Raw genomic sequence first — 144,179 nt, 5'->3', positions numbered from 1 at the left:
CCCCCCCCCTTTAGTGAATGATTTTTTGCTTTGATTTTGTTTATTTTAGGTGACATTTTAATACTAAACCATCAATTGCCCCAGCACAACCAATGGGGTTTTGAGTTTAAAACCCCCTACCAGGGGGGTTCGAGTTTAAAAACCCCTACCAGGGGTTTTGATTTTAAAACCCCCTACTAGGGGTTTTGAGTTTTAAACCCCCTACTTGGGGTTTTTGCAGTTACCCCCCCCCCCCCCTCTTCTATAAAACAAAACAAAACAAAAATGCAAACGAAAATCCCCTAATTAATTTATAATTTATATTATTCTCTCTTAATATTAATATTTATATTAGCTTTTTCTTAAAATTGTGCATTTGACTTATTTTTAAAACAGTGTAGGAGTTTTTAAAGTGCATCAAACTTAATATTCTAGTTCAATAGTTTATAAAAAATATAGGAATTATATCCAACATGCCTAATGTTTTAAAGATAAAAGAACAGGATGATATTTGGTATAAGACTCAATAATCCAGATCTGATGAAATGTTTTGTTATGATGATTTTAGAAAACACTAGAAACTTACTTTATCATGTTAAAGAGTCTTAAGAGGGATCCCCATTTTTATCTAAGATATAAAACATATATAACATAATGAAAAAAAAAAATTAAAATTGAAAACGCTTGTACTCAATAATATTTACTGGTCTTAAGATTTAACATAAAAATCAAATCTGTATGTTTTGTTAAAAATAAGATATGTGATTCTTAAATCTTTTGAAGGCATTTTTTAATTTACATTATTGAATTAATTTTTTTTTTAATTCAAAATAATATTACATGACTTTTTTATTATATTTTAAACAGAAACTAGCACAACCATTAGTCAAACAACTAAACCTGGACTGTCTGCAGGTAATAGAAAATCATTTAAAAATTATTATTACAAACCTCTGGTAAAAAAAGATATCTTTTTTTTAAGTTAATACAACTGAAATATTAATGTACTCGCAAGGATGAAATCTAGAATTATTTTAATTTTCTGTTTTAAAAATTTAAAAAAATGCCTCATGCTTTTAAGCAAAAAATGGATTAAGTTCTCCATTTTCTAATTGCCCAAGCCATTGTTATTAAACTTTTAATTGCCTATGATAAAGTATACAAAACAGAATTTCATTAATTTTTTATTTAAATTATTCACTCTTAGTAATAATATTTCAATTAGCCTATTCTTAAAATTGTGCATTTGGCTTCTTTCTAAAACAGTGTAAGAGTTTTTAAAGTGCATCAAACTTAATATTCTAGTTCAATAGTTGATATAAAATATAGGAATTATATCCAACATGGCCTAATGTTTTAAAGATAAAAGAACAGGATTATATATGGTATAAGACTCAATAACCTTGACAAGATGAAAAGTTTTGTTGTGATGATTTTAAAAAACACTAGAAACTTACTTTATTATGTCGAAAAGGCTTTAGCGGCATCCGTTTTTTGTCTTAAATATTTAAAACATATTTTTTAATGGGACAATTGAAATCAATGTACCTATACATATTTTTTAAAGCATTTAGGATTAAACATGAAAATCAAACCTCTAAGTTATTTAAAAAACAAGAAGTTTAATCTCTAAAGCTTTTTTGTTTTCTAATTTAAATTTTTGCATTTAATTTTTTTTTAAATTAAATATATTATTACATGACTTGTGTATTGTATTTTAAACAGACTCTAGCACAGCCAATAACCAAATACTTATTTTTGGATATTTGACAGTTAATAGAAAATCATTTAAATAATTATTAGTACAAACTTTGGCTAAAAAAGATAATTGATTTTTTAAGCTCAATACAATTGAAATATTAATAATACTAGCAATGAATAAAATCCATAATTATATGAAATGTCTTTTTAGAAATAAAAAAAAAATGCCTAATGTTTTCATTCAAAGCCAGAAAAAAAGTTTTGCACTGCTACAAATTTAATAATTTTGTTCTATTGTTGACAGTTAGTTATTGTTAAGATAAAATGTTTTATTTTGATGACATTGAAAAACTCTAGCAAGTTAATTTATCATGTAAAACAAGTCATCAGGGCCATCCATGTTATTTCTGATATATTTAAAATATATTTAACAATATGAAAAAAGTTTAACCGTTGAAAAGACTTGTACATTGAACTTGAAATTATTTTCATGTTTTTTTTTTATTTACATAAGAAATTTGATATTTAAAGCTTTTGCTATTTCTGATTTTAATTGTAGCTGTTTTTCAAAGTAAAGATAAATTGCACTCATTAAACCACTGTTAAATCATAATTATATCTCAACAAAGTGGTCATCACACTTCTATTAGGACTAAAACAGAACAATTTAAATACTCCTTTATGGTCAGAGTGTTACAGGATCATCCCTTGTCATTGAGAAGTACATAGAAGTCTTATTCATAAAAAGCTGGTTGCTGTTGTGCATTTGTTTTGTGTGTGAATGTTGTTTTAATAATGTTTTTTTTTATTTAAATTCTTGCATTCAATTTTTTAAAAATTAAATATAATAATCTATGACTTGTGTATTGTATTTTAAACAGACTCTAGCACAGCCATGAACCAAATAACCATTACCTTACATTGGACAGGTAATAGAATTTTTTTTTAAATAATTATTTTTACAAAACTTTGTTAGAAAAAAACATTTTTCAAGCTCAATACAATTAAAATACGAATCTTACTGACAATGGATGAAATCCAGAATTAATTTAAACTTATATTTTAGAAATTAAAAAAAAAAAAAAGGCTCATACTTTCATACAAAGCTGGAAAGAATTTCTAAATTTTTTACTTTGCCATGGTGATGTATTTTAAGTTTCAAACTGCTTTTTATAATATATATATATATATATATATATATATATATATATATATATATATATATATATAATTATATATATATATATATATATATATATATATATATATATATATATATATATATATATATATATATATATATATATATATATATATACTGAATTTCATTAGTTTATAATTTTAATTACTGTCTCATAACAATATTTATATTAGCTTTTAAAAAAAAATTGTCATTTGGATTATTTTTAAAACAGTCTAAGAGTGTATCAAATATAATATTCTATTTTAATTGTTAATAAAGATTACATGGTATTTATCCTTTATGGCCAAATGTTTTAAAGTTAAAAAACATAAGGATATGTTGTATAAGACTAGATTGGAGTTATCTTGACCTGATAATATGTTTTGATGTGACGATAGTGAAAAACACTAGACAATTATGTTATCATGTAAAACAAGGCAGTAGGGCCATCCGTTTTATATCTGACATCTTGAAAAAATATTTCACAATTTTAATTAAGTAATAAATATTATTTTCATTTAATAATATTTTATTTGACTTGTTGTTTCTTAATGTTTAGTAGGATTTTTTTTTCAACAGTCTAAGAGCTTTTGCAGTGCATTAAATGTAATACTTTATTTAAATTGTTGATACAGAAGATAAAGTATATATTCTCCATTGCTTTGTAGTTTTAAAATGAAAAAAAAAAAAGATATATGGTATAAGACTTGATTAAAGTTATATCTTGTCTTGATAAAATGTTTTGCTGTGATGATTGTGAAAAAACTCTAGCAATTTATTTTATCATGTAAAACATGGCAATAGTGCTATCCATTTTTGGTTTGAAATATTTTTAAACCTTTTGCGCCATAATGGCTTTCTGAAAAAACAACAACTAATATTAGCCTATCAAATATTTCAAAGAAGAAAAACTACATAATCATGAAGATTAGAATACTCTTGATATTAGAAGAAAATAACACCACTAACCTCAGAACTTTATTTAAATGCATAGATCCTTGAAAAGAACTGGATTTATCCAGAAAGTGGTTTCTGACTGCTAGAATCAAGTGTGTTTATTTGAAGGAAAAGTATCTATACATATATTTACAATAGTTTTTTTTAACTCTTTGTTAACTTAAACCAGAATTTTCAAATTTAACTCAAAATAAACTAATTTTAATCCTTAAATATTTTTCATCTGTATAACTTTTAGTGTCATGTTTTTACTAACAGGGTAGAGGAAGAGAACCCTAAAATATATATATGGCCTAAAGGTGAACATGTGTTCATAAAAATGATTTTTATTGTCAAACTTAGCTAATTCAAGTTCATTTTTTTTAAATATATAATAAAAATGACATCTAAATGAAACAGTTATAGAACAAATATAATAAGCAATACAGGGTAGACCAAAAGTAACAACTATTTTTTGTTTTGTTTTTATTTGTCTCAATATATTGTCGAATATGTTGGATCTGTTGTTCTGTGAAATATAACTGAAAGTAAAATAATTTTGCAAAATAAATTGAACTGTAGAAATATAAAAAACATTGCAATTAATGATGTTTTCTTTACAGACAAAGCTTACATTGCTACTGGCATTATTTGTGGAGTAGTTATTGATATTATAATATGCTTCATTCTTGTGAAAAAAATGTCCAAACAAAAAGGTATTTTTAAGGTCAAAAATAGTAGTTGAATTATATGTTAAAAATTTTAGATATATTTTATTTTAATTTACTTAACTTAAAATACAAATGTATCTTGACAATTCCTAATTTTGTCTTTGTTTCTTTACTATTACTTTCAGAAAATACTCTGCAATACAACTAAAAAAAGAACCTACTTGCTTACATATTTTTCATTATTCCAGATAAAGTTGTATATAAAGTTTACCAAATTTGGGTAGCGTTTTTTTTAAATTAAACTGTCAAGAAGAATTCTGAATGATTATATAACTGTGTGTGTTTTACTTTTAGTTTAAAATAAACAAACTTACTAAATTTTTTGTACTGCACAAAATTGTTAACTCTTTAATTGGAATTTATTATTGTAAAATAAGTTGCACATATATACTGATGCATTAATTTAGGCTTATTTTCAGTCAAAACCTTAAAATTATACATCATTTGTTTTTATTTTTTGTTATATTTTTAAAATAAATATTACAGGAAATAGAAAATAGCATTAGACTGCATCTATCTAAAATTTTATATTTATTTCTTATTATTAAGGATTAAAACTGTAAAAATATATAGTTCTGTAACATTAGTGTAATGTTTTCGTTTATCTTGGCATTTGTGTTTAACAGATTGGCCGTCCACATTTCTTGCTATTATTTTTATTTAATTAATGTTTACAAAAGTTTTATATTTTTATTGTAAATAATGATTTGGTCTGTTTCTATTTTTAATTGTATATTTTTGAAAAAATTATAAAAAAAAATCTGTAATTCTTTTTTGTCATGAGTGGTATCAAATAGTTTATTTTCGGAGCTGTCTTAGTGCTGTTATATTATCAATTATGTTGTAATAACAACACTGATGTTTATATTATTGACATGACAAGAAAGTGAAAAAAACTAACATGAGACTTTAATGCACTCTAATTAACATACTTGAGAAAAACAAGTGAACACTTGAACATACTAAACAGTAGAACAAGGGAGACAACACGAACACAAACAAGCACACACACAACATTCATAAACATAAACACACATATAAATGTAACAAGTGCAATTATTCTCACCTTTCTAGAACGACTTAATAACTCCAATTGATTAAAGTATAATTTATTTATGAACAGTAATGATAATATTACTTGAAATTGACACATTTGATAAAGGCACAACACCAAGTGTGAATGAGAATATATATGACATCTGGACCATGATATAGTCCCACAATCCTAACAGCTTATTAGAACTATATCAGATATATCCAATAGTAGACACACTAAGTACTTTTCTCTTACAAAATACTAAAACAGAGACAAAATACTCCTCTCCGTTTCCCAAACAAATCACCCACTTCCTAACTATGAGTTATAATCCATTCAAGCCTCTTCTCACTAAGCGAAATCAAACGAAAACAAAAGCAGCCTTGAATTGAGCAACCTCAATCGCCCCCTTCTCCAATGTTAGCAGGAGACCCAGGCTGACCAGAACTTAGCTCTGACATTTTTCCACCATCTAGTTTTGACTTTTTCTGTAATTTTTTTTTTTTTTTAGCAAGCTTCTTTTAGGGATTTTGAAAAATACAAATAATGCATATATCAACATTTACACAAAAAGAACTCTTAGTGCTAACATGTACTTTACATTTTATTCAAAGTTGCAGATCTCCATTCGAGAAAGAGCAGAACATGACCATATACCATGCAATTCTAAATAATACAAATATCAATGTGTCACTACAAGTAAACGTAAAGACATGCAGACACACCTTTGGGGATTGCAAGTAAAGGTCCAACTGTAACGACATTAATTAAAAGCGATATTGTACCTACGCTTAGATAAAACATAGATATCATGGGCGTAGCCAGGGGGGGGGGTTTGGGGTTCAAACCCCCCCCCCCCCCCGAAATGAAATCCCCCCCCCGGAGGGGGGGAATCGGAATTTAGTGACTGATTTTTTGCTTTGATTTTGTTTATTTTAGGTTAGATTTTAATACTAAACCATCACTTGCCCCAGCACAACCAAATGGGTTTTGAGTTTAAAACCCCCTACCAGGGGGTTTTGAGTTTAAAACCCCCTACCAGGGGGGTTCGAGTTTTAAAAACCCCTTCCAGGGGGGTTCGAGTTTAAAACCCCTACCAGAGGGGTTCGAGTTTAAAACCCCCTACCAGGGGTTTTGACTTTAAAAACCCCTACCAGGGGTTTTGAGTTTTAAACCCCCTACCTGGGGTTTTGCAGTTAACTCCCCCTCTTCTATAAAACAAAACAAAAAAAATGCAAACGAAAATCCCCTAATTCCAAGAGCACAGTAAAGAAAGATTTTGATTTTAAAACCCCCTCTAAAATTTACGATAAACCCCCTCTTCAACATAAAAAAAAAAACTTATTACGTACTCAAAATGTTATGAGCGTAGCTAAATGCTCAGTTTTTAGTTTAAATCCCACTTCAGCGGGGTTTGAAGGTAAAAAATACCTCTTTAATAATAAAAACAAAGCAAATTATACACTAAAAATGTTATGAGTGTAGTCAAAGGGGTTTTAAGTTTAAACTCCCCTCCAATGGAGTTTGAAGCTAAAAAGTACCTCTTCAATATAAATAAAAGCAAATTACTCACTCTTAAATCTATGAGCGTAGCCAAAGGGGTTTTGAGTTTAAACCCCCCGCCAGGGGGGTTTGAGGCTAAAAAATACATCTTCAATATAAAAAAAAAAGCAAATTACACAATCCAATCGGGGGTTTTGAGTTTAAACCCCTCTTCTACAGATGGTGTTTGTTTAAAGTTTAAAACCCCTTCAGATGGTTTTGAGTTTAAGATCCCCCTACAGAGCATTTTGAGGTGGAAAACCCCCAACATATTATTTTGACGATATAACTTCTCTTTTCGATATAAAATCTAAAGCAAACTACAGTCACTTAATTCCAAGAGCGTATTCAAGAGAGGTTACACATTTTTACCAGTGGCAGGGCTCCATTAATAAACTGCAGTGAATAGTCATCTGCCGAAATTGAAAAACACCAAATGTGGCTCAACAAAGATTTTAGGAGGCAGTTATAGAGATCGGGTCTAAATCAAGGAAATCCTTTGCCGAACTGGTAGTCGACCCCTTAGTAAGATTGTGAGAGAGCGACGCATGAGGTTTGCGGGACATGTTCTCTGACAAAATGAATTACGCATAAGAAGAGTTGCAATGTACAACTTGACGCCACTCATTCATGGAGATCCTCATGGCAGGTGGGAAGAGCTTCAGACATTACCAGTGACAGATTTTTATGGATACAGCTTGACGGCAAATGCCCCGAACGGCACATTATGTTTTTAAAATAAAACTTTTTAATAGCAGGAAAATGCAGTGTAGATACCTCAGAATATGCATTTTGTTGGCTTTCAATATCAGAAATAGTGCTTGGCGGCGGGGCTTCGCCCCGCGCTGGGGGAGCTTCTAGCGCTCCCCCATACCCCATTGCTAGTGATGGCGGGGAATCTACAATTTTTCCACTAACTCCAGGAAGAACCTATTCTAGGGCACATTAAACGTCTTCCGAAAGAATGAAGGGTCAGAATGTAATAAAGATTATGTACACACACACACATAAATACATATGAAAACAAAATTTCGCCGTGGGGGGGGGGGGGGGGGTCGGGGGGGGGAGAAAAAAAATTCACCCCCCCCTAACCCCCCCCCCCCCCGAAAAAAAATCCTGGCTACGCCCATGATAGATATAGACAAACATAGACATTGATTTACATATGTATAGATACAGTGGTAGTTGAGGCTATAGGCTTTTATAGTAGCAACATCTTCAACATTATAGTTACTGAGAAAAGAACGGTCCTGTTTTGAATAAAAAAAATATTATTTCAGTTTTTATCTATGCCTTTGGATTTATTATTTGTATATGTCTTTATCTGTATGCTTGTCAATAGGGACTCAACAAAGTAATACTTCGCGCACAGAAACACTCAAACAATCTTCTTATCGATACAAACTCTGCAGACCCAGATATATAGACACATTTTTAAAAAGTCAGTTATTGCTCTTTAGATGTTCTACATTAAAAATAAATGATTGTAATAAATATTTCAACTGAGAACCTGACCAAAAAATATTTAAGATATAAATCTAGATCTATTAGACTTTCTAGATCTATTAAATTTAGATTTCATAAATTCGTGTAGCCCGACATTGTAAAACACTATAGGCCTACTAGACTTCAATCTATATCTTGTAAAAGACTATACTAGACTTCAATCTATATCTTGTAAAAGACTATACTAGACTTCAATCCATATCTTGTAAAAGACTATTATACTAGACTTCAATCTACATCAAGCTAGAGATCTAGATTAAAGATTCAATAATGGATTATCATTAAACACTCAATAAATAAATCTACACTAATTCCCTCTCAATTAATAAATTTACACTAATTCCTTTCTAATTAATTAATTATAAAAGTTCCCTTTTTAGTCTATAGGGCAGATGATGTTTCTGTTTCTGTGGCCTACGGTTAACGAGGGGGTCATGTGGCCAGCAGGTACCCATTCAGAAGATTCCGAAATTTAAAATTCCGGTCTTCACCAGGATTCGAACCCCGGTCCCCGGTCCCCGGAAGTGTCATTTTATAATTGTGAAAGTTGACCATAGCGCTCTGAACATGCTATAAGCATGAAATTAGCGTTATATAAAAGCTATAATTCAATTAATTTATTATTACAAAAGATTATGATATCCTTGAAAACCTGATGTACTGTATACTATTGAAGTCTCAATAGTATGTGTGTCTGTAGACAACACACGCATGTACAATATGGACAATGATGGTGGAGAATTACTGTTGTAACTTTTGTAACATAATACCATATTAGTTTTAAAAATGCTATTACTATTCTTATGTACATAAATATTAACTTTGAAACTTGACTCTAGATACTAAAGTTTGTGGGACTATCACGAGGTAAATGGTTGTTGCTGCTCAATATTATAACCATAGAAGGTAATGATATTTAGATAAAATTATAAAATGTCTGTCCTTGTTCTTATTTGTCAGAGTTATTCTTAGTTTTGTTGTCTCGGGTTCTCACGTGTTCGCTTCTTAAGTTCTTATTTAGCTAACGTTCTTTTGACTTGCTGGCCCAATCCGTTCTTTTGACTTGCTGGCCCAATCCGTTCTTTTGACTTGCTGGCCCAATCCGTTCTTTTGACTTATTGGCCCAATCCGTTCTTTTGACTTGCTGGCCCAATCCGTTCTTTTGACTTGCTGGCCCAATACGTTCTTTTGACTTGCTGGCCCAATACGTTCTTTTGACTTGCTGGCCCGATCAGTTCTTTTGACTTGCAGGCCCAATCCGTTCTTTTGACTTGCTGGCCCAATCCGTTCTTTTGACTTGCTGGCCCAATCCGTTCTTTTGACTTGCTGGCCCAATCCGTTCTTTTGACTTGCTGGCCCAATACGTTCTTTTGACTTGCTGGCCCAATCCGTTCTTTTGACTTGCTGGCCCAATCCGTTCTTTTAAATTGCTGGCACAATCCGTTCTTTTGAATTGCTGGCCCAATATGTTCTTTTGACTTGCTGGCCCAATACGTTCTTTTGACTTGCTGGCCCAATCCGTTCTTTTGACTTGCTGGCCCAATCCGTTCTTTTGACTTGCTGGCCCAATCCGTTCTTTTGACTTGATGGCCCAATACGTTCTTTTGACTTGCTGGCCCAATACGTTCTTTTGACTTGCTGGCCCAATACGTTCTTTTGACTTGCTGGCCCAATCCGTTCTTTTGACTTGCTGGCCCAATCCGTTCTTTTGACTTGCTGGCCCAATCCGTTCTTTTGACTTGCTGGCCCAATCCGTTCTTTTGACTTGCTGGCCCAATACGTTCTTTTGACTTGCTGGCCCAATACGTTCTTTTGACTTGCTGGCCCAATACGTTCTTTTGACTTGCTGGCCCAATACGTTCTTTTGACTTGCTGGCCCAATACGTTCTTTTGACTTGCTGGCCCAATATGTTCTTTTGACTTGCTGGCCCAATACGTTCTTTTGACTTGCTGGCCCAATACGTTCTTTTGACTTGCTGGCCCAATACGTTCTTTTGACTTGCTGGCCCAATCCGTTCTTTTGACTTGCTGGCCCAATCCGTTCTTTTGACTTGCTGGCCCAATCCGTTCTTTTGACTTGCTGGCCCAATCCGTTCTTTTGACTTGCTGGCCCAATACGTTCTTTTGACTTGCTGGCCCAATACGTTCTTTTGACTTGCTGGCCCAATACGTTCTTTTGACTTGCTGGCCCAATATGTTCTTTTGACTTGCTGGCCCAATACGTTCTTTTGACTTGCTGGCCCAATCCGTTCTTTTGACTTGCTGGCCCAATACGTTCTTTTGACTTGCTGGCCCAATACGTTCTTTTGACTTGCTGGCCCAATCCGTTCTTTTGACTTGCTGGCCCAATACGTTCTTTTGACTTGCTGGCCCAATCCGTTCTTTTGACTTGCTGGCCCAATCCGTTCTTTTGACTTGCTGGCCCAATCCGTTTTTTTGACTTGCTGGCCCAATACGTTCTTTTGACTTGCTGGCCCAATCCGTTCTTTTGACTTGCTGGCCCAATCCGTTCTTTTGACTTGCTGGCCCAATCCGTTCTTTTGACTTGCTGGCCCAATACGTTCTTTTGACTTGCTGGCCCAATACGTTCTTTTGACTTGCTGGCCCAATATGTTCTTTTGACTTGCTGGCCCAATACGTTCTTTTGACTTGCTGGCCCAATCCGTTCTTTTGACTTGCTGGCAAAATCTGTTCTTTTGACTTGCTGGCCCAATCCGTTCTTTTGACTTGCTGGCCCAATCCGTTCTTTTGACTTGCTGGCCCAATACGTTCTTTTGACTTGCTGGCCCAATCCGTTCTTTTGACTTGCTGGCCCAATACGTTCTTTTGACTTGCTGGCCCAATCTGTTCTTTTGACTTGCTGGCCCAATCCGTTCTTTTGACTTGCTGGCCCAATCCGTTCTTTTGACTTGCTGGCCCAATCCGTTCTTTTGACTTGCTGGCCCAATCCGTTCTTTTGACTTGCTGGCCCAATCCGTTCTTTTGACTTGCTGACCCAATCCGTTCTTTTGACTTGCTGGCCCAATCCGTTCTTTTGACTTGCTGGCCCAACCGTTCTTTTGACTTGCTGGCCCAATCCGTTCTTTTGACTTGCTGGCCCAATACGTTCTTTTGACTTGCTGGCCCAATCCTCCATTTCAATTTGGTTTTCTTTTTAATCGTGAAAAAATCTTTCCTTTCTTCCTTCCAGACTCTATTCTCCTTCTAGATCAGCTCTTCATTTTAGTCGCCAACGTGGGTGCATACTATCTTTACATTGTTTTTACACTTGGTCAATACCAAGGGGCACAACTGTATACCTTAACATTCCCCACTAAGTAAACCGGACTCGAGTCACAGATAGAGGTATAATGGAAATCTAATGTATACATTTTTGTTTTTGTTATTAATTGGTATGGTAATAGTTTCCAGAATCTCAACAAAACATTGCCACTATAAAAACCATTTAAATTAGGTTATTGATGTACATTTGGGTAATTTGTAGATTACTTTGTTATTAGGATGAATCAAAAGCAATAGCACATGTATTTTTTTATATACATATACATATGTTTCTTTGTTTTGTCAGTTTTGATTGATTTAGTTATTGCAAAAATTCCCTTCTCAGTGTTCAATAATTTTCTTTAAAATATTTGTAAGGAAGTATTTCTAATTATTGACAGTATCGACAGCCACAGTCAACGTTTGCAGTTTTTGTGTGGTGCATATAAATGATTTTTCAAAAGTCAACTTAATGGCCACAAGGGGACAACTCGAGGTCGAACGTAATAACTCTTTGAAGATGTTTCACTATCTAAAAATTAATTTTGGCTAGAATGTTTTATGAATGAAAATTTTTCCATGACGCCAGAGGGAAAAAATTGACACCGCTTACGTCACTAGGCTTAAAGCTGTACACTAAAACATTTTTTCGCAAACAAGTACTAGTTTTTAATGAATAGATATGTTCAAGCTTCGAAGTCTACTTACCGTACCAAAACAAAGGAAGTGGTCATAAAACAGATTCTATACTCCTTACTTGCTCACACTGAACATGATATTGTTGTAACCCCACTCCCGCGCTACACTAATGGTGCGCATCTGAGCACTACTGAACACGACGAGTGAAAGACATATAGAGACAGGAAGAAGGACTGTTGTGAGCAGGCTAAAAGTCATGGGAGTCTGAACAGTCTGGTGCTGAGTGCTGTCCTGTGTGATAATAGGAAACTGTGTGGGAGACCTGGAGCGACACTGGGAAGTGTGTCGGTGGTCTGTTCTGTGTTCTGGTATAAAGTAGGACTCTTAGAACTAAGACATATTACTCCTTGTGACTTTATAGCAGACGTCCAAGTCTAACTAGTAACTATTACTATTTGTTGATGCTTATACTAGTTATACTAAATAAATACATCGTTTACTGTTGCCGACCTCTTTCGTTGAGTGCCTGCCTTATAGAGTTACAACAATATCTAGAACGCGGTCAACGAATTATCTGCCGCCTCATTTGATTTAACTATAAACCTTGGTAAAACCCCAGCATGAGCTTCTTATAGTATAACAGTCACGCTGGGCAGGGCACGTATCCCGTACGGGGGACAAACACATGCCTAAGGCAATCCTTTATATTGACCTGAAAGATGGTCGGCGTAAAAGAAAACACTAACGCAATGGTCTCTTTGGAAAAAATTGTGTCATTTTAATTTGTTACAAAATGCATGTTTAACCTATAAGGTATAGATTTTGCGTCACTTGATGTTTCGTACTAAAGACCTAATGAATATACTAGTTGAAATATTAAAGTCTAAGCGTAGCCATTTTAGAAGTTGCACTGCAAAGACTTTCTTCCAAGCCAATAGTAGACCAATACTTTTAGGCAATGTAAACGACTCTACTTGAGCTGCGGTTTTCTAGACTTTATCTTAGCTTGTGAACTATAGACGTTACTTAAAAAAGAAGATGAGTTACGCTCTAAGCATGTTCTGTATGGGGACTTAAAAGACTTTCTTTTCTAATCGCCATGTACATTAACATTTAGAGCTAATAGAACACGAAAGCAGCTTTTGAATTGAGAGCCTTTAACTGATCCAAAATAAATAAATATATTTCATCAACAAATATTCAAACTAGCGAGGCTCAGTCACCTATCTATCTATCCCCCCCCCCCCGAAATTTCTGTCTACGCCCCTGCCCCGTTCTATCTTGTCTTTCTAGTACTACATTGTTTTCTAACATTGAACAATATGTGGCATTTGGTCTTCGGAGAATCCCACAAATGCCTGTTATAGGCTGATTATTGTTTATATATGTATTCCAGGAAAATTTCTAAAATAAAATTGGGAAAATCCAAAGGCACTTACCTTTGCCATCATTGGTGATAATTCGTTCCATAGTATTGTTTTAATGTGAGTATCCTATTTATGTGCTGTTATCTTCTCTTTTGATGTAACGTGTGTGAAATAAGACAAGAAGATCTATGCTGCTATAATAGTATAAGGTTTGTTGGTGTTTGTTTTATTTATTTTCAGAAACACATTAGATTTTCACCCCTAATTTGTTGATAACTAACATAAATTTGGACTAATATTTTAGGCAGTAGGTTACGACTACAAATATTCCTTGACTTGGCTGTGGTACAATATTGACATTTAGACAAAGTGTTTAAATTTGTTGAAATACTTTAGGACACGCAAGTTATTGAAAATGTATTTAACAAGATTACAAAGATAGTTTGTGTTATCACCACAAAAAACTCAGAGGTGGCCACGTCGGATACCTAACGGATCAGCGTATTTGCAAGAAATATTCAAGACGTGATTTTAGTTTTATTGTCAATAGTAATAATGTTTTAAAACTTATTAGAGTCATTTGATGTAAAAATGTGTTGTTTTTTTCTATAAAAATATTTTACATATTTCGGATGTTCCAAACTTCCCGTTGGACGACAGGGGATGTCAGCGAGGAGATATGAACCCGAGACTGTCGAGATAATCCTTCCAACGCGCTAACCACACGACCAGGCATTGCTGTTAACTTAATAACAAACTAATAGCCTATTATTGATAAAGAGATATATTACACATTTCTGCATGACAACTACCCAGTGGCGTAGCTAGAGTATATGATGCCTGGTGCGGTACCTCATCTTGATGCCCCCCCCCCAAAAAAAAAAATAAATAAATAAAACTAACTAATTAATAACATTGCAAAACCTTACTTTTTTTTTTCAAAATAATATGTATTCATTTATCAAATATTGTTAATTCTTTCATGACCTTTCATGACCGCAGCATTATCATAGCCTTGACCACTGCAGTCCATTATGTCTAAGCCATCCAAACGCAATTTCTCTAGAATCATCTCAGCGATTCCAGCAGCATGCGTGTCCTTTGTGTCGATGAAGTCAACAAAAGACTCATGAACCTGCACCCCGTCATTCTCCATGACAACATACCGTAAAATTTGGGAATTTTGTTCCAGCTTTGAGATGTCAGGTGTACCGTCAAAAATAATAGAGAAATATTTGGCTTGTTTTACTCGCTGTATGATTTGTTTTTAGCGTGATCCCCCAATATTGTAATAAATTCATTTTGTATTTGTATAGACATGTATGTATTCGGTCTGGAACAAAGCTTAGTTCGAAGCACATGCTCCCTCAAGAGTGGATCGTACTTTGATAGTAATTTTACTAACTCTCCAGGTTTTCGTTTCTTGTATAATCAAATCTTGGGCCTTGTTGTCAATATTGTTCCCTACTCTCAGGCAAACTTCAAGTTCCCTCTAAGCATGCGTTGACTGAATGTGAGCTCTGCTGGTCTCATGTTTTTCTATTTTCGGGGATAACCTCCACCACTCGTTGAATCCATCTTTGTATTTAAATGAAGATTTGGTACTTGATCTTGTTGAGAAGAGTGTGCAGGGGAAGCAAAATAAGGATTCTTTTTTTTTTGGCCAATAACACATCCACTTTCTAAGTACTTTCTTGCCGTTTGACATTTGCCGGAAAAACCAAGCCTTTGAAAGCTTTCTAGCCTTTCCTTTTGCTGATTCTTGATGTCTATACGCCTCTCTGAATTGACTGTCCATACGCTGAACTGTTTCAGATCCTTGAGTGAGAAGGTGTATGTGAATATTATCTGTGATGACATCAGGCCAATCTCCAACGTCGTTCAGTCTAGAGTTTATTATCCTGCTTTCTGTATTGTTTACACTGTCTGATGGTTCAGCTTCTTCAGTATGAATTTTTGAGGACATGCTTGTGTGCTGTCCTTTAGTCTCTAGAACCTGCGGTATTGAAGTATTTTCTTCTTTTCACGATGTCGGCCTCATCATTTTTTTCTGGATTCAATAATAACCGTCTCATCTTGCTTTGTTGCTTTTAATTGTTCAGTTAATTCATACCCATTAACAGCTCGCCTATAGTCGGTGGACTCTGGCAATGATGTGACTTGAAATTGTCTCGATGCTTCTTTAGACTTTAGAAATTTAAGAAACGCACCTCACTGCGGTCAAAGAAACTGCTTTATGCGGATGACATTGTCCTCTGGTCAACCGGCAAGAAAGCCGACCAAATACAGGCGGCATTACAAGCAGACCTCCAAACCATCTCCTCGTATTGCGACAAATGACAGATTCAGATAAACGTTGCCAAAACGACCTGGTCCCTGTTCAGCCTAGGGATCGACATTCTTAAGGTTCCATTCGAGCTTCAACTCGGTGGGCTGCGACTCCAACGTGAAAACACGCCAAAATATCTAGGGGTGACACTGGATAGAAAGTTGTCAATGTTCCAGCACGTCCAGGAAAGAAAAGCCTCGGAGAAGTTAGCGTTACTAAGAAAGCTGGCCAGCACAAAGTGGGGTGCCAAAGCTTACATGCTACGCACATTGTACTTAGGGGCAGTCAGATCACAAATTGAGTACAGCTCAAGTATATGCTAGTAAAACTGCCCTCAAATCACTCGACCGAGTACAATCACAGGCACTAAGGTTCATTTGTGGCACCTTTCGGACAAGCCCAACAAACGCTGCTGAAATCTTAACAAACGTGGCCCCTTTACATTTAAGGAGGGAGAGGGCGGTACTTACAGCCTATAAGCGCTATAAAAGGGGCGACTCTAGGCTACCCACCTCAGTATTAGTGCGACAGCGGAGAGAGAGGAACCGAATAAAATGCGATCGTTCCTCCACATTGCGGCCAATTTGTCAAAATCAGCTGGGATCTCCACTGACAGAATCCCAATTAGAATAATTAGTACTTGCCCTCCGTGGAGGAGAAGTCGGCCCCACAAATAAGCATGTCCCTTATAGGGCAAGAGGCGATTAACACCTGCCATACTCCAAAACTTGGCATCAGCTACACTAAAGTCCTACTCATCAGATGCCATTTTCTGTTATACCGACGGGTCGGTAATAAGGGACCCCGATAGATCTGGGTATGGACCCTTATAGTCTACCCAGACCGGACAGAACCAGAGATGCCGATTTCTCCGTCTGAGCTTAAAAGGGTTTTGAGGCGCCAGCCAGACTAGTCAGTTTTGAGCATTGTTCATCATTTTGTTTACGTTACAGTATTACAATTAATTAGTTAGTTAAAAAACCTCGTAGAAAACAAAGGTTAGCTTATTTAAAAATATTGACATTATAATAGAATTATTTCCAAAATTAAACTATAAAGAATCATAAAGAAATGAATTAACTAAGACAATTGTTAAGAGCTAGAGTTTATAAATATATTTGTAAACTCAATATCTAGATTAAACCAATGGACTAAACAATGAAGTAAAAAAAGGTTGGCCTATCTTCTTCTTCTTTATATTACAGAGCATTGATCAGTCTAGTAACAACATGTGCCGTGTGTCCGAAATAAATCTAGTAAATTAGATTCAAACTGTTCTATAGCTTACATTGCCTTTAAGAAATAGTCAAGGAGATGAAACAAAATAGCGACATGACTAGTTTATAAATCGTTAGTTCATGTTTAAAATAAAGTAGTTTAAGTTTGTTCGTGTCCATACAATTAGTTGTTTTTACTGAAACGCTCAGGGAAATAGGAAATTAATACACACTGGGGGAATTTTGGTGCCCCTCTCCACTTGGTGCCCTGTGCGGCCCGCACCACCCGCACATCGGTAGCTACGCCACTGCAACTACCGAATTTGCACAATATGTTAGACGACCGATTTTAGATAATCTGTTGGCATTGTTTTTTAATTAAAAAAAAAAAGAACAGGTATTCAGCTTGAACTTCAGAAACATTAGCTCGATGTCCCAGCACACTTACTAGTTAGTGGCATTTTATTTCAAAATAGAACTATAATAAAAATGTCAATCTACCTAAGCTAAACTTCTGATTTAGAACTCTTATTCTCTTAAGATCTATATCTACTAAATCTAGATCTAAAATCTAAACTTGGAATATTTTGAATGTTAAATAGATAAAATTTACGTTAATAAAAGCCAAGATAATCTTTCAATAGACTGAAAAAAAAACATTAAAATTAAATTAAATTAAATTAAAAAAAAAACATAAATTTTAATATATTATAACATAGCAATATAGATCTAGACTTTTGGAAACCTACACCTAAAGTCTAGATTTAGATCTAGAAATTGAAATTATATATCTTAATCTAGTCTTTATCACTCTATTCTAGACCTAGTAATTCTAGATCTAGAAACTACAATGATTTTAATTAGAATATAAATCTTGATCTAGTGTAAAAATATAGATCTAGTGTAAAAAGTCTTGTGACAAGAGGGACAATAAGGGTGGCTACCTTTATTTTTTTATTAGAGTTAGCCCCCTTTATGACTTGATTTAAGTCCCTGTCAATTGTTTACGATCGCCACTCTCTCTTGAGCCTTTCAACTGACCAGTGTATTTTGAATTAAATCTATATACTGTTTAACTCATCCTTGTGTTGTACTATTGTTGTGTTACTCAAGAGGAGTGTGCCGCTGTTGTGGGAAGAGTATTTCGATAATGAGCTAAGTAGATTTTATCAATTTGTTAGTACTAAATTGATTTATGTAAATGGTATAGGTCTACTTAGTCTCTTATCCTCTTCTGTATGTTTTTTTTTAAAGACATATTTTGTTTAGATACGAGACAGTAGTGTGTCTCAAGAATGACGTCATTTCATAGTTAATGTATGTATGATATTATTGTAAACTAATGTAAACCCTCGCTTTGGTTTTTGACATAAAATGTCTCATGAATGACGTCATTTCATTGTTAATGCATGTATGGTATTATTATAAACCATCTTTTTGGTTTTTCGGCATAAGACATTATTGTGCCTCTATGATTGTGGTCCTTTCATTATATTGACCTGAAACTGTCTTGCTACTTTGCTTAGTTTCATTATGTCATTTTCTTTTGGTGAGCCTTTATTGCAATTTATATTTTTCATGATCTTTTCCTTTTGTTTGTAAATAAACTCCTTTTTTGTTGTTGTAACTGAAATCTCAGAATTATTATTTGTTTGTCTCGGTAGTATTATACATCTAGAGGCTATAGTTATTAGCCTAGATAATATAATTGGGACCACAAAGTACCACTGGACTAACTTGCTAGTACAGTACAGGTCACTGGTCTTATGACCTATCCTATTTTTAGGTCACATGGGGGCTCGTCCGGGATGAGCAGCAACGTATCTTTGGCATAGGTACAGGACTTCGTCCACATGTCTGGGCTTTCTTTCTTGGAGGAATGCAAAGAGATTTTCCCCAGCCGACGAAATTATTTTATCTACTATGATGAACTGTTTCAAGTTCTCGAAAGATTCCTCAATGCCTGAGGACTGAAACCATTTCTCGAAAGTAGCTTTCACCTCGCCGACAAATTGTTTCATGTTGCCGTCGTTCGGTGGTTTCAGAGCGTGGAATTTACTTCTATAGTCGTCCTCACTGCATTGGTAAAACTCTAGTAGAGTCTTTTTCAGCAAGGTGTAGTCTCCCACGTCCTTGTCATTCAGCACCTGCAGCGCATCTAGTGCTCTTCCACCCACTAGGCTGAGGAGTTCTCTGGCCCATTCTTTCTGGGATTCGCCTTCCAGCCTCATCAGCATTTCAAACCTATGGATGAATGAATCCATTCTGTCTGTCCCTTCAACAAACTTCTGCATTTTTGTGCGCCTTGTATTTCTGATGTTGGGTTCGTCGTTGGCTTCAGCTGTTTTGGACTCCTTTGCAATTCGTGCCTTAGATTCGTGTTCCTCCATCTTGATTTTTGCTGTCACCTGCAGTTCCTCCATTTTTCTTTTGAACTGTGTTTCTTCTTCCTGCATTCTGAACTTTTCTCTTCTCTCCTCTGCTCTTGCGTCCCTTTCTTCATTTTGCCGGATAGCTCTGGCAACCCATTCTTCAAGTTCTTCTTTCTGGTAACCTAATTTCTTTCCTGTCTCGTACAAGTCCAGAAGTTCACTTTGTTTTACAGACATTTTTAGGATTTAGAAACCTGAAAATAATACTAGTACAGAAGAAAACAAAAAATAATGAAATCACAATTCAGAATTTTACAGTATACAATCAAAAATTACTACAATGAAAAAAAACTATACTGTCCTTGTAATATCTCAGTAGGGTTCAAGGGTAGACGCACTGGTCTTTACGAAAACAAACAAACTATTTCACCCTGTTCACGAGCCCCCATGTGACCTAAAAATAGGATAGGTCATAAGACCAGTGACCTGTACTGTACTAGCAAGTTAGTCCAGTGGTACTTTGTGGTCCCAATTATATTATCTAGGCTAATAACTATAGCCTCTAGATGTATAATACTACCGAGACAAACAAATAATAATTCTGAGATTTCAGTTACAACAACAAAAAAGGAGTTTATTTACAAACAAAAGGAAAAGATCATGAAAAATATAAATTGCAATAAAGGCTCACCAAAAGAAAATGACATAATGAAACTAAGCAAAGTAGCAAGACAGTTTCAGGTCAATATAATGAAAGGACCACAATCATAGAGGCACAATAATGTCTTATGCCGAAAAACCAAAAAGATGGTTTATAATAATACCATACATGCATTAACAATGAAATGACGTCATTCATGAGACATTTTATGTCAAAAACCAAAGCGAGGGTTTACATTAGTTTACAATAATATCATACATACATTAACTATGAAATGACGTCATTCTTGAGACACACTACTGTCTCGTATCTAAACAAAATATGTCTTTAAAAAAAAACATACAGAAGAGGATAAGAGACTAAGTAGACCTATACCATTTACATAAATCAATTTAGTACTAACAAATTGATAAAATCTACTTAGCTCATTATCGAAATACTCTTCCCACAACAGCGGCACACTCCTCTTGAGTAACACAACAATAGTACAACACAAGGATGAGTTAAACAGTATATAGATTTAATTCAAAATACACTGGTCAGTTGAAAGGCTCAAGAGAGAGTGGCGATCGTAAACAATTGACAGGGACTTAAATCAAGTCATAAAGGGGGCTAACTCTAATAAAAAAATAAAGGTAGCCACCCTTATTGTCCCTCTTGTCACAAGTCTAGATCTACCGTAAAAAAACAACAACTGGATTAGATCTAAATCTAGTTAGCATTTTTTTTTGTATATGAGAAAGCTGGCGAGGTTTTAATAAACATTGATGCACCGAGTTCTTATAGCATTTTATTTAAAATATATAAAAATATAAAATATATATTTAAAAGTCGCTGTATAAAAGTCCATTTTAAAAAAATGTGCGTAATAATAATAAGGCTTCTTTACGAGTCTGAAGATTAGAGATGGAATACAGTATATCGAAAGGCTGCGGCATTTAAAAAAAAATGTTTGTAATATCTACATACAAAGTGCATTCTTAGTGCATTCTTAGCCTTTATAAATAAACATAAATGTCTTCTATTAATTTTAGCAGAAAGTTAGCCAGAAAAAAAAAGTCAACTAATATTTATATTTGTTGTGAACATTTCTAGTACATTTTATAAATATAATTGACTTAGTGATACCGAAAATACACACACAGCTATCTGCTTTGTTAACATATTATAATAGTGTCTCCCTTAAATTTAGGTATTGCTTTAAAATTGATGTATTTTTATGAAGAAATTGCTTGCATTATTAATTTTATAAACTAAACGGTTTGATTAAAAAAAAAAGTAGCCGTTGCACCTAAACTTTTTGCAAGCCGCATCCCATGGTGAAATAATATTTTTCATTTCTCTTCTAGTTTTTGAGATCTGAGTGTAACAGACGAATAGACGAACAGACGGACATTTTGCACAAACCTAATAGCGGCTTTTCCTCATAAGGGGGCCGCTAAAATTAATCTATCAAAGGGGAGATGTCTTATCACTTGATAGACTAAGTTAATTTTCTTCTTGACACTTGAGTCTTATCTTCTAGGTAGCTGTTGTCAGGGTAATTTGCCGATGGATCGTATTGTTACTGATTAATTCTATGTGGTTGTAAGTCCACCAAGCCAGCTAAGAAATGTTATTCGTTCTAAGAAGGCTGATGTCGTCACTAGGTACATTGTGAATCTCGATCTGCCAAGCTTGGTGACGTGATATACTTGCTATGTCAAGTTATAAATATAAACTCCGAGAATAAAAAACTAAAACACACCCAAAGAGGTTACGAAAGTAGCAAAGATCTCTCAAACTGCTCTGATCGATTTTTTAATTTAAATCTACTAAGGTTAACATCTGCTGTGAGTATAAGCAGTTCTTCTTCGTTCTCATTTTTCATATCGGAGGGTTCAGATCAGTAATCCTGAGATGAACTGCGCAGTGGTTTCCAGATCAGGCAGTTCTCCGTATAGCTTTTGTTCCAAAGAAAAGGTTCTGGGGCCAGAGTCTTGTCCGGGCCTCTTGAAGGACGCAACTTTGAAGGACGTGGTAAGCATTTTCTGACGATGCTCCAAAAGAGCAAGTTTCGCTCGACCCGAGTTTAAGCTTCTGGAACATGTGTTGTGTTTTTCTGTTGTGTCCGGTTCTGAGTCGATAAATTATGCGTTGGGTGGGGGGATGTAACTACTGATGATAAAAGGAGTTACTAAAGTTATTTTTAACTCTTATTTTGAATAACACAAATAACACGACTAGGTCTAGGTTGTTAAAATTTAAAAATTAAAAAGCGAAGACGATTATGTTATTTAAATTAATTGTTAATTAACCAATTAAACAGACGCCAAGAACATTTAAAATTAGATTGGAGTCAAACTTTTTATTGAACTGTTTTCCCATTTTTGTAGACATATATAACTGAAAGAGACCTGGTTTCTATTGAGGCTGCAGACATAACCCTCATGTCATTGAAATAAACGGTTAAAATATGTTTTTAAATTAATCATTCTAACAGATGCGTCCCCACATACAAAATCAAATCATTACTTTGAACCTGCAAGTGTTAGAGAATCTTAGACAGAATCTGGTGGCTGTAGAAGATTCTTTAAGAAATGTAAGTGTACATATTTTATATTTATTAATAAGTCTCTTAGTTTAGATATTTATGACTGATTTCAGAAATGTATATCTTTCATGGAAGGTTGTTAAATTTCGGCATATAAGTTATCACAAACTGCCTATATACATGGGTTGTCCTGGCTGGTTGTGATTGTCGTTGTCTAGGGGGTTGGATCACTGGGGAGCAACTCTAGCCTCTAGTTCAATCTCTTGATGACAGGAACATCTTAACTCTTTATCTCCGTAATTATTTTTCCACATTCTGACGGAATTCTTCAATTTGCTCATTATTATTTCTATTTCTCATTACTACCCTGTTATGATTACGCTTCAATAACTTTATCGTTTGTTATCAGAAAATGCTTTATTTGATATTTGGTATAGAGTTAAAGGGGAATGCATGCTCTTTTTATATAACGCAGTATAATTTATAAAATTAAACATTATTTTAATTTAATGAGATCAAATCAACGATGGTATCGTCGATTAGGAGATAAAGAGTTAACATGTAATCGTGTAGCACAACACAACACATATTTATAGTTAATGAAACACTTCATTAGCTATTAAACTTATTTACAAGCAGTACGTATGTGGACCATCAGATCAAGTCAACAAAATGTACATCGTCCGACACGGACTATCTAAATTGTCCTACTCACATTGTCACATGTAAATTATGAGTGAGTCTGGTGTGAATGTACACTTTGGTTTCTTATAGTTATAATGTTTTTTGTTTGGTGTAATTCACAAATTGTAAGACAAATTTCCATACGGACATTAAAGATTATTATTATTATTATTATTATTATTACTACTCTCACAACCCTTTACTCTCACTAGCTTTAATCTCCGCAGTCTCACTCTCTCAGAGTGCAGTTACCAACCAACTTAAAAATCCACGCATCTCCACTTCCCTTACACACATTCACGTGGACCTGTTGAACAGAATCTCACCTCGTAGTGCAAGCCATGGTAGAGTGAAACTATAAATTTAGCCCTAACCATTACAAAACAAAATTTAAAAAACACGGTTTGTAACAAATTTCCCCTCCACACCCTAGCTACGCTGCTTATATTTATTTTCATGCTCACAACAAAGAGATAACATGCCAATGTTTGCAATGTGCATTAGGATAAAATGTAAACTCTTGGTATTGAAAGTAGTGCTTTTGTATGGTAAAAAGAGCTCACTGTAATAAACATTTAAAGTCACACTGACATTTGATATTAGGCCAATGTCTTTCTTTCCAAATTATTTTTATATGTTATTTTATAGCCACTGTCTGTTCTATAATTTTTCTTTAAAATCATTTGTCTGAATTTTATTAAATAAGAAGTGGTTTTTGTATTAAATTTTTAGCGCCCCTCTAAATTAGAATAGCCAATATTAGTTTTGTGTGGTCTGCCTGTCCGTCTGTCCCGTTTATCTCGCAAAAACTAGAAGAGATATTGGAAATATGATGTCAGGGTAATTTATATTTTACAAGTTTTTTTTTTTAATAAATATTCTTCTTCTTCTTCTAGCCAGTTTTTTGCAGCTGGCCTGTAAGTTCTTTTGCAGACTGTGTTGTTCCCTTCAGTTGTTCAGCACTTTAAAACATATAAAACCAGGTTTTTTTTTTAAATAAAAGTACACGTTTTACAACTATTCACAATTAATATATATTTAAAAAACCACAGAGGAGACTATATAAATGAGGAACGGGTACATACCGTATATTTGTACAACATATATAGAAACGTTTTTATTTCTTTTTAATGATTGTATTATTATAAACTAACGTTTTAAAAGAAGTATTTACTTTTGTTTTAAAATAGAAAAAAATAAATATATATATATATATATATATATATATATATATAAGTCAAATATATTTTAAAAAACATTTAATAACCAATGCCACTCATGTACGTTTGGAGTCAAGCGGAGACACAGTATTTATACTTATGACTGTCTAGCCCTTTACTTTAGGAATAGGCTTCTTCATTGAGGCCCTTTAAGTTGAATTAGAATATCCTTCAATAACAGCAGTTACGTTAGGCATAGACAACCTAGGCAAACGCCTAGGGCCTCCGTTTGGTAGGGGCCTCGCACAGGACTCAAATATTTTTTTTTTAGAAAACTAGGATACAAAGAAAGCTTGTGTGGAAACACAAACTCAAAATCGGCCCCCAAAGTGGTGCGCCTAGGCATAGAAAAAGGCTGGTTTTAATGTTTTCAAAAAGAATATAAGAAATTATGAACTACAAACTATCAACAACAAAAACCCTGTCTCCATCGATACAGAAAGAAGAGACGTGCTTTTGTATTGTTAGTTCGACTAACGACTTGATACCACAGGATACGGAGATTTATTAATGTTATTATTATTACATTGTTAATATTCATATGTATTCGATGAACTGATAGTTATAAAGCTATACTTAAATCCTAGGTGTCACTTAAAACATTGCATCACGAATGAAAAGATTAGAAACAGGATTAATACAGCAGTTACACCCCAAGACGACTTGCTAACCATTGTCAAAACAAAACTTAAACTAAAAGTCTATGGCCACATCACAAGGTCCTCGCAAAGACCTTTGTTCAGGGAACAATTCTGTGTGGTGCCCTAATGGTCCATCAGACTATGGGATACGTGAAGGTGAAGCTAAATGTGAACCTGGTCTAACTGATGTTATTGAATGATTATCTAATATATCTAATATATCTAATTGTTTTGTATAGAGGGAATCTCTACAATCAAAACCTCAACCAATAAAACTTCTCCTAAAAATAAATTCCCCATAGTTAAGTGTTCCTGTTGCTCACTGCATGATTGCCGTTCATGTAAGTAATAGAAAACACTACTTCTTAATTGTTCTTTTAGATAATATTCCACTTGTAACCACATTAAATATATTTTTTTCTCTTTAAAAATAAAAGATAAACATTTTTTTTGTAGTACTTTGTAGGACTGAGATAAATTAACTTAATACAATTTTGAAAAAAAAATGTTAGACAAAAAATGTGAATCAAATCTCAAACAGCTGAACTCAACTTTCTACTAGCATAGGTCTATGTCTCAGCTATGATTCAAAGTCTAGTCACGAATGTTTAGATCTAAATTTTAGACTACACTAAAGGACCATAGTTTATTCCCTTTAGTGAAATGTCAAAACCTTATTTCTAGTCTAGTGATCACAAATCGTCCATGAAGTGCATTAGTGTTATCGGCGCAATATAAATTTAACTTATTTGCTGATTTAGATACAGATACAGGACGGTTTAGTTTTGCTAATTTTTTGGTCTTAATTTGTAGTGTTTCTATTTCATTTGGAACCACCTTATTCACTTTGCCTAGGGTCATCAATTACCTTAGGCCGGCCCTGTGTTAGGATCACACTGGACCATATCATCATAGACATCAGTTCATTGATACATATGAATATTAACACTGTAATAATATTAAACATTAATAAATCTCCGTACCCTGTGGTATCAGGTCGCTAGGTCCAACTCACAATACAGCAGCATCAGCAACAACATCGCTACGTACACGACTTTACTTTGTGTGTGAGGAGGTGATGTTGTGGATTTCATGTTTATAGCTTCTGCTATTAAACTTTGCCTTTTTTACTTGCCTGAGTGGACAATTTAGTAGCCGATTCTGAGTTTCTGTTTCAACTGTTTTTGCAATCTGCATTTCAGCTTAAAATGGATAACATTGAAACCTTATTTTATATAATAGATTATATTTAATCATCAGAACAAAACTTTTATCAGGTCAAGATGTCACTCTAATCTTCTATTCTGCCATATATCCTACTTCATCTTTCAACCAATAGGACATGTACCGTTGTCTTCATTATCAACAATTTAACTAAAATATAAATTATGTATGCAAATTATGTATGCAAATTATGTATGCAAATTATGTATGCAAATTATGTATGTAAAGTATGAATGTAAAGTATGTATTTAAAGTATGTATGTAAATTATGTATATGTTTTCTCTCTAAAATAATAACATTCAATTTTTAAGACAAATAAAGGTTTAAAGAAGATTCCTTTCTTGAATAATATTTGTAAAGTTCTTTTCCGTAGTAAGTGATCACCCAGATACTCCCTTCTTTCTATGCCCAACCTTTTCTTTACTGATCTGTTTAACTGACAGGATCATACACATTGAATGACATGACTGACTCAAACTAATTGACACAACTACGCATTAATATAAGCTTTTTTAAAATTGTTTTTATATCTTTTTCTTGTTTATCTTTCTCTTAGTACGTCTACCCTCTAGAACAGTGATGTCCAAAATACGACCCGCGGGCCAGATACGACCCGCGATGTGGTTCCATCCAGACCGCCAAAATGTTGACAAAAAGTGTAGAAAATCCCCCATCCAAAAAAAAATAGTTGACAAATGTATCTTTATCTACGTTATGGTTAGGGCCCTCAATTTTTCTTTAGTTTAGTAGTACTTTGACCTTTAATATTTACTTTTTGTGGAACATGATAATAAGCCAACATATTTGATTTGTAAAGAAAGTGTGACTGTTTAAAAAAAGAAAAACACGTAAAGGCATTATAAAACAAATAAGGTGACATTCTTGATTTAATAAAAGATAGTTTAACTACGCCTACAGATTGGATGATCGATCGGAATATTTACTAAATAGAGAAAATGAGTCGTTATAAAGCTAACTACAAATTTGTTCATATTTTAAGTAAAATAAATTAATCAATTTTCTGTCGCGTGAAAAAAAAAGATAAGCTTCAAATGTCCAATTAATTAATGTAAGTACTAGATCCAAGGGTTTCTAATCAAATAGTTTCAAATTTAAGTCAATTTCAATTTGTTTTTCATTCATGTGGCCCGCGACACGAGTGTCTGAAATTATAATGTCCCGCGGGTCGAATGAGGTTGGGCATCACAGCTCTAGAGCACTGAGGCAGGATTGCCATGTACATTTGCTTTTATTTAAGAACGTTTATTTCTCCTCAGGTGCTAGAAAAAGGTCAAAGGTGGCTGGAAGACGATGATGATGTTCTCACGTTTGTCCAAATGAATCAATTTCTAGTGAATGAAAACACGCGCTGTTTACAAACTTGCCAAGACATCGCAAGTAGGTGTTGTTAGTTGTAATTATCTTATTAGACTGAACTCTACGTGTCTATTTATGAAGACATTTACGTCAATAGCTAGAATAAGTTCAAGAAGTATGTGAAGTTGATGACTTTTTTTTTCATTGTCATCTTGTAGGTGGAAAAGAAGTTGGCCTAACCAATGAAGAAGTAAGTCTGGGCAGAGAAACATCTATCGAAATGTTGTCTCCCACTTCAAAGGTTAAAGGTAGGAATAAATGGCACACTTTTCTCAATGATATTACATAAACCAATCTAATGAATACTATTTCATTTATTTTATTAGATACTTAATTTAAACAAAGTTGTACACAATATTACTATTTACTACTTAAGACAGTTATGTTTCTTTTTTTTTTTTTTTTTGCACGACTCATTGTCTTCCATGAAACAGTTTAGAAAGGAAATTTTGAAAAAATACAACGCAGAACGAATTAAATCTATACATATAATTCTCTTTAAGGCTCAACAGTTTGCACAACGTAAAGGAAAGATAACTTTTATTTCTGCAAGTCGGACGGACTAGATTTACCCTACGAAAAAAAAAAGGGCGGAGAAACAAGTAGTATTCACCCGTCACAAAATAGCAGGGCCGGATTAAACCGTTGTGACCAAGAAGTCATAGAAAAATCACTCTTATTTTATTTCTACCCCACGTAGTTTTAGAGGCGAAAAAAAAGAGGGGGTGGGAGAACAAGTAATCTACTCTGTATTCACCCGTCACTAAATAGCAGGGCCGGACTCGACCGTTGTGGGGCTCTATGCTAAACGGATTTGGCGTGGCCAATTTTGAGTAGGGATTCGGATAATAAGTGAAAATTAAGAATTTGTATAAGAAAAAACTTTAATCTTTGCATTTTATTCATTCTTTACTACCTACAGAATTACTTTACGAGCCTTGTGTGTAGCAAAGCCATACAGTATATAAAAAAATGTTTCCTACATAGATCACACTCAATAGCTAGAATTACCAAATGTTTCAATTTATCTTCGAGAATTGTTTACCTCAAGTAATTCTTCATTAGTTTGAGGACGAGAAGCTTCTTTCACCAGATTCCACAATTACTGGTATTGCATATTGCTGTTTTTTTCATCGCGCTTAGGATTGACGTTTTCCATTTTGAATAACACCCCAAAATGACAATTATGTGTCAATATATTTCATGAGATTTGTATGAGCTTTCAAAAGATTTTAATAATTTCCGGAGAATTCCAGGAGTTTTTCGTACATTTTGCACTTTCAGGAGATTTCAAGGAGCTCCTGGTAAATAAGGAGGCTACGGGAATTCTGTTATAAATTATAAAATGGTTTAATTTAATAATTTAGACCAAGAATTAGCGCGGGTTCTTTGAAAGTGCGGGGTCCACTGCGGTCGCAGATGTTGCATTGGCCTAAGGCCGGTCCTGAAAAATAGCGGCGTATGCTACGCCGTGGGTCGACTGGTGATTAATAAAAACAAAGGTTGGTCACCTTCGGTATTGCTATTTACATTCACTGAGCTAGATTTATGCCTGTATTCTAAAGAACATAGTCCATTTTGTAAAGTAATGCTTGTTGCAATGGCACAACTAACTTTGTCGTTTTTAACGTTAGCTTTACACGGACCAATAACTTTCAGAATATTTTTTTCTTGTCGAATTTATACAATACTTTATATTGATGAACTAATCATATATACTTCGAAATAAATGTATATTTTGTAAATCATACAGCTTGCCTTTTTTTATTATTATTATTCAGAAGAAACAAGTGAATTTCAGAAAGGCAAACCACAAGTCAACAAGGACAGATCAATATCGACTTCCTCCATACAGACAGAAAATAATTTTTCAACGCTAAATGACAAAATTGAAACCGTAACAAAATCGCTTACTAAGAAAATCACATCTTTACAGAAAAGAAATACAGACCAAGAGAACTTCATTCAAGAAATGCTTAAAAACCAAACAATAGCTGAAAATAAAACGAAGGCCAAGTTGGATGACTTTCTAACCGAACTTCATAAAGCCAACGAATATATACAATTTCAAACGGAATTTTTGTCACTAGCTGAAAATAAAACGAACGCCAAGTTTGACGACCTTCGATCTGAACTTCATGAAGCCAGCGAATTTATAAAGTTTCAAGCTGAATTTTTGTCAAAGAAAGTAGAAAAATGTGAAGAAAGCAACAAAAACATTATAAGCCAACAAGCGCAAATTGAAAATAATTATAAAGAAAATATCGAGAATATTACAAAAGAAATACAAAATTTTCATCAACTGATAACAGTTAAAACAGAAACTGTCGATAAACTAAAGAGAAATCTTCAAGAAACGAAAGATTGTAATGAATTTATCAAATCTGAAAGTAGCAGTATCTCAAACAAATTAAGTCAAGTAGAGAATACTATCAATGATGTTTCCAATGATGTTGAAAAACTGAAGAAGGACTTTACAAATGTATCCAAGTTGAAATCTTCAAAAAAAAATACTTTTACAAAGTTTCATCATAAGTTTAGTGATGTTGATAGCAAAGTATGTTTACTTTTTCAAAACTAATACTTTATACTTTACAATTATTTTATGTGTATATGTTGAAATGATAATTACCACCAAATAAATATAAAAACATGAAAGGCATGAACGTGAAGCTTAGTGTGAATCATCCACCGGCAGGACCAGATTTAAGTTTGATAAGGCCTTAAGCCATTTCAGATAAGGGGACCAATTTCATCAACGTATAGGCAATTTGTCTTTGCTATTTCTTCTAAATGATTGGAATAATTTTTGGGGTGTCTCTTAGGAATTAGGAGGCCTAAGTTCTAGCTTAGATTGCCTATGGGTAAGTACAGCACTGTGCGCAGGTTCTTTGTCCGTTTTCTTTCGAAACTAAAACCAACATTTTGTTTTTTATAATTGAAATCTTGAATTTTATTCGTGAAGTCAAACTCTTTTAGCGTCTTTAACATTTACTATGATAAAACTATAACATTTACTATGATAAAACTATAACATTTACTATGATAAAACTATAACATTTAATATACAGTCATTCCACCGTCAACAAACACTCTCCTATACCTAACTAATTAACTAACCTAACTACCTAGCTAACTCTTCTAAGATTCAATTTTTAAATACACTTTAATTCTACATGTTTAATGTTAATTTCACTCGTTTAATTATCTAAGAAACGTACAAATAACTATATTTTTTGTCTGACCTTATCAACTGGACAATATTATATTTCCACATTACTAGTATAAAGAATTTATAAATATATCGCATTGCTAAAGTCTTAATATTTTTCCTTTTTTTTTTAAATGTTATTTTAATTATTCATTTTAAGTCTTAAAAAATAAAGATTACTATTACTCATAATGTAGCTTATTTTTAATATCAAGTAATATCACTTCACAGATAAGTAGATTTTCAAGTGATTTGGATGCAATTTCTCAAGACATAGTAACATTAAGTAAGATTTTATTTCACACTTTATATTTTTGATGTATGTGTTTAATATATTCTGCCTAACTCTCGCCTAAAGGCGTCCAAAAGCGCCACTGGCCCTGGCCAGACGGTTATCAACTTCCCTTGAAAGTGAGGCGTCGCTCCGCCTGCCTACAAAAATCAATGTCTACCAGCTGGTGGTTCTCTGAACCCTTTTATATGGATCTGAGACATGGACACTATACAGAAAAAAACTAAGACTATGTCACAGATTACATTATAGAATTGTTTGTACATTTCACTTTTGAAAGTAATATAAGCCCTCGACATGAGTCTCGGGATTTAATCCTCAAATTTAGACACTTGTCATTCAAGTCAGGATTTACCCAAGGGACGTAATTAGTATGTTTGAAATCTATTGGTTGATTTGAATTTAAACAAAGACATTTTTGAAAAGAGTTAGCGCCAGAGAATTGGCGGTAGTAAGAAAGTAAAGTCAGTCGAGAATATTAAGTCCTTGTAGCTAGTCACGTTTCTAAGAGCTCTGTTAGAAAAGCCTTTGTAATATGTTCCATGCTCATTGATTTGCAATTTGTACATAAACTGTACTTACGTTGTATTTAATAAAGTTCCAGAGTTTTGTTTTATCAAAGAATTGTCAATCGTGATTCTAGATCTTCATTTTTTGTTAACTATTGAATTCAAATAAAATCCCCGGCATCACAACACATCATACCATCAAAATGTTGTTACATCTGGCACTAGTGTTGTGACATATTTGGCACTCTCCGACTAACAAAAGTTCATGGACAACTTTTAACGAAATTTATTCAAGATCTAGATCTGGGACCAATTTCTAAACTCTTCAAAGGAACTTCATTCTTATTTAACGGAGGACAGAATTTCTGTGTTTAACAGGTCAGTTGGTTATCGATAATTCTTTTATAAAGATTTTCGTTAGAGTTACGTCTAACTCACGAAAACTATTATTATATGTAATTGGCAAAAGGAATAAGACCAATATACATAATAACTGGCATTATTAAAAGACCAGTAAATCAAATAACTGGCATTATAAAAAAGACCAGTAAAGTAAATAACTGGCATTATAAAAAAGACCAGTAAAGCAAATAACTGGCAATATAAAAGACCAGTAAAGCAAATAACTGGCAGTATAAAAAAGACCAGTAAATCAAATAACTGGCGTTATAAAGAAGACCAGATTTAACCAACTGTTAAACCAGTAAAAAGTACATCGGCTCAATAGATCTATATTATTATTATATCTGAGATAAAGCCAAAATCCAGATATCGAACATTTTGCTCCAATACAAGAAACTAACAAAAAAAAAAAAAAAATTAAATATGGCTTCCAGTGCTAGAACAAAACGATTCTTCGAATTAATAGAATTTGCCAAAGAAAAGCAAATTTCAAAGCCAGACCAGTGGGCAGAGAAACAAGAAGAGAAAGAATATCAAGAGCAAGAATCTGAAAAACAAAGGCAAGATTCTGAAAAACGCATGCAATTAGAAGAAAAAAAATTGCAAGACGCCGAGAAACAAAGGCAAGAAGCCGAGAAACAAAGGCAACATGAAAAAGAAAAAATGGAATTCGAAAGGCAAAATAAAGAAAGCATTCCAATTCAAGGTCACTCAAGTATGTTTGACAAATACAGATTAATGAACAAAATATCGGCTTTCAACGAAAACATTGACAATATGGACTCGTATCTCATAAGATTTGAAGAAATAGCTACAACATCCGGTCTACCTGAAGCACATTGGTCGAGCTCACTCCTCACCCTTTTGACTGGCAAAGCTGTCAACATTTGCTCACAACTGTCCATCAATGAACGCAGCACTTACTCTGATATCAAGGAAGCTCTACTGCGCCAATACGGAGCAACTTCAGCCAACTATAGAAAGAAATTCTATAATGAAAGGCCACAGCAAAATGATGATCCTCAAATTTTTGTAGCTAATATGTCAATGTGGTTTGATAGATGGGTATCCATGGCCAAAATAGAAGAAAGTTACCAAGCTCTTCGTCAACATATTATTATCGACAATATTACCCATGCTCACTCGGAAGATATTCAATCCTACATTATAGAGAGAAATCCTACTGATATACAGACATTAACCAAGATCATCAGACAATATAGAGCAGCCTATCCAAACAAGTCAGTCAAACCATCTGTTGAAGAAAATTTTGTCTGCTTTGCTCAAGACAAAAATGCAAGATATAAGTCAGATGACAAAGTCAAATGCAACAAATGTCATAAACTAGGGCATTTCACGTCTCAATGCCGCAGCAGAACCACAGAATGTTCATTTTGCCATAAAAAGGGTCACCAAACTCATGAATGTTGGAAAAAACAGGCAGTCTCCAAAAATCAAAATTTTGATAGACCCACATCACCAACTCAAAGATACAGCAATAGAGAGCAATACAATCTCAACAAAGCACCTGGAAACAATAAACCAGATAACAACAAACCTCGCTACAGAAGTCATTCACAGGACTCCAGACCACAATATATGCCAAACAGAAGCTCATATAACAGAAGCTATTACAATGAGCACTCAACTATGACAGTCATTGCAAAATCCAATGGTCTCAAATTTTATCCAGGCTTTGTAGGAGACAAGAAGGTGGAAGTTCTTCGTGACACCGGAAGCACGTCCACATTAGTACGTGAACGCTTCGTACACGCAAACCGTTTCACAGGCAACCACGTCCAAGTCACTGCATTCAACGGAACTGTCAGCAAGTTACCTGAAGCCATCATTTATGTTACTACACCATTCTTCAGTGGTCAAACAAAAGCATTAGTAACACCCAATCTACCAGTAGACCTAATCATTGGAAACATAGAAGGAGTTAAAGAATGCACTCCTCAAGAACTTACTGAATGTACAAATGCCATAGAGCAAGGTCAAAAATGTTTGGCAGTAATGACAAGATCCATGTCCAGACAACAAGAACATTTGGCACCTGAACAAGTTAGCCAAAATAATCACATAGCTACCTCAGTTACTCAAGTTATGCAGAATGCAACAGAACCATTTACTAGTCCAGTAGCCAGCAACAATCAAGAACACTCAACATGGACACCCCCAGTTACATCAAGCCCATCCCTACCGATCATAAGTCCACCTCCAATTCCCGAATGTCCATTGTTGAACTTTGAAGAACAAGACGACATGCCCAGAGTCTCTAGCAATGATACAAGAACTCTAACTGGTCAAACTGAAGTCAATCAAGACAAATCTCATGAACCAGAATCAGAAGCAGATAACAAAGAAATTTTTATTCAATCAATTTTGGCTATAACAGACAAAAGGAAAACAGTTCAACTTGACTCTAAAATTTATACAAAAATTCCTCATTTGAAAGAATGTGAGTCAACTAAAGAAGCCATTACAACCAAGAACATTGAAAGTCAAAGAATATTACATGAACACATGAAATCAAGATATTTTGCTCAAGGAGATCAAGTCAATTTACTGTTACCAGATTGGGGTAATAAGCTATTCTACAAATGGCAAGGTCCATTTACCATCACCAGAAAGATTTCCAACCTGCTTTATGAAATCAATGTCAACAAGTCAACCAAAGTATTTCATGTTCATATGTTTGAACATTACCATGAAACAGATAATGAAGACATCAAAGCAGAAGTTGAACATTTTACAAGCTTAGCAACTATTCCTGAGGAAGAAGAAGAAACATCATCAACACCCATTCCTGAGATAGATGTTTCATTACCGGCATCAAATCAATTTGACATTCCCAAGGTCATCACTCTGAATGACATAGCACTACAAACAGTGAAGAACATTAAAGTGTTTCCAGACCATGCAGATTTCTTTACCAGTGTTTCTGAGACATTTCCAGTACTGCAATTTGAAAGCAATAACATTGACAACACCAAGTTTCATCCTCCGTCCACTCAAGGGGCAACTTTTCTTCAGAAAGGAACAAATGAACTTCTTCAACATTGCTGTATTGACCGATTGAACTCAGACATGTTCAGTCATTGCTCTATTGAACATTCTAATGCAAAGCATTCTGCTACCATTGTTCTACAGCGTCAAAGTTCATCAACCAGAAAATTGAGTATTGGTTTCGGACAGTTCTTATTTTCACCAAACTCAAACGCGGTTCAATCAGACATTATCTGTGAGATCATTATAACATGGAGACAACAGCTTCATAAACTGAAAGACCTTTTCTTCAAGTTTAGAAAACGCACATGCACATCCATGTCGGCAATTCAGAAAGGTTCCGAACTTCACATTTCTACTCTACATATGTACTATAGCATATTTAGTGCCACTTGATCCATTATCATTCATACTCGTCAAGGAAGAACAGTATTCAGTTGTACTTAATCAATTAATTTGTCTACTCATTTTCCACAGGTATTCTATATCAGATATTACATTTATTTTAGCACCAAGCAACCCACTGAGGAAGGTCATTCATTCAAGATACTTCCTTTATTATGTTTCAGCATCTTTGCATATGACATGCATCAGACATTTTAATTTTTAAATCATGAGCATTTTATTTCAGGTATATTATTATTGCATATATCCTATTATGATAGTACAGATACATGACAGACAATTGGAATTTTTCATGTTGAGATTTATATCACATTGAGTATTATTTTCTCAGAAGATTGTCATGTACTATCACAATTATTTTTCTATGTCAATTTTTCATATGCAATATATTTTTTCCATGTACACATTTTCACAAATGAGTTATAATGTCATATTTTAATTTCATCATGAAGCTTCATAACTTATTCAATTCAAAATTTATGCTTTGTACAACTTTTGATATTGTTCATGACAAGCATTGTCTCATTTTCATAACCACTTGTATAGTGAAACAGGTGTTCAAAGTCATCAATAATTTTATTCACTGCATTTACATATTTTTTATCTCCAAGTTGACTTTATTTTGTCATATGTTACCTCAACCATTTTTCTATAACTTCATGTATGGTATTTTGTGTATATTTAAATATTTTTAATACATATGAGCATTTCTATTACCATACAAATGCTAAATGGAGGGGGGGGTAATATGTCACAGATTACATTATAGAATTGTTTGTACATTTCACTTTTGAAAGTAATATAAGCCCTCGACATGAGTCTCGGGATTTAATCCTCAAATTTAGACACTTGTCATTCAAGTCAGGATTTACCCAAGGGACGTAATTAGTATGTTTGAAATCTATTGGTTGATTTGAATTTAAACAAAGACATTTTTGAAAAGAGTTAGCGCCAGAGAATTGGCGGTAGTAAGAAAGTAAAGTCAGTCGAGAATATTAAGTCCTTGTAGCTAGTCACGTTTCTAAGAGCTCTGTTAGAAAAGCCTTTGTAATATGTTCCATGCTCATTGATTTGCAATTTGTACATAAACTGTACTTACGTTGTATTTAATAAAGTTCCAGAGTTTTGTTTTATCAAAGAATTGTCAATCGTGATTCTAGATCTTCATTTTTTGTTAACTATTGAATTCAAATAAAATCCCCGGCATCACAACACATCATACCATCAAAATGTTGTTACATCTGGCACTAGTGTTGTGACAGACTACTTGAGCGATTTCTCCAAAGGTGCTTGCGCTCCATCGTGGACATACGTCGGCAAGACCGCACTACAAACAGCGATGTCCTTGCGAACGCCGGTATGGACAGTATAGAGGGACTTCTTATGGTCCGACAGTTACGCTGGGCAGGGCACGTATCCCGTATGGAGGACGAACGTAAAGGCAGTCTTTTCTGGTGAGTTAAAAGGTGGTTGACGTAACAGTAGTGCCCCACGGAAACGCTTTAAAGACCAGCTTAAGCGCCAACTTGCCTTAGCTGACATAGAAGAGAGCACCTGGTTGCATGCAGCCTCAAAACGAGACAGCTGGAGGTCAACAACAAAGGCCGCGGGATACACATTTAAGATCAAAAGAAAATTCGCCGCCAAGGACTGACGCAGACGGCGAAAAGAAAATATACATCGACCACCTGCCCTGAGTGTGGCAAAATATGTAGGTCACTGTTGGGGCTGCGCATCCACGGGAAATACTGCATTCCTCACTGATCTTTGGACTCGAAGACAAGCCTTATTATTATTTTTTGTAATATATATATATATATATTAGTTAGAAACGTATTGAGCAAGCAGGCTTCCGAAGAGGCAGATCATGTGCAGAGCAGATCTTCGTTCTAAAAATTATCATAGAACTAAGTTTCAACTACCAACAACGGCTAACGATCAGTTTCGTAGAGTTTAAGAAAGCGTTTGATAGTGTCCACCGAGAATAACAATGGAAAATAGAGAATACGACATCCCAGAAAAATTCGTTCAGATTTCACGACACATATACAGTCAGTCTGGTTGCTGCATTAAAAGAGAAGAAAGAACAACCGAGTTCTTTAGCATCGAGACAGGTGTGAGACAGGGGTGCATCCTATCTCCTTTCCTCTTCCTCCTAGCCATCGACTACATAATGAGGAGAGCAATGAACCAGACTGCCTTTGGTATTCCATGGCGTGAACAGAACAAAATGATGGACTTGGACTTCGCCAATGACGTTAAACTACTCGGGGCTACAAATAAATGCATACAAGAAATGACGGAGAGCCTAGACAGAGAGGCATTGGACCTGAGACAAGAATAAACCTTCTTAACACAACTGTTATCCCAACAGTATCATATGCTTGGGAGTCATCTGCCAAAATTGAGAAGAGACTAAGACGGATTTTAGGAGTCAGTTATAGAGATCTGGTTTCAAACAAAGAAATCCTATACCAAACTGAGAGTCGACCACTTAGTGAGGTTGTGACATTGCATCGCATGAGGTTTGCCGGACTTGTTATCCGACAAAATGAATTACGCATACCAAGAGCTTACAGCACATGGTGACCAGTACGATGAAAGCGGAAACAGGGCCGTCATCGTTTAATTTGGCGCCACATTTTCACATTTTATGGAGGACTTCAGAGCAGTGGACGCAAGTTAGGAAGAGGCTCAGGACATTGAACGTGACAGATGTTTGTGGAGACAGCTTACTGCCCAATGTGCCGACATTCGAGGGATGATCTCTATCTAGGTGATATTGGTATACAATAAAAACGCTTACTTGTGGACTCACTCGTAGCCAATTTTGTAAGCAATTTGAAATTAGTTTTAAACTGGTATATAGGAGAGGACTACACTACCAAGGATCATAGGATAGGCGCTAAAAAGAAAGATATGAGATGAAAGGAGAGGAGACATCGGGTAATAGGCCTCATCATCTCTGCCTGTGGTCCCTATAGGCACATAGCCACTAACCAGCTTCCTAGGCGTCTCGATTCCTGCCGAGTCTCTTCAACTGTCCTCACGTCTTGCCCATTAGCTTAACATCTCCAAATCGCGGTGCCTTGCATTCCTTCTTCCACTTGGAGGTTGTAGATTATCGCTGCATTGTTATGTTGGATGCAGGCTTGCGAAGGGTGTGACTTTCTCAGAAGAATATCTACTTCAATGGGATGCGGCTTTGTTCTATGCCACAGTTCATCATTCGACATCTTGTCAGAGCAGCGGATCTTCTTCAGGCAGGTATTGATAGATGCCTGGGCTTTTTCATGTTGGTGATAGTGTATTTGCTTAATAATGGTGTTGTAGAGTCTGATCTTTTGGTGGTGCTTATTTACCTTGATTCCTAAGCTGCTTCAGCTTTACCAATGCATGTTCTGAGACCTGACTCTGTTCCCCCATGGTTGTCTAGTACACTGCCCATAGGTGAAGCTTTCCACTTCTTCCAATGCATCACGTTGGACTGTAATGTGTGTGTTATTAGACGCCTTTATAATGGACACCTTACTCTTTCTTCTATTTATGGTAAGACCCATTCTAGCTGAATTGTCCGCAACGATGATTATCTTTTACTGCATCTGCTGTTGTGTGTGAGCGAGAATAGCCAGGTAATCTGCACGGTCAAAGTTGTCTCTCTGTTTCCACAGTCTCCAATGTATATCGATTTATTAACCATTCTATGGTTAGCAGAAACAAGAAGGGAGAAACTAAACAGCCTTGTCTTACTCCTGTTTGGACTTCAAAAGCGTCTGTCAGTTGTCTGTCAGGCATTACACTGCAAGTCATCCCCTCATATGACTTTCTGATTATATTTGCAATTTTTATAGGCACTCCATAGTGTCAGAGTAGTCTCTAGAGGGTCTGTCTGTCCACCTGTCAAACGCCTTCTCATTGTCTAAAAGTTACGCCTTTCCGTCTGTCACACTCAGATCTAAAAAATTAGAAGAGAAATGAAAGATATTATTTCATCAGGCGTTTTTCTTTTCAAAGTTTAGGTGCAAAGACTACTTTTTGTTTTCTAAAAGGAAACCGTTTATTTTATACAATTAATGATGCACGCGTTTTTTTTTTAATACACCAATTCTAAAACAATATATAAATATAAGGGAGATAATGTTTACAATATGTTAACATTCGATTCTGTTCACGTCATGGAAAACCGACTTTAGTCTGATTCATTGTTCTCCTCATTATGTAGTCGATGGCTAGGAGGAAGAGGAAGGGAGATAAGATGCACCCCTGTCTCACATCTGTCTCGATGCTAAAGAACTCGGTTGTTCCTTCTTCTGTTTTCATGTAGCAACTAGAAAGACTGTAGAGGTGTCGTGAAATCTAGACGAAATTTTCTGGGATGCCGTGTTTCTCTATTTTCTTTAATGATTTTCGCAATGATTCTATGATATTTCATAAAACCAAGATCTGCTCCACACATGACTACAGACTCTTGAAGCCATCTCAACACAGCAATGATGAAAACGTGCCCGGGACATAGAGGAGGGTAAGCCCCTCCAGTTTTTTGCAATCTGTCAAGTTGCCCTATATTTCCCCAGTCCTTAGGGACTTTACAAGTTTACCAACAGAGAGTTAATATATCAGTCATTCTGTTCACAACGCACTGTCCCCTATGTTTTAAAATGTCTGCTGACACCATTCCCAGTCCTGGTGCTTTGTTGTTGTTTAGGATATCAATGGTCATGGTAACCTCCTTTCTTGTTATTCAACCTGTCTTGACCTTGAGATCAATGTCCTGAGTGGGGTCCTTGAATGTGTATATCAGGTCTGTTGACGGTCATTTGAGAAGCAATATCTTGCATCATGTTCTTCTTTCGTTAGCAAAGTTTTGCTTTGTTTTCTTTTTTTTTTTTTGGGGGGGGGGGGGGGGGCTCGTGTCCACTATTTGTTTCATTAAAATCTCACTAAGCTGCGATCAACTGTGTTGCATTTTTCTGGTGTAGTCTACGTTTGGCATCTTTTCTCTCCTAGTTCAATTTATATGTTATATAGATATAAAAAATAACAAGAACAACATTGGAAAACAACTTTTATAAAAAGACAATTATTCCATTATATAACTTGCAATTTAATAAAATATTTTTAAAAAATAGATAATAAAAAAATATTTGGTTCAGAAACGGGTATCGAAGCCTTGATTTTGATACTGTCAGATGCGTGAATATTTGTTATTTCTATATTTATACAGATATTTATGATATCTTCTTGCAGATTAAAAGCTTTTTTTTTAAATATATATTTATTGCTTGTTATTTTTTCCCCAGAATCCACTAATCTTGCAGAATCATTCAGTTTAGAATGGAACGATTCCATTACATCAGACGTGAAATGTGACACGATTGTACATCGTTTTAATCGTCCATACAACGTGGATGACACACAGCCACAACACTTTGACACACGGACGGGTGTTTACACAGCACCTTGTGACGGATTATATTTAATTTGTCTAATGATAGAAAACCTAAGTGATTATAAGGTTCAATTTAATATATTTTCTCAATACGAGGACTTGGATGAGATATTTAATGGTGCATGTTGTGTATGCCGAAAAGACCTGACTACATCTACTGTCATTCCAATAACACTGAGAGAGGGTGAAGATCTATATCTGAGATACGAAGGAGATTATAAAGGTTTACATTTAGGTAAAAACTCTTCCTTTGCTTGTCTTCTGATACAGAAACGTTGAGTAGACTTTGAACAAGTCATAAACTCTTTTAAGTATGGAGCAAAGCAACGTTTAAGAATTAAATTCTGTACTCTAGATATAGATCTACATTCTTTTATTATTCTTTAGTGCGTATATGATGGTATCTATCTATCTATCTATCTATCTATCTATCTATCTATCTATCTATCTATCTATCTATCTATCTTGATATCTATATTATAAAGTAGAATGTGTGGTGTATGTATGTATGTATGTTACTTATAGACATCAAAACCGCTTGACCAATCTTGATAAAACTAAGCAGGAATGTTCCTTGGCTACTAACTTAGACCGTAGTGTATGTATTGTAGCCCTAAAACAAACTTAAGACCCTAAAAAAAAATATAGTTGTCCGACTCTATTACAGCTATAGTATTTTATGGATCTAGGCCATGTCTACAATGTTGACATTAGAAAAGATAGAAAGGATTTAGACCTAGATCTAATTTTAAGAAATACACTTTGCGCAGATAGTTTTTTACTTTGACACATTAAAATACAAAAGAAGATCCATTGATTTCATTATATAATAAAATTAACCTTCAATTTTGTGTTTCAAAAGCATTTTTTACATTAATTAGTTCCTTATATCTGTGATTACAGATTTCCTGACGAACATTCTTTCATTAGACAATTCCGTAATGAATCGCGTACTAAATATTAATTCGTTTAATTGTTTACTTTATAATCCCATCCCTAGATCTAAAACTCTAATTCAACTCTAAGATGATAAAACTTCTCTTCGCACAGATAGTTTTATACTTTAACACATAAACATATTAATAAAAGTCCATTCATTTCATATTTTGATCAAATAAACATTCAAATTTGGTTTTCTAAAGCTATATTCACATAAGAAAGCTGCGAAGCCGAGTTGAGATAGGCCTAGATCTATATTCATTCATAAATCGCGTACTAAATATAATTTCGTTTAATTGTTCACTTTATAATCCCATTCATTTAACAAAGCTATCGCTCTTTTCGTTTTTAATAGATAAGAATGTATCGACTTCGGGTAAACCCATTTTCGCAAAACCAATTTTATTTTCGTAGCGAAAGAGAAATAAAGTGAAAGGATCATTAGCTACGTTTAACAAACATCTAAATCCAATTCACTAGATTATCCAAAAGCATTTTTTACATAAATTAGTTCCTGATATCTGTGACTACAGATTTCCTGGCGAACATTCTTTCATTAGACATTACCAAATGGTTACACATTAACACATCCCTCTACTGAGTCTATTCCTAGGCCTAGGTCTAAAACTCTTATTGAACTCTAAGATGATAAAACTTCTTTTCGCAAAGATAGTTTTATGCTTTAACACATAAACATACTAATTATTGTCCATTCATTTCATATTTTAATCAAATTAACATTCAAATTTGTTTTTCTAAAGCATTTTTAATACATTCGTTCGCTGTTCGCTAAAGCTGCGTAGCCGTGTTGAGATAGGCTTATATTCATTCATGAAAAAAAGTTCACACATGCGCAGCACAGAATGAACTCTATAAAAGCTAATTTTTAACTCTAGATTAGTTTAGATTTAGATCTATGTCTACCTCAAGATCTACTTTATACTTTATACACATGAACATACAAAATTTAGTCTATTCATCTCAAATTTTAATCAAATATATGTAGGCCTACAAGCAAATGTTTTAATTTTAAAAAATGGATTTAAGCCTATTAGCTATTTTGATTTGATAGCTTCATTCACACTATTTTTACATTGACACATTCGCTTTACTTATTACATTATTATTTCGTTTAATTGTTTACAAAACACTCTCAGTGACTATATCGAAAGTAATGCGCAAATAAAGAGCCGCGGGTCGCGGGTAACATATGTCTAGTCTTCTATATTATAAAGTAGAATGTGTGGTGTATGTATGTATGTATGTTACTTATAGACATCAAAACCGCTTGACCAATCTTGATAAAACTAAGCAGGAATGTTCCTTGGGTACCAACTTAGACCGTAGTGTATGTATTGTAGCCCTAAAACAAACTTAAGACCCTAAAAAAAATATAGTTGTCCGACTCTATTACAGCTATAGTATTTTATGGATCTAGGCCATGTCTACAATGTTAACATTAGAAAAGATAGAAAGGATTTAGACCTAGATCTAATTTTAAGAAATACACTTTGCGCAGATAGTTTTTTACTTTGACACATTAAAATACAAAAGAAGATCCATTGATTTCATTATATAATAAAATTAACCTTCAATTTTGTGTTTCAAAAGCATTTTTTACATTAATTAGTTCCTTATATCTGTGATTACAGATTTCCTGACGAACATTCTTTCATTAGACTGTAATGAATCGCTTACTAAAAATTAATTCGTTTAATTGTTTACTTTATAATCCCATCCCTAGATCTAAAACTCTAATTCAACTCTAAGATGATAAAACTTCTCTTCGCACAGATAGTTTTATACTTTAACGCATGAACATACTAATTATAGCCCTTTCATTTCATATTTTGATCAAATAAACATTCAAATTTGGTTTTCTAAAGCATTTTTAAGAGACTGCATTCGTTTACGAAAGCTGCTAAGTCGAGTTGAGATAGGCCTAGATCTATATTCATTCATGAATCGCGTACTAAAAATTATTTCTGTTAATTGTTCACTTTATCCATTTATCACTAAATCCCATTCATTTAACAAAGCTATCGCTCTTTTCGTTTTTAATAGATATGTATGTATCGGCTCCTGGTAAACCCATTTTCGCAAAACTAATTTTATTTTCGTAGCGAAAGAGAAAAAACTTGAAAGGATCATTAGCTACGTTTAACATACATCTAAATCCAATCCACTAGATTAGTAAACACAAACTTAGACCCGCAGGCCGCGGGTAATGTCAGGCTAGTATATATATATATATATATATATATATATATATATATATATATATATATATATATATATATATATAAAGCAGAATGTGAGGGGAATGTATCTGTGTCCCCATATAGAAATCAAAACCGTTTGATAGATCTTGATAAAATCTGGCAGAAATGTTCCTTGGGTACTAACTTAGACCGTAGTGTATGTATTATAGCCCTAAAACAAACTTAAGATCCTCAAAAAAAAAGTTGACCAGTTCTATGAAAGCATTATAACTTCATCGATCTAGGCCATTTTTACTTGAGAAAAGATCGAAAGGATCTAGATCTAATTTTAAGAACTACACTTCTCGCTGATATTTATTTAATTTGACACACGAAAATACAAAATATAGTCCATTGATTTCACTATTTAATAAAATTAACCTTCAAATTTGTGTTTCAAAAGCATTTTTTTACATAATTCGTTCCTTATATCTGCGAATGAAGAATTCCTGAAGTGTATTCTTTCATTAGACAATTTCCGTAATGTTACACATCTTTCTATTCTAATTCAACTTTAATATGATAAAACTTCTCTTCGCAAAGATAGTTTTATACTTAAATACATGAACATACTAATTATAGTCAATTCATTTCATATCTTAATCAAATTAACATTCAAATTAGTTTTTCTAAAGCATTTTTCATGCATTTGTTCGCTATAACTGCGAAGCCGTTAAGATATATTCTAATAGTTTCATTCATTTGCGTACATCTAATTAAAAAGGTCACGCATGCGCATGTGCAAAATGAACTATATCCAAGCCAATATTTAACTCTAGATTACTCTAGATCTAGGTCTATGTCTACCTCAAGATATACTTTATTCTTTAACACGTGAACATAGAAAATGAAGTCTATTCATTTACAATTTTAATCAAATTTATGTAGGCCTACAAGCAAATGTTTTTATTTGAAAAAATGGATTTAATTTGTATAGCTATTTTGATAGCCCCATTCAAACTATTTTTACATTTACGCATACGCTTTACTTATAACATTATTATTTTGTTTATTTGTTTACAAACCACTCTCAGTGCCTCAACGACATTTATACGCAAACAAAAATCACGTGGACCGTGGGTAATATATGTCTAGTATATATATATATATATATATATATTGTGATGCACGCACCTCTTTATAAGAAAAAAATAATTAAACAATGCTTGCACAATAAATCTATATGTAAGAGCTTTATTATGTGCAGCCGAAAAAGAAAAGTCCCGACAAAAGCATTTGAGAGAGTGGTGACTCGAGTAGTACAGCGCTTGGACTCCAAACTACGGATTCGGAGAAGACTGGAAATTCCAATTTAGGGATTTTTAAGGCGACTTGAATTTATCAACTCTAATGGGTATCTGAGATAAGTTGGGGTGATTGTTAGTAATGCTGATCACATGACACCTTCGTTAATCATCTTTCCATAAATCACAAGATTTTAAAAGGGGAAATTCTTTTTTATACATCTTCATGGATAAAGCTTTATTAACTATTAAAACACGAAAGAATATTAGTTTTAATCTTTAAAAATATTTCATATGTATGCATTTATACTGAATATCTTATATTATCTTCTTAAAAAAAAAGAAGATGATTACGTCTTACGCGTCTTGCTTTTAGTCATGCATGTCAACCATTTACTTAAATTCTTCCAATTCACATGTATTGCTGGCTAGCCCAGGTAACCTGTTCCATGCTCTAATAGCACTAAGGAAAAAGGAGCATTTGTACAAATTTGTCCTAGCATATGGGACGAGGAATGTGCCTTTATCTTTCAGAGTATTTTATTAAATTTTGTTTTTGTATTTGAAGATTATGGTTCAGTGTTTTATGTATAATTGCTACTTTACTTTTGAGTCTTCTATACTGAAGACTTTCTAAATTTAGTGATTTTACTAAAGGTGTTACTCTAGTCAAATGTAAATATTCATTTGTTATCAGTTTCAATGCTCAATTTTGTGTCTGTTCCAGTTTCTTAATGTGTCTTGAGTTGAAGGGTCCCAAACGGAGGATGCATATTCTATTATTGGGCTAACCAAGGTTAAATAACATTTAAGTTTTATTTTCTTATTTGATTTATAGAAATATCTTTAAATAAATCCTAATGCATTGTTTGATTTTTTGATAGTTCATCAATATTGGGATTCCATGACAGTTTTTCATGTATTTTAACACCTAGGTATTTTGCGTTTTTAGTCTGTGTTACTGGTTTATCATGAATAAGATAAGTGGAATTAATTTGTTTTAGTTTTTTGTTTTTAGTTGTTATGAAAATTATATTCTGTATCGGTTGTCGTTTTTATGTTTACATGTGCTTGTAACTCGTCCGTGAGAATGTGTTCACGAAATATGTGTTGTGTAGTCATTCAGTGTATTAAAGCCATAATATACATACATGGTTTTTGGACTCTCTTATTTTTATGTTCATAAAAATTTAATACACTGAATCCAAAACTGTGAAGTTGTTAGAATTTCGAAATGGATAGGATATTTTGCCCAGAGAAGTTTGACATCGAGCCCGCAGCACCTCAAGCAGCAGAGCATTGGCAGCACTGGTATGAAACGTTTAAAAATTTTATATCGGTAGTATCAGTAGACAATCTTGATACTAAGAAACTACTGATAAACTATATCTCTCCTGCTGTACATCAAATGATACTTGATAAAGAGACATTTGATGAAGCTATCCAGACTCTAAATGGCATCTACGTTCAACCAAAGAATGAGATGTTTGCTAGGCACAGGTTAGCTACTTGCAAACAAGAGCAAGGTCAAACGATAGACGCCTACATGCAGAAATTAATAATTATATCCAAAGATTGCAACTTCAAAGCGGTGACTGCTGAACAACACCGAGAAGATTAGAGATTCGTTTATCAATGGACTAGTGTCCAACTGCATTCGAAAACGTCTACTTGAAAAGACTGTTTTGAGTTTAAAGGACGCCTTCGAGGATCCTCGCTTACTAGAACATGCTTATCAGCACTCATTACAGTATGAATCATCACAGCCGGAAACTAATTGCGCGGCAACTACTCTCACCAATTCTTCGGCCTCACCCTTGCCAAATGTAACGATTCCTCAAAGAACAAGCAATTCACACACACATGAAATAAATGCATTAGCTAGGAAGTGTTATTTTTGCGGCAGGGTTAAACATCCCCGCTCTCAATGCCCTGCAAGAGAAGTGACATGCAATTAGTGCTTCAAAAAGGGTCACTTTCAAAGAGTTTGCAAATCTAGATCTTCAACAGTTTCGGCTATCGCTACTGTGCAGCCTTTGAATCTAAACAAATCTACAATACCAATTTGTATCAACAACGTGCCATTGAAAGCCCTAGTAGAAACTGGGAGCTGTGAAAGCTATATTTCGACGCACATCGCTAAGAAGCACAAATGGCAGACATGTTCCTCAGGCAACAGAATCTTTATGGCTTCCACCCATCTATCTCGAATCACTCAAGGACATATCTACGCTAACATACGTCTCAAAAATGAACGATACGAGGGAGTTAGACTTTCTGTACTAGACAATTTATGCTCTGACGTAATTATTGGACTTGACTTTATAAGTTTGCACCAAAACTTGTTTATTCCTTTCGATGGTCAGAAACCATCATTATGCCTGAGTACTCTCCAGCCAGCGAAGGTAGAGGCTCCTAGCCTATTTAGTAATCTGTCACCAAACTGTACCCCAGTGGCTACAAGGTCTCGCAGATACTCAGTTTCAGATAGAAAGTTTATAGAGAAGGAAATTCAACATCTAATAAAGGAACAATTAAAAATGAAAAAATCCAAAGGTGGAAACTTAAACTCTCGTGTTTCCACTATGACGTCATCTATCGCCCTGGCAAGCAGAACACTGTAGCTAATACATTTACCAGAAACTATCTATCTGCCATCACTCGCAATGACCTTAAATGGCTGCACACTAGTCTTTGCCACCCGGGCGTTACTCCACTATTGCACTACGTAAGGACTAAAAATCTTTCATTTTCCTGTGATGACGTCAGAACTGTAATAGAACAATGTCAAGCTTGTGCAGAACTAAAGCCCCGTTTTTTTCGACAGCCGACCGGAGAACTGATTAAAGTAACTCAATCTTTTGAGAGAATTAGTATGGATTTCAAGGGACCTCTCCCTACTGTTTCAAGGAATAGATATCTACTTACCATTATAGATGAATTCTCTAGATTCCCATCCGATATGTCTTCCTCTACGGTCGTTAAATGTCTCAATGAACTATTCGCCCTATTTGGATTTCCAGCGTACGTCCACACTGACAGGAGAACTTCGTATATGTCTACAGAGGTGCAGCATTTCCTCCACGAGAGAGGAATGGCAACCAGTAGAACGACCCCTTACAGTCCGAGAGGAAACGGACAAATAGAGAAACTTAACGGGACTTTATGGAAAGCCATCACCTTGGCTCTACATTCTAAGGAATTGGACATAGCTAAATGGGAACTAGTACTAAATGATGCTCTGCAATCCATCCGGTCATTACTATGCACTGCAACTAACAGGACACCACATGAACGACTTCTTGGGTTCAACCGAAGAAGTGGTTCCGGAACATCCTTGCCAACATGGTTGACCAGTCCTGGTCCTGTCCTGCTGAAGAAGAACGTTAGATCATCTAAATATGATCCCATAACAGAGGAAGTTGATTTGGTAACATGCAACCCTGTACGCTGTAATCCGAACACCAAACGGTAGAGAGGAAACTGTCTCATTACGAATGTTAGCCCCTAGGGAGGAACAAAAAGTTATAGAAAATGAGAATCAGAGTAGAACAGAGCTTGATATTGGCTGCCCCGATCAAATCTCACCTCCCAGGAATCAACCGACTGATTCTATCATGCCTGAAGAAACCACCAGCACCACCGAAGACATAGCCAGACCGTCTGAAACTCAAGCAGATGAAACTGCACATACATACAATCTTAGAGTAAGGAAAACTAGGCCCAACAACAAAGTGTAAAAGCTAATCAGCTTACTAGAGCTCTTACTTTGACATTCAGTTTTGTATCCAAAATGACATTTGTTTATTTTACTAGTTTCATTTGTTTTTGTTGACTTGACTTTAATGTGATATTTGATCTATCATGATATATTTTAATAAGCTATTAGATTTACCATGTTATATCAACATTTTACATTATGTTATTATTCTGCACTTACTTATATCAACATGTTACATTATGTCATGCTATTCTACATTGTTTGTTTACTTGAATCTCTATTATTATTCTACACTTACTTAATTCTTTCATTGTTTATAATACTAATTAGCATTATTTGAACCGGGGGTGAATGTTATGAAAATTATATTCTGTATCGGTTGTCGTTTTTATGTTTACATGTGCTTGTAACTCGTCCGTGAGAATGTGTTCACGAAATGTGTGTTGTGTAGTCATTCAGTGTATTAAAACCATACTATACATACATGGTTTTTGGACTCTCTTATTTTTATGTTCATAACTTGTTACTCTCTAATAATTGACACTTTTCTGGGTGGAAAGACATGCTCCAATTAGATTCCCATTTTTTGTAATTTATCTAGTTCTCTTTGTAAAATATCTGTGTCTTGTGTTGTTTTTATTGTTCTATATATTATGCAATCGTCTGCAAATAATCTGACTTTTGTTCCTGAACTAATGCAATTTTGTAAATAATTTATGTAAATTAAAAATAGTAGTAGACCTCAGACTGTTCCTTGAGGTACAACTGCGTTTACTATTATTGGTGTTGATTTAGAGCCATTTATTATTACAGTTCGTTCTCTCCCAGAAAATCCCTAAACCACTGATTATAAAATTTCATTCAGTAAATCAGCTATTCTCTTTCCTTGCCATTACGTTATTTTGCATTTCCATTTCCTACATTTCTACTCGCTATGTTATAAAGTGCATTTCTTAATGTAGCTCAGGTACTGTGTATACCATTACCTCAAATGTTTTTACTGCAATGTTTTTATAATAAGTATTGTTGTTATATATTGCGTATGGTATAGCAATTCCGATCTTGTCTAATTTTTTTTTTTATTGTTGACATATGGGGAATACTAACTGGGGGGGGGGGTCCCTTCTTTCTTTAGGTGTCCACGAATGACAACTACATTGTTTTTTATAATCAGTATAAATGTTATAGATTTAGTATAGCTGCTTACTTCTTTCTTGTGTACTATTTCCCACAAAGCTTATACCCAACTCACTCTGTCTGTCTGATAGAAAGTTTGAACACTTGATTTCACCAACACACATTCTAGGCAACTTGCAGAAGTATTTGTTGGCATTGAGAAAACATGAATTAATGAAAACAATACCACTCATTTAATTGATTACCGTAATTAATTATTTTGTCCTTGTTTGTATCAAACAAAATAATTAATATTTCATTATTCACAGATATTGCTAAAATGTAGGGTTTTGTTCCTTTAGATAATTGGCCGACTTATTTATCACACACCAATTCACAGAAGGTGAAACTTTAAAGAACTTATTATTGTATTTTACAAACTATGAATCAATTAAAAAAACATTAGCTAATTATTCAATTAATTATTTGTCATTAATTATTTTATTTGATATGGAATAAATAAAATAACTTTCACATATCTACTCGTAAGTGCGGAGTTATTCATCTTTGATAAGCGTATTTTTTTTTTTAAATGTATCTTTTAAATTGTGCATGTTTTTATCGTGGATATGCGGGGAAGAGTACCTGGGTGAATGTTTGCCTAATATCTTTAGGCCCACAGGAAACACAACTTTGCTGGTGTATTTTACTGGTTCACTCTGTACGACTTTGCAAGAAAAGTTCACTTAGTTTAAAACGTTTTTCAAAATATACATTAGAAAATACGAGCCGACCCGCAGAGTGGTATATCTCTCCCCCCCCCCCCCCACTTTTTTTTTCTGAGCCTCGCTCTGTCACTGCGAATGTTACGTGAAGTAACTCTAGTTATACATGCAGAAATAAAAGAGCTATCTTTCCATGACGTTTTCATCGCGGTGTACCGCATTGTTGGGCCACGAAGAGAATTATATATATATAGAATGCTTTCTGTACAAGAATTCATAATAAAACCATCTTGTAATTTATCTTGATATTGTTTTACTTGTACAGTTTTCTTCCTTAAATGTTCATTCATTCTTTCATTACTACATATGCTCATACTTTAGTCGTAGGTGCATATTAAAAGCCCAAATTATAATATTTCACTATTATTTTCGAAAACTACATAGCCCTCTACAGCTAAAACTTAGGATATGAAATATTTCTGCCTGTCAACACATTTCGTAAAAAAATTTAGAATTATACTTCATAAATTATTGGTATAATTAAAAATATTGTTATTATTTTGTGAAATAAAAAATGGCTGCCATTATATTTTCGAATCATTTAAATGTTATTTATAGATTTTGATCTATATGACCAGTGATGCCCAAAATCCGGCCCGCGACGTGCTTTAATCCGGCCTGCGTAATGTTGGCACAAAATATAGAAAATCACCCTCCTCCCCCCAAGAAAGATGTTCAAAATGTATCTTTACCTACGTTAGGGCCTTCAGTCTTTTATAATTGATTACTACCAAGGCATTTAACATTTGTGCGTTTATGAAATAGGACTATAGAATCTAGTAGGAAAAGTGAACGGATCTTTACTTATTTGTAAAACATGATACCATTGCTAGCCAACATGTTTGTTTTATAAAGAAAGTCTGGCGGTTTTAATAAACAAGAACACCAAAATATAAACAGAAATTACGTCATTTGTTTGAAGTGTAAAGAGAAAATTCAAATATCCCAATAATTCAATGTAAGTACTACATCCTCGGGTTTGAAATAAAATAGTTTCAGGTCAATTTCATTAAGTTTTGGTATCTTTCCATCATGTGGCCCGCGACACTAGTGTTGGAAATTAAAATGGCCCGCAGATTGAATTAGGTTGGGTATCACCATATCTGACTATTGACTTTTTCTTGTAAGCGCATACGAGTTAGTTCCCCTCGTTAATTTCTAATATATTAATCATGTAAAATCGGGAAAATCCAAACTAAAGTTATGCTTCAGTTTTTTAGAGAAAAGTAAATACAGTTGATATTTGTCTTACGAAATGTAAGTAATTTAGTATAAGATGATTAAAACTAATGTAAGCAATATCTACCATCATCACATACAATATAAAGACATTTTACAATTGTATACCAATGAGCTTACTTAGATTTTGACTTTTAAGATCCATTTGTAACCAACTTGTTTGAGGTCCTGATTTAAAAATATTACATAAGAAAAGTAACGAATCCGAAAAGAATTACAAATGCGTATGAGTTAAAATTGTGAAGTTGCATATCTTGTTTTGTTTCTCTAAATGTTTTATAGTTATCAGCTGCGCTTTGTCAATGAATAAGATTGATTACAAGAATGATACGTGCAGTGGCGTAGCATCCATGGAGCGAAGGGGCTCAATGAACCCGGGCCCACGACCATTAGGGGCCCACCGCGCAAAGGGGTTTGTTTGCACTTGGATTCGGTACTCTTGACCAGTTTGGTCCCACGTGAGAACTTATTATAGGGATGGCACTAATGGGAAAAAAAGTAATTGCACTATTGTAAACAGTTTTATAATATAGAATCTGAAAAGCTCCCTCAAAATATTTTAAACTTTATATTAGTTTAAAACACTAACCCGTGTTTTAAGTTTTGAGTTAATATACCAGCGGCTTGGATTACTGGAATGTAAGGAACTGTCCTCCGTCAGGTTTATTGTAGCGGTGGCTAGACCTAATTGTAAGTTTAAGGAAACAATTGTTGCCAGATAGTCCAATTCTTTGTATCCATGTATGGTCTTAAATCATTTGATGGTATTCGTTTTCATGGGAAGGAGGCAGAGAGTTTTCTTTAGAAAATATCTTTGTGTGTTGTACAGAAAAATAAGGAAAGGGCGAGGTAACAATAACAATTAGGTCTATACTCTATACTCTATAGCAGTGATGCCCAACCTTATTCATGCTGCGGGCCATTTATATTTCCGACACTCGTGTCGCGGGCCACATGACCGATAAGTTACAAAAAACGAAATGAAATTGACTTGAAACTATTTGATTAGAAACTTACATTAATGATTAGACATTGGAAGTTGTTCTTTTTTTTACGCGTCGGAAAGTGGCTTCATTTCTCTACTTAAAATGTGAGCAACATTGTAGCTAGTTTTACCACCAACTCATTTTCTTTTCTCTTTTTCATAACTTTCCCCATCAATCCTCCAATCTCTAGAAGTAGTTAAACAATCTTTTATTTGCGGCTCATACCAAGAGTGTCATCATATTTGTTCATAATTCATAATAATGTTATACATGTGGTTGTTTTTTTAAACAGCCAAATTTTATTTACAAATCAAATATGTTGGCATATTATCATGTTTCAATAGCAAAGGTCCGTTCACTTTTCCGGATAAATTCTACATTTAGAGTCCATTTTGTAAATGAAAAATGATAAAGGTCATGCTACAAACCTATCAGAGAAAAATGAGAGCCCTAAAATTGGTAAAAATACATTTTTCAACCTTTTTTATGAGGGGTGGGGGGATTGTCTACAATTTGTGCTGACGTTTCAGCGGGCCGGATAGAACCACGTCGCGGGCCGGATATGGCCCGGGGCCGTACTTTGGGCACCGCTGCTCTATAGGGATGTTTACGAATTTATATTTCAACACATCTGCTAATTATTCAAAATTTTCAAAGCTCAGTGTGTTTCTTTTATTTTCTGTATTTAAAATTTTTAAATATATTTTTTTTGTAATCCAAACAAATTAAATTTCTATACTTAGTATGAGATTTTAACTTACTAAATAAATGTCCTTATAAAACTGTGATAATAAAAGCGCTTATCACATTGTACTGTATTGTGTACAAAATGTTTACAACAGAATAAAAAAAAAAGGGAGATGAAATCTAAAGAAATAAACAAACCAAAAAATAGGCCTATCATTAAATATTAAGCAAGCAAAAAAAAAACAACATCAGAGTATGTCCCATATCTATCGTGGTGCTTGTGCTATTACAATGAATGTCGAACCCGAATTGGAGAGCAGGTTTATAACAAAGATTTAGAAGATAGAGAAATGTCTAGATTAATCATGGAATATTGCCTTACTTTGACCAATGCTTAGTTTGGTTCATAGTTCTTAAAGAAAGTTAATATCATTTCTAGCTTTTCATATTTATGAGACCAGATGTCTGCAGAACGCTCCAAGTAATGAAATATCCCCATAACAGCTATGAGATATTCTGATGTGCTAAAGCTGTTAACACAAATTACTTTGTGTTTCTCAAAAAAAAACGGACAGGAAACTACAGTAGAGGAAAATTAGAAACATTCGATACTATTGTTCTGCTTATTATTGAGTATAAAATTGTAAGCGCAGTAAGAGTTGTGTCGACAATGTTCGAATGTGAGCAGCAAGACCTACATAAAACAGAAAGTCAACTGAAGAACTAGATTGAAGTAAATCATTGAAGAAATGACTTTTTAAAAGTAATAAATGTGGCTGTGGAACTGAAGAAGTAGCTCGATCTTGGGCTGTTGATACAGTCTTTTCATGCTACACCATTGCTGAATGTTATTAGGGAATTTGATAAGCCTACCATTAATAACAGTGAGGAATAAAAAATTAAATTCAAGATTAAAGAGAACAATTTCAACATCAACTTTCGAAACCAACGTAGTTCACGGGCCTATCATTGACATTGTTTCACAATTACTTCATTGATTTCATGGATGTCATGATGTTTGAGGCGTTAATGACCAGTTATTGTCCAGTGTCATTTCAAGTACAAACCACAAAGAGTTGTAAGATGACACCATTCTGACCCAAAGGATATTGCTATACGATATTGTTCAGGAATGCAATCCTTAAATGAAGCCTTTAATAACGACATAAAAAGTCTTTGTACAAGATTTGGCTGTTCATTTTCTTTTATTATAAACAGCTCATGGGCGTAGCCATGGGGGGGGGGGGGGTTCTTGGGGTTCAAACCCCCCCCGAAATGAAATCCCCCCCCCCTGGGGGGGGGGGAGTCGGAATTTAGTGACTGATTTTTTGCTTTGATTTTGTTTATTTTAGGTGAGATTTTAATACTAAACCATCACTTGCCCTAGTACAACCAAAGGGGTTTTGAGTTTAAAACCCCCTACCAGGGGAGTTCGAGTTTAAAACCCCCTACCAGGGGGGTTCGAGTTTAAAAACCCCTACCAGGGGGGTTCGACTTTAAAAACCCCTACCATGGGGGTTCGAGTTTAAAACCCCTACCAGAGCGGTTCGAGTTTAAAAACCCCTACTAGGGGTTTTGAGTTTAAAACCCCCTACCAGGGGTTTTGAGTTTTAAACCCCCTACCTGGGGTTTTTGCAGTTAACTCCCCTCTTCTATAAAACAAAACAAAAAAAATGCAAACGAAAATCCCCTAATTCCAAGAGCACAGTTAAGGAAGATTTTGATTTTAAAACCCCGTCTAAAATTTACGATAAACCCCCTCTTTAATATAAAAAAAAGCTAATTACGCACTCAAAATGTTATGAGCGTAGCTAAATGGGTTTTGAATCAGTTTTGAGTTTAAACCCCACTTCAGTGGGGTTTGAAGGTAAAAAATACCTCTTTAATAATAAAAAAAAAAGCAAATTATACACTAAAAATGTTACGAGTGTAGTTTGTGTAGTTTATGGGGTTTTGAGTTTAAACTCCCCTCCAGTGGAGTTTGAAGCTAAAAAGTGCATCTTCAATATAAATAAAAGAAAATTACTCAGTCTAAAATCTATGAGCGTAGTCAAAGGGGTTTTGAGTTTAACCCCCCCCCCCCCCGCCATCTTCAGTGTAAAGAAAAAAAGCAAATTACGCACTCAAAATGCTATGAGCGTTGCCGAAAGGGGTTTTGAGTTTAAACTCCCATTCAGAGGGGTTTGGTGCTAAAAATACATCTTCAATATAAAAAAAAAAGCAAATTACACACTAAAATTATTTGAGCGTAGCCAAGCCAATCGGTGGTTTTGAGTTTCTTCTACAGATGGCTTTTTTTTTAAAGTTTAAAACCCCTCTAGATGGTTTTGAGTCTAAGATCCCCCTACAGAGCATTTTGAGGTGGAAAACCCCCAACAGAAGATTTTGACGATAAAACTTCTCTTTTCGATATAAAATCTAAAGCAAACTACAGTCACTTAATTCCAAGAGCGTATTCAAGAGAGGTTACACATTTTTACCAGTGGCAGGGCTCCATTAATAAACTACAGTGAATAGTCATCTACCGAAATCGAAAAACACTAAATGTAGCTCAACAAAGATGGCTAAGACAGATTTTAGGAGTCAGTTATTGAGATCGGATCTAAATCAAGGAAATCCTATGCCGAACTGGGAGTCGACCCCTTAGTAAGATTGTGAGAGAACGACGCATGAGGTTTGCGGGACATGTTCTCCGACAAAATGAATCACGCATAAGAAGAGTTGCAATGATATCCTAGTACAACTTGACGCCACTCATTCATGGAGGTCCTCATGGTAGGTGGGAAGAGGCTTCAGACATTACCAGTGACAGATTTTTATGGAAACTGCTTGATGGCAAATGCTCCGAACGGCGTGGGAGGGTCTAAGTCAGTAAGAATAGCACATTAGGTTTTTGAAATAAAACTTTTTAATAGCATTAAAATGGACTGTAGATACCTCAGAATATGCATTTTGTTGGCTTTCAATATCAGAAATAGTGCTTGGCGGCGGTGGAGCTCCTAGCGCTCCCCCAGACCTCCTTGCTAGTAATGTAGGGGAATCTACAATTTTTCCACTAACCCATGGAAGAACCTATTCTATGGCACAATAAACGTCTTCCGAAAGAATGAAGGGTCAGAATGTAATAAAGATTATGTACACACACACATACACACACATAAATACATATATTTTTTTTCCCGGGGGGGGGGAGAAAAAAATTCCACCCCCAAACCCCCCCCCCGAAAAAAAATCCTGGCTACGCCCATGGGATTATATATATCGTATATAATGCAGACGTTACTTAAAAAAGAAGATGATTACGTCCTACGCGTCAAGCATTTAGCCATGCGTGTCAGCTAATGACTTCAATTCTGCTAAGACACTGGTTTTCGTGGCTAGCTCATGTAACCTATTCAATGCTCTAATAGCACTAGGGAAGAAGGAGCATTTGTACAAATTTGTCCTAGCAAATGGAATGAGTAGTGTACCTTTATCTATGTGTATTTCTGAGTATTTTATTAGATTTTGTTTTTGTATTTGAAGATAATGTTTCAATGTTTTATGTATAATTGCTACTTTACTTTTGAGTCTTCTCTTCTGAAGGCTTTCTAAATTAAGTGATTTTACTAAAGGTGTTACTTTAGTCAAATGAAAGTATTCGTTTGTTATGAATCTCACTGCTCTATTTTGTGTCTGTTCCAGTTTCTTAATGTTTTCTTGAGTTGAGGGGACCCAAACGGAGGATGCATATTCTATTATTGGCCTAACCAAGGTTTAAATAACATATATGTCTGCTAACTATACGTCCCTTCACTTGAATGCTCCTTACTCTAATCAAGCACAAATATCAATCAAAATAATATTATTAGATTTTCTTTCATTTGTCATTATTTTATTTGTATATTCCAAAGGGTACAACAACATGGCTGAAGGTTTTTGTTTGACCGTAGGCTATATGACGCCCACTTTTATCAATAAAGAGGAGATTATACGACTCTTTCAACATGCTGACTACAAGTCTAATCACTATAATAAACAAACAGGTATATATACAGCACCTTTTGATGGCGTCTATATATTCTCATTGATGACTACAAACCTAACAGACAAAGAAGCTGTACTGTGTATGTATCTAAAAGACAAGAGTGACGAGGAAATACCAAAAGCTGTTTGTCGAATGTAGTACAGAAATGTTTCTGTATCTGTTGTATTTCCAATAGCATTAGACAAAGGTGAACAACTGTATATCAAATCAGCCGGTGACTGTCTATCTTTACAACTGCGTTGTGACTCTCACTATTGGTGTATCTTTATCAAAAGATTTTAACAAGACAACATAATGTTCCTAATGACAGAAACTGATTGAGATAATTAACAACAATACAGAAAGCATAAAGACATTTTGTTTTGTTAAAGCTGATATCAATCATCGTGATAGAACTCTGTCATAATTTATTTTGTATTAAATGTTTCAGTATTTGTTGTGTTGCAATGTTGTTGTTTATTTTCTTTCAATCCAAATGTTGTACAAATTATATGTAGTAGAATATAAAATAATGTATTGAAACCCAGACTTGTAATCACTGGGCTCTATCATTTTCAATCATTATAACATTTGTTTTCACTAGCCATCATGAATCGGACAGGTCAACATCGTCTGTCTCTCTCTCTCACTCTCGTTCCGCCGTTGCATCCGTAACTGTAATACGTAATTAACCCAACAATTTAATATTATAATTAATATTACTTTACTATGGCACCTTCAAACACATACTTCCAATGTGACTATCTCGAATATTAACAAATATTTGTTTAAAAAGTTGATCCCTTTAACTCTCTCCCTTGTCTCATGACAACCCTCTCATAACTTCATTCAGTCACTCCACCCCCTACACTCTAGAGTGTAGTTCAATTTTGAAAATACACCCAGACTCCATTTGAGGGGGCCCCCAAATGAATGTCTGATATTTGTTTTTACATTAAATATTACGCCATTATTTCATCTCATGATGTCGAATGACAAAATGCGAGGCCCCTAAAGAGGTCAAGCCCACGAATTCCTATCTACGCCACTGATGTCAAAAGTGTTAGTTTATTCAATCAAATCAAATCACAATCACTTTGACCTGCGCAAGCAATTATCTTTTCAAAAATTCTCAGCCCTTGCAGTATTGTATATTTATAGCTGATAAGTAAAGGGAATATCCCATAAATTGGGAATACCCAAAATTACTTGTCAATGAGTTGTCAATATTTGTTCCTTTCAGTGTCAGTCTTCTGTTTAGTAAATTAAGGTAAAGAAATAATTATCTTTTTATTAATTATGATATACACGTCAGTGCATAAAAACATTATTTCATATTAGATAACAATATCCATCTTGATTTACTAAGTTCAGAAGCGGATAGAGGGTATCAAGATCGGCCGGGGCATCACCATATAACCCGCCCACAAATGGTGTACCATAATCGATCTATGTACATCCAATGGATAGGATCATAGGAGTGATTCTCTTCAAAATATGTCAAGTTTGATAATGCTTTGACAACTGGATGTATGCATGAAGGGCCGGACTTAGGCCACTGCAACCTATGCGGCCTCAGTGGACCCCGCACTTTCATAGGCGCCGCGCTAATTCTGTATGTAAATTTATTTAATAAAATTTTATAAATGGAAATCTCCTAAAGTTGCAAAATATACGAATAAGTTCTGTAAATCTCCTGGAATTATTGGGTTGTCATTTCATATGGAAAACGTCAATCCAACAGGCAATTAAAAAAAAAGGCTTTGTCAGCTTTCATTTGACGAAAGTGTAATATTAGGCCAAGTTTAACTTAAACTGGAAGTTCCAATACTTTATTTACTTTAATAACTTAGTAAAGATTGAATAAAATGCATAGACGAATTTATTTTCTAATGCAAAATAAAAATTTTCTCTAATTATCCGTATCCCTACCCGCGCAATCTTTTTCGCATAGGGCCCCTCAATTGCTAGGGCCGGCTCTGCATGCATGCGTAGGTATACGTAAGGTTTCATTTTTCCTTCATCTAATTATTGACATTAAAAAGTAGCCTAAATGTTTTGGTATTACTAAAAGACTAGTACAAACATAAGGCTTAGAGAGACACTAAACAGCTCTTGTTTCTGTATACATGAACCTATGATAGGAACAGTCAAGGAGTTTTGAACACAGCTGCCTGCCACGTCATTTAACATTTGCCGGTGCACATACACATGTAGTTTTAACTTGCACATCTGCGAAACGATTAGAACCATTTTCTTGATGAAGCGATGACCAAATCCTTCGTCCGTCTTCTAACATCCGTTAGGCTAGACCAGTGATGCTCAACCTTATTCGGTCGGCGGACCATTTTAATTTTCGACAGTCGTGTCGCGGGCCAGATCAACAAAACAACAACAACATAAAACCAACAACTGGAAATAGGCAATAAGCCATTTTTATTAGAAACCATTGACTCTAATACTTACATTGATTCATGAAAGTTTATCCTAAACCAACTTTTAAAAATCCGGCTGCATAGATGAGGCGCCGAGTCTTGAAGCCCTGAATCTAGAAACCTAAATGTTCGTCCGTGAGGCGATTATGTAATATGGGTGTCCCCCGATTTATCACTGAAAAGGTTTGTTCTCACAAAGAAATGATTATTGTTACTCATTGTGAACGCTTGTTTTCGGAGATTTAGAAATGTCTCTGCAAGCAACACAGAGTAGAAATCCATTATCTGAATCATTTGAAATTTGTCAAGCAAGCAGTTTTTCCATCTCTTGTAGAAAACTCTTTTTTATGTATTCGCCAACGGAAAATGGTTCTTTTTTGGTAAATCTTCTCTTCAGCCCTACTTTCTAGATGAAATCTAGCAATCGCGTCTCAAACCAAAAAATGTCAATTCATTTATTTATGTGTTTGGTTTCATAAAGCTGTTTATGTCCTTTAAAGGAGCCAATCTAACTTTATGAAACAAAATATGGTGGCTCATTTTTGGTACCAATCCACTTACCCTAACGTAGTGAAAGATTTTTTTTTAACTTTTTCTTTCTGAGAGAGGATTTTTTTACACTTTTGCCAACGTTTCGGCGGGCCGGATAAAGCCACGTCGCGGGCCGGATGTGGCCCGCGGGCCGTATTTTGGGCATCACTGGGCTATACTAACACTGATCTATATCTTCAAAACATCAATAAATTGTTTTACCCTTCTACAACAGATGCGCCCGCTAAAACAAAGACAGATCATTTCTTTACACCTGGAAGTATTAGAGAACGTCAGACAGAAATTGGCAAGTCTGGACAAATCAATCAAAGACGTAAGGAGACATTGGAAGATAAAGCTTTTATCAACTTACTCTGTCTGTTTGTATGTCTGGTAAAAATACGTTATTTCTCCCACACCAATTCTCGGATTAATTTACAACTTTTAGTGATTATGTATTACACAGAAAACGAGACATTTCTCAATTAAAAGTTAATTAATAATTAAACAAATTGAAGTTTTACATTGCACACGATTATACGCCCCCCCCCAAAAAAAAAAACAAAAAAAAACATTGGGGGTAGCATAAAATGTATGCTATAAAATTTAACGAGATAACAATGAATGAACAAGTCTAAACGAACTTAATAAGAACCACCCTTACAGTCTGACGGGGGCAAGGTGGCTGAGTGGTTAAGCGCTCTGCTTCCGAACCTGGGGTCCTGGGTTTGAATTTCGTTAAAGACTAGGATTTCGAATATCAGGATTATTAGGGCGCCCTTGAGTTCACCCAACTGTAATGGGTAGCTGATTTTAGTTGTGATAATAAAGGCGGTGTGTTGTTGTGCTGGCCACATGACACCCTGCTCGTTAATCGTTTGCCACAGAAAGAGATAATCTTTACACCATAGATCGCAAGGTCTGAAAGGGGAACTTTACTTTTTCTTATAGCCTGCTCGTTAACCGTTGGCCAAAAAAACAGATTATATCTTAACATCATCTGCCCTAGAGATCGCAAGGTCTGAAATTTTAACTTTACCTTTTTTTGTACAGCTATTTATCCTGATCTGGTATTTACCTTCATAACCATCTAGGTTGAACACTAGTTTTTTCCTCCATATTTCCACATTAGCAAATACTGCATTACAAGATAATCCTCAGAGTCGAAGACAAACCTTATTATTATTATTACTATTATTATTATTATTTCCATATTAGGTAATAGAAAAGGGAGAGAAGTGGCTTAACGAGGACGACAATGTTCAGACGTTTGTACAAATGAATCAGATGATAGTGGATGAGAACTCTCGCTGTCTGAGAACTTGCCGAGACATTGCAAGTAGGTCTTGACATTCCGTTGTATCTTATTAGACTCACAGGGTTGAGATATTGTAATAATGAAACGATTATTGTTATTTGACGTCACATATTGAAATGACGTAATGTAAAGCAAGGTGAAACTGTATATCTCAACATTTCTTGCTTCTTATAACATTATAGATGAAAAGGAAGAAACTGACCCGACAACTAAAGATGAGGGTCTGAACACAGAAATATCTGAAACTAAGCCAGATTTAACTTCAACAGTCAAAGGTAGGACCAGCTACCTCCTAGTTGTCCTAATTACAGTATGTTAAATACAGAACTATTTCTTCTATTAAATATTACATAGGATGTAGATGGGTAGCAGTAATAGAAGTGTGTTTGTTACTGTCATACTTAGGCTAGAGAGCAAGCTGGGTGAATACATCACTATAATCCAGAAAAATGTCCATACACATTTTGATATCAGACACGATTTTTATCTACATAGACTTTTAAGTTGTTGTTTTTTTTCTTCATTTTAACATTTCAAAACTAACGCAAATTTAATTTTTTAAAATATTTTTTAAGGATCACTTGAGTTTAAAAATAGGGAAACTAGTTTTGATTAAGTCTCTACAGAAATAAATTTTGGTCTTTAACTAAATTTTTTTAAAGAATGAAAAGTCCACTACTAACGAAACTTTTTTTTTTTACTATATTATTTTATTCGAAGGTTCAGTTGAGTATGACAATAGGAAAGGTAACGTTGAAGAAGTCTCTACAGATATATCGACAATGAAAGATTTCATTCAAACTACAGAAAGGAATTACTCAACCCTGAGTGACCAACTTGAAACATTAACAAAATCTCTTACAAAGAAAATTAAATCTTTAAAGAAGAGAAATACAGAACAAGACAATAAGATGGAAGAAATGGTCAGACGACAGTCAGTTTCTGAAACTAGAACAGACTCAAAGTTTGATGACGTCATGAGTGAGCTCCACACTGCTAGTGAATTTATTAAATACCAAACGGATATGTTATCAGAGAAAGTTAAAAAGTGTGAAGAGTGTAACGAAACAATTCTGAAGGAGCACAAGATTTTAGAGAGCAATTTAAAATTGAATGTAGACAATCTTAGGAAACAAATACAAAGTTGTCAAGAAACGACAACAAATATTTCAACTTCTGTTACGCAGAACAAATCTTCAATGGAATCAACCTTGGAAAAGCTACAAAATAAATGTACAGATATTGATGAAAAGGTATGATTTTATTTGTAATATTTAATTAGCATTTGGATCTTTTATTAAGGTTTCGATTTTCCTAGTCATAGAGCTGAGGTCTCATTAAAGTCAGTTGCCTTTGTGAAGCACATTATCATATATCATTAGCTCCAAGGTAAGAACAAGATCAGGAAGTCTGTTTGTAGAGGTGTGTACATGTCCTTTGAATGTGTGTTTGTAGAGGTGTGTACATGTCCTTTGAATGTGTGTTTGTAGAGGTGTGTACATGTCCTTTGAATGTGTGTTTCTTTAAACATTTCAGGTTCTTGTAATATTTTAATATCTCTTCTGGTGTTGTCATACCGTCTGTTGTGTACTAAGTAAATATTCTCCTTCATATCCGACTTGTTGTACTACTTATTGTCGCGTATATCCACTCTAATTAGCACAACACAACATGTATTAAGTTTTCTGATTCAAGTCTGGCTTAGCAGATACACATTTATTAATATAAAATAACAGTTCACAATATATTGGCAACTTCAGCCATCAATGAATCACAAGTACCACTTCATAGAAATTAGTCACATTATCCAATGAAAAATATATAAAATACACAACTAGTAAGATATCAAATACACAACTAGTAAGATATCAAATACACAACTAGTAAGATATCAAATACACAACTAGTAAGGTATCAAATACACAACTAGTAACAGGACAGAAGACTCAAAAGTAAAGTAGCAATCATACATAAAACACTGAACCATAATCTTCAGATACAAAAACAAAATTTAATAAAATACTCTGAAAGACACAAAGATAAAAGGCACATTCCTCGTCCCATATGCTAGGACAAATTTGTACAAATACTCCTTCTTCCCTAGTGCTATTAGAGCATTGAATGGGTTGCCTGAGCTAGCCAGGAAAACCAGTGACTTGGCAGAATTTAAGTCATTGGTTAATATGCATGACTAAATGCATGACGCGTAGGACGTAATCATCTTCTTTTTTGAAGTAACGTATGTATTATATAAGATAAGATAAGATAGTAAGATATCAAATACACAACTAGTAAGGTATCAAATACACAACTAGTAAGGTATCAAATACACAACTAGTAAGGTATCAAATACACAACTAGTAAGGTATCAAATACACAACTAGTAAGATATCAAATACACAACTAGTAAGGTATCAAATACACAACTAGTAAGGTATCAAATACACAACTAGTAAGGTATCAAATACACAACTAGTAAGGTATCAAATACACAACTAGTAAGGTATCAAATACACAACTAGTAAGGTATCAAATACACAACTAGTAAGGTATCAAATACACAACTAGTAAGGTATCAAATACACAACTAGTAAGGTATCAAATACACAACTAGTAAGGTATCAAATACACAACTAGTAAGGTTATCTACTCTACAGACATACAGACATACTATGTCTGTAGTCTTCTCAATTCATGGCGTATTTTCTGTTTACAAAGCCTATATAGCGTTGCCAATGAAAAAGAGGTGTAGGATCAAAGTCAAGCAACACGTAGAGACGAGCTCAAATCCCTTCTATATAGAACACTGCAGCCGAGAGAGATTTCCCCTTTAAGAAAACGACAATACGAACTATGCTATCGAGACTGATTCTGTTTTCTTTCATCCCAGTTAAGTGCAATAAATTTCGTTAGATATTTAACTTTCCGGGGCTTTTTTCTTTTCTTTTGTCTGTCCATTATTTCTTTATAAACATGTCCACATGGCCGCCATTTCAAAGCTGGGAAACAAGTCCAGATGTAGAGGAAGAAGAAGAAAATTTATTTAGTTTTAATTATTATTATTTTTTTTTTTTGCAGATTATACAATTTTCAAATGATTTGGATGAAATGTCTACAGAAATGATCGAACAAAGTAAGTTTATATTTAATAGATGCAGGTAAGAAATATCTTATCGTGTGAGTTTCAGATGTTACTTCAAACAGCTATGAACGACTGTAAACATATTTTCTTAACTAAATGAAAGGGACATAATGAAAATTAAACAAGAGACTTCTGTGATGACCGCAATGCTCTGACTAATAAAGGCAATGAACTCCGTCGAACACGCCACGTTCAATAGTATTGAAGCCAGAATGAAACAACCTGTTTACCAGAAATTTAGCATTGTAGAACGGGAAATAAATTGTCTATGACAGTTCAAAGTGTGTATACATTTTTTGACGCACCCTGTATATATATATATATCCTCTGAGTGAGGTGAATGCCTGGGAATTAGCTAAAGTCGAAACGATGCATCTTACACAGCAGTTTGTCCCTTTACAAGCAGCCGAGGTATCCAAAGGGTAGTTAGTCCCCTCGTGGGCTCGGCAATCGGCATAGAATGGAGGAGCCCATTTTATTGGCTTAAGGGGCCGTTACCCAAGGAAAAAAAAAGGAATATGAATAAATGATCATCTTGTTGACAGGAGCTTTTAGACAGAAAGGTCACTGAAGAGCCAATCCTTCATCCTGGCCACCGGATAAAATCCGTCCCGGGTCAAAGGTTCAGACAATAGATTTATCTCGAATTTTTTAGGATATCTCGAAGGGGTCGCGTTTAAAGTGTGTATACATTTTTTGACGCACCCTGTATATATGTTAGTAGCGGCCCTGGGAGGCGACAGGTGGGACAGAGGCCCCAGGCCGCGCAACTGATGGAAGGCACCACGATGTTAGATTTCCTTGTAACATTCTGCTTCGCAAACCAGATCAGTTCTCATTAACTAGGACTTGATAATCAGTGTTTTGGAAGACTTGTGGACATCTATATGACACTAATTACCATGCAAGCTCTTAACATGAAATTTTTGGTTTTCAAATGCCGTTCAGTTTCGGTCAATTCATTGTTAAATATTTCACCTTGGCATCAATAAAAACAAGTAGCCGGAAGCGACTAATTAACCTCTTTAGTAACCGACATACAACAAGATTTAAATGGAGAAAACGCGTAGTGACCATGTCTCTACCAGTTGCAAGGCTATTTGTACATGAAAGACGTTTATATTGGTGTAACATAAATGTAACATTTGAAAAAATAGATTTTTTTTAAAATGAATTTCGACGGGAATACGTTCCGCCTTTGAAATTAAAATTTCCGCGTAATTTAATGTGGTATACGCACACTATTTTTGGATACGAACAGTATCACCAGACATCCCTTAACACTTTCATCGCCTAAACATATTTCTCATTCTCATAATTAACTTTACATGTCAACTGTTTCTGACGTCACAACATGTGACGGGGCAACGACCTACTAGTCTACACAGTTTGCGACGTTACAGGTCAGTGTTGAGTATCGATTGGTCTCGATTGAACCAGTTATAACGTTAATTTCGGCCTATTAGCATCCAGAAAGTTTGACGATGACGTTTTCATTTTTTCCCAAACCCTGAGCCTATACGTCACGTGGCCGTGGGATAGCACGTGCTCAAACAAAAAATCACTGGACAATTTATTTCATTATTTATTTTGAAAACCCGTTGTACAACCCTTCCGAGAAAGTCGTATCTGCGAAAGTCAAGGGACAATTGTAGCTCATATCGCATACCTTGTTCTTAAAGAGCATCAATAAAGCTTCAGCATTCGGACGGCGCATTGGGAGATAAAATACATAATATTATTAATAGTGAAAATTGACAAGCCAGGAAAGTTCCGTGATTGAATCCGCCTCTGATCGTCTAAACAGCTAGCTAGTAACTGCAAGTGTTCTAATTCTCCTTAATTATTAATAGTTATTTTCCTAATTACTATTATTAATTTTTATTAATTACTATTGAGTTTTTAGGCAAAATGTTTCTGAATCATTAGTTACGTTTATCAACCAGCTGGAATAACCTGCCCAGTGTGCCTCCGATCTTTCAGAGCTCACATAGGTCTCACCAGCTACATGAGGAGGCATAAAACCCCATCGCAAATCCCTCAGCCCCCTGGATAACAAATGTGGTCAACATCGAACCATATATGTCAAAAAAATAAATTTACTGTTATCTCTTTTTAATCAATTAAAATTAATGTAGCAATTATACATAGAACACAAAAAGACACAAAGATAAAGGCACATTCCTCGTCCCATATGCTAGGACAAATTTGTACAAATACTCCTTCTTCCCTAGTGCTATTAGAGCATGGAATGGATTGCCTGAGCCAGCCAGGAAAACCAGTGACTTACCAGGATTGTAGTCATTGGTTAACATGCATGACTAGATGCATGATACAGCAAAAACATAATTAAAAGTATTTCTTTTTTTTTTAAACAGAGTCCAATAACACAGCTGAATGCTTTTGTGTCGGTACAGGCAACATAATTGCTCAAGATGTCAAGCAAGACAAGATTGGCACCCTCTTCATGGTTCGGTTCAACCTGGACGCTACACAAAATCACTACGACACCAGTACTGGTACATACACAACACCATACGATGGCCTCTTTTTAGTTAGCCTTATGATAGAAAACAACTTTATTGGGGCGGTTCAAATCCACGTAGTTACTAAAGACAGCAGTGAAGAGGACTATGTACGTGGTGTATGTAAAGCTGATTCAGGTGCAACTGCCTGCACTTTTTTCCCTTTACCACTTAAAAGACACGAGAAGTTATTTCTAAAAGGCCATGTGAATTATAAACATTTGGTTTTGGGTCCAAATACAACATTCTCATGCATTCTTATTAGCAAAATGTAATTTAAAAAAAATATATTTATATTTGATCTACAAAATGCCAAAGTAATGATGTATGAATGTACTATATATGTACAGACAGATGGATTAACTATGTATAAGATTTGTGAAAACATTATCTTTTTTTCTGAAGCGCATGGTAGTCCTCGTTTGTTTGAAATATCAGAAATGTTATTTTCTGCTCACATAAAGTTTATTATGAAATAAAAATTAAAAATTAAAAAAAAGATTGAAATTAAGTTTTAGTTTTTTTTTTTAAATGAGTAAAAGAGACACAAGTTCTTTATCAATAGTTAAGTTCTTTTAACCTTTCCTTCCACCCCCCATCTCCCTGTCATAAAACAAACAATCCAGTAAGAACAATGAACTAACACTTCCCTAACACTTCCCTATTAGTACACATGTGTTTTAACTTTAAAAATACAAAAGCAACAATTGACTTGTCTGTAACATATACTCTTTGTCTCTAGTGTCTCACCCAGACTTCGATGTGCAGCTTTAGTGTTCATTTGAAAAATAAATTTCCGACGAAATGTTCCCGTTGCATACATATTAAATTGTATGTTTTTTCATTTTATGTTTTGCCTAATTGTTGTCATTCAATTTATTATGTGTCCATTTATATCAGGAGGAGCGCATCGTTGTGAGTATGATTATGGACCTCATCGGAATATTAAAATTACTGATGTTATAATTTCATTGTCAAACTACTTTAGAGTTATGATAAACTTGATTATTTATATGTGAGAATTTTTGTTATATTTCAGATTGACATCCTACACTTATCTATTTTCTATATGCATCTACTAATAAACAAACAATAAAACAACAATTGATCTATCTTTCTATCTATTTATCTATCTATTGTAATAAGGTAATGTGCATAAATAATCAATTCAATCTCTTTCTGAATATGTGAATCAATCAATAAATCAGTTAATTAATCAATCAATCATCAATCGAAAAATTTTCAAAATCAAATTATTTCCCTTGTTTGATATCATGCAAAACAATTACTTACTAATACTTTATTTACTTATTGTTTATATTTCTTTTATTGATTTATGTTTTTTTAAGTACAATAAATAGTTGTTTAAAGTTTTAACTTTACCCTAGAATGGGTTTGGGAGAAATAACGTGTACAATTATCTAAGGGTACAAAACCCTACATATTTAGTCGATATAGTATATTTCAATACTGAAGGATTTATTTCCCTTTTTGGTATCAAACAAAATGATTAATTACCAGTAATCAATTGAGTAATTTTTTAAAATTTATTTATTGTATTATCTTTGTCGATGAATAATTATGCACATTTTGAACTTGATCCGAGTATGGATGTGAAAATGTTTACGAAATGTTTACCAGATAGACAGAGAGAGTGAGTTGGTATACGATTTGTGAGAGCAAAAAGATAAAAGACATCTCTACAACTCTACAGACATATCATATCATATAAGATAAAACCTAATGCATTGACGTCGAACTTTCCAGCCATGGAGTTCCTTCTGTCAATGGGGAGCAGCCATGGAGTTCCTTCTGTCAATGGGGAGCAGCCATGGAGTTCCTTCTGTCAATGGGGAGCAGCCATGGAGTTCCTTCTGTCAATGGGGAGCAGCCATGGAGTTCCTTCTGTCAATGGGGAGCAGCCATGGAGTTCCTTCTGTCAATGGGGAGCAGCCATGGAGTTCCTTCTGTCAATGGGGAGCAGCCATGGAGTTCCTTCTGTCAATGGGGAGCAGCCATGGAGTTCCTTCTGTTAATGGGGAGCAAACTCTTCTATACATCATCGAACTATTTTAGGAAGCCAGTGACTAGACTTGATAGTGTAGTAAGAGGTAATATAAGTACTCACCTTTCTCATAGGATCTTAAATAGACTAACTTTGTTATTCTCGCTGACCTCTGACTTAAGCTTACCCAAGTATGTTTGATTTTTTTAGCTTACCAAGTAAGTTTGAGTTTACCCAAGTATATTTGATTTTTTGAGCTTACCGAAGTAAGTTTGATTTTTTGGAGCTTACCCAAGTATGTTTGATTTTTTGAGCTTACCCAAGTATGTTTGATTTTTTGAGCTTACTGTCACCACCTCAAAGTTGGTGCCATAGAGTAGAAACCCTAATTCTGTATTGTGTATGTTAATTCCATATTGTGAATCTTATTCACAACCCATGTTGCACTAAGGTGAACACTTTTGACCTTAGGTGAACCAGAGAGTTAAAGGCAGTCAGTCCACATAGAGATCTTGTAGCAAGCACTTGTATTGAGTCACTTAAGATATAAGCAGTAGAGTTAGATGTTTAAAGTAGTTGGTTATAGAATAAGTACTAAGTTGTGATATTCGTATATTACTGTTGGATTAATACTGACCATTCCTGGGTCGAATTGTATGGTGTATTCACTATGTGGTGTTATATTAAACTTATTGTGTCTGCTACACCCAGCGTCATTTCATTATTCTGAGATCTGTAACAAGAACCCAATGTCACCACCACGCCTACATTAATAACCACAGCCACATTCATAAGTCAAAAGTCAGAACTGCTAACTTAAAGGATTTATGAGCACCAGAGGAACAAGTCAAGAATTTTTTCCTATTGCTGTCAGAAGTATTTTAATACTACAGTTACTTACAGTAACATTTATACGGATATTTTTGAAGTTGGCAAGGGAACTATTTAGTTAACACATGAAAAGTAACTCTAAAAAATATTTGTTTACACATGACGCCACTCAACGAGCAAGAAAGCTAAAACCTGATTATTATAAACTCTACTATTTTTCTCATTTGGTCGTTCAGCGACACATTCAACATTATAGAGATGACCTAGATCTACATTTATTGAGACCAGCACACAATTTTTCAAGTGAGATTCACGTGATCCAAGAGTGACATTATTATTATCTTCAGCTAGTCTAACACTACTAACAAAAACAGAGCTGAAATTGAAAGTTAACTGTGCCTACTATTTTAACTTGTACTTCAAGATTGAACTTTTCATGAATTGCAACTAATCCAGAATTTATTAAATTTTTTTGACTACACACTTGTATCTAGAGCCACTACTACATGTCATGTTGACCTGCCATGACACAGTTACCATTAGCAAGCTATTTTTTTAATCTGTGATGAAATGAACAATTTGAACTGTTCCTGTCTGAGCTGTATTTTCAACTTTTCCAGTTGACTACTGTCCTAAGTGTCATTTATCTGGAAGCCTGATTTATGTGGTTGTACTTTTTTTGTACACCAGTTGAGATAGCTTTAGGAGCACAGCATTGTTCAAAGTTACTTTTTAACATCCTAAGCGAAAGAGATCAAACATGATATGCTGAGACAACCTGGATACTACAGCCTGTGTGGGTGAAACTAGACAACCGTGATACTACAACCGGTGTGGGTGAAAATCTAGTACTACAAGTCATTCAAGTCATCGTTTGAAGACAGCTGATATATGGTCAGTCGAAGTAGCTGACATATTCAAGAATCATCTACATCGAGTGCTCGTCATAATTCTAATGACACACTCCTATTGTCGCTGTCTAACAGCACATTTAATAAGAGAGCGCTCTCACTCTTAGACCTCTCTTGCCGTCACTACCTAAGGTCATTTTTAGTTATTTATATTTGTTTCAGCAACTGTACGAAACAGTGGATTACCCATCAAGCACATGAATTATTTATTGGATTACTTGTCAACTATATGAATTGTTTAATGGATTATCTGTCAAACATATGAAGTATTTATTGGATTACTATTGTTCAAGAACTTGAGTACCGTATCATTTAACATTGTACTGTGGATTTAACAAGTGGATTACTTATGAACTGTACTGTGGACATATTTTATGTGGAGCATCACCGGAACTTTATGTACAAGTCAAGCATCAAGTGAATATTTAAGGGAAGTAACTTTAATTACCCTTTAGTATTATCAGTATTGATTAGTTCTCTTGAACTACACCACAATTTTTTTCATTGTTTACATTTGTATTTATATATACATTTGACTTTAGGGACTAAATTTAATTATCTATTGAGTCTGAGCATTTATATTTTTTTTTCAAGTAAGCATCCAGGTATTGGTAGGGACTCTTTAGATAAAGTAAATACTTGATCGTATAGCTGTATTAGTTAAGTTTGTATTTCGTCAAGTATATATCATATTGTTAAACTCTTGTATTGATATTGTCTTGTTTACATCTGTTGAATTTTTTTTTGCGTCATTGTTATTTCTCATTGTAATTCTTTTGTCTACTATTTCTACTATCTTGTAATGTCTCTTTAAAGCAGACTGTTTAGTATCTATAGTGTATTTATGTTTGTCTAATTACTTATTGATATATATATTTATTTTACTTCTTATTTCAACCTATTTTTTTATTATTATCAACACTACACTACACACTTGATACACTATGGGATATATTTTGATTTGAGATTGACAAGATTTATATTGTATATACTCTTCAAACACATTCAACTATTTTGATACTATTGATACATTGATCACTATTTATCAGACTAATAAGGCTCACATAATTGTGAATTACTTGTTGCAATAAATTTTTACATTGCAAGTGGAGATACTAAAAATACATAATCACATAATTGATCAGTAAAGTATTACATTATGAACTAGACAAAGTACCAAGAATAACTTAAGATACCTCATAACCTCAATTGTTTTGTACAAAATATATATCTACTATTACCTGCAATTACTATTTGAGCAATAATAAGTATTTTTTGTACAATATTTCAATAACAACTACCTAGTGCACACATATCTATTAAGCAACTATATTACTAATTTGAATCTTTGAAAATGGCTGAGTATGAAAAACTGATAGAGATAGTGGATAAACTAAAGTTAAAAGAAGATGATAGAGCTGCATTCATTAAAATTGAAATAGACAGAATTAGAGTAGAAAAAGACAAGCAACGGGAAGAGAGGCTACATGAAAGAAGACTGAGAGAGAAAGAACAAAAAAACTTAGAGAAAGAAAAAGAACGCCAGCATGAAATAAAATTAAAAGAACATGAAGAAAAAATGGCAAAACTAGCAAAAGAAAATAAAGACAATTCAGCAAGTCAAACTTCATCTCATCATCAGTATCATAGCAAATTTAGGAACTTTGACCCAAAAGAAGACACATTGGAAAATTTCATTATTCAATTTGAATACATCTGTCAAACAGCAAATATGAATAGTGCACAAATGGCTCAACAACTTCTAGCTAACCTAAGAGGTGAACCACTAAACATCATAGACACACTAACTATGGAGCAAAGAAAAGACTACAACACTGTAAAACAAAGACTAATTGAACATTTTGGCAAAACGGAGGAGCACTATCGAAAACTTTTTAGGGAAATAAAACTAGCAAAGAATACAGATTTAAAAAGAACAATACATGACATGCGCCAGAACATGACAAAGTGGCTACAACTCGCAAACTGCAACTTAGATGACCCCAAACAGATATTAGATTTCTTTCTCATTGAGAATGTGCTAATTAATGTTACAGATGCAGCATTCTCATTCCTGAAGGAGAGAAAAATAAAAAATGAAGCTGAATTGATATCAAACTTAACAATATACAAGGACTCCCACCCAAACATCACCATTGACAAAAGGGAATTGTACAATGTAGCTGCAACAGTGACAGAAAACCATCCAAGAACTACAAATAAATTTAAATATGCCAAGAGCATACAATGTTTTTTCTGTGGCATATTGGGTCACACCAAAGCAGAGTGCAGAAAGAGAATGGCATCAGAAAAACAGCAATATGTAAATAGAAACCATAGATATGGAAGAGATAACAGAACTTTCCAGAGCTTCAGTCCTAACTATAATAGATCCTATCAACAACAATATAACAGAAGAACATGGCAAAGCTACAGTCCAACTAACAGTAGATCACATCTAACAAACAGAAGATGGCAAAACAACAGAATGTCTAGAAGAGACCAATTTCAAGATAGACAACATACTTACCACAATAACAATCATACCAGACAAAACATAGCAGCTGTAGCAACTGAAACACCAATAGAATATGAAACAGTAGCATATATACAGACAAAGGTAGCCAAATTAAAAGTGTATCCTGCCTATGTGGATGGCATTAAGGTATATGCATTACGTGACAGCGGCTGCACCTCAATCATTGTGAAGAAATCACTAGTAAAACCTGAACAGATACTTGAAGACAAGGTCACACTGACTTATGCGAATAAAGACTTATGGGAAGTATGTGAAACAGCATTAGTTTTCATTGAATCACCATGGTTCACTGGTCAATACAAAGCCATAGTAATGAACAACCCAGCCGAAGAACTAATCATAGGGAACATAGAAAACATAGTTGAACTGTCAGAAGAAGCCTTAGTAAAATGGGCTAATAGTGTGAATCAAGAAAACATTGAGTTAGCATCAACTGCAAATTCTCATGATTACAACAATGTCAGTATACATGAAGCAACTAAACAGTCAATTACAAATGCAAATAAAATAGATGTAGAATGTCAAACTCATTTGCTAACAGAAGCATCTAAACTAAATAAAGATTGCCAAACAATTAACACACAAACAAATGATAGTGAAATACAAACAGATGAAATACAAATAGATGATAAAGATAAAGCTAAAAAACAAGAAATACAAAATGACATTAACACTAGCTCACCTAAAATAATAATAACAGAAGAGATATTAACCTTGACATTTAAAAACAGCAAACAGATAGAAGTATATGATCTAGAAGTCAATTATCAGGATGTTGTATGCATAGTTGTTGAAGAATCCACAATCACTTTTGTAGAGCCCAATTTAGTAGAAAAAGAAGATTATTTGAATGATATTGCCATTGTAACCTTACCAAACTCTAGAAAGATAGAATGTAAAACTGCCATAGCTGAAATCAAATCACCATTTATAAAAGGGAAAATAAAAGTTGTAGTACTTGAAAATACTATCAGTCCAGTAATTATTGGATCTTATCCAAAAGTTAAAGTGCATCAAAAGCCAGTAATACATAAAACAATATGGTTTTATGACCTATCTGATTGTGATTTCCAGAAAGAAATTTTTCAAATAGTACAAGAAATAACTTGTGATTTTGGATATAAAAAAGTTTGGAAACATCCAGAACTTGGAGAGTCAATGTGGGTACAAATAAAAAACTTTGGCCATTACAAAGAGTTATTACATAAAATATATGGAACACCAATTAAGGGACTCACAATTAACATCAGTGTTGTTGACTTAATACATCGCATCTGGTAAACATTGAGCATTATGTTGTAAATATTGAGCATTATTTTGTAAACAATGAGTACTATTTGTAAACATTGAACTAGAAACCATTTTTTTAAAAACTCTATTTGTAAACAAACTTTGGAATTTGATTACTACATTGTAACCAACAATTTTTTTCACATTTTTTTGTCAACAAGAATAACATTTTTGTACTCAACAATGTAAACAAACATTGATTTTTTCCCCAACTTATTCAGTACCTAGCTTAATTTTTTCCATGCAATGTAAACATTATTTTTTCTCATTGTATTGAGAACAACTTGGACAAAAATTTTTTTCTACAGCTATTGTAAACAAGATTGGAATTTTTTTTACTATGTCATTTATCACAATTATATAACTTAGTCACATTTTTCAATACTATTGAAAAAGGAGATTGATTCATAATGTAACTTATTTATTTAATGTCAATTAGTGTAATCAAATATTGACATACACTTGTATTTTTTGAAAACATTTTTGTCAAACTATTCTTATGAACTTTATTTTTGTAACAATCATTGATGTCAACAAGAAGATCCTTGTAAACACATTTTTTGATATTTCAAGTACTGAAAGAGACACTTGATATTATTTTTTAAATTGGACTTGCATTTTTTTTTCACAACAGATTAAAATAAATACAACTAAACCATTATGATGTTATGCTTGTATGTATATGCTTGAACAAATTAATGTAACCTCAAAGATTGTATCACAACTGACACATTTTCTCAGTTGAAGTTTTTCGACAAAGATTTTTTTGAACTTTGTACACAATAATTATTTGATAAACAATGTAACATTAAACTTTTGCCATTACTAGCTACAAATTATTTGAACTGTCATATGGAGAAATACTTAATTGAAACATAAGGTGCATGCAACAAGCACTATGAAGGATACTTATTATTTTGATTTGATGTTCATACTTTTGAGCAAATATTTTGATACTTGAATTATACATATTTACTTGTGTAATATTAATGCACAACAATTTTTTATGGAGATGTCAAACCTCATATTGAAGTAAACAGATACATTGAATTAATAACAATGATCATTAATCAATTTGATCTTGAATTTTGACTCATATTTTGAATTTTTCTATACTTATCACTTACATATTGAGACTTACTTGTAACATTTTCTACATGATTTGTACATATTGTACTATTGGTGTTAAAAAACCAGACTTCTAACATTTCTATAGTGTCAAAGATTTTTTTTTATAAATAGATATTGTGAATAAAAAACTTGTATTAATTTTTCACATTGTGACATAGGAGATTGTCATTGAAATTTTCGTCACACTTTGCACATATTATTATGAAAAGACTTGTAAATATTGAACACATTTGAACATTGATGTATATATTAGAACTACATGTAAAGAATTATTTGAGAGGTTAAGTATTTGACTCTGAGAATTATTTGAATTGCCTTACAAGAATATGATGGATTAGAGAATTGTATGAATTTTTTTGATTCAGCAAATATTTTGTGTAACACTGTCATATTATATATTTTATTGCAAGTTTGTAGTTCTATTTTAACTCTGCAATTGTACATTTCATAGACCCCAAGAATTCCAATTGATCCTACTTATGATAATTATGTCGTCAAGCTGAAAAAAATTTCTTCAAAATTTTTTTCAAAAGGGGGGTGATAGGTAATGTCACCACCTCAAAGTTGGTGCCATAGAGTAGAAACCCTAATTCTGTATTGTGTATGTTAATTCCATATTGTGAATCTTATTCACAACCCATGTTGCACTAAGGTGAACACTTTTGACCTTAGGTGAACCAGAGAGTTAAAGGCAGTCAGTCCACATAGAGATCTTGTAGCAAGCACTTGTATTGAGTCACTTAAGATATAAGCAGTAGAGTTAGATGTTTAAAGTAGTTGGTTATAGAATAAGTACTAAGTTGTGATATTCGTATATTACTGTTGGATTAATACTGACCATTCCTGGGTCGAATTGTATGGTGTATTCACTATGTGGTGTTATATTAAACTTATTGTGTCTGCTACACCCAGCGTCATTTCATTATTCTGAGATCTGTAACAAGAACCCAATGTCACCACCACGCCTACATTGATAACCACAGCCACATTCATAACATATAAAATAACACGGTGACACTTACCCAAGTATGTTTGATTTTTGCAATATTCTCCAGTCGTAATCTCTTGTCAGACACACGTTCATGACACGAGAAAGCTGCTGACATCATTTTCTGCCTGGTCTTGGACTATTGGTTAAACCACGCCCGCTTCCATCCTTTTAAGTCCTGCATGATATTTGAAGCTGGGACATAATAATCTTTCTTTCTAAAGGAAACTCGGAAACGTTTATGTAAGTAAAGAAACTTATAATAAGTTTTGTAATAAATCTATTATTTTAATCGATGATCCCCTCTGTATACACAGTCAGCATAACGTCCAACGAGCCCACAGAAGGGCTATGCCTTTGTCTTTCCATATTGTTTTATGCTTTGCAAGTGGACTGTGCAATTCTGGCCAGTGGTTCAGGCTTAGTTCCTTCATCTGAAACAGTGAAAAGTGTGCTGTAAATTCTCAGAAATAACTTGCTTTTCCTCGTATGAGACTTCAATTAGCAGTTTATAAACTTCCAAGCAATGTGACGAAAGTACTTCATAAGAACAGAATAAATTCTGGTAACATTTCCTTCTTCAAAAACGCGATTTTTTCTTACAAACATCGGCAAGTTGGTGTTAACGGACAGACTTAAAGTAGATTTACATATAATGAAACTAGTAATTATTTAATATTTATAATATTTATATACCTAGATGTCTATGTGTGATGACTTTATTAAGCCTTAGCTACCTCGGAATGTTATCAGTTCCTGGAGATTTTCTATTTTTCATACTATTTATTGCTTCATTTTAAAATCATCAGGGTTCAATTAATGGGCGTATCCAAGAATAGTTTTGGGGGTTGGGCTGGGTTTTTTTTTATTTCCTCCTCCTCCCCCCCACCCTATATATATATATAAATCATTATTATATTCTGACCCTCTTTTATTTCGGAAGACGTTTATTGTACTCTAGAATAGGTTCTTACTAGAGTTAGTGAAAAGACTGTTGTCTTATATTGAAAAGGAGATTTTATCATTTAAAAAAAAACTTCGGATGGGGATTTTGTCACACACTAGTTTTAGAACCGCTGTGACACAAGGTGAACTAGTAGTGATTTAGTAATCATGTCACTACTTCGTGCTAATGCACCAGGAAATATTGGGATTGAAACTGACCACGGGGTGATTTCAGTCAGTTGATCTTGGACTCTCAGAGAGAGAGAGGAGTGTTATGGATATCTTTTACAGTGGAGTAATGTACATGTACTTAAGTTATTATAAATGATTTGCATTCAGAATATATTCCTCATGGACATATGATTTGTGATGGCTGAAGTCGCCAATATCTTTTGTGATTATATATTTTATATGTAATAAAATCCATGTCTGCTACCAGAGTGTTTATTAATAATTCTAAATGTTGTCGTTGGAGAGTTCAGTATATTAGTGTTCTTACGCACTTGCAAATCTAGTGCGTGTAAGAAAGTATTTCGTTAAGAAGAACATTATAGTAGTACTAGAAGAGGTATCTACAACACACAGAGACATTCGTGTCATCACGCCTACAACAAAAACCAGGCCGTGACAGATTTAAACTCAAAATTCCCTATCGGCAACGCTGAAGGAATTTGGTGACTGTCGTTTGAATTATTATTTTGTTGTATAGAAGAGGGGGGGGGGGTTTAACATCAAAACCTCTTTGGCTGAGCTGTGACAAACGATGGTTGAACATTAAAATCTCACCTAGAATACACAAAATCAAAGCAAAAAATCAGTCATAAAACTCCGTCCCCCTTTGCGGGGGCTGGGGGTGGGGAATTTCATTTGGGGGTGAGGGTGAGAACCCTAACCATTCGGCTAGATCTAATAATGAAAAAAGAAACAGATTTTGTTTTGTTTTGTTACTCAACGATAATTAAAGCTTCACATGTTCAGAGAATCTAACGTTGTAAAATCTAAAAAACTTGACTAAAGTTTGCTCCATCACGACAAGTACTGCACTCATTGTTGATCTTAAAAACTATAGACAATGCTGCGATCATTTGAATAAGTCGTCTAACATAACAAGCTAATTTAGTAATCAAGTCTCCAAACAAACACTAATAGCCAAATTATGTCTTCATAAGTCCGTCTGTATCAATATCACATTAATCAATATACAGCATAAGGCTTTAATGGCAAAGGAATATGTTTATCTTTGACTTCGACCTTGTTGATGTCCAAGGGCTGAGCCGAAGGCTCTTCGAGCCCTAAGTTTGAAAAAAAACAGTAAAAAAAAAAAACCTGTGAGAACACAGTTCTGTTTGAGAGAGACCCGAGTCAATGCCTATGTAAAACATTGCTGTTTCCAATGCCTTTGGCCCCCGACGCATGCTTGGCTGCACATGGCCGAAGGCCGAGGGCACCGGGAGCCTCCGCCATTTTCCTTCGTTGTACCAAGCTAGCTGTGCGGGACCCGTCATTTATGTAACGGTCCCTTTGAGGAACAGCGCATGGATGTGGGACGTGTTCGTGGGGACTTTTTTACAACCCCGCCCGTGCAATGGGTGGACTCTCGTCTACCCGTGGGCATCCCCACGGGAGTCTTGTGTTGCTACCCATTTAGCCTAGCCACTTCCTCTAATGGCCGTTTCCACGCGAGCGCCACGATGAGGCAGGGCAACGTGCTCGCGTTGACTTCGACCTTGCATATATTAAAGGCATTTGGGCTGGTCTAAAAATAGAATCGGGAATATTAAGAGTAGTTACATCTGTACTCCATCTTTCATCACGAGACCAAGTTATGTACTTAAAGGGTAAGTAGATCTAATTGTTGATAATCCATGTGTTGTATAAAATAAGAAATCTTAAAGTCGTATGTATAAATAGTAAATCCTAATGACTTAAATCTAGTTTATAATTATATGAATTACTTTAGAACAAAATGCATCAGTAATGAATTAATGACATGCTTTTGGAATTCCCGATATTGATTACAGTTCTTTAAACTTGACTATATATTTAAAACGTATATCCCATTACTTCAATGCTACAAGCGACTATACATTTAAATTAAAATTTAAACTCTTTCTGTTGCACACAGATGCGACCTCTAGAACAAGTACACGTTATTAATTTACATCTAGAAGATCTACGCAGTATCGGACACAAATTGGATATACTTCAAGATTTGATCAGTAATGTAGGCCTAAATATAAAAACATTTTTTTTTAAATTATATCTGAGTTATTTTGCGGTAGTGTAGTTAATACTTATAATATATACTACTTTTATTTAATTTATATTGTTATAATTCTGGCGGTGATGCGGATAGGAGTAGTTGTGTGTGTGTGTGTGTGTTTGTGTGTATGTGTAGCGAGCTGAGAGAAATCGGTTTGACGTCCTGTCAACTGTTACGAATGGCGACGGTCGACCGTGATTACTGTTGTAGTTTCAAGAAACATCTTAAGTGAACAATATTCACGCCAGTCACGTCAGATACGGTCACGTGATCAACTGGAAAAGACGAGAGACGTTCCGTTGGGTTTTAGAGAGAGCCAATATGTCACAGTCAAGGAGTTCACTAGACGGCTTGGTTTGGTTCAGTTCGGTGCGGTTCAGTGGTGTGGTTCTGTACGACGGTTTGGTGCGGTTCAGTGGTGTGGTTCTGTATGATGGTTTGGTGCGGTTCAGTGGTGTGGTTCTGTACGATGGTTTGGTGCGGTTCAGTGGTGTGGTTCTGTACGATGGTTTGGTGCGGTTCAGTGGTGTGGTTCTGTATGATGGTTTGGTGCGGTTCAGTGGTGTGGTTCTGTACGATGGTTTGGTGCGGTTCAGTTCACTAGACGGCTTGGTTTGGTTCAGTTCGGTGCGGTTCAGTGGTGTGGTTCTGTACGATGGTTTGGTGCGGTTTAGTGGTGTGGTTCTGTACGATGGTTTGGTGCGGTTCAGTGGTGTGGTTCTGTACGATGGTTTGGTGCGGAGTATAGTCAAGCCACTTCGGTAGTTCAAGACGACGTATTGATCTTGATCTGCGATGAAGTCCGACACAACGAGCCCCAGTGAAATGAATTCAGCTCTTAGCAGTGGAACCCAGCGCAAGTCCGGGGTGAAGCGGAGAGGCTAGTAGAGTTTGATACAATGGCACAAAATTTGATACGGCGGTGCAGTTGTTAACGGTGAAATAATTGTACAGTCATTGATACGTGTCACCAATATTACAGTATTGGCTGTGATTTATTGGACATTAAAAGACAAATATGGAGGGGTGGGGGGGGATAAGAGAAAATTGTTGTAAAAAGAAACTATTCTTAAAAATTGAACAGACTACGAGAGATGACAATCTATTGACTCTCTCTGTCCAACGGTCAGGTTGTACGTGAAGGGGAAGCTTGGCTGGAAGTGATGGACGAGACGCCAACGTTTTCCCAGTTCAATCAATATTTGAGCAATGAAAGCTCTCGCTGTCTTCAAACTTGTTTGGATATCGCAGGTAGTGGATACTGTTCGTCTTTACAAAACGTATATCATGTCACTCTGTTTGTCTGTCTGTGCGGTCAAAATTTTGAACACGTTCTATTTTCTACGTCCCTTCTCGGATGAAGTTGAAACTTTTCACACTTATATGAAGTACCTAACAAAACATGAATTTACAATAAAAAAAAAAGAAAACAACCATTTAACTAATTAATTAGTCGTCATAATTATTGTTTGATACCAACATGGGAAATTAATCCTTCAGTATAAACTGATATGAATAATTATGTAAGGTTTTGTCCCCATAAATTATTGTACGCATTATTGTCCCCACACCTAATCCTGACTCAGGCTGAAACATTCCACACTTATTTATTGTAACTAAGAAATGAATTATTTAAAAAAATAACCAATCATTCAATTAAATATTTGAAATTAATTGTTTTGTTTGATATCGAAAAACGGAAATAAATTCTATAATATTGAGAAATATATTTTAAAAATGTGAAAGTTCTTCCGCTTAAATAAGCTTTTTTAAAAAAAAAAAAAAAAAAAAAAAAAAAACAGGAGCAAGGGAAATGGGGGGGGGGGGGGAGATCGTTGTTCAAACCTGATACAATCGTGACGACATTCACTGTCTATAGGCCTACCAGGGTACCACACAATTTAGAATTTTTAGTCATTTAGTTGTTTAATATACTTAATTCCCCCCCCTTTTTTTTTAATGCTATGTTCGTAAATGTCTTTATTCATATCAAACTCTTTTTATCACTCTATATATCCCTTGATTTAGAATTGTAATTTTGTTGTATAAATCCGTTGCTATTAGTGTATATGTTTGTTGATAAATATCTTTTGTTTAATATAACTGTTTATAGATATATTTTCATACAAGCACGTAGTCTTTCACAATCAAAAGAGCTCATACACTCTAATTATCGTTTTATTTAAATCGATATTGAAACGTTCGATAACTCAGACGTTGATAAAAAAGAGAAAAAAAAGAAATATAGTTAATTAATCCGGGCAGTGAAAACATACATGCTAATTATAGCTTGGTATGAAACTTAGAAACGTTAAAGTTTTCAATATATAGTGCTTTTTATACAGCGACCAATTGCCTTTGCTAATGTCAGGTACTCATTAGAGCTGGGGTGGACAGGCGAAATTAGAAATCACAGTCTTCATTTGGATTTAAATCCGAAACCCCTTGGTTCGAACGCCAAGCGCTTTAACACTCAGCCACAGCATCTCCTAATACAAGTTATACCTAGACCTATACTTTAGCGTCCACAATTAAGTATGCTCCGAAGGGACTGTGTCCGCTAACCTTCAAGACTGTAGTGCTCTGCTGGTAGGTGCTTGAAGTAAAGGCTGAGTTCTAGCTGACAAAGTCTTTGCACGATCATCTGGCGGTCAAACAAACGCTGAAGTTGATCACCAGCTAGCCTTTAGACCAGTTGAAGGCTGAAGCCTTTCTCCCAAGGATTGCCCTTAACTGGAAGGATGACGATCTACTGCTCTACTGATACATTCATGAAATAAATCCTGCCTATATGAATGTCGAGTTAGTGTCAGGTGATTATTCAAAAGTTCATTTGTAAAAAAATCAACAGTACCCATATGAGAAAGTAATATCTAAGTCTGTCCAGAAATATCGTGTTAAGATTGGACCTACATCTTTGTCTTGTATTAAGAACTTTCTGATAAGTACTTTTGATATCATTTTCTCCGTTCTGATGTCCCCACTAAGGGCCGGCTCTAACAATTGCGGGGCCCTATGTGAAACGGATTGCAAGGGGCCCAGTCTGTGTAGGGATAAGGATAATGAGTAAAAATTAACATTCTGTATTAGAAAATAAATTCGTCTTTGCATTTTTATTTATTCTTTACTAAGTGCAAGATCATGATCAAATAAAAAAAAAATATCGCTTTTGATTATTTTTTCAAGAAATCGAAATAAATTTAGATCTATATTTATATGTCAGTGACTCCTATAGTTAAAAAGTAATGGAACTTTCGGTTTTTGTTAAAATTCGCCCTATAATTACATTTTTACTAAATGAAAGCTGACAATACTTTGTATATCGCGTGTAGAATTGGCGTTTTCTATATGAATGTAAAACGAAAATTTTGTCTATCTTTCCTGTAGATTTTAATGAGTTTTCAGGAGATTTAGAATTAGCGAGGGGCCTATGAGGGTGAGGGGCCCACTGCACCTATTAATGTGTAAATGCATATAAGTTCTTTCTTTAAAGCAGACCTGCCATGATATGAAGTAGTAAATAACTTACAACGTCTAGAAGTTGTACTTTGAATATAATGTATATTGCAGACAACGTTCAATTAAACACAACATAAATAAAATGTAACTCTTATGTTTGCAACGAACATTTATTAATTTATTTTACAATATCTTGGTGACAATTTAGCAGGCCACTCACGATTCGACGAAGTCCGCGCAGACATTTCAACAATGAAACTTTCTCAAAAGACTTCTGAAGAGAACTTTTCTGTTTTAAGTGAAAAATTTGAGCACCTAGCACAATCCCTTTCCAAGAAAATAAAATATTTGGAAAGAGAGAATAGAAACCAAGAACAATTAATTCAAGAGTTGGCCCGGAAACAAACATTTACTGAGACTGAGAATAGCTTGAAATTTGACGACTATCAGAGAGAACTTATGGCAGCCAGTGACTTCATCAAAGTAGAAACTGAATATTTGTCAGAGAAAGTGGATAAATGTGAAGAGAGAAATGAGGCAATTCTAGGGACTCAGACATTTCAGAATGTTGAAAAGAAAGTTTCAGATCTAGAAGAAAAAGTAAGATTATAATTCTATTGATATATTTCTATAAGGCAGTAGTAATCATCACACTGGTGTATGTCTTTGAAACGCTTTAAAAATAAAGTACTTCCGGACAAATAAACATTTACCAATTATTGAAACCGTAGCGTAGCCAAGGTATCAGTTAGTGCATGTGTGTATGTGTGACAAGAAAAAAATGCGGAGCTTGTTTTTTTATAACCCACTTTTAAATCCTCCCACCATCTTCCCCCCCCCCCCCCAATCCAAACAAAATTCATGTGTTGATGTTTGAATCATCTAGTTTTGAGAACAGACATGAGAAACGAAATATAGATTTGGCCTTAAGCTGCTTGAAATATGTTAGCAATGCAAGTGAACGCGTACACTATATTCAATTAATCATAGTTATATAAAAATTAAATGGAGGTATAGTGCACAATTCTAACTATTTATTAATTTTATAATACATTTAACCAAACAAAGCTATATTGTTTTTACTTTGTTATTCTTAGATTCTCAGATTCGGTAAGTATTATTTTTTTTTATATTAAACTTGACTTGGACAGGTGGCATTATAGTCTACGGCTTTCTATGCATCTTTTTACAAAAAGAAAATACATATACATATATGTAGCCTACACTAATAGAATCGTAATTGTAATTAACATAAATATCAACAAATATTTGTATGTATTGCTTTAATAGAATGTTTACTGTTTAGATACAAAATTACAAAGACAGTTTGTGTGTTTCACACCAATTCAGAGGCGGCCACCAATGGGTGCTCTGTGAGCAATGCTTTCTAAAAAGACGGGCCTCAGTTTGTATTCGAAAGGTTTTTTTGTTTTGTGGGATAGTATTTTGTTATGGTTTGTTGTTAAAATGTGCACCTTGAAGTACCCGAGTAGCGTCGTCTTGAGACACTTATAAGAGTATGTTTCGGTAGATCTAATTCATAGTCTCCAAACAAGTTTAATATCTTTTTGTTGTACAAAGCCGAAAGATCTTTCATTATCGTTACTATAATTATTAATGCTATTATTTGATTCCGTAAGTTTGTTATGACAGGGAGTGGTAATGGATATAAGCACATCCGCTAGATATAACATGCATCGAATGGCATACGTCTCAAAAAGTCTCTGACAACCATTTCAACTACTGGCCTTTATGTGTGGCTCAAATGTTGGTGGCTACCCACCTTGGAGAAGGAAAATAGTTATCATTGATGAGCGAAGGGGAGCAACTTTCCCTTGAAGTAGTAAGCTTCGGGAAGGAGGGATTAGTTAGTCTTGACCCTTGGCTGGCTACCACCATGAAGAAGGAAAACTTTGAATTGCGACCTCTGCTGCCCTGCAGCTATACCCAAACACCGGAGTCAACCCTGTAGGACACCCTGACAAAGCCTAAGTCGCCGCAGACGCCAAACTCGATCGGCACTTGCCTTCGCTTCGGATACAAAAACTGTGTTGACAGGGGTGGGGTGGGGTACAAATTATGATTGAGCTACATTGTTCCGTCAATAGTTAAAGCCCAGGCATTCATCTCATCTCTATGCTAAAGGCTATTATAATTATTACAATTACTATTATAATTGTTATTATTATTATTATTGACTAAATCTATATAATTTTTAGCTGTTTTTTAATTCTTGTTTTTAAACGATTACGCAATGTTTCCCCATAGACTCCTCTACAAGTACAGAAGCTTTTTGTCTGCAAGTGAAAGGAATGAAGAAGACAGATCTCAAGAGAGATACCACATTACAACTTTTCAATCATGTTGTCAACTTGTCACTCTCCCCCCACTTCAACAAAGAGACAGGTGTTTACAGAGTTCCTCATGACGGGATCTATCTGGTGTGTCTGATGGTGGAGAACTTAACGTCCAAGAGAGTTCAGCTCCATGTTTACCGTAAAACTAAATGTGGTCAGGAGACTCCACTTCTGTTCTCTCAGTCTTATGTTAAGAAGTGTACCTCCTACAGTGGTGTACCTGTACACATGCAGAAAGATGACGAGATGTACATTAAGTCAACTGAGGATTATACAGGTCTGAAATTGGGGAACAATTCATTCTTCTGGTGTGTACTCATCAAAAAGACCTGAAACAGAGTTATTATATTTCAACTTTTTTTTCTACTAGACTCTATTCTCCTGATATTGAAGTATTTCATTTTATATGCCTAATATTTTTAAATTAAATTCATTCTATTATGTTTCTTTTGAGATGTTGTGTTTTATTTAAAGTTGTAAATAAATTGAAACAGATGATGTAAAATGTAAGGGAGATCATTTTGTCCATTACTATTAATAAAACATAATCGTATGAATTCTATAGCGATGTAAACAAACATAATGCAAGTTCAAGGCCATGTGATGAGGTAGCAGACGTGAAACATCGTTTGTTTCGTTTCATTGGTAACTATTTACACTCATTTTGAAACTTGTGAGAAATGTATTTTTTTGGTTTTAGCGGCAACTAGAAGAAAAACTAAAATAATTAAACATATCAAAATCAAACGGATATCAGAATGAAATCCTACCACAATTGGAGATCTTCCTAGATAAAGGCAAATTCATGAATATCAAGCTATTTGGTGTATATGGTGCACAGAATCTGTATATACAATTCTCTATGCCGACTCGATGAACCTTCGATGAAAAAGTAATGGAAAGATAACTCTTTCATTTAACCATAACCCTAAGCTCTTTTATTTTATTTCTAGAGTTACCCCACATAACTTTTGCGGAGAACAAAAAGAAAGGACCGGGGGGGGGGGGGGGGGGGGAACAAGTAATCTTCTCACGGGTCGGCTCGTGTAAAAATAAATGAAGTAGCCAGACACGAAAATAGGCGAGTGCGGTTTATCATCTGAAAATACGCATTTCCCCCTCTAAAGCAAAAAAAAAATAAATTTATTAATTAATTAAAAAAAAGAAAAACGTAGTTCTTGCTAATCGTATATATAGATCAGTGCGTCAATGCCTGGAAAGGGACTATTCCTATTAGATGATTAGATCTACCACGAGATAGAAGCTAGTATCGCTTTTTTTTTTCACGCGGTGATGCGCTAAGATTTAAATGTCTACTAGATCTTACTGATCTAAATAAAGTTGAGTTTCTTTCAATGTGTCAGTTTATATGAAGTCTTTGAACTAATAAATTCATCTAGACTGGATCTAGAACCAGAGATATTTTACGATGTCAGGCACCTATAACAGAATGTACGTACATTTAAATCTAGATTTAGAATGGAGATCAAGATCTAATTGTGTAATCTAAATATAGATCTATCTAAATTGTTCTAAATCTAAATCAAATTTTAGTCTACTTTCTAATTCTAGATATGACCAGGTGTGTAATAGACTTAGATTTACTAATTTAGACTACTGCCTAGATGTAGGTCTAGTCACTCTAAAATCAAGTAGAAGTGGTAGGCTAAAGATATCTGTAATTAAATCTAGATCTACTCAAAAGCAGCAATTTCTTATCATTTATGGAATTTAAAATTAAGATATAAATTGAGATGAAAGTGAGAAGGGCAGAGGTTTTCATAGAAGTTTTCATACAAGAAATATTGGTTGAGCTTAATCTCTCTCTTTGCATGATAAAGATAATCAAACTGATGTTCCCTAACTTGCAGAATGTATCTTCTGTAGTAGCTACTGTTATAATCATTAGCGACATTTACTAGGAGCAATTAACGCAGGCTCAAAAGCCAAGCTTTTATTATATATTAGAAACAAGTTCAATGACTAATTAGAATTATATTCCTGAAAAAGAAATATTAAATGTTTTTCATCAGTGATTGTAGAGGATGCCAAAGCTTTCATAGCTAACTCTGCAAAAAAGGTCTGGAAGAAGAAAATCTGAGTGATATAAAATATTTCCAGTGTCAGGATACCTTGTAAAGAAATTGCCTATAAAGATGTCACTGATCCAACTAAGCAAACCATTACATCTGGTTTAAGTCTAATTTCACTTGTAACTAAAAATCCCATTCTTTTGAATTGATTTTCTGTTGCCTCTATTATGGAATGTGAAGTACACTGTAAGATCATTGCCAAATTACAAGAACGTTATCTTTCTAACGTTCTGACATAGTCATGAAAAGTCTAGGACAAAGACTACAAGTGTAAATAGTTTGACAAATGCATACAAAATGTCTTATATAGCTTTATGTTGTGTTAACTTTAGGATAGCTGCCTTTCATGTATGTTATGTGCTTAATTTTAGTATTTTCTGTGTATATTTCTTGATGTTTAGGAAACTACACATTTACCCCTCAAAATACACATTTCCAGGTCTGGGAATACGCATTTCCCTTTTGGCATGTAGGCATCTCTGAGTAGGCTAACTTAATTTACCCATATTTTGCGTTTTTTAACAGTGAAGATTTAAAATTAAGTTCTAATTCTCCTGTTGCACTAGGTAATTATTATAATTTAATTGGCGAAATGATCTTTCAATGTCAATTTCAATTAAATAAATTTCAAATAATTTCCTTAACTCTCCGAATCTCGCACATTATCAAACTTTTTGTTTTCTTTAAGTTTCGTTCTATCGAAGCTACATTCCTTCATAGAGTTTCTCTGTCCATTGTGTTTCTTATATTGTATTGCTATTAAATGATTATTTACACTCATGCAAAAGCAAGACTACCTAAAGATTACTCTGTCGGATAGAAAGTGAGAGTTCGTCTAGAACAAACATGGCAGAAAGCAGTTGTCATAAAAAAAACATTCAGCACCCAGATCTTACATCATAAAGACAAATGAGGGGAAAACCTACAGAAGAAATCAACGTTTTTTGAACAAGAGTTTAGATGAAGTCATCTCTGGGTACTATGATACCGATGAAGACAATGAACAGCAAACTGTTGGAACAAACGAAACAGACAGTTAAAGACCAACGTCTAGAGAACTTGTTGTGCTAGCCATGACAACCTGAGATGAACTCCTATTGAAAAATCAGAGCAGGAAGGACTAGTCCTCCCGTAGTGCTCTGGCAAGAAACTTAGCCGTCCGGCGTAGTGCCTCATAGCTACCATACAAGTCGAGTGACTGCACAGGTAAGTCCCCCCTTAGCTCGCGGAGCTGGGGACACTCGTACAAGACATGCGACACTGTTTCGACGCTCTCTCCACAGTGACGGCATCGGGAGTCAAAGTTAGTGCGGAACCGGGCAAAGTATGCCCCAATAGGACAGTGTTCCGTTCTGCACTGCGCAACTATTGACTGCTCTGACCTCCTCAGTCGCCACCATGGATCGTCGCGATCTGGGTGACGCATGCGCTGCCAGACACCACGTGCTCTGTCGGATTCCTCCCAGGACTTTAACCACTTCTCATGAATGAGTGCTCGGATTTGTGCCGTTGCTTGTAAGTACGTGCGTGGTGCTTCGAGGTGTGTGGCTGCCATTGCACCCTCCCTTGCGAGGGCGTCTGCCGTTTTATTGCCCCTCACGCCGCAATGTGAAGGCGCCCACTGCATAAAAACGACAGCTCCAATAGCTCGGCGGATGTTATTTGCGGCGCCGATTGCCTCTTCTATTACGGGCGACCCTCCCCCGCCGCCACCCACAACTAGGAGACTGGAGCGAGAGTCAGTGACCAACACCACCGTAGTGGCGCTAGTCTCGCGTTGGAGCATTCGGGCCCTGATGGCCTCGAACGCCCTAGTTATCCCTGTAAGTTCGGCATCCATGGAGCATGCAGCGTAGCCGCATGGACCAGAGAGCCTATCTGGTTCAGTCCGGTCGGGGTAGACAATAAGGGCCCCATACCCCAATCTATCGGGGTCCCTCATTACCGACCCATCGGTATAACAGAATATGGCATCTGATGGGTAGGATTTTATGGTTATGGATGCCAAATTTTGGAGAATGGCAGGTGTTAATCGCCTCTTGGTGGCTTCCTCTTGCCCTAACAGGGACAGGTTTATTTGTGGGGCCGGCAATCTCCTCCACGGAGGGCACGTACTGATTCTCCTAATAGGGATTCTATCAGTGGAGAGTCCAGCTGAATTTGACAAATTGGCCGCTATATGTAGGAACGATCGCATTTTAATGCGGTTCCTCTCTCTCCACTGTCGCACTAACATTGAGGTGGGTAGCCTAGAGTCGCCCCTTTTGTAGCGCTCGTAGGCCGTAAGTACTGCCCTCTCCCTCCTAAGATATAAGGGTGCCACGTTAGTAAAGATTTCAGCAGCGTTTGTTGGGCTTGTCCTAAAGGTGCCACAAATAAACCGTAGAGCCTGTGCTTGTACCCGGTCGAGTGATTCGAGAGCAGTTTTACTAGCGTATACTTGAACTGTATAGCTGTATTCAATTTGTGATCTGACTGCCCCTAGATACAATGTGCGTAGCATGTCAGCTTTGGCACCCCACTTTGTGCTGGCCAGCTTTCTTAGTAACGCTAACTTCTCCGAGGCTTTTCGTTCAACTTCCTGGACGTGCTGGAGCATTGACAGTTTTCTATCCAGGGTCACCCCTAGATATTTTGGCGTATTTTCACGCTGGAGTCGCAGCCCACCGAGTTGAAGCTCGAAAGGAGCCTTAAGGATGTCGATTCCTAGGCTGAACAGGGACCAGGTCGTTTTGGCAACGTTTATCTGAATCTGCCATTTGTCGCAATACGAGGAGATGGTATGGAGGTCTGCTTGAAGTGCCGCCTGAATTTGGTCGGCTTTCTTCCCGGTTGACCAGAGGACAATATCGTCAGCATATAGCAGTTTTTTGGACCGTAGTGAGCTGGGCAAATCATTAAGAAAGGCTATGAAAAGTGTACAGGACAGGGCGGAGCCCTGAGGCAGGCCATTAAGTTGTTGTTTTGGCTTGCTAAGGGAGTGCTGGTATTTTGTACGTGTGCTCCTCCCAGACAGAAAGGATTGTATCCAATTGTATATCTTTCCCCGCACACCCATAGCTCTTAGCTTAAGATAGAGGCCTTGCTTCCACACACGATCGTAGGCCTGTTTTAGGTCTATGAACACCGCGTATGTGCTCTCGGACCTCTGGAACCCGTCGGTCACCTCCTGTGCGAATGTCGTGACATGGTCGATCGGGCTCAAGCCTGCCCTAAAGCCGGCCTGTTCTGGCGCCAGGATACCGGCACTCTCAAAGGACCAAACTAGCCGCTCGTTAACCATTCGCTCAGCAACTTTGCCAAGGGTTGAGGTTAGTGAAATGGGTCTGTAGGACTCCACGTTAGTCGCGTCTTTTCCCTTCTTAAGGACTGGCACAATGACAGCACTCTTCCAGGCCCCGGGCAGTCTGGACTCTGCCCAGGTTCGATTCATAAACTCCAGGAGTTTATCTCTCGCAATGCCCCCAAGGTGTTTTACCATCTCGGGGGTAACCTTGTCTGGCCCAGGAGCTTTTCGATTTTTGCACTTAGCTATCGCTCTGTCCAGCTCAGCACGACAGAAGGGCGCGTTGCACGTTGCTTGGCTTTCCGGCTCATCTGGCTCCCTCTCGAGCCTCTTACGTTCTTTGTTGAGGGCTTTGGACATGGCAGACTTCTTTTCGGGCTTGTGTTTAGCAAAATGTCGATTCAACAAGCCGGCCATTTTGGTTACCGTCGAGACCGGCCCTCCGGGTGACAATAGAGGGGCAGCCGTTCGCGCTGTGTCTTTGGCCTCTAGGTTTCGCAGAAGACGCCAGGCTTTCGAGGTATCCCGAAGATCCATCCCGGCGCAGGCAGCGTTCCAATGGTCCGACCGGACGCGTCGGGCCAGTTCACTCGTGGCTCTACAGAGCCGATTGTACTCCCGCCGGATTTCAGGGGTACCCTTCCGTTCAGCAAGCCTCCGGGCTCGCTTACGTCTCAGGACCAGCTTATTCAATTCCTGAGACCACACGCGTTTCTGCCTTACGCCAGGATAAGTCCGCGGGACAAACCTCTTGGCCGCACCCAACATAGCTGCTGTTATTTCGCCGTATATGATGTCAACGTCCCTATCCTCCACTGCAATATTCATAAGGGCAGTGTTAACTGCTGCCTCGTAGGCTGGCCAGTTCGCCTTGGTGTAACTCCATCTACGCGGGGCTTTTGGGGTTACACCACTGGCCTCTGAGAGGGCAATTGTGACTAATATGGGTCTATGGTCACTTCCAATGTCATCTAGGACTTGAAACTGAGTATGTGATTCTAGATTAGCTGTAATTAGAGTAAGGTCTGGTCTAGATTGGCTGCCATTTCCGGTATGGTATAGAGTTGGGGGAGTATGTTTATTTTGCAGACAGAACAAATTAGAGTTATTAAGGAGTTCATGGATTTTATGTCCCGATGAGTCGGTTGAATCATAGCCCCACTGCTGAGACTTAGCATTAAAGTCTCCAGCGATGACGTTGTGAGTGTTGATATTAGTACAGTCATATTCGAGGCTAATGTCATGCTTGGGGGGGTTGTACAGATTAGTTACTGTGAGTTTACGCCCGAGTTTATGTACTTCAAGGGTGATGGCGTCGGTACGCCCATGCACTCGTGGACCGGGGATTTGTGTAGCAACCAGGTTGTTGCGTACATAAGTGATGAGCCCCCGGCAGTCTGTGCATTTGCACTTAAATGCACTATAACCGGTAATACTGGCATTGCGTTTGCCAGTTAGTGTCTCTTGTAGTAAAGCCACGTCTATTGCCCTCTCGTGGAGGAGTTTTGAGAGCTCTTTGGGATGACCCCGCAGATGTTAATTTGTAAGATCAGGAGGGACCTTGTGTTTATGGGCTTAGTCCCTTGAGTGGGTTGGATCCCACTAGTGTCAGTTTGGGTTGTTTGGGGGCCGGAGGTTCCCGTCACTATTTCGCTTCAAGTCATATTTGCCTGCGGTGTATCTAGGTCCGCAGGAGGTTGTGGCAGACTTCCATCAACCTTGTTTGAATCGGACCTCCGAAGGAGGTACGAATGCAGTGTTCGTTGAGAAGAGGACTTAGGTGGAGGAATTTTAGCTAACTTTTCACTACCTGACAAATTCCCCCTCATCGAGGTCGCGGGGCGACTAGTAGCTGACTTTTCGTGTCCAGGCCTGACGCCCACTACCCGGCGCACGGAGCCTGTTCGGGTCTGCTCGTGCCCGCTTTTTACTGTGTCTGTGTCAATCATGGTTGTATGGTTAAGGCCGTTGGCGGCCTTAGTTACTGCTCTAATGCAGCAGCGTGCATGGCCTATACTTATGTCGCCACTAAGGGCAAGGCAGAGACCTGCCCAAGCAATCACCGCCACAGATTGGCATATAAGTTTCCTGCAAGGCAGGAGTGGGGCGGCGCGCGTTTCTCGATATTCCCAGTGTCAGAGTCGCCATTGGTCGCGGTGAATTCCTCCACTAGCGCGCCAGGGAACGTGCTAGATAGAGCCTAGCTCGTGGACGCCGACCGGTCCGCCCGACGCAGCCCGCTAAGGCCGCGCCAGTCAGTCCAGTCTTTGCCCAAAGAGAGACCCGCGAATCAGCCGAGTCCCAGGAGAACCCGACGAACCCTCGAGTTGGTGTCCAGCGCTATCCGCTTTTCGGAGAACCCGTGGTCTCTTACTAACCGTTGCCCCGGGGCCCCACAGGGGGGGGGGCTGGACATAACCCCTTTGAGTTCCTTTTACACTTGCCGGCTGCTCATTCATCAGCGGCAAGCAACCAGTACCCTTGGTCACTCCCGGAGAGCGGAGTGTTCACGCGGCGACCACGATGAGGTGGTACTGGAACGCCGCGAGCCATGACAACCAGAAGTGGTCGAATTGTTAAAGTTTCTAGTAGATATCAGTCTTAAAAACTTTAAAAGGAAGGATGTATACCCGAAGTTATTTTGGGAATATTGTTCTAATTACGAAAATGAACGATCGGGTAATGACTATCGATCCGAAGAGTTGCTTTTTCGTTCATTCAGTTCTCAAATGTAATTGTACATGGCGATTAGAATAGCAAGTCCCCCCAACAGTAGGCCTATAGAAAACCACAGCTCACGTCTTAACGTTTTACATTGCTTCTTTCGCGTAAAACTATTGGGCTATTGTTGTAATTACGAAAATGAACGATCAGATAAAGACTACTAATCTGAAGAGTTGCTATAGTGTTCTGTTAGTTCTAAATGTAATTGTACATGGCGATTAAATATAAAGTCTCTTAGTCCTCCTACAGTCTAGACAAACCACAGCTCACACCCGTCTTATAGTTTGCGTAAAACTGTTGTAGGCCTACTATTATTGGCTTGGAAGAAAGTCTTTGCAGTGTTACTTCTCAGATGGTAACGTTCAGACATTTAATTATGGAATTAGTATATATTCATTATGGCTTTAGTACGAAACATCAAGTGACGCAAATCTCTACGTTATAGGGTAAAACAGGCACTTTGTGACAAAGTAAAATGGCAAATTTTTTCTTAATAGACTTAAATCATTGCATTAGTTTTCTAAAGAAACGTTTCCGTGGGGCACCTCTGTTACGCCGAAAAATATGTTCGTCCCCCATACGGGATACGTACCCTGCCCAACCTGACTGTCGGACTATAAGAAGTTCATACCGGCTTTTGTCATCCATCCATCCATCCCAGTGGTGCTACAGCCCGTGGAGGGATATGGCTTGCTTTTACAGATCCCTCAATTCAGATCTCTCCTGGGCCTTCCGTCAACACGCCCTAACTCCAAGCTTTTTACCGAGGTTTATAATTAAATCAAAAGAGGCTGCAGCGTACGCAAACTCGTTGACCGCTAGATGGATATCATGTTTAGTGTGAGCAAGTAAGGCGCAGAGAAGCTGTGTTATGACCATTTCCTTTGTTTTGGTACAGGACAGTAGACACCGAAGCATGAACACACGGTAATAATTTACCAGCAAAATAATAATAATAATAAGGCTTGTCTTCGTGTCCGAAAATTAATGAGGATTGCAGCTGTGACCTACATATTTTGCCACATCCAGGGCAAGCATAACCATTGTCCGCTGTGGTCGATTAAGATTTTCTTTTAGCGTCTGCGTCGGTCCTCGGCAGCAGATTTTCTTTTGGTCTCAAATGTGTATCCGCTGCCTTTGTATAGAGGGAATTCTTTAAGTCCGACAGTTACGCTGGACAGAGCAGTATCCTGTATGGGAGACGAATCTCAGACGAACGTATGCCAAAGGCAGTCTTTTTTGGTGAGCTAAAAAGTGGTCGACGTAACACCGTAACGCTTAACAGACCAGTTTAGGCGCCAACATGCCTTAGCTGACATAGAAGAGAGCACATGGTTGCATGCGGCCTCAGAACGAGACAGCTGGAGGTCACCAGCAAAATAAACAACAATGTAAAAGGTATCTACAACACTCTACGCAATTAAAGAGTAAACAATTTATTAAGCACTTAAAACACAATAACTAATCATACATTGGCACATTTAATTTCATTACTTTGCTTTCATAGTTCTATAATAAATCTACAGTAAGATGGTGCGCAAATGTTTAATTAGGTCTAATGGTTCTTTAAAACTTGTTCTTGTTTGCAAAGAAATATTTTAGTGTACTGCGATAAGCCTAGTGACGTAAGCAGCGTTTTTCCCGTTTACGTCATGGAAAATTTTCATTCATAAAACATTCTAGCCAAAATTAATTTTTCGATAATGAGGCATTTTCAAACCGATATAACGGTCGACCTCGAGTTTTCCCAATGTGGCCAATGAGTTGAGAATTTTTTTCTCACTAATATGCACATACCTTGAAATTTTAAAGAAAATCGTTAGAGCCGTTTTTGAAATAAAATTTATATATATATAAATATATATACATACATACATACATACAAGAATTGCTCACTTAAGAGTATAGGATTATTAATTAATGTCTACAGTATGTTAATGTTAATATCTATCTGTGACAACAGAACAGATTCTGTGCACTGCTTCTAGTGTCCATTCTTTCAGTTGTTGATTCAAAAAGATTCTCCAACAGTATGATGATTTTGTCGTGATGCAAGGAAACTGCCGACGTAGCTTCTTCTCTTGTATTACTCTTTGTTTTTTAAATCTCGGCTTCATCTTCTTTCAGTTTGGCCCATCTCTGGAGTTAATTTGGAAAAAAAAAAGTTAAACAATTCATGTACAGTTCCAAAAAAGGTGACAATTGTTGGATCTATCTCAACAGAATGAAAAGCTGGCAGGTTGAGAGAGTGATTCTCACAGTTCAGAAATGTTACTTTTGGATTTATGCCTAACAGACGTATCCGCAGGCTAGACAGACGGCCACTCATTTTGGCTGCATTATTTATAGGTTTAACCTTTGCGTCACGCTGTTTTGTAGCCCCACTCTGGTCAACTCTGCGTGGGGGAAGTTCACATAGAAAGAATAACATTTTTTTTCTAATTTCACAAATGAAAAATATGCCATGATTGTGAAATTTCCTCTGACGAAAAGACATGCATTTAGGTTTTTTGATTCATTTTCCCACCTTTGCAATTCACTCTTTTATCACTCTATAAGAACGGTTTGTTTGTTGTTTTCTTTAATTTAGAAAAACATGTTGCCATTGGATTGAGGAAAGATGAATAGAGGGGTAATAACTCGAGTGTGAATTTTAATTCTGAAATTATAGACGCTAAACCCGAATAATGAACTATTCTAGCATTATTAAGAATAACTTTTGGATCTGTTATACTCGATTCTGTAAATTTTGATTCCAGGTTAATTAGTGTAGCCATATAATACTCGCCATTTAGATCTATTATTAGTAAAGGTAACAAGACATCTGGAATTCGCTGTATATCATTCAGTTTTATTCGTGGCAACAAAGAGAGAAATATTCTTAGTTCTTGCTGAAAGCACATGTTTGTTTGATCGCTTTTAAAAGGAAAATAAATCGGCAACAAATCTATTAAAGATTTGCATTTTAAAATGTAAAACTAACTTTAAAAAAAACAACTTTGATCTCTGTGGGAAAAAATATTTTTAAAATGTCAACAAAGTCAACGTACTGATAGACCTAGATCTAGGTTTAGTCTTTGTGATAAATTTAATCCATTAATGTTGAAAAAGAAGACACCCGTTGACACTATTTGTCAATCAAATATATTAATTTATGTATTTACAAATAAATTTCGGACACCCATTTGGGGCCCCTGGGGGATATTCAAATTCCCCCCCCCCATCCCGCCATTAGCTACGCCACTGCTTATACTTGCTCTCATCATATGTCATCTCTGGGCCACCAACCAGCTTTCGTCAGGAATTTCAGTACTGAGCGTGTCTCTCCAAATGTCCCTACGTCCTAGCCATCTGCTTGGAATCAGCGTCAGAATCGCGGCGCCATTTACTACATTTACTTAATAATGTCCGTGGGTGTTCCAAGTGATGCCTTGCCTTGTAATGACGGATGCAGGCTATGACGATTGGTCTCAGAGATATGCACACTGAACAGTTGGCACGACATTTTTTAAACAAATAGTTAGATATGCTACATTGGCATCAAGTCCATTACGAACATTCATGCTCAAATGATAGAAATTTAACATTTATAAGCCGACCAACTTAAGGGTTTTACATTCCTTTTTTACATCCATGTAGAAGATGGTTCTGTATAATCATATACTCTATGCAGAGTCATATTGGTTGCAATACATTTTCACTACCGATTCATGATTGAATTTAAAAAAAAAATAGATTTTAAAAATTCAGAAGCACCACGCGAGTATCTGAGTTCTTTTGAGCACGTACAACAGAAGATTATTTTGTAGAAGTATATGACTCCTTTTGTCTCGAAAGGCAATGGAGGCGCCCAAATGAGTCACTGGTTTTGGCTTAATCTTGAGACGGGGCAGAATATGGTGTGGCTAATCAAGCCCATTCAAGAACGGCAGACTTTGCCACAATTCGTACATGTGTATGCCTCTGATTTAGGGCTAGCAGACAGGGCAGCTTTCTTTTTATCCCTCTTGATTAAAGCCGCTTCAATTCTTTTGTTCTCAGCAAGGGTTGTCCCAGCACGCACAGTCTGTCTCCATGCACTCCGGTCTTTGGCTATGTTTTCCCACATACTTTCGCTGATGCCTGAGGCTCTCATGTCTCGCTTGCAGACATCTCTATATGTTAGTCTTGGGCGGTCCTTGGGTCTGACTCCTTCCACAAGCTCAGCATATAAGATATCTTTCGTGATTCTGCCATCTGGCATGCGGGTGACATGTCCGAGCCAGCGTAATCTTCTTTGTGTCAGGAGAGCATACATGCTGTTCATATTGGTCAATCTTAAAACTTCCTGATTGGAGACATGGTCCCTCCAAGAGATGCCCATTATGCGTCTGAGGCAGCGCAAGTGGAAACTATTCAATCTGTGCTCTTGGTACATGTATGTTGACCAGCTTTCACTGCCATAAAGGAGAGTGCTCACAACACAGGCGTTGTAGACTAGGATTTTGGTCCCTGTGGTCAATTTACCATTTTCCCAGACGCGCTTGGAGAGTTTTGCCAATGCTGTGGTAGCTTTTCCTATCCTTTTTGTCAGCTCGATGTCTAAGTCTAGGTTACTGACAATTGTTGAACCCAAGTAGGTAAATTCCTGCACCACTGAAAGGGTGTGGTTCCCAATTTGTATTATAGGTATTTCTGCGACGTCTTGTGCCAGGATTTCGGTCTTGGAGAGACTTATAGTAAGGCTAAACTCTTGACAAGCAGCTGCTAAGGCGTTCACTAGCTTCTGTAGACCTCCTTGTGAGTGAGATACGAGTGCCGCGTCATCGGCAAACAGCAGCTCCTTTATCAAGATACGACGCCTTTTCGTTTTGGCTTTAAGACGTGCCAGGTTAAAGAGCCTTCCATCGGATCTGCTATGGATGTATATTCCGTCTTCCAGGGATTTAAAAGCACTGGATAGTACGACTGAGAAGAAGATGCCAAATAGTGTAGGGGCCAGTACACATCCTTGTTTTACACCGCTCTTAATGGAGAATGGCCTGGAGGAAGAACTTTCAAACTGAACGGTGCCCTGCATATTTTCGTGAAAAGCTGACACTAGTTTTCTTAACTTATTTGGGCAGCCGATTCTCTCTAGTACAGCAAACAGACCGCTTCTGCTAACAAGGTCAAAGGCCTTGGTCAAATCAATAAATGCTATGAAGAGGGGCTGCTTTTGTTCTCTGCTCTTCTCCTGTAGCTGCCGAAGAGAGAAAATCATATCTGTTGTAGATCTACCTACCCTAAAGCCACACTGCGACTCTGGATAAACACGATCTGCCATGATCTGTAATCGCTTTAGTAATACTCTAGCAAAAGCCTTTCCGACTATGCCAAGCAGTGAGATGCCTCTGTAATTGTTACAATCAGAGCGGTCGCCTTTATTTTTATAAATTGTAACAATGTTGGAGTCTTTCAATTCCTGGGGGACCATTCCTTGTTCCCAGGACAAGCTTAGCAGTTCATGGAGTGGTTTGATTAGGGCATGTTTTCCAGCCTGAATTACTTCAGCAGGAATGCCATCTCCTCCTGGTGTTTTCCCATGTGCAAACATGTCAATGGCAATGCTCAGCTCCTTTACTGAGGGCGTTTCGTCTAATTCCGTCAAAACTGGAAGTGATGGGAAGTTGGAAACAGCATTTGATGAGATGGCGTTTTCAATCTGGTAGAGTTCTGCATAGTGTTCAACCCATCGTTCCATTTGCAGAGCACGATCGCTGATGATTGAGCCATCTTTTGACTTGAGCGGAGCACACTTGCTGGTGTGAGGTCCAAAGGCTTTTCTCATGCCCTCATATAGTCCTCTTATGTTACCACAGTCGGCACAAGATAGAATATCTTCGCATAGCTCCTGCCAGTATTTGTTAGCACATTGTCTCGCTACTCTTTGGGCATTGTTACGTGCAGCTCTGAGCCTTTTTAAGTTGCTTGGGGTGGGATCCTTCTTTGTAGATTAGCATGGCTGCTCTCTTGTTCGTAGTGGCAGTTTCCATTTCTGGAAGACTAGCTTCAAACCAGTCTTCGCTTTTCTTGGTTTTGTTTCCAAAGACCAGTGATGATGTTTGGTAGATTGTATCACGCATAAACGTCCAGCTTTTTTCTACCTCAGTCACAGAGAAGTTTTTAAAAGCTTCCTCTAATTTGTTCTCAAATTCGGTGCAAAGATCAGGATTTTTTGTGCTAGTAGTATTCAGGGGTGATTTTCTTTTTCCCTGTGATGTGTGGATCTTAGTTGGCAGCAGTCTTGTCCGGCAGGACACTAAAGTATGATCAGTATCACAATCCGCGCTTTGGTAGCTACGTGTCAGCAGTATATTTCCAATGTCCTTTTTTCGTGTCAGTATCATATCCAGCTGGTGCCAGTGCCCAGACCTAGGGTGCCTCCATGAGACACAGTGCTGTGGTTTTGTTCTGAAGTATGTGTTGGTAATGCAGAGCTTATGGTATGTGCAGAATTCAAGCAGTCTTTGTCCGTTCTCATTAATCTTTTCGATTCCAAAAAGGCCAAGACAGTCTGGCCAGGTAGTGTGATCTGATCCTACTCTGGCATTGAAGTCACCTAGAAGGATCATATGTTCTTTTTGAGGAATGTTTGCAATGGCTTCTTTGAGGTCTTCATAGAACTTGTCTTTGTCCTCCTGAAGCGAGCTTAGTGTGGGGGCATAGGCACTAATTAGAGTGACTTTTCCAGATGCTGTCATCATACTTATGCTTAGTAGCCGTTCCGAGCCACCAACTGGAGGGACTATCATGGGAAGAAGAGTGTTCTTGACAGCAAAGCCCACACCATGTATTCTAGTTTCATCCTGTGCTTTCCCTTTCCAAAAGAAAGTGTAGTCAGTCTCGCGGAGCATGCCGTTTTCGGCCAGTCGGGTTTCTTGCAGGGCTGCATTGTCAATATGTTGCCTTTTTAGCTCGTTGTTTATAACTGCCGTCTTCCTTGCATCGTCGATCTGCCTTAGATCATCAGTGAGACCAGGACACATTGTCCTGACATTCCAAGTGGCCAGTCGCATGACAGGGATTTTCTTTTTCAGTTTAATTTTTCTTCTTTTGTTGCTTTGTGCAAGTTTCCAGCCTACTTGTCGTTTTAAACTAAGCTCTAAGCACCCATTAGAGCAGGCAGGCTTTGGCGGATCAGCACCTAACTGACTGGGGGCTGCCCAGGTTGAGGCGGGCGGTAGCTGATCAGTGAGGCGCGAAGACCTCTCCCACCGTCAGAGACAACCCGTGGCGTCCATACATTACGCCAATCAAGTTGGACTTATAACCCGTAACTGTTGTCTCCCGTGTTGTTTTAGCCGCTTTGCAGCAGCACCAGAGTTTTCACTCCGGGGCGCATTCCTGGGCCTTGGATAAAGGAGTCATGGGTGTGACAGGTGGGGAAAGGTGACGTGTGTTTGGCACGTTTTATGTCTAGGGGATGATTATTTTTAAATGCTATCACACCCCCACTTATCAGCATATGAATCGGGAGCAGACACGCAACGAGACAAAGCAATGAAAGATAGATACAAAAGTTAAAATAAAAGAATATTTATTTACATAAATATACATATAAGAATAAAAGGGGGAGGGTTTGCATCTATCTCTAATTAGTAAGGTATTTTGATCATCACTGTAGCACCTAATAAGAGAGTATGTCACTTTGTCCTCTGACTTAGCTGGTTGTCCTGTTGATGTCGCAGCTGGCTGTGTCCTGGCTTGAGGTTCTGCAGCGGTAGGTGGCGCTCTAGCGGATAGAGGGACGCCGGCGATATAGTTCTTGCGGAGTCTCAGTCCCAAGTTCTAGTATCTGTAGTGGGCACAGTAGGGCGGGTGGCCGGGTACCGTGGGCACAAGGTTATTGCGGGCAGAGCTGATCTGCCGTGGGCAGTGTAGATAACAGGATATGTCCAGTTAGTTGCAGAGGGTTGGCGTAGCTATGACGTCTCACACAGATCTGAATCTACGGGAAGTCGCGCCTAATAGCTTGACAGGTGGGCTGTCGAATAGGCGGGCAATGCCGATAGCGCCAAGTGGTAGAGTTGAGTAGATCTCAGTAGGCAAGTGCAGCGCTGAATAGCACTAAGCACAACTGCAGGTAAATGGATCGTTGAGCCAGTAACTAGGCAATAGGTGATAGGCAAATAGGCAGGTAAGTGATCCGATAAATAGGCAGGTAAATGATCCGATAAATAGGCAGACACCTGAGGGAGGCTGCGGATAAATAAAGACAAGTTAGGACATGTCTCTCATGCATCTTATCGATGCCCTCGACTGAGGTGCATTCGTCAGATTGGTGAAATTGCTTTAGAGCACAATGAGGAGATGATGACAAATGGGATTTGGGAAAATAGATGGCAGATAGTAGCAATATAGAAATGTACATAAAAGGGGAAATAATAATATCAAATAAACAACGCAGGTGGATAGAGAAAGAAAAGGGGGGGGGGGTGAGTTGGGCGGTGGTCAGTGACCGAGACGCTTTGTTTGCATATGACCGTGGGTCGAGAACAATGGAGCGTGCTTGAATGTCCCTTCAAGCGGCGCAACTCTCCTTAGAGTAAAATGAGTAAAGGGGAGATAATTCATTACAGGGGAGATAACTCATATCTCCTTTCTAAGCGCAGTATTAGTGCGCTAGTAAAATTATCAAGGCGGCCAACCGAGATAAAGGAAATAAAATAAGATGTACAAATATATACATGGTTGCATCAACGATCAATTGAGCAACGTAGCATTAATAGATTAATGCAGTACACAAATAAATACATAGAACATGTTTATGTTTTCTACTTACGCCAGTGAGAAATACACAATGCACTAATTAAATATAAATGAACTAAGCAAAATACACATGATAAAATCCAATGGAAATATACACAGAGTAATTAAGATGGAACTTGTGATTAAGTTCGGCTTACCACCAGGTATTCCTCTAGGAGAAAGAATAAGTGATATAGTCCAGATTCGATAGCTCAGCTCGAATGAGAAGGAGAGGGTCTGACTTTATTTAATCTACTTATATATGCCTGGGAAATGTGGGCGGACACAGGAAACGTCCAAGGCTAAGATTTCTTACACGTGGGTGAATTTGACTCGAGGTGGGAGCCGCACCTTGGAATATCACGTGGTGTGTTGACCAGGGTAATCCCTTAGATCAAAGAGAGACGTGAGAGAAGGGGGGGGGAGAAGGATTAGCTTGCATTCAAACCAAGGCGGTGTCAACCGCGACCGTCAGTCAGACATCCGGCGGATAAGACAAAGGAGATAGTGTGATTATCTTTCCCCGATCAAGGGCAGATAAATGACTGGACGCGCCTTAGCTATCTCCAAGGTGGTCAACTAAGTCTAACCTGGAGAGGAAAAGGTGTGGCGGGTGAATGATTTAGGGGTAGGATGGACAAATAATTAAAATAAAATAAATAAATAATGAAAAATAATAATTAATGCTGTGATAATTTAGAGTGACTCTGACAGCGAGTTTTTGACTTGTCACATACGCCGCCGCCAAGATGGATCTATCGCAGAAAGATCCATAAAGTGCGAGCAGACTGATGTCACTCTAACTTTAAGATCAGTTGTTATCACAGCATTAGAAAAAAAATCTGGAAAAATAAGGGGTAGCCATGCCAGGAGGAGAGTCTGTCCAAGTCTGTCCGTGGTCTACTTTCCGTCCCTGAGTAGGTAGTCACCTGAGTGAAACACATGGGGTTGCTTGGGAGAGTAGATTGGGCGATTGGATGAGTTATATTTCCTTCCTGGGGCGGATTGGGGAGGGTGATTGGGGCTTAGGCGGGGTGCCCAAGGTACGTGTGCCCGTTGGGGCTTACCTCCTAAGCCGCTATGAGGCGCTTCTTCACGAGAGTAAGTGGTCAGCTTACCTCGGTATCGTCTGACACGATCAATGTCAGGGAAGAGTGGCCTGATAAAGAATGTGGAGTTCTGCCTGAGAACGTCCCCACGAGTGCGATAATCTGGCTTACATCGTGGCCTCCTGACACGGTTAATGCCAGGGAAAGGTTGATATTGAATGGTGGCTGAGGGGCCAGGGTGAGAATAGTCTTGACGAGCGCGAGGGTTCGGCTTACCTCGTGACTTCCTGACACTATCAATGCCAGGGAGAGGTTGATTCGGAATGGTGGCCGAGGAGCCATGAAGAGGAGCAAGTCCACGAGAGCAAGGGTTCATCTTACCTCGGGGCATTCTGACACTGTCAATGTCAGAGGAATGTTGCGTGATTTTGGCTGAGTAGCCTGGGTCAAGTAGACCCTCACGAGTGCGGGTATGCGACTTAACTCGTGACTTCCTAGCAGAGTCAATGCCAGGGCGGAGTGGTTTGAGCTTCGCCGATGAGTCGGGACCGGGCGGGTGAGTGTGGCGACCAGGGCTTCCAACCGGCTGGTTGCTGCCACGTTTCTGCTTCGTCGATCTACCGACGGGCAGAGAGAAGTATGGCTTGTTGACTACTCCAAGAGGGACATATTTGGAGCCTAGAATGAAATCATACACTGGCGTGTCCATGACGGCGGCATCAATGGTGCCATGTACGTATCTGCACTCCACGTGTACCCTCGCGACAGGTAGAACCTGCGGAGGAGTGCCACGGTCTATGGACTGGATTGTCACTGTTCCACCAGTGAGATCCGATGGGTCAATCAGCGTTCTATTTATAACCGCGCCGAACGAACAGCCTGAGTCGTAAAGGCCCAAGACTTCAACACCGTTGGCCAGAATGTTCTCTACTCCCGGAGGAGAAGAGGTGGGGTGAGGTAGCACTGGTGGGAGTTCTGGTTGGCCGAGATCAATGGCAGTGGGTTGAGGAACCACGGCCATCGTGGAGACGAAGTATGTGTCCTCCTCCGGTTGGTCAGAAGGATCGATCGCGGAGGGTTGAGAGACTGGCGTCACCGTAGATAGGGTCCGTGGGGCCTGCTGCTGCCGTTGTGGAGTGGGTCTACTGTCACGCGCGCTATGACGTGAGTCACGCTGAGAGTAGTTGGTCTGGTTATAGCGAGACTGGTGGTTGGGGCGGTTATTGTGGCTATGAGGGGCTGATTGCCGACCTGGTGCCAGGTTGTGCTGAGGAGTTTTAGGAGCAAGGTTGGACTGAGCAGGAGAAGTTGGTTGGTCTGTTTGCTGGTCTGTCGCGGTAGCCTTGCCTTTTAAGTCCTTTCGGGCGTTCAAGTACCGGTCAGCGGCGGAAGCTATGTCAGCGGGTGCAGTTGCTTGTTGCTCCTTGACATAAACTCTGACCTCTGGGGACATGCACTCCAACAGTTGCTCAGAGAGGACGAGGCATGCTAGGCCATCAAAAGTCTCTGGCAACCGGCTGAGGGCGTGCCACCTGACAAGGTACTTGTCCAGCCTTTCGCAGAGGTTGCCGTAGGTCTCTCTGCGTTCGAGGCGGGAACTTCTGAACTTTTTGTGGTAGGCCTCGGCGGTCAGCTCGAACTGGACGAGTAGCGCCTGTTTGAGGGCTGTGTAGTCCTCTCTCTGGCCGGAGGGAAGTTTAGAGTAGACTTCGTAGGCTTTGCCTCGGAGGCATTGGGATAGCCGGAAGCACCATTTCTCCTCTGGCAGACCGTAAAAGCGTGCTACTTCCTCAAAACGGACAAGATAAACTTCGATGTTCTCTGTCTTGTCGTCGAAGTGCTCCATTGGCATGTGGGGCAGACCGTTCAAGGAACTTTGAAAGGATGCTGGGCTAGCCGGGCGAGACTCGGAAGAAGCCTGGCGGGCGGCCTCGTTCTCTTTGTCCGCGGCTATCTTCTCTCTCGCTGTTATTTCTTTCTCCTTCTCCCTCAGAGTTATTTCCTTTTCCCGCTCGGTGACTTCTCTTTCTTTAGCAATAGCTATTTCAGCTTCCTTTCTCGCTTCCCTTTCCTTCAATGCTGTTTCAGTTTCCCTTCTCTCCCTTTCCATAGCTATTTCATGCTCCCTTGCTAATCTCCTTTCTTCCTTTTCGTCTTCCTTTCTTTTTTCTTCCTTTTCGTCTTCCTTCTCCTTTCTTTTTTCTTCCTCCCTTTCAAACGCCTCAAATCGTGCTCTCACGAATTCTTTCCGTTCTGCCTCATCGTCAAATAAGGTGGCCGCAAACTCCTTCAATTCAGCCATTTTCTGCTTCATGTCAGAGTCCGCTTTCGAGCGTGTGCCGCTGGCCATAATGATGAGGGGTGGGTAATGAGGGGGATAAAGCAGAAGTAGAGTAAGAGGTGGAGACGAGGAAGGAGCTGCTGAAAGCAATTACTTGGAAGTTATAGGGAAGAGTGCAAAAGGAATGTGGTGTCTGCCTATGTTAATCACAAGGTTCCTGCAAGAAAATATTACACATGAAATGCAATAATAATAATAAATAAAATATGACAGAAGTGACACTCTTAATAATGCGAAGTGATGATACTTATAAATATTTTAAGGAAAAAAAATATTGATATGGAATTTAGTTATTGCTGCCTGTTCGTGCCTGCTGTACTAATGGGTTAAATCCACGGACGGGCTCGCCAAAATGTGACAGGTGGGGAAAGGTGACGTGTGTTTGGCACGTTTTATGTCTAGGGGATGATTATTTTTAAATGCTATCACACCCCCACTTATCAGCATATGAATCGGGAGCAGACACGCAACGAGACAAAGCAATGAAAGATAGATACAAAAGTTAAAATAAAAGAATATTTATTTACATAAATATACATATAAGAATAAAAGGGGGAGGGTTTGCATCTATCTCTAATTAGTAAGGTATTTTGATCATCACTGTAGCACCTAATAAGAGAGTATGTCACTTTGTCCTCTGACTTAGCTGGTTGTCCTGTTGATGTCGCAGCTGGCTGTGTCCTGGCTTGAGGTTCTGCAGCGGTAGGTGGCGCTCTAGCGGATAGAGGGACGCCGGCGATATAGTTCTTGCGGAGTCTCAGTCCCAAGTTCTAGTATCTGTAGTGGGCACAGTAGGGCGGGTGGCCGGGTACCGTGGGCACAAGGTTATTGCGGGCAGAGCTGATCTGCCGTGGGCAGTGTAGATAACAGGATATGTCCAGTTAGTTGCAGAGGGTTGGCGTAGCTATGACGTCTCACACAGATCTGAATCTACGGGAAGTCGCGCCTAATAGCTTGACAGGTGGGCTGTCGAATAGGCGGGCAATGCCGATAGCGCCAAGTGGTAGAGTTGAGTAGATCTCAGTAGGCAAGTGCAGCGCTGAATAGCACTAAGCACAACTGCAGGTAAATGGATCGTTGAGCCAGTAACTAGGCAATAGGTGATAGGCAAATAGGCAGGTAAGTGATCCGATAAATAGGCAGGTAAATGATCCGATAAATAGGCAGACACCTGAGGGAGGCTGCGGATAAATAAAGACAAGTTAGGACATGTCTCTCATGCATCTTATCGATGCCCTCGACTGAGGTGCATTCGTCAGATTGGTGAAATTGCTTTAGAGCACAATGAGGAGATGATGACAAATGGGATTTGGGAAAATAGATGGCAGATAGTAGCAATATAGAAATGTACATAAAAGGGGAAATAATAATATCAAATAAACAACGCAGGTGGATAGAGAAAGAAAAGGGGGGGGGGGGTGAGTTGGGCGGTGGTCAGTGACCGAGACGCTTTGTTTGCATATGACCGTGGGTCGAGAACAATGGAGCGTGCTTGAATGTCCCTTCAAGCGGCGCAACTCTCCTTAGAGTAAAATGAGTAAAGGGGAGATAATTCATTACAGGGGAGATAACTCATATCTCCTTTCTAAGCGCAGTATTAGTGCGCTAGTAAAATTATCAAGGCGGCCAACCGAGATAAAGGAAATAAAATAAGATGTACAAATATATACATGGTTGCATCAACGATCAATTGAGCAACGTAGCATTAATAGATTAATGCAGTACACAAATAAATACATAGAACATGTTTATGTTTTCTACTTACGCCAGTGAGAAATACACAATGCACTAATTAAATATAAATGAACTAAGCAAAATACACATGATAAAATCCAATGGAAATATACACAGAGTAATTAAGATGGAACTTGTGATTAAGTTCGGCTTACCACCAGGTATTCCTCTAGGAGAAAGAATAAGTGATATAGTCCAGATTCGATAGCTCAGCTCGAATGAGAAGGAGAGGGTCTGACTTTATTTAATCTACTTATATATGCCTGGGAAATGTGGGCGGACACAGGAAACGTCCAAGGCTAAGATTTCTTACACGTGGGTGAATTTGACTCGAGGTGGGAGCCGCACCTTGGAATATCACGTGGTGTGTTGACCAGGGTAATCCCTTAGATCAAAGAGAGACGTGAGAGAAGGGGGGGGGAGAAGGATTAGCTTGCATTCAAACCAAGGCGGTGTCAACCGCGACCGTCAGTCAGACATCCGGCGGATAAGACAAAGGAGATAGTGTGATTATCTTTCCCCGATCAAGGGCAGATAAATGACTGGACGCGCCTTAGCTATCTCCAAGGTGGTCAACTAAGTCTAACCTGGAGAGGAAAAGGTGTGGCGGGTGAATGATTTAGGGGTAGGATGGACAAATAATTAAAATAAAATAAATAAATAATGAAAAATAATAATTAATGCTGTGATAATTTAGAGTGACTCTGACAGCGAGTTTTTGACTTGTCACAATGGGTGATTTGTAGAAGTAAAACTATTGTAAGTATGCAAGCAGTTTTTTTTTTTCATAAAATTATTCCATTTTTACAACTATACACTATTAATAATAACAAACACAGGAGACTATGTAGTAAGGGATATAACTATTGCCATTGATGGACGTTTTGCTATCAACACCTCAGGACATATATGGTTCTGGTCAACTTCTGGTAGGGAAAGAAGATGAATTAGCTGACTTGGTAATGCGCATAGAAAAGAGCTACCCAACATATGGTGTGCAAATCAAAATGGAAAAAAAAATTGACCAAGAGCGAACAAGGCTTTAAAAGGAACATTAGCATTGGTGGCGAAAAGCTGACTAGTGCCAGTAGCTCTATATGCCTTGGAGCTATTGTTTCAGATAAAGACACCAAACCTGAACTACTGGCCAGAATTGGACAGTATACAGCAGCACTTGCAAAACTCAAAACAATCTGGACAGACTAAGTCTTAGCCCTAGACACTACAATCAGGCTGATTCTCTTCCTCGTCACAGCCACATTCTTTTTTTATATGCTTTCGAATCTCGTATGTTGAGTGCAGATCTTGAGAAGAGGATCCTAGCAATTGAAATAAGATGCTACAGAATCGTTTTAGAAATCACTTACTAAGCATTAACCCCTGCTAGAAAAAACAACGTTAACTAAAACTCTGTGGCCACATCACAAGTTCTTCGGTGCTCACAAAAACCTTCCTTCAGGGAAAAGTACCAGGAAGAAGATGAAAAGGCAGGAAAAAAAACATAAAAGAATAGACTGGTCTGTCATTAAATGAAATTCTATCCATGGCATAAGACAGAGGAATGGAGAAAGACGGTTGACAGATCTTGTGTGCTCCCCAACGGTTCAACAGACTAAGGGTTAGGTAAAGGTGAAGAAGAAAAAAAAGTGACTAAGGACTAAGAAGTTTATTGACAAATGTTTTTTTTTTTTTAAGTAACATCGGGAAAATCCAACATAACAAACTATCTGACAACAGGAACGTTTATAGGCTTTTGTGGAATAAAGGTGTGCTGAACAAATAAAGTCTGATTAAGTTTTAATTTACGTTTTTAAGAATAAGTACGTTTCTAGAGTTTTAAAATCATTTTGTGTTTGGGATGTTATTCTTGTTTAAAGTAAACACTGTCTTTGTTACTTAAGTGTTGGCTGTTTATAAACTAAGTCTAACTTTTGTTACCGACATTAAAATAAAGACATTTCTTAGAAAAGAATAGGGGGAAAAATACACGGTCATGTGATAAGTGTAAGGAATAGAATAGTGACATGAATAGACTATCCATCTCCATGACTTTAACTCTCAATCATGATTGCTATTAAAGTGTTGAAAGAAAAGACTTATTAACAGACTTACAAGTAAGATTTTAGTGCCAAACTTTGTCACAGAGAATTAGAACCAGAAATATGTGTTAAGTACAGTCAAATCTGCCTTGACGTGTGGTATTCGCGCTGGACTGTCGTTTGGCGGTGTCGAGGGTCCCGGCTTCGATACCTGCCCCCCCCCCCTGCCATCCCCTGTCGTCCTGAAAAGGAACAACAAAAAATACTAATGACATCCACCCCTATTAGATAATTTTCAACAGGTTTACATTTTTTTATCCACAGATGAGACCGTCAAGACAGAAGGAAATAATAACGTCACACGTACACGATTTAGAAAATGTGAACATAAAACTGGAAGTTCTTAAAGACTCCGTTACTAGGGTAACTATTTGTTTCCAAACACACTTAATTACATACATATATAAATAAAAAGAATTAATCAATATATATATATATATATATATATATAGGGTTAGGATTAGGATTAGGGTTAGGTATATATATATATATATATATATATATATATATATATATATATATGTGTGTATTTATATATAAGATATATAAATGTATTGAGAGGTAACAGTGGCGTAGCTAAGAATTTGACATAATTTAGGGGTCGTGGGGCTTGACCTCTTAAGAGGCCCCTGGATTTTGACATTCGACATCATGGCATGAGATAGTGGCATAATATTTAATATTTAATTTTGACAAAAAATTCGAACACTCAAGTGGGGGCCATGAGGGATTTTAAAATTCTTTCCCCCTCCAACTATCCACCATAGCTACGCCACTGAGAGGTAATAGAAAACCGTGTAAAAATTATCAGCGGCGGTTCAACAGATCTTTTGTTTGATGGAATTTTTGTATATGCTTTTTAGAAATCCATTTAAAATTTGATCACACACATTTTACACACATACTCCCTTCTTCCCTCCCCTTCCACCCACCCGTTTCCCAACAAGTCCGTACAAGTGATAAGATCATTGTGCTTGGAGAAATCTAAAAGCATTAAATTGCGCTAAACAAAAACTATTCGGAAAAAAAAAAATTAAATATTGCACATATTTTTAGCGGCTCCCAAAAGGAGAAAAGGCGCTATTAGTTTTGTGTGAAATGTCCGTCCGTCCCGTTTAGATCTCGTAAACTAGAAAAGATGGTGAAAATCTGACACCATAATATTTTAGACCATTCAAAGTTCTGATGCAACGGCTACTGAAAGCGAAAGAACTAATGTTTTATATCACTTATGCAGGCAGTTTTTTCATAAAATTCACCACTTTTACAACTATTCACTATTAATTGTAATAAATACGGGAGGCTCTTTAGTAGGGCTGGTTGTCATTTACCATGTTTTGTAACACATTTATGCATATCTTTTAAGATTTTTTTTTCAAGATTTTTTTGTTACAATTGTATTGCTAAGCTAAGAAAGTTCTGTTATACTTACTACTCATTTACAAAAAAAAAATGCTTACTTTTTTTAAAAGAGAAAAAAAATAAAACAAAGCATTAGGGTTTATTAAAAGAAATTTCTATAAATCAAATAAGAACATAAAATTAAAATGTTATTTAACCTTGGTTAGGTCAATAATGCATATACATCAATTGTTTGGGACCCCTCAACTCTAGAAAACATTAAGAAACTGGAACAGACACAAAATAGAGCAGTGAGATTCATAACAAACGAATATTCACATTTGACTAGAGTAACACCTTTAGTAAAATCAATAAATTTAGAAGGAAGGATACTCAAAAGTAAAGTAGCAATTATACATAAAACACTGAACCATAATCTTCAAATACAAAACAACATTTAATAAAATACTCAGAAAGACACAAAGATAAAGGAACATTCCTCGTTCCATATGCTAGGACAAATTTGTACAAATGCTTTTTCTTCCCTATTGCTATTAGAGTATGGAATGGGTTGCCTGAGCTAGCCAGGAAAACCAGTGACTTGGCAAAATTTAGGTCATTGGTTAATATGCATGACTAAAAGCATGACGCGTAGGACATAATTATCTACTTTTTTTTAAAGTAACGTCTGAATAATATAAGATAAGTTTGATATAATTTAAAACAATAATAAGTAGTTTTTCATATTATCGCGTGAACTCCAGCGCTCTACTACAGCTCTAGAACAGTTATCTAAAGTATTTATTTTTTAAATATTTTTTTTACGGAAATGTTTTTTTCTTGAGGAATAGGAGATTGACCCTTAACAAAACAATTAGACCAATCAGATTATCATTATAAGACATTAATTAGGCCAGTTTCACATCTAATTTCACATTTACTTTCACCTATCCTATGGTCTCTTGGACTGCTGGGGCACCACACAAGATCTGTTAAACTTATTTCTCCATTCTTCTCTTTCATTTGGCTTTGGTAGAATTTTATTCTGATTTTTTTTCCCTGGGTGAATCACTTCGAGGGCCGATTTTGAGTTTGTGTTTCCACACAAACAGTCTTTGTAACCTTGTTTTTAAATATTTTCTTGTCTTGTATATCAGGTTAAAAAACGTGCTATATTATGGTTAGAAGAGAAAGACGAGGCCAGCTATCTACAGATAAAACAATATTTGTTAGAACGAAATAGTCGCTTTCTGCAGGCTTGCATTGATATAGCAAGTAAGTCTAGTGAATTACATTGTGTGAGGCCAACTTGGCTTATTCATGCAATAACTGTCAAGGTTTTATGAGAGCTTCATTTCTAAACTTTTTAATTTCTCGATCGATATATCCAAGGTGACAATGATGTAACAGACGAGAGCTTGAGAGAGGAATGTGAAGAAATGACGTCATCTTCCCAGCCAAAAGTACAAGGTGAGATTTTGTGTGACAGAAATACCTGACACACTGGAACTTTCTGACTGTTTAGTGGAAATAAAACAGCTGTAGACTCACCATTGTTTGCCCCTGTGTCTGTTGGTTTACACTTTTTTTGCACCATTTTATGTTTCATAATTTTATCGTATATTTTAGTCTGTGTTCTCTTTCTTGTATCACTGGTCTGCACCCACCTATTCTGTATCTCTACCTTTCTCTGTTTCATCATGTCTCTCTCATCTATCTTCTCTGTCTTTTTTTTTTTTTTATTGTCTGTTTCTCCATCTGTCTCGTATCCTCCATTTCTGTACCGTCGACACGAACAATAATGACAAATAATCATACAATGTGAACGAATGGGCAGTCTTCGTCAATACAATGGCTGCCTGTTCGTGTTGTATATGCTCAGCACTGCCACCTCTATTGTCCCCTGCCCGCCGCCATCCACCCGCCGTAATTCGAGATATTTCTTCCAGTATTAAATAAAATCGAAACAATTGACACATATTGTTACGATTCTCTCTCCTAATCAGGCCTTCTGTAAACACTGCTAAACACAACACATCACATCTAACACATCAAGAACTTGACAACAAGAGCTCTGTTTAATCTGGTACTTTAATAATGAGTAAATAGGTAGAAGACAGCCAATACTAGACTATTGACAACACATCAACAACTAAATTGCTACACTGTACATCACCGTACAAAATTCTACTGTCTCTATCTCTTCCTGGACTCGTACATAGCACTTGAGGACTCCACCAGGACTGACTTCATGGCCCGACTAACAGTCCCGGTCTTTGGTCTTGAACTGCCGCTTTCTTACACACTGTGTCTCTGGTTCACGCAGTCTTTCGATCACATGACCATAATGAGGGTCATGTATGTGTACTAGCAGTACTGTCACTTATCCATCGATAGCCATTGCCTTCAGTGATTTGCCCGAGTTCACGTGTGTCAACTGAACCTACAGTTAACCCTCTCGCGCCGCCACTAGGGTTATAATCATATGAAACAAATAAATGAAAAAAATATTCAGTCACTCTGACGCTTTCAGTCAAAATCGACCATGGCTCATCTTTTAGGACTGAAAGGTTAGTACTTTGGATTTAGACTCTACATTAGTTCCAACTCTCCATGCAGAAGTAGTGTCACAAATAAAAGACATTTATTCAATACAGTTTATTATCAGCAACTGTCAAATATAATATTGTTTTGCCATTATTATTTTTCTTGACATATTTAAATAATGCGTTTAAAACACTACATTATACATGGGCGTAGCCAGGATTTTGTTTCGGGTAGGGTTTGGGAGGGGGGATCCCCCCCGACCCCCCCCCCCCCCGCGGAAAAAAAATTATATATATATATATATGTGTGTGTGTGTGTGTACATAATTAATTTTTATTACATTCTGACCCTTTCGGGTAGACTCCCCGCCCTTGCTAGCAAGGGGGTCTGGGGGAGTTCGCAGCGCTCCCACAGCGCGTGGCGAAGCCCCGCCGCCGAGCACTATTTCTGGTATTGAAAGCCAACAAAATGCATATTCTGAGGTATCTACAGTGCATTATCTTGCTATTAAAAAGTTTTATTTCAAAAACCTAATGTGAATGTGCTATTCTTGCTGACTTAGACCCTCTCGCGCCGTTCGGCGCATTTTCCGGTAAGCTGTTTCCGCAACTCTTATTTTGCGTAATTCATTTTGTGTGAGAACATGTCCCTGAAAATCTCATGCGACGCTCTGTCACAACATTACTAAGGATTCGCCTCCCAGTTCGGCATATGATTTCTTTGATTTAGACCCGATCTCTATGACTGACTCCTAAAATCTGTCTTAGCCATCTTTGTTGAGACACATTTAATGATTTTCAATTTCGGCAGAAGACTATTCACACTTTATTAATGGAGCCCAAGCCACTGGTAGAAATTTGTAACCTTTCTTGACTACGCTCTTGGAATTACATGCCTGTATTTCGCTTTAGATTTTATATCGAAAAGGAAAGTTTTTTTCGTCAAATCATCTGTTGAGGGGTTTTAAACTAAGAAATCTCTGGAGTTTTTTTTTTTGTTTTTAATTCAAAACCCCATTTAGCTACGATCTTAGAATTTGGTTACTGTAGTTTGCTTTAAAATAATATTGAAGAGAGAGGTTTTTAACTCTAAACGCTCTGTATTTGAATTTTAAACTCAAAACCATCTGGAGGGGTTTTAAACTTTAAAGAAAAAGCCATCTGGAGGAGGGGAATTTGAACTCAAAACCCCTTTGGCTACGCTCATAGATTTTATAGTGTGTAATTTGCTTTTTTTTTTTATATTGAAGAGGTACTTTTTAGCTTCAAACCCCAACTGATGTGGGGGGGGGGATGGTTAAACTCAAAACCCCTTTGGCTACGCTCATAGAATTTTGAGTGTGTAATTTGCTTTTTTTATATTGAAGATGGGGTTAATCGTAAATTTTGGAGGGGGTTTTAAAATCAAAATCTTCCTCAACTGTGCTGTTGGAATTTGGGGATTGTTGTTTGCATTTTTTTTGTTTTGTTTTAAGTAGAGGGGGATTTAACTGCAAAAACCTCTGGTAGGGGGTTTAAAATTCAAAACCCCCTAAACTCAAAGCCCCTGGTAGAGGGATTTGTATCTCAAAACCCTCTAATAGGGTTTTTTTAAATCTCAAAACCCCCTGGTAGAGGGTTTTTAACTTAAAACTGCCTCGTCTGTGCTGTGGTAAGTGATGATTTAGTATTAAAATCTCACCTAAAATAAACAAAATGAAAAGCAAAAATCAGTCAATTAATTCCGTTCCCCCCCCCCCCTGGGTTTGAACCCCAAGAACCCCCCCCCCCCCCCTGGCTACGCTCATTACATTATATGATACCTGTCATTCAGATAACATCCAGGATGACAAAGAGTAACACTACAGAATATAACCATGTTTAGTCACAGCAGATTCTGTCCTTCAAAAAATAACATTAAAATCAGTACTTTAATTGTGTAGCCTAGTTTGTCTTTCGAGACAGACCCAAGTATACATCTATATATGGGCCTATATTTTCATTTGGCTTATAATTATGTGAAATCAATATACCTTTTTTATCATATGTCTAATTATTCCATTTATTATATTACATTTGTCTTAATTTCAAATATATTATCATTATTTTTAAACTTTTGAAATAATATCTTATCTGTGTAGTTAATGTGTATATAATGTGTATTCCATTTTACAGGACATAAAACAAACAGTATGGACTTATCACGTATTGAGGATCTTGAAAAAAAAATTAGATCTTTCACCGAATATTTTGAAACAACAGAAGAAAATTTTTCCAGACTCAATGAACAAGTTGAAACTTCATCAAAAAAACTTTTAAAGAGAATTAAAATATTAGAAAAAAAACATACAGAACAACGAAAACACATCCAGGAAATTTCACAGAAGCAAGTTGATGTCGAAACTAAATATGAACAAAATTCTGATCAATGCTTAAAAGAACTTGATCAAGCCAGTGATTTGATCAAACTTCAGACTAAATCTTTATCACAGAAAATAAACCAGTGTAAAGAATGCAACGAAACTATCCTGAAAAAGCAAAATGAAATTGAGGACAATTTAAAAACAGAGATTGATACTTTAACGAAACAAATGCAAAGTTTTACTGACTTGACGACAACTAAAACTGATACTATTGTCGGAAACATAAATACAAGCGAGAAACAGCTGATGGCAATTTTCAAAACAAATAAAGAAAAAGAGGAAAAAATGGAACTACTTTTAAAAGCCCAAGAAGATTTGAAAAAAGCAAATAATCAAACATCTGAAAACACTCTTACGGAAATAGAAAGAGCTAAAACTGAGATCGAATGTCTAAGATCTGAATATAAAACTTTGATAATTATAGTCAATGAACTAGAAAGAAATTTCAAAGATTCACCCAACAATTTTCAAAAACATGTAGAAGAAATGGACACCATTCTAAGTTCTAATACGTCAGAGATAAAAACGTTACATAAGAGTGTCACGGATATTTCAAAGTCTTTGACCCAGATTAAGTCTTTCCATGATACCACATTTCCAGATTTCCAGGCACAATTTTCAACAATTTATTCAGCGATAAGGTCCTGGAGTAAATTGAGCAGTGCTAAAATTGAAAGTGAAATGAAAGATTTAAATGTCAAAGTAAGTTTTTGATATTGATTTAACAGCACAATATTGTTCAGTTATGAACAATAAGAACTATTCGTCTATACGGGGTGCTATATATTACTATACCTCTATTCAAGGACAGAACTTCATGGAAGGTGGGTGGACGAAACCTTAACACTAAAAAGAAATACTAGATCGTTGTCCACACGGGGAAAACTCTTGTTTGACCGTTATATTTTTTAAAGTAAAAAATAAATAAATGTAGCATAAATTTGGCTTGAGTACTCGACTTAGACCTCAGAGGCAACATCGACTTCGAAAAGGACTATTCGTTCTTAAAAAGAGAAAAGAATTTGGGAATTTCCAAATATAAGGGAATATTGTTTCAAAAACTTATTAAATAAATGTTTAGTAGCATTTTGTGCATCGTCTTCTAAGTATTGATTTAAAGGACTATCATTGAAATTATTCAATGAAAAAAAAAAACATTGTGTAATCAGCCGTAATGCACTAGTATCGTCTGATAATATGCTGTAACGAAGTTATTTATTAAATTCAAGTTTAACTCAAGTTTATTGAAAGCTTTGCTTATATTTTTATGTAAATCTAATATAGTATATCTAGACCAGATCTTAAGAGTTCTAAATCAGAAGTCGAGGTCCTGTTTTAGATCTACATGTCCATACAATGGAAATACCAATAAACAATTGTTTTAATTGTCCGCTGCCCGAATAAGTAACATTGTTCGTTTATGCCGCTGACGGTGTCAAAATCACTGGTTTGAAACCGGATTTGAACCAAACATTTTAAAAAATTATTTTTTAAAATATTATATTATATTATAAGTTTAGAACGGAGGTATTGTTTTCTAAAAAATGTATTTTTAAATGTTTTTCTTCTTTTATGTCATTACATAATTACGCTATATTAAGCATTTTATTGTTATAACCCTTTTGGCGGCGCGATAGAGTTGACTGCTGACACACGTGAACTTAGGCAAATCACTCAGGTCAAAAGCTGTCGATGGACAAGGGACAGTACTGCTAGTAGACACATATATGATCCGTGTTATGGTCATGTGATCGAAATCCTTCACGGACGAGAGGCAATTCAATACAGGATAGCGAGAGGCCGGGACTGTGAATCGGCCATGAAGTCGGTCCTGGCGGAGTCCTCAAGTAGACGTACAAGTCCAGGAAAAGAGACAGTAGAGTTTAGTACGGTGATGTACAGTGTAGAGACAGTAGAGTTTAGTACGGTGATGTACAGTGTAGAGACAGTAGAGTTTAGTACGGTGATGTACAGTGTAGAGACAGTAGAGTTTAGTACGGTGATGTACAGTGTAGAGACAGTAGAGTTTAGTACGGTGATGTACAGTGTAGAGACAGTAGAGTTTAGTACGGTGATGTACAGTGTAGAGACAGTAGAGTTTAGTACGGTGATGTACAGTGTAGAGACAGTAGAGTTTAGTACGGTGATGTACAGTGTAGAGACAGTAGAGTTTAGTACGGTGATGTACAGTGTAGAGACAGTAGAGTTTAGTACGGTGATGTACAGTGTAGAGACAGTAGAGTTTAGTACGGTGATGTACAGTGTAGAGACAGTAGAGTTTAGTACGGTGATGTACAGTGTAGAGACAGTAGAGTTTAGTACGGTGATGTACAGTGTAGAGACAGTAGAGTTTAGTACGGTGATGTACAGTGTAGAGACAGTAGAGTTTAGTACGGTGATGTACAGTGTAGAGACAGTAGAGTTTAGTACGGTGATGTACAGTGTAGAGACAGTAGAGTTTAGTACGGTGATGTACAGTGTAGAGACAGTAGAGTTTAGTACGGTGATGTACAGTGTAGAGACAGTAGAGTTTAGTACGGTGATGTACAGTGTAGAGACAGTAGAGTTTAGTACGGTGATGTACAGTGTAGAGACAGTAGAGTTTAGTACGGTGATGTACAGTGTAGAGACAGTAGAGTTTAGTACGGTGATGTACAGTGTAGAGACAGTAGAGTTTAGTACGGTGATGTACAGTGTAGAGACAGTAGAGTTTAGTACGGTGATGTACAGTGTAGAGACAGTAGAGTTTAGTACGGTGATGTACAGTGTAGAGACAGTAGAGTTTAGTACGGTGATGTACAGTGTAGAGACAGTAGAGTTTAGTACGGTGATGTACAGTGTAGAGACAGTAGAGTTTAGTACGGTGATGTACAGTGTAGAGACAGTAGAGTTTAGTACGGTGATGTACAGTGTAGAGACAGTAGAGTTTAGTACGGTGATGTACAGTGTAGAGACAGTAGAGTTTAGTACGGTGATGTACAGTGTAGAGACAGTAGAGTTTAGTACGGTGATGTACAGTGTAGAGACAGTAGAGTTTAGTACGGTGATGTACAGTGTAGAGACAGTAGAGTTTAGTACGGTGATGTACAGTGTAGAGACAGTAGAGTTTAGTACGGTGATGTACAGTGTAGAGACAGTAGAGTTTAGTACGGTGATGTACAGTGTAGAGACAGTAGAGTTTAGTACGGTGATGTACAGTGTAGAGACAGTAGAGTTTAGTACGGTGATGTACAGTGTAGAGACAGTAGAGTTTAGTACGGTGATGTACAGTGTAGAGACAGTAGAGTTTAGTACGGTGATGTACAGTGTAGAGACAGTAGAGTTTAGTACGGTGATGTACAGTGTAGAGACAGTAGAGTTTAGTACGGTGATGTACAGTGTAGAGACAGTAGAGTTTAGTACGGTGATGTACAGTGTAGAGACAGTAGAGTTTAGTACGGTGATGTACAGTGTAGAGACAGTAGAGTTTAGTACGGTGATGTACAGTGTAGAGACAGTAGAGTTTAGTACTGTGATGTACAGTGTAGCATTGTTAGCAGTTGATGTGTTGCCAATTGTCTAGTTTTGGCTGTTATCTATTCATTAAAGAACCAGATTATTTGGAACTCTTGTTGGCAAGTTATTTATGTGTTGATCTGTTGCGTGTTGAACAGTTGTTTACAGGACGCCTGATAGGTGAGAGAGAGAAGATCGTAACATTATATTATATATAAAACTCTTGGTGCTCAACGCTCAACACTCATAATCATTACTAGTCATATTCGTCAAAAAATTGAAGCCTCTAATTCTTCAAAGGAGCTATTCAGGATCACCGCTGAAATGTTAGGGGGAGCAAATAACGAACGTTTGCCGTCATCTATCCCAGTATCTGAACTCCCTGATTCTTTCAATAGATTCTTCATTGGCAAGATTGAACTGATTAGAAATGACATGCTATCCCTCTCATCACAGCTTGACCACTCTTCAATTCAAAATTCTCCTTTTTGCGAGTTTCAGCATGAATTTGAAGATTATGTCAAAAGTCTTATTTTAAAGATGCCAAATAATTCATGTGACCTTAACCCCATTCCAGCTTCCTTGCTATTACTAACATTGTGAACGCCTATCAGGCACTGGCACTCGGAACAACGTCTCAAAAGTCGAGAGCACAGATTCTCTTTTTATCACGAACTGCCATGTCCATGTAGTGCGAAATCTTGGAGTTTTCTTCGACTCAACACTATCTTTCCACCCACACATAAGTCAACTCTGCATGGGTCTTTATCTACAGCTACGCAGATTAAGCCAGATCCGACCATATTTAACAACGGAGTCAACAAAAAGGCTAGCTGTGGCATTCATACTCTCCCGCCTTGACTACTGCAACGCCGTGCTAGCAGGTATACTCAATGACAAAATAGCCAAACTGCAACATATACAGAACAACGCCGTGCTAGCAGGTATACTCAATGACAAAATAGCCAAACTGCAACATATACAGAACAACGCCGTGCTAGCAGGTTTACCCGATGACAAAATAGCCAAGCTGCAACGTATTCAGAACAACGTCGTGCTAGCAGGTATACCCGATGACAAAATAGCCAAGCTGCAACGTTTTCAGAACAACGCCGCTCGTATAAGTCCTAAAGAAAACAAGACAAGATTCTGCAACTACGCTCCTGCGCACGCTCCATTGGCTTCCCGTGAAAGGGAGAATCGACTTGAAGGTGGCGACACTTTGTCATCAGTGTAACTACAAGAAAGAAATGCCCTTGTACCTTAGAGAACTGATCACTCCATATGTCCCTCAGAGAGCCCTGCGCTCAATGGACTCAACGCTTCTAGTGGTGCCACATTTCTCCCTCAATAGCTACCGCCTGCGGGCTTTTTCAGTGCACGGACCAAAGGTTTGGAACTCACTCCCCATTGATCTCAGACAGACAACATGCTACACAACTTTCAAGAAGAACATTAAGACCTACCTGTTTAAAACATTTTAAGATTAAGTTTGTCATTTTAGCTGTCTTGTTTGTATTTGTAATGTTACCACAGCGCCTTGAGCCTACATTTGGTTTGTTAACAGCGCTTTATAAATACAATTATTTGTATTATTATAAAGAAAATTGATACTTCTCCCACTTGCTGTGGACCATAAAAAAACATTAAATTTTTTTTTCTTTCTACACAGATACTTGGATTTTCAAAGGACATTGCCAGTTTCAGTAAGTAACCTTTTCTAGATACCATCAGGAGCGGACTGGCTATATGGGCATTCGGGCAAATGCCCGTGGACCAGTAACCAAATGGGCCGGTAGGGCCAAATTAAAAGCCTCATGAATGCCACTAAGTTTTAAGTTAAATGTTTATACTATTCCTTGTAAACGTGGCCCTCTGAGCGTCGTGTAAAAAAAATCTTTAACGGTCTCTACAGTGTAATAGTAATTTAATCTAACACATTTCCAAAATATTGTAACACTTTACATCCGTACACAGTGCTACTGTTAGCTTCATCATTTTACGGCCCACACTTTTAGCGATTAAAAAGCAACATAAGGCCTATTATATTTCTTTAAAAGATACATGCTATGCATGCTTTCAGTTATCGAAACATTATCAAACTTAACAGAATGATTTTGAAGACAGGTAGACTTAGAATTGGATGTCCATCATGTAAGATACAATTTAGGGGCCAGGTTCTATAGAAATGTCCGGGACAATTTTATCAACCAGTCCGCCCTTGGATGCCATTTAGTGTTTTCATAGTTTTTCTCATTTTTGTCTTTTGATAGCGATGTAAAAGCTGAAGTCTCCTCATTCAGATTTGACGTTACTTTTAATGAGTTTCTAAATGTACAGCTTGGTAAAATTGAATTATCATCTCATCTTTTCCTTGACTTTTGTTTTGAGGATGTTACCAAAACCTCCTATTTGTTACCAAAACCTCCTATTTGTTACCAAAACCTCCTGCTAGTTACCAAAAGGAGCAATCTCTTACCAAAACCACACATATTACCACTAAGCAGCTATACTTTACCGGATATCAAGAGAGAGGCCGGTCCATTCTTTTACTTGTTGTAATGTTTAGCTATTCATGAGAGACTTAGTTGAAAAAAAATGAGCCTAAGAAATATACATGATAAGATGTAATACAAAGGCGTATTTTTACAAAGCTTACATTAATTGATGATCAACTCACTCTGTCTGGTGAAATTTTTATACACATTATTTCTCGTACTCCCAATCTCGGATTAAGCTGAAAGTTGGCACATATATTTCTTTTGTCTTACAAAAATAATAACTTGTAAAAAAAAATTATAATTAACCATATAGTTAATTAAGTATTGGTAATTTCATTTGGTTTCAAACAATGGAAAGAAATTTTACTTGACTGATGTGGTGGAGAAAAATGAATTAGTCGACTATGCTTTTTAGAGATAATTATTTCGCCGCCTCACAATACATAACTATTAAAAATTCCATTTTCATAAGCACTTCGTAGGCACAGTAGTTAGTGTGTTAGCATAGATTAAAAATGCTTTAGCCATTGAGTTCGAATTCAAGTCATTAAACTTTTTTTACATAAATGCATTTAAACATTAATCATGAATTTCAAAGAAAGCCCATTCTATTTCTCTCACCAGTTTCACAACTGGTCGAAGACAAGTGATAGGATCATGGTTACTTCCCTCCAACCGTAGACTCAACCACTTCAACAAATGGTTGGGTATTTCAATTCTAGACTCGAGCTAGGCTATTGTTCCGCTCATATTTAAGTCGGTAGGTTTAGTCTATGCTGTTCGTTTAAGAATAGTTTTAAATCTTATCTTATCTTATATAATACAGACGTTACTTCAAAAAAGATGATTACGTTCTACGCGTTATGCATTTAGTCATGCATATTAACCAATGACTTAAATTCTGCCAAGTCACTGGTTTTCCTGGCTAGCTCAGGCAACCCATTCCATGCTCTAATAGCACTAGGTAAGAAGGAACATTTGTACAAATCTGTCCTAGCATATGGGACGAGGAATGTGCCTTTATCTTTGTGTCTTTCAGAGTATTTTATTAAATTTTGTTTTTGTATTTCAAGATTATGGTTCAGTGTTTTATGTATAATTGCTACTTAAGTCTTCTGTCCTGAAGGTTTTCTAAATTTAGTGATTTTACTAAAGGTGTTACTCTGGTCAAATGTGAATATTCGTTTGTTATGAATATCACTGCCCTATTTTGTGTCTGTTCCAGTTTCGTAATGTTTTCTTGAGTTGAGAGGTCCCGAACGGAGGATGCATATTCTATTATTGGCCTAACCAAGGTTAAATAACATTTTAGTTTTATGTTCTTATTTGCAAACTTTTTGTTTCTTTTTCTTTTAAAGGAGACTCCAATGAGACTGAGGCTTTTTGCTTGGAAGTAGCCAACATGAAGGAAACAGACATAAAGAAAGACACAATATTAACTCTTTTTAACTACGCCGGTAATGTAACTCTATCACCACATTACAATATGTCGACAAGTACGTACACAGTGCCTCACGATGGGATATATCTCTGTTGTCTGATGGTTGAAAACTTGACTGATATGAAGGTTCAGTTCCATGTCTATTATAAAGATAAGAGTGGAAAAGAGAGTCCACGCGTCTATTCTCAAGCTTATCACAAAGATTTAACCTCATGTAGTGTTATTCCAATATATATGTACAAAGGTGACCAGATGTATATCAAATCAGCCTTGGACTATCCCCTTCTCAAACTTGGGAATAATTCTTTCTTCTCTTGTGTACTACTCAAGAAATTTTGAAATAATAACATACGTTTTTAATGATAATTACTCTCTGAACTATTTTATAGCCTATATTTCATTATATTAGTTAACGTATAGCTCCTTTTTCATTTTCTTTACATTTGGATTTCTGTACTTAAAATAGCTGTACAAATGTTATAATTGTAATAATCGTTTGGAATGGGTAAACTTGTTTCTAAAAACCCTCTTCCCCAAAAATCAAAGGATAAGACTTTACAGAGATGAATTCTCTGTAAAATGCAACGCAATTTGTAGATCTAGCATACTATAAGATTGGCCCAATGGAGAAAGGAAAATCAATTCCAACTGGTAATCTCTCAGAAAGTCAGAAAGACAAACAATTCAACTAGCAGTTACCACACCAATATAAACTGGCATATTGTCGTTTTAACCGATGCTAAAAAAAAAAAACAACTCTGAAAAAAATCTGATGCTTCCTCATAGGAGCTGCGGGGGAATGTGTCTGCAGAGTCACTTAATCTGTATTGGAGCTATGAGACATTACACCGAGTGGTAGGGTTTCTCGCCAAGCTCTACCGGAGGATTAGTCCTATCAGTCTTGTTACTACTTGGAGTTTATTTCTCATATGCTTACCACATACAAAAACTAAAAACCTTTCTAGCAAACCTCAACCACATCAAGGAAATAGTTTTTTAATCGATACCAGCACACATTGCAAATTTTTTAAAAAATAATAGAGGATAGATTAACTGAGTAATGGATCAGCTCCCACCTTAATTTCGAGAAAATGATATCCCTATAAAATGTCTCCATACGACCAACTTATTATTTTTCCAGCATATATTCTGGAAACTAAAGATGAGATGAACCATAGTACCATACTGTAATCATTTTGTTGACCTTAGTGACGAGATATATAAATTGTTGAAATATGTCTTTCCAATTGTACATACTTGCGCATTTAAACTTTGACAACGAAATATAATAATATTTTTCAGTATAATGCCTGTTATACATATACATCTACGATCTCAACTTAACCTGTAATATGTTTTATTTATACATATAATAATTGTTACTATATACATTTTTTGAAGCGTATTTGTACTTTTCATCTATATACATATAATTTACATATCACAGCGCATTTCAAATGACATTTTAATATATATTTTTTTGTAATCCATATATTTAATAAATTATACTCTTTAATTATTATTAAATAGATGAGTAGTTTTGTTTTTATGTTTTGAATATTAACTCTGACTAAAGGCAAAATGAATTAATCTTAGCTTTCTTTTCATTATCACTGTCGTGTTTCTTTATCGTTAGAATTACTTTTAATATCTGCCAAATGCTGAAACTTTCATGATATTAGCTTATTTTTTGTCAAGTATGCCGAACTCAAGAACCATTAGCGGAGCTGTGGCTGAGTGGTTTAGTGCTTGGCACCCGAGCCTGGCGTCCTGGAATTTTAAATTTTGGAATATTTAGATTGTCCCTGAGTCCAAGCAACTCTAATGGGTATATGATTTCCGTTGGAGAAAGTTAACGCAATAGTTCGTTGTGTTGGCCACATGACGACCTGCTAGTTAACCGTTGGCGTTTGCAAGGACATGCTGTTTATAGTGCGGTCTTACCAACGTATGTCCATGATGGAGCGCAAGCATTTTTAGTGAAAGCGCTCAAGAAGTCTTAATTGCTTTCTCTATAGTGTCCATGTCCAAGAGATTTATTTATGTGATTAGTTAACGCCATTCTGTTTTTAAAAGAGCTCTATTTTAAATCCTTATTCCAGAAGAATTATAAAAGTCTTTTTACTGATGACGTAAATGAAAAAAAAAACGCGCAATATTTTTTTTGAAATCTTTTTATTCTAAACGATCAAAACTAACTTAAATATTTCTGTTTTATGGATGAATTCGACGGTTGGTCCACCTCTGAGTTTGTGTACACAAACTATCTTCGTAATCTTGTTAAATTAATTGTGCTTTCATTCTATTTATAGATTATCTAGACTTTATTTTTTGAGTAAATCTTAACTATATTACATTACTAGCCATATGTTACCCGTGGCCCGCGGGTCTTAATTTGCGTATCACTGTCGATATAGTCACTGAGAATGTTTTGTAAACTATTAAACGAAATAATAATGTTATAAGTAAAGCGAATGCGTGAATGTAAAAAAAAGTATGAATGGAGCTATCAAAATTTGCTAATCGACCTAAATCCATTTTTTTCAAATAAAAACATTTGCTTGTAGGCCTACATATAATTGATTAAAGTATGAAATGAATAGACTTTATTTTGTATATTCATGTGTTAAAGTATAAAGTAGATCTATCACCTTTAAATTAGATTTTGAGTTAGAGATAGATCTAGACTAATCTAGAGTTAAATATTGGATTGGAAAGAGTTTGTTTTGCGAATGCGTGGAGGCTTCTCTCTGCGCATGCGTTACCTTTTTTGTTAGATGTACTCGACTCTTTGAAACACAAATTTGAAGGTTAATTTTATCAAACAATAAAATCAATAGACCTTCTGTTGTATTTTCATATGTCAATGTAAAAAACTATATGCCGCAAAGTGTAATTCTTAAAAATAGATCTAGATCTAAATCCTTTCGATCTTTTCTCAAGTCAACATTGTAAACAAAACCTAGATCCATAAAATACTATAGCTTTAATAGAGTCGGTCATTTTTTTTTAGGGTCTTAAGTTTGTTTTAGGGCTACAATACATACACTACGGTCTAAGTTAGTACCCAAGGAACATTTCTGCCAAGTTTTATCAAGATCGGTGAAACGGTTTTAATTTCTATACGGGGACATACATAAATACATACATACATACATACATACATACATACATACATACATACATACGCCTCACATTCTACTTTATATATATATCAGTTCCTCAAGCACCTTCCCGAACCCTCATTGGCAGTCCTGCTAGGGGTCTATAACTGTGTGTGGCAAACAGGCACTTTCCCAAACAGCTGGAGGAAAGCCACAGTTATACCGATTAAGCTTTGTTACTTATATGCATTATTTCGCCAATAAACAACGGTATTATTCATTAATAATTCTTAATGATTATTTCTTGTTTGTTTTATTGATACACTGTACATATTTGAATGTAGGGTTATATATTTATTAAGTACATTATCTCATGTCATGATGTCGAATGTCAAAATGCAAGGGTCCCCCCAAAGATGTCAATCCCCCCGGGCCATCAAATCCTTAGCTACGCTAGGTGAACACATAGTTTCAAATTGCAGTCAGCGCGGCGTAAAGGACAAAAGGCCCGCTTGCCGAAGTTTGGGCATCACTGGCTATATGAAATGAAACCAGATCATATCGGGAAAACCCGACAGAGCAAGTGTTGGGCGTTAGTGAAACAAAGGTAGGCTGACCTTATAAACTCCTTAATTAAGTTGACATTTATATTAGTAAGAATAAGTACTTTTACAGAGTTGTTAGTCATTGCGTGTTGGAACTGTTAAACTTTTGTATTTAAAAAAATGCTGTCTTTGTAACTTAAAGGGTTGAGTGTTTATAAACTGAATATAACATTTATTATCGATATGAAAACACAGACATTTCTAAGAAAAGAAATAAGGATCCAAAGTATGTTCAGGTAGTGAAGTTGGAGAATAGGAGTCCGATGGAAACAGACTCTCAATCTCTATGACTTTACTTCTCCGTAATGCTAGTAAACAATGTTGGAAAGAAAATTAAAAAAAAAAAAGATATAAGCGCAATTCCTCGTTCCATATGCTAGGACAAATGTGTACCAATGCTCCTTTATCTCTAGTGCTATTAGAGCATGGAATGGGTTGCTTGAGTCAGCCAGGAAAACCGATGACTTTGCAGAATTTAACTCGTTAATTAACATGCATGATTATGTTTACCTAGGGACACTCATAGAAACTGAAACATTTTCCTATTTGAAGTAACATCTACATTTTATAAGATAAGATGTATAAAAATGTAAGCAAGTGCGTGTCTATTTAAGACTTTTCCCACTGATCTATTGTCGATGCTAATGCCACGACATTGTCCCCATACTGCTATGATCTGTATGTCTGTCTGTGCTATGTCTGTGTGTTAAGAAAATATAAAATATAAATGATTATCTATTTACAAGCCAGCAATTTACATAAGATGAACAACTAGAAAACTGAGACACTTAAAGATGTACACAAATAAATATCAATGACATCAACAATTCATAAATAGTATTATTATTAATTTTTTTTTTTACAAAATCTTTTTTTCACAGATGATACCACCAAGACAGAAGGAAATAATAACTTCACACGTACACGATTTGGAAAATGTGAACAAAAAACTGGAGGTTCTTAAAGACTCTGTTACTAGGGTAACTATTTGTTTGTATACACACATACTTATATGTACATAAATAAACAATACATTAATATTTTTTAATATTCATACATATATATATATATATATATATATATATATATAAATATCATGGGCGTAGCCAGGGGTGTTTAGGGTTCAAACCACCCACGAAATAAAATTGTTCCTCTCGCACCTGGGGGTTAAGGTTGCAATTTTGAGACTGATTTTTTTTCTTTAATTTTGTTTATTTTAGCTGAGATTTTAAAACTACTTTACAAAACTACGCTTTGTTGTATTTTTTGTAGTGTTCAAAGATCTCCACGTGCAGTCTAAATATAATATAATAATATAATATAATATATTTAAGTCTATGAAGAAAGCTTTTGTAACTAAAGTTTTTGTAAAACACTTTGCAAGCAATCATTTTAGTTTCACTTTATTATAGTGCATGTAGACTATTATCGTATAGTGACGCATATAAAATTTTGTTTGTACTAAAAGAGATTTTCATAGATGTAATAGAAATGTAAAAAAAAAAAAAAAAAAAAAAAAAAAAAAAAAAAAAAGGAAATGTGACACGTTTTGAGTTTCACCGCTTTCTAGTCATAAAACGGAAGCTTAAAAGTCTATGCTATCCCCCATACAGGATTGTGAAAAACAAGAACTGCTTTTGTTATTGATATAAAAATAGTAAAAACGTATATACTTAGTATAGTAACACATACATTTTCAAAAAATGCGCTTTCAAAAAAAAAAACACAAATGTAGTACTTCTAATTATTGGAGCTTAGTAAAGACAACGGTATATTATATTTTTAATAGAGCTTGTAGTCTTTTTTTTGAGATCTCGACATATGGACAGCCGCTAAAATAGAATGACTATTGCATACTGCTGAATGCAAATCTCACTTGAGCATGTTTGCAGAAACTCGTAAGTGGTATTTTAAAGCGATGAAGAGCCGTTATTCATACATTTAGATGTAAGAACCATATAAATAGAATTAGTTATGTAAATATACTTAGACGTAAAAGTAGAATGGGTACAATTTTTCAGCTAATCCTTTGGGCAGTTCAAGAGATCTTATAATAGATATATAGATGAATTCATAGATAAAAAAATGAATATTTGGCAGTATGAAATAGTAATATTTAACATGGGCTTAGCCAGGCCATATATATATATATATGTGTGTGTTTGTGTGTGTGCGTGTGTGTAATAAATCTTATTTTTATAATAAACATTATTTTTTGTTTTATAGAAGAGGGGTAGTTTAACCTCAAACCCTTTGGAGAGGAATTTTAAACTCAAAATCTAATTGGTTGCACTGGGGCAAGTGATGGTTTAACATTAAGAAGTTAAGAGTACTATCGTCTCATAATTATATACATTATCTAGAAAGATTTAAGTAATCAATCTATTTAAAAGTAAATAAGATGATTAAAATCAATAGACATAAATTATTTCGATCTAGGATTTTTGAAACATGGAAAGTAACAGGAAATGGCTTTGTTTCGTATATTTGCGTGAATATATAGTTCTGTGATTAATAGCCCATTCTAAAAAAAATCCGATAAATGAGTTTGCATTATTTCTAAACTTTGAAAACTAAAGATCATCACTTTTCTAAGACAGAAAAGATTGATTTTCCTAGATTTGGGGCGACTTTCCTTAAAGCTTGAAAAAGAGTTACGTACACAGAAATATACTTATATAGGTCTGTGAATCGATCAATCGCGGATAAGTATTTGTTTTCGATTTCCAGTCTAGATATAATATTATGTCTATGGTTTTATTATATTTGTTCTGGTGTTTGGATACGTTCAAGTTTTACTTTTGTTGTTCAATAAATAGTTAGTTGTTTTAAAATTTCAAAGAAAATAAGTATTCAATTGTAAACCAAAGTTTATCAAGTACTTTGATAATTTCAGATATTTTATAAGTATTTATATTGATGTATTAATGATCTATTCTTATATCAGGTTATACAACGTGCTGTGTTCTGGTTAGAAGAGAAAGACGAGGCCAGCTATCTAGAGATAAAACAATATTTGTTAGAGAGAAACAGTCGCTTTCTGCAGGCTTGTATTGATATAGCAAGTAAGTCTAGTTAATTTACATTGCGTGAGGCCAACTTGGCCTATTCTATGCAATAACTGTCCAGATTTTAATAAATGTGATACTTCTGAAAATAAAAACAAACACATTTTATCGATATATTGAAGGTGACAATGAAGTAACAGAAGAGAGCCTGAGAGAGGAGTGTGAAGATATAAAATCATCTTCCCAACCAAAAGTACAAGGTGAGATTTTGTGTGACAGAAATGCCTGAGACACTTGTGACTATTTAGTCTGTTTAGTGGAAAATAAAACAACTAATAAACTCGACATTGATTGGGCGTTTGTCTGCTGGCTTACTCTTCTCTTGTCGTTTTTTTTTTTTATTGCAGCGGTCATTTCTATACCACTTTATTTCATTCTATATTTCAACGTTGAATTCTATAGTTCAGCCTTGCGTCTCTTGTAGTCTCCATTTCTGTCTTGCCCACTAGAAAAACGATGACAAAATAAATAATATATTGGGAATCTACTGGGCATTCTTTTAAAGCACAATGTACGCATGGTGTACGCCTTCTGGAGTGTCATCCGTATTGTCACCTGCCCGCCGCCATCTTTCGACGACTTTTGAGGCTAGTATAAAACAATAATCTAAACAATTGAAACATGTAAAACACACACACAAAATCTGCCGCTTTCAGTTAAAAATCGATCATGACTCGTATCCTAAGACTCAAGGTTTGGGCCTCGGATGGGTCTGGATTTGAACGTTGGTTACGTTTGGAACGCTTTGAACTCTACATCAGTTTTACCTCTTCATGTAGATGTACTGTAACAATGAAAGGCGAATCTCCAATGCAGTTTTATAGCAGCAGCGTCGCAGGAACTGCCATAGTATAGCACTGTGTATATATATTATTATTATTATTATTATTATTATAGCTTTTATATAGAGCTATGCTTATAGCATGCTCAGAGCGCTATGGTCCAATCTCATTTGTGGACATGTGGGGGGAGGGGTATCTGGGAGAAGGTTTTACTTGCTGCTATTAGGCGCTCGGTAAACACAACTCTTCTCGAACCTCGAGCCCCCTTCATAGGTAGCCAAGCCAGGTTCAAGCGTACTTAGCCTCTCAACCATGCTTTCCAGGTGTATAGAATTTGATAGCCCTCAGTCAGAATGACTTCTAGGGTGACAAGAGTAACAAGACAGAATATGCATGTTAAGTCACATCAAAGTCTGCCCTTGAACGAGATGAAATAAAATCAATGCATCGTTTTATAGAACTGTATGCCTTTCAAGACAGATATACTTGTACATATGTTTTCTATTTTGGCTAGTAATTATTTGAAATTAACATTAAATTTCCGTATTAGATCACTTTATTTTATTAAACTTGTTTCTATAGTATTACAAGAATTTCAAATAAGTTATTATCATCTTTAGACTTTCTGTGTAAATGATATTTGTGTATTCTATTTTACAGGACATAAAACAAAAAGTATGGACTTATCACGTATAGTAGATTTAGAAAACCATATTAGAACTTTCAATGAGTATTTTGAAAGAACAGAAGAAAAGCTTTCCAGACTCAATGAACAATTTGAAACTTCATCAAAAACACTTTTAAAGAGAATTAAACAATTAGAAAAGAAACACACAGAACAACAAAAACATATCCAGGACATTTCACAGAAACAAGTTAATGAGGAAACTAAATATAACTCAAGTTTTAATGCATGTTCTGAAGAACTTCATCAAGCCAGTGAATTCATCCACTTTAAAACTGAATCTTTATCTCAGAAACTCAACCAGTGTGAAGAACGCAATGAAATAATCCAGAAAAAGCAAAATGAAATTGAAAACAATTTAAAAACAGAGATCGATACTTTAACGAAACAAATTCAAAGTTGTAATGACTTGATTACAACGAAAACTGAAATTATTTTTGGAAACAACAATGAAAATAAGAATGAGATTATGAAAATGTGCGAATCAAATAAAGAAAAAGAGAAAAAATTTGAACAAATTTTAAGAACCCAAGATGAAATGAAAACCACTCTGAACCAAACATCTGAACATATTGGAAAAGAACTTGGAAGTTCTAAAAGTAGACTCGAATGTCTGGAGTCTGAAAATGAAACGTCGCTAATCAAATTAAATGAGTTGGAGAGAAATGTCAAAGATTTGCCCAAAAAAGTTCAAAAACTGAGCAAAGAAATGGACAACGTTCTAACAACTGTGGCCACGACTTTCAGTTCCAGTGATTCAGAAATACAAACTTTGAATAAGAGTGTCACAGAGATGGCGACAACTATAAATGAGATGAAGTCCTCTAATACTACAACTATTTCGACTTTGCAGAAGAGAATAGCAAATATTGCAACAAATTTTATCCAGACAAAATCGGCCATCACTAATCTGGAGACTCAAGTAGAAGATCTAAATTGCAGAGTTAGTAGTTAAAATTATTTTTTGCCAAAAATAAGTTTATATCCTTTATGATATTCATTTAGGCTACTTATGTTTTACATGATGCTATAGTTGCGTGTAGCTTTTGCCCAGATCACCTTCAATAAAACGGCTCGCAATGTCCTCGCTCCCCCAACACAAGTGTTTTCTGTTCCTCAATTTCTATTAGATCTCTTCTTGTTTTTTTCCTCTTAAAATGGATCGCCCCCCCCCCCCCAACCTCCTAATATTGAGTATGCACATGCACTTCTTAGACCCATCAGTTGTAGCATTCCCGTCTATCTACATTATAATGGTCCCCACAAGTACACAATGCAAAAACTATTCTAAATGAAACATTCACAAAACAACTTTTTATCACAAGTATCTTCTTATGAAACGGCTGATCTTGCACAGAATGAAACAAAGAAACTACATACTTCTGAGGTCCACCTCAAGTCAAAGAATAGATGATAGGTTAGGCCACCAGCTAGGTTGATTAGATAGATAGATAGATAGAGGAATAAAAAATTAGCTATAAGTTGGCCCTGCAATTATTTTAGTATCTTGGATTAATTAATAATAGACGATTCACGTAATAGAATAGCTTTTGGAAAGTTGATTACAGTTGATGAATTGTTGCCTATGACTTTTCTTTCGGGAGCCTTGTAGTCAGCATATGAATTTAATAAAATATTTATTTATATACAGGTGCTTGAATGTTCAAGTGATATTGTCCATCTCAGTAAGTAAGGTTTTGTTTTTGTAGAAACACATCGTTTAGAACTTTCAGAACTTAATCTTTTCAAACTCAAATCAATAAATCAATGAGACACTGTATTCATGAGCAATATTTATATCAAGCACAAATCACTTGAATTAACTTATAAGTAGTAAAATTCCTTGATTGATATATATATATAGTGTTATAAACCTGGTGGTGGCACAGATGGGGGTAGTGGTGTGTAGTCAGCCGTCACGAGGAATGTAGTCATGTGACGAAGCTAGAAACGTCGAGCGATGTTCCGTCCAGTTCTAAAAGGCCAGTAGGGACCCTATATAAAGAGCGGAGGTGTCGCAGTCAAGACGGTTCAGAAAGGAGGTTCACGGCAGGGGTTCAGAACACGGTCGACTACAGCACAGTTCAACGGTGTGGTTCTGTACGGAGCATTACGATGGTTCTGTGCGGAGTACTGTAAAGTACAGTTGAGACGACTGGCGTCTTGATCTTGGTCTGTGATCGAGTCCGACACAACGAGCCCCAGTGTGTGAAGTCAGTCCTGAACTGTTGAACCCAGTGCAAGAGTTGATACGGCGGTACGGTGTTATCGGAGAGATATTTGTACAGTGTACGTATTGCCAATTGTACAGTATTGGCTGTTATTTATTCAACTATTAAAGTGTAACGTTACTTTGGAGCCCTGAGTTGTCAAGTTCTTTACGTTGGTGGTGTATGGTGCAGTTTGCAGAGAGTCTGGATAGTGAGATTCGTAACAATATATATATATATATTATAAATGCTCTTGTTACATGTATATTAACCAGCTCTCATTACAACAAAGAAGAGAATTCACTATATAGTCAGTGTAAACATGACATGATATTGTCAAGGTCAGTTAGGCATTTTCAGATACGCTCAACTGACAACTGCTATGACTGTTAATTGGATGACATCAAAGTAAATAAAGATTGATGACTATAACTAGTAATTAGTGACCGATTAACCAATAATCTAGACAAAAACATTTTTTTAAGATACATACGTCATTCTCGAACTCTAGCAGGTTACCCTTTTATTTATTTTTTTTCAAACTTATATAACCCACTTCGTCTGTCCGTTTGTCTGTCAAATACAAATTGTGTACATGTTTTTCTCTCCCACTGCCCATGATCTGGTAAAGTTGAAATTTGAACAATTATTCATATTCGATGACAATACAGGAATCTTATAACATTAACCAATTAGTTCATCAATTTGTGGTAATTAATTATTTTTGTTTTGTAAAAAAAAAAATATTTAAACCTTGCAATATTCAGAGCTATGACAATGATTTTTCTGTTCTTCCTCTCAGAGAAGCCAGAGAAACTGTCTTCAGATATTTCTCAGAATTTTGATTGACACACAAATATTTAGATTTGGTTATACGCTCGTAGACGAAATATACCTTTAAGCATGGCAATCTAAAACCAGATTTTCCATTGTGTTTCTGATCATTATTATAAAGTTTTTTAATTCATAGTGGACCGAGTTAACAGGGAATTTAGAGCATTTAGTTTTAGTGCTCTAAATAATACACAATTTGCATAAAGACATTTCCCGAAAGATATATCCAACGGTCAAATTTTATATAAAAGAAAAACAGATCTGCATTACAGTCAAATCCGTTTTAATCTGACCATATCTCGCCGTGATCGTTCTAGTCCTAATAACTGATTGGTCCGATTTATCGAATTCAACTGTTTATAACCTTTTTTTTTTCAAATTGCTTTTCTTTAATACAGGAGCCATCAATGAGGCTGAGGCTTTTTGCTTGGAAGTGGCCAGCATGAAGGAGACAGACATAAAGAAGGACACAATATTAACTCTTTTTAATCGTGTCGGTAATGTAACTCTATCACCTCATTACAATATGTCGACAAGTACGTACACAGTGCCTCACGATGGGATATATCTCTGTTGTCTGATGGTTGAAAACTTGACTGATATGAAGGTTCAGTTCCATGTCTATTATAAAGATAAAAGTGGTAAAGAAAGTCCACGCGTCTTTTCTCAAACGCATCACAAAAATCTGACGTCTTGTAGTATAACACCAATACATATGTACAAGGGTGACCAGCTGTATATCAAGTCAGCCTTGGACTATTCACGTTTAAAACTGGGAAATAATTCGTTTTTCTCTTGCGTTTTAATCAAGAAGCTTTGAAATATTAACCTTCACTTTCACACACCCCTTACTCTGACCACACAAGATCTGCTGACTGTCTCTCCCCATTCCTGCCTGTCTTTAGCGTTGACTAGAATCTCTTTCAATGACAGCCTCTTTTTTTTTTAAATGTTTTATTCCCTTCCCTTTCTATTTACCTCTTGTGTTTTCCTGCGGGAAGGTTTTTGCCAGCCCCGAGGACTTCAAGATATGGCCATAAAAAATAGTTTGCGTTAATTTTAATGTTCACAGTGGTCAGCAGGCCATCCTTTGGCCATATTGCCACTGTGAACATGCTTAAGATATCCTCAGTTATGCTGGAGCTTTATACCTAGGATCCTTTTTAAAAAAAATCTCGATTCTACAGTATTTAACAACTTTTCTACTACTTTTTAAAATTTAAACCAATACATTATTTTACTGCATAACACCCTCCATCCAGTTACCTCAAACTTCTTTATTAAAATAATTTTCAAGATGTTGAAATGGTAACAGTATGTTGTTCTGGATTGAATTCATTCTATTGACGCAATCCTAAATTTCGAAGAGAAATCTGTACATTGTAAAAGATGCTCTTTTAATTGTTTCTGTTCGTCTGTTTGTTCCTTGAAACCTCCACACAACAGAAGTTAATTGTATTGTTTCACTATTGGTGCCTGTCATACATTGTATTTAAACATTGTTGTTAGAGGATACCTAAGCAAGAATCTTTTCAATATTTATTTAGCCATCACAATAGCTCTGTATTCGATATTACTCTAACATACATTTGTCTCAGTTATTGATTCTCATTTTCCGAGCATATTGTACTCGATGCTCTATTATCTATTTACCTTTATTGATACTTATAATTGTTCTTCCTATATACATTTCTTGCCTTAACAAACTATATTCCTATGGTTAATGTTTAACACAGCATTTTAACTATCCAAAGAGAAGGGGAAAAGAAAGTTGTATATTGTTCTACTTCCAACTGAAAACAAATCTTTGCTGTCGTAATCCGAATATATAAATTGATAAAAACGTTTTCTTAAGATTAAAACATCTGAATTTTTTTTTTCTGTTTTTAAAATTCCTTTTCATTAACTTACATTTTCTTCATGGGTCTCAAACAGTTGGAAACTGACTGGATCTTGGGTGGACTGGTATCTAGACAGCAGCTCTAACGATTATCATAGAACTTTGACAGTTAAAGTAATTTAAAAAAAATATAAACACTACTGTGTGACCGTTACATTTTTTTCAAAATACAAACATTTAAAATCAAATTTTAAAAGAGGCGGGGATAGGACTGGAATTTTTAATTTCGGGTTCCTATGGCGTCCTGAGTCCACCCAGCTCTAATGGGCACTTGACATTTGTTTGGGAAAAGTCAAGGCGGTTGGTCGTTGTGCTGACCACATGACACACTCGTTACCGTGGGCCCCAGATGACCTGAATATCATGTGCTCTATAGATCACAAGGTCTGTTGTGTGGCTTAAAGAATGTAAACCGTGGCTGAGAAATCATAGACCGAGAGCAGATGCAGATCTACTATAAGAGATCTTGAAAACTTAGCTCCAAATACCTCAATAGAAAAACAAAACGTGTAGTTGTATTGTATCATATGACTATGTCGTTGCTTAATAAATGATATTTCTCAATAAATTTTAATCAAATTTAATAAACTTTTTGTATAGCATATTAATGTGTTTCTGTTGTAAATTGTGTTTCAAAAATTTATTATTTATGATCAGTGCACATGGTGGATAAATCTTTATGCTCTTGTTTTCAAGCCCCATCCCCACCTCTCAATGAGTGATAAGATATACGTCATTATAAAATATGCAATAATAATAAGGCTTGTCTTCGAGTCCGAAGATAAATGAGGAATGCAATATTTCCTAAGGCTACGCAGCCCAAGTCTCGACCTACATATATTGCAAATGTTCAATAGCAAGCCGGAAGTGTACATATTTTAGAACTTCTTTTTATAGTTTGTTAGTAGCTCTTGACTCAATGTACATGTTCTTGAAAATCTCTGTCAGTATTTTGAATCATTCTTAATCTTATTACATCTTCGTTCATCCTCATTGTGATCGTAAACATTCATAGTGAATAGCTGGAGAGACCTCATTCATTGTTTACGACATTATAAGTTTACTTAGTTTTAAATAAAAGTGAACAAGGGATGTAAATCAGTAAACTTTGTAAGAAACCTGAACAATTTTTTGTTTATCTCTCTTTGCAAGATTTTGAAAATGAGTGATTACCAGCAATTAGCTCAACCTCAGAGCTCCAGAAACTGTTTGAAAAAATGAAGTATTACCAAGGAGTTTTGGCAGATAGAATTCCGGACTATTTAGAAACCAAGATCTAGCTTTTTTCCCCTAGCTTCCTACAGCGACGAGCGTTTACGTTTGGTGAAGATAGAAGCGGCGTTGTTAGATCTAATAACAAAGCTATGTAGGATTATTTGTTTGATCTTTACTTATACACTAAGACTTTTAATAAGAGAAAATCTTATTGGGACTTATCAGCCTTTACCATTTATCTAGCCTAGTTGAGGTGTATAGATAATGATTTAAATAATATCATTTAAATTCTATTTGATGACTGATCGATTCTCCAAGACTTACAAACTGTATTAACAGGAAAGGCCTTTAATCGTAAGTTTGTCATAAAAATGGTTTTAATGTAGATGCATGCACTACCTTTATTTCTTTTGGACCTAACACAAACTTCTATTTTACTAAGAGTAATGTTTCCCAAACCGTGTTACTCGGAACCTTAGTGTTCCCCGAGACCTGATTAGGTTTTCCACGAACTACTGGTATAATTGACTAGTACGCCACCAGGTGAATTAATCTCTCTGAAATATGAGCAAGTGTACACTGACGTTGTGACTCTCTATCCGGCGGGGAAAAAATAGCTCTAAGTCTAAATAAATAGCTTTTAGATGAATCCTTTTGTGGTAAACTATGTTTTTATGATTTATAGAAAAACCGAAAGAGGCTGCTGAAGTCATGTTCCAGAAGTCACCCAAATAAAACCTACTTATCCCCTAAGATCACCGTAAACTGACAGCACCTTAACGTGGTAGACCACTTCACATATATGGGTAGTATAGTATCAAACGACACCTCACATTCAAGGGAAGTTGATAACCGTCTGGCCGGGGCAAATAGCGCTTTTGGACGCCTTCAGGCGAGAGTTTATCGGAATAAATCGTTCCGCCTAGATATAATAATCATTGTCTACCATGCGGTGGTTCCATCAACCCTTTTATATGGATCTCAGACATGGACACTATACAGAAAACAACTAAGACTACTTGAGCTCTTTCACCAAAGGAGCTTGCACTCCATCATGGACATACGGTGGCTAGAGCGCACTACAAGCATCGATGTCCTTGCGAACACCGGTTTGGACAGTATAGAGGGACTTCTTATGGTCCGACAGTTGCACTGGGTAGGGCACGTATCCCGTATGGTAGACGAACGTATGCCAAAGGCAGTCTTTTCTTGGTGAGCTAAAAGATAACAGAGGCGCCCCACGGAAACGCTTCAAAGACCAGCTTAGGTGCCAACTTGCCTTAGCTGACATAGAAGAGAGCACCTGGTTGCATGCGGCCTCAGAACGAGACAGCTGGAGGTCACTCACATAGGCTGGCGGGATACACATCTGAGACCAAAAGAAAATCCGCTGCCGAGGACGGACGAAGACAGCGAAAAGAAAATCTAAATTGACCACCTGCGGACAATGTTTGTGCTTGTCCTGGGTGTGGCAAAATTTGTAGTTCACAAATGGGGCTTCGCAGCCACGGGAAATACTGCATTCCTCACTAATCTTCGGACTCGAAGACAAACCTTATTATGTTTATTTGATAATTTTTAAGCACTTTTCAGCACTACAGAATCAAATTATCTAAAATATTTTGATCGTAGTTTTTTTTTATATTTTTTTGGCAACATTGAAATGCAGTTAAAAATATAGACATTTTTTTGTGTTTAGCTTGGATATGACTAATCAGGGGCGGACTGGCTATATCGGCATTCTGGCAAATTCCCGGTTGGCCGGTAGCCAATTAGGACGGTAGGGCCATTGAAAGGAACGCATGAATGCCAGTAAGTCTATGGCCATATTAAAAGATCTCGCAAAGACTTTCCTTCAGAGAACAGTACTAGAAAAAAGAAGAAGAGGTAGACAGAGAAAGCGATGAGAGGACAACATAAAAGAATGTACGGACATTGAAAGAGGTTCTAATGCAAAAGACAGAGAGGAATAAAGAAAGACGGTCAACAAATCTTGCATGGTGCCCCAACGGTTCAACAGACTAAGGGATAGGTAAGGTAAAAATGTAATAAAGTAGCAAGAGTTTTTTCTCATGTCCCGAGATTCTCCATTCCCATGCCCATCATATGGCATACAATTCGTAGGTCGTGTCGTATAGAGATTCCCAGGCCCATTTCGGCACCCAGTCCGGCTCTGTGCCCAATATGAAAATTTTACAGTCCTGAAAATGTTAATACATTTTTAAACTCCACTCCCTTACCCTGCAAATTTTAAAATCAACTACCTCCACTCTTTGAATTTAGTACCTCCACTCTTTAAATCAACTACCTCTACTCTTTTAACTCCACTATCCTCACTCTTCAACTCCACTACCTCCCCTCTTTAAGCTCCACTACCTCCTCTCTGTAGACTCCACTATCCCCAATCTTCAACCCCACTACCTCCACTCTTTAAACTCCACTACCTGCACACTTTAAACTACCTCCGCCATATTCTTAACTGTGTTTGCTTCTGCATGCTACCAATGCACATGATAGCAGACTATAAACTTATGTCCAAGGACGTCATTTCCGACATGGTTACACAAACGATAAAAAAAGGCCAAACTTCTCCATGTTTACATGTTTAGTCCCAAAGGGTGTCCCAACAAATAGGAAGACATTAGAGCGTAAAGGTAAAAGGTTCTTTCAAGAGTTAACAAAACAGCCCCAGGGGGGCCCAAAACACTAGGAGTTTACATCTTTGCATCAGCCCCCCAGAACAAAAAGTGATATCCTTGCAGGTTGCGAAGTTTAAGAAGGACGCACATTCGTTTTCTCGATGACGTCACGACTCTTGGGTCTAGCCTCTCCCCCCCCCTCCCCAGTCTCAGTACATGCTCTTGAAGAAAAAAGAAACTCTGTGAAAGTGTCACTTTAACTCAGACATGACCTTTGAAAGAGATCTGTTGTTTGAAATGCCCCACCAGACCGGAGTTGGACTTGATATGACCCTAAGCGTTTTGAGATATAGGTCCATTGTAGTCAACATAAGACTAACCCTAACCCAAATTTCTTTTACACTGAAGCATTTATGTAGAACCCCAAACAATTAGGTGGAGAGCCATAAACTACAGCTTATATTAAAGGTTCCTCTTTCAGACCCTAAGGTCTATAGGGCAAATGATGTTTAGGCCATCTGTTTCTTTGGCCAACGGTTAACAAGCAGGGTGTCATTTGGCCAGCACAACGACCAACCGTCTTTATTTTTGCAACGAAAGTTAGGTACCCATTAGAAATGGGTGGACTCAGAGGCGCCCTTCAAATTCCGAAATTCAATATCACAGTCTTCCTCGCGTTCGAACCCAGGACCCTTGGTTCGGAATCCAAGCACTGAACCAATCAGCCACCGTGCCATGGATTATGTCGCCTATAGATAAATCCATCACTATTACCCGCCTACATTTAGAGAGGATTTTTCCTAATTTAATCGTGATAAAAATAAAAAAAACAACATGTTTATATATGGCCTCCTTCAGTCGCTAAACGACTACAGATCATTTCATAGAAGTGAGATGAATGCCTGGGCATTAGGTATGGTTGGAACGATGTCGGCCACACACCAATTCCTCTTCTCGAGGCAGGTGATGTGTTCAAAAGCCAATACTGTTTGGGATCAGCGGCATCGCAGGCTCTGCCAGGAAGTAGCACTGTGTGCTTTAAGCTGCCCAGGGATCGCCGGTCACGGATTGTTTCTCAGCGTTGACTCCCGAGGCCTCAAGCATGTTTAGATAAACTGCAAGGCAGCAGAGGTTTGAATTCAACTTTTTTTTTTCTTTCAATTCAGTGAGAACCCAGCGAAAACAAAGCAACTCTTTCTATCCGAAACTTACTGGACTTAGGTTCCAGTTACTGACCGTTGCCTCTTCTCTTACTGGACTTAGGTTCCAGATACTGACCGTTGCCTCTTCTCTTACTGGACTTAGGTTCCAGTTACTGACCGTTGCCTCTTCTCTTACTGGACTTAGGTTCCAGATACTGACCGTTGCCTCTTCTCTTACTGGACTTAGGTTCCAGATACTGACCGTTGCCTCTTCTCTTACTGGACTTAGGTTCCAGTTACTGACCGTTGCCTCTTCTCTTGTCAGTATAACGGTCCCGCCTGTTACAAACCAAGTCTCATTATGTTAATGGCGGGACTATATTTAAAGTCTCGGCTATTGAAAGGTTGACAATGGCTATCACGAGGGACAGCAGGGTCACGCTGGGTATACGAGATTTGTGATTTTTAAGTTAGTCGGTGACTAGAGGTTGAGAGAGTAAGACTTGGTGGAGGATGCAACCTGGAACCTGGACGATGAGCTCAAAAACGGCTCTAACAATTTTTTTGAAATTTAACAGTTGCTGTGTATCAGTGAGAAAATAATTACTAGCTCATTGGCCACACGGGGAATGTCTAGTTTGGTCGTCATCATTTTTCAAAGTGAATAGAAATAAATCAAAATGTGGCTCTAACATAACATAGCGTAGTCAGCCTTACTGTAACGATAAATGAGTTTCTTATGAAATGTAAACCTGCGTTCAGTTTATTGATAGATTATGCTTATATTTTGACGTAAATCGTATATAATACATTACAGCTAGATTCTAGATCTAGAAGTAGATATAGATCGAGACTGGATCTTAAGAGTTCGGAATCAAATATTTAGGTAGATCTAGATCTATTTCTAGATGTCTATATAATAAGGTATCACCCTATTTATATATATATATATATCTTATATAATACAGACGTTACTTCAAAAAAGAAGATGATTACGTCCTACGCGTCATGCATTTAGTCATGCATATCAACCAATGACTTAAACTCTGCCAAGTCACTGGTTTTCCTGGCTAGCTCAGGCAATCCATTCCATGCTCTAATAG

General features: G+C 36.3%; 6 protein-coding genes and 1 long non-coding RNA gene across 19 annotated transcripts; 6 read left to right on the top strand and 1 right to left on the bottom strand.

Annotated features, from left to right (window-relative positions):
• The first annotated feature begins 2,558 nt into the window (after positions 1-2,558).
• On the top strand, positions 2,559-4,706 carry LOC106071365 (uncharacterized). The gene is made up of 3 exons (XR_008779333.1): positions 2,559-2,609; positions 4,423-4,515; positions 4,656-4,706. It is a non-coding gene; the product is annotated as an uncharacterized LOC106071365 (long non-coding RNA).
• Positions 4,707-48,823: 44,117 nt separating this feature from the next.
• On the top strand, positions 48,824-49,336 carry LOC129927723 (uncharacterized). Its single transcript, XM_056038087.1, has one exon. It carries the CDS (start codon positions 48,824-48,826, stop codon positions 49,334-49,336), a length of 513 nt encoding a protein of 170 aa, XP_055894062.1.
• Positions 49,337-52,567: 3,231 nt separating this feature from the next.
• LOC106066285 (chromosome-associated kinesin KIF4-like) lies at positions 52,568-69,457 on the top strand. Of its 5 annotated transcripts, none has more exons than XM_056037769.1 (8): positions 52,568-52,740; positions 58,289-58,420; positions 61,603-61,760; positions 62,586-62,706; positions 62,868-62,960; positions 63,406-63,938; positions 65,764-65,818; positions 68,206-69,457. In XM_056037769.1, the coding sequence occupies exons 2-8, from the start codon at positions 58,300-58,302 to the stop codon at positions 68,625-68,627; spliced, it is 1,503 nt and encodes a 500-aa protein (XP_055893744.1). In that variant the 5' UTR covers positions 52,568-52,740; positions 58,289-58,299; the 3' UTR covers positions 68,628-69,457. The 5 variants fall into 5 exon arrangements, with proteins under 5 accessions (XP_055893744.1, XP_055893746.1, XP_055893748.1 ...); XM_056037771.1 differs by having other exon boundaries at positions 52,577-52,740; positions 61,603-61,701; XM_056037772.1 differs by having other exon boundaries at positions 52,707-52,740; positions 58,289-59,671; positions 61,603-61,701.
• Positions 69,458-80,735: 11,278 nt separating this feature from the next.
• LOC129927675 (uncharacterized) lies at positions 80,736-87,518 on the top strand. 6 transcript variants are annotated; one of them, XM_056037776.1, is made up of 6 exons: positions 80,736-80,830; positions 81,118-81,216; positions 82,386-82,506; positions 84,926-85,314; positions 85,812-85,824; positions 86,983-87,518. In XM_056037776.1, exons 2-6 carry the CDS (start codon positions 81,118-81,120, stop codon positions 87,402-87,404), a joined length of 1,044 nt encoding a protein of 347 aa, XP_055893751.1. In that variant the 5' UTR covers positions 80,736-80,830; the 3' UTR covers positions 87,405-87,518. The 6 variants fall into 6 exon arrangements, with proteins under 6 accessions (XP_055893751.1, XP_055893749.1, XP_055893754.1 ...); XM_056037774.1 differs by having other exon boundaries at positions 80,737-80,830; positions 84,923-85,314; XM_056037775.1 differs by lacking the exon at positions 80,736-80,830 and adding an exon at positions 80,881-80,902 and having other exon boundaries at positions 84,923-85,314.
• Positions 87,519-89,054: 1,536 nt separating this feature from the next.
• Positions 89,055-94,399, bottom strand: LOC129927722 (uncharacterized). The gene is made up of 3 exons (XM_056038086.1): positions 94,261-94,399; positions 92,643-93,964; positions 89,055-89,072 (listed from the first exon to the last, which is right to left on the bottom strand). Exons 1-3 carry the CDS (start codon positions 94,397-94,399, stop codon positions 89,055-89,057), a joined length of 1,479 nt encoding a protein of 492 aa, XP_055894061.1.
• Positions 94,400-110,745: 16,346 nt separating this feature from the next.
• LOC106060955 (repetitive organellar protein-like) lies at positions 110,746-126,405 on the top strand. Of its 4 annotated transcripts, XR_008779315.1 has the most exons (8): positions 110,746-110,833; positions 111,431-111,529; positions 113,665-113,782; positions 113,900-113,977; positions 117,208-118,157; positions 122,623-122,656; positions 124,076-124,211; positions 124,810-124,948. XR_008779315.1 is itself a non-coding variant. In XM_056037766.1 (7 exons), exons 2-7 carry the CDS (start codon positions 111,431-111,433, stop codon positions 125,229-125,231), a joined length of 1,701 nt encoding a protein of 566 aa, XP_055893741.1. In that variant the 5' UTR covers positions 110,747-110,833; the 3' UTR covers positions 125,232-126,403. The 4 variants fall into 4 exon arrangements, 3 of the variants coding, with proteins under 3 accessions (XP_055893741.1, XP_055893742.1, XP_055893743.1); XM_056037766.1 differs by lacking the exon at positions 124,076-124,211 and having other exon boundaries at positions 110,747-110,833; positions 124,810-126,403; XM_056037767.1 differs by lacking the exons at positions 110,746-110,833; positions 113,665-113,782; positions 124,076-124,211 and having other exon boundaries at positions 124,810-126,404.
• Positions 126,406-128,616: 2,211 nt separating this feature from the next.
• LOC106066349 (synaptonemal complex protein 1-like) lies at positions 128,617-138,684 on the top strand. The gene is made up of 7 exons (XM_056037764.1): positions 128,617-128,649; positions 129,483-129,581; positions 131,549-131,666; positions 131,792-131,869; positions 133,112-134,079; positions 134,788-134,821; positions 136,579-138,684. Exons 2-7 carry the CDS (start codon positions 129,483-129,485, stop codon positions 136,998-137,000), a joined length of 1,719 nt encoding a protein of 572 aa, XP_055893739.1. The 5' UTR covers positions 128,617-128,649; the 3' UTR covers positions 137,001-138,684.
• Positions 138,685-144,179: the final 5,495 nt, after the last annotated feature.

Source organism: Biomphalaria glabrata, chromosome 8, assembly GCF_947242115.1.
Source record: "Biomphalaria glabrata chromosome 8, xgBioGlab47.1, whole genome shotgun sequence".
NCBI classification, from domain to species: Eukaryota; Metazoa; Mollusca; class Gastropoda; family Planorbidae; genus Biomphalaria; species Biomphalaria glabrata.
This window is presented reverse-complemented; position numbering and strand designations above follow the sequence as displayed.

Bases quoted from the DNA above. Each gene is read 5' to 3' on its own strand.
- LOC129927723 (XM_056038087.1), top strand. From the start codon at position 48,824: ATGTCTTCCTCTACGGTCGTTAAATGTCTCAATGAACTATTCGCCCTA.
- LOC106066285 (XM_056037769.1), top strand. From the start codon at position 58,300: ATGGCTGAAGGTTTTTGTTTGACCGTAGGCTATATGACGCCCACTTTT. The intron at 58,421-61,602 runs GTATATATACAG...CTTCTACAACAG, and splicing joins TCACTATAATAAACAAACAG to ATGCGCCCGCTAAAACAAAG. The intron at 62,707-62,867 runs GTAGGTCTTGAC...ATAACATTATAG, and splicing joins AACTTGCCGAGACATTGCAA to ATGAAAAGGAAGAAACTGAC.
- LOC129927675 (XM_056037774.1), top strand. From the start codon at position 81,118: ATGCGACCTCTAGAACAAGTACACGTTATTAATTTACATCTAGAAGAT. The intron at 81,217-82,385 runs GTAGGCCTAAAT...TCCAACGGTCAG, and splicing joins TTCAAGATTTGATCAGTAAT to GTTGTACGTGAAGGGGAAGC. The intron at 82,507-84,922 runs GTAGTGGATACT...GTGACAATTTAG, and splicing joins AACTTGTTTGGATATCGCAG to CAGGCCACTCACGATTCGAC.
- LOC129927722 (XM_056038086.1), bottom strand. From the start codon at position 94,399: ATGATTGACACAGACACAGTAAAAAGCGGGCACGAGCAGACCCGAACA. The intron at 93,965-94,260 runs GTAGTGAAAAGT...GTCATCCCAAAG, and splicing joins GATGAGGGGGAATTTGTCAG to AGCTCTCAAAACTCCTCCAC.
- LOC106060955 (XM_056037766.1), top strand. From the start codon at position 111,431: ATGAGACCGTCAAGACAGAAGGAAATAATAACGTCACACGTACACGAT. The intron at 111,530-113,664 runs GTAACTATTTGT...CTTGTATATCAG, and splicing joins TTAAAGACTCCGTTACTAGG to GTTAAAAAACGTGCTATATT. The intron at 113,783-113,899 runs GTAAGTCTAGTG...GATATATCCAAG, and splicing joins GGCTTGCATTGATATAGCAA to GTGACAATGATGTAACAGAC.
- LOC106066349 (XM_056037764.1), top strand. From the start codon at position 129,483: ATGATACCACCAAGACAGAAGGAAATAATAACTTCACACGTACACGAT. The intron at 131,870-133,111 runs GTGAGATTTTGT...TCTATTTTACAG, and splicing joins TTCCCAACCAAAAGTACAAG to GACATAAAACAAAAAGTATG. The intron at 134,822-136,578 runs GTAAGTAAGGTT...TCTTTAATACAG, and splicing joins AAGTGATATTGTCCATCTCA to GAGCCATCAATGAGGCTGAG.